Here is a 144,179-nt window from a genome sequence, read left to right as displayed (position 1 = left end):
TCAAATCCACCTAAACTCATCTGGATAAGAAAACAATCACAATCACGCCAATAGAACAGACATTTTAACCATATTAATATACTATTTGCATTTTTTAATAGAATGTAGAATTAACATTTACGTTCTTCACTCCTAGTTTCTGTATGCTCCACAGTATGAAAGTAGATTTTCTCATTTGAAGTATGAAAGAGGCTGAGAGCTATTTCACTTTTATAATTACTGAAATATAAAAACTACTATTTAGATTACATATTGTCTCACGAAATATACATGCATTTTGCTTTACTTGCATAGCCTCTAAATACTTGGTGTTCACTCACAGAGGGAAGGACTGACGGTTTCAGGACCACCAGTGGCACTTTGGTGGATTTTCCATCATAAGTGAGGCCTTCGACTTCCACCATGTGGAACTTATCCTCAGCGTCGGATCCCAGACACACCTGGAAAAGCAGCACAGCCGTCTATACAACACCACCTCCATTGATGAGCATCACCGCTATTGACACTGTGTTTGTCATTTTCTTACATTTCTCATTTGGCGCACGGCTGTTAAAATTAGCACCCAGATTATATCAGTCAGGTTCTAATAAAGGGTAAAGTGTCTTTCTTTTCTCTGTTTCCCATTAAAAAATAACTTTTTTGACAAATGCAAACAAATACATATTAAGACATCCATTAGTCTATGATATTTATAAATTAGAATTAGATATTTGACAGACTCAACAATTGTTGAAAAAGTCTGATGTAATGAACAAGAATTGCGCATGTTTTGACTGGGTTTTTTGTTGACGTTTTTAACAGGGGTAGGGTGGGACAATGACAGGAAGTGATTGCTATGTGAAACCATGGAAACCACAATCACATATCTATCACTACTGTCACCTGGACTTCAAAACAAGGACACATCATCCATGTACATGTCCCAAATGTTACACTATTCTAGTAGAGTTTTAAAGAGAGAGCACATGAACAAAGGACTACATGGATACATTATGAATCGATTTAATGTTAACACTTAATAGTTATTTGATATATTACATTTATTTTGTATTATAATAAACATTGTTTCCTTTTCTCTGCCCACCATTTTCCTATTACATGCTTTGGCTGCACTATTGTCTTTTCATTTCATTCCATGGAAGCAAATTGGAACTGACGAAGGCCGACAGATGTTCAACGAGAGCAGACAGAGCTAAAATAGGTAAGAAGTACTCACATATTCTACTTAATTAAAAACATTAATACTACTCGGCAAATAAACGGCCCGTGTCAGAACAACATAAATATATATTAGTGGAGGACTTTAACGTTGCAGCTGGTAAAGATGGAGCTAATTTACTATTGATACATGTATAAACTGAATTTTCCCCAAAGTCTTATCTTAGATTCTAACAATATATGATGATTTGTTGATTACATGTCATATAATTAATCTGAATCTGTCAAGTAAGTAACTAAACTAGTTATTTAGTATAAAGTGTAACTGTAGAGTGGACTGTAGTGGAGAACAAGTAGTAGAACATTTAAAAGCTCAAGTAAAGTACGTCTAAAGTGTACTACAGTACAGTACTTGAGTACACCACTGGGTTTGACCCCATTGTGACCTCCTCTCTGTGCACGTTTACTGGTAATGACTTCGTTACAACCGCTTTATTCCCCTTGGACAGTCATTATTCTACGTGCAATAAAAAGCGTGGTCTTACTGCTTTGAGTGACAGCTGCTGCTCCGTATCATCGTCATCTACGTCAACTTTGAACTCCCGTTTGTCCGATTTGAGGGTACAACCTGGAAAAAACGATACGCGCAAAGTGTGACGACCATCGTGTTTGCACTCATCTCACACAAAACACACACACATGCACACAGGAGTTTGACATGCAGGGGATTAGCCTACTCTTTACAGGAGCTCGGCTAGCTAACAAAAGAGCTGAATTGGCGCGAGTAAGGGGGAGGCAGGTTAGCCAGCTATTTAGCTTAACTTCCTCCAGCTATAAATGTTAAATTACTACTTGTGCATGAAAAAATGGCAGTAAAACTGATTGTGCGACCGAAATTGGTTTTATGTTTGCCAGAATAAGGGAGCTCACCAAACAAGTACATTTGTGGTCTGCTCAAATCTGAGATATCGTCCTCCATCTTTGTAGTGGGTGGTTACACTTCCGTAAACTGGTGTGACGGACACATCGATGAGCCAATGGGGACGCAGAACACGAACGACGTTTAAAAACACCGGAGCCAATAGAATTAAAGACTGGGCGGGACGAATTAAACTGTATGTACCGGTGTTGAACACTAGATGGAGGTCTCGTTGTAAAGATTGAGGTAATCCTACAAGTAAATAACTTTTTTTTTTTTTAAATATGAAAAAAAGAATAAAGATTAAATTAAAAAAAAGATGTGCGGTCATGCATAATCTTTCAAGCAATGCTATTGTATTATTATTATTATTATTATTATTATTATTATTATTATTATTATTATTATTATTATTGTTGTTGTTGTTGTTGTTGTTGTTGTTATTATTATTATTATTATTATCATCATTATTATTTAGATTTGTGGTATTAACCTAGGCCTGCAAACAATAGCCTACTCGCATAAAAAATATGCAGGGAAAGAAATAACAAGACTCATCAAGACAACAAGATGGCAGCAGAGAAGGCAAATAATTTTCAGTGTTTGGTTAGCAAGTAGGCTTCATGACTAGATAGTAATAATCTTGTACTTTGCACAACCACCAAATTTCTAAGTATCTGCAAGGTACGGTATTTTGTATCTTCCTAATCCAAAATGCTTTCCTTAAATAAACTTTACAGCTTTTATATTAAGATTGGGATATTCCCCCTCATGTCTATCACTTAATGTGCTGTTTGGACTAAATAAAAGAGGCCTTTGGTCAGTAATATTAAAAGTGCAGCCCAGGGGGCAGTTGCAGCCTTTGAAGAGTCTTATGTGGTTGTTAAAAATATTGATAATAAAACAGAGAGCAGTCTCAGATATTACAGAGAAGAGACATTAAGCTTGTATGAAACTCTCCAAACAGCACACAACAGATTATCTATGGTTTGTTTCAGGGAGAATAAGGCAAACACAACTATATAAACACATTCCTCTCTGGTCTCTTTTAATCCAGTATCATATAAATGAGATTATTTATTATATGTGTGGCTCAAAGACCAAGGATGTCAGTTTAACCATTACTTTATTGCTATATATTTATTTTCTACACTCTGGATTCCTTGATTTGCTTGTGATGATTCACTGTTTTGCTCAATGGCACTGCGGACAGGTTGTTATTCTTCCAAATCAGCACTGACATATTTTTTTGAGGGGCAGCCCTTCACCTTGACTCCCTGACGACTTGACTTGAATATCTGTTGCAGAAAAACAAACATCTAGAACACAAAATGTCCAAAATAGTGAAACAGCAGCTGAGTTGCTTAATTGTGAACCCTCTATCCAGCCTTAATGAGCGCCTCCGAGTGTGTCGGCATAGGCGGCCCCGTATTGAGCAGGTGTTGAGTCACTGAGCCGCGGTGCCAGTATACTCAGAAGGAATGAGTTGTCTTCATGCATGCCTGAAAGCTTGAGAAGGCATTAATGTGTCACACGCTGCCAGGACACGTCTGCAGATCCGTTCTCATGGCAGATATGATGCTGTTGCCCATATTCCTAACACATTTAATTTAGCACAGATTCCTGAAGGTGTAGGGCAGAATGTGTTTTCTGATATATATGACTGATATTAGTCACATTCTGTCAAATCAATATCAAATTGTTTTCATTATTTGTTCCTTAAGTTACTGTCAACATCAGAGCAAAGCAACTTACTTACAGTACTTTATACTTAGTCCTAATGTAAATATAAGATGCTCATATCTCTGGATGCCTTTTGTCCCTGCATAGTCTTGCATGTGTGTAACTGTTTGCACATGTCCATCTGAGCCAGCATGCACATTTTGCAAGTGCGTGTGTGAGATAGTGTGAGAGAGACTCATGAAAGCGTGTCAGGTCGGCTCTGAAGTCTCTGTCATGCTGTCAGACTGCAGAGAGAGTTCCTCATTCTTCGGTCGCCTCGGATGGAAATGACTCGATGCTCCAGGATTTTCTTACGGCAGCAGCCAACAGTTGTTTAATAATCCTCATATACAACGGCACATCCACAATATGATGACTTACGGTACAGAGCCATGTGGATGTTTCCTTAAACGTTTCCCAGATTTGTTCCTTGGTGCCCTCTTGATTCAGAGAATAAAGTGAATCTGTTTAGAGGCAGAACAGTTACCATCATTTGGACCGACAGTCTCCACTCAGGAGCTTTACCTCATTTGTATGAAAGGAAGTCACATGAAATTAGAAAGTATGATATTTGTCTCCTGAGCAATAATATGTTTGAAGACAAAACAAGAAAACTCAATAAAATGGGACTATTACATGTATCACCAGAGCACTGAGGCACTGAGTCACTACTAATGGTTAGTGATCAATGAACAAATGGCTCTGGGAGAACCGGCTTTGACAAACATACGTGATGTAAACTGTTTTCATTTTTCCGAGCAGACGTGAGTCTCATTCATCGGCGTCGAACCGCGTCGACCTGAAATGCGTTCCATTTTTCACATCTACTGGAACACAACCAGGTGATTTTCAATCGCTACCCTGGTTTCACCCACATGTGAAAACCTCCTTGTATCTCATACTTCACCGATCAGTAGAAAGTTACTGTGCGGTTGGTTGCACATCACAGCGGAGACCAATTATTGCAGGATATGGAGCCAACAACAAAACAACGATCGTCCCTTGAGAGGAATTTCGTTGGAATATGTAATCGTTATTTTCCAAGTAACTCAAACTAACGGCTGCGGAAGCATTTTAAAGTCAACAAGCTTTTGTCAGGAAGGCCTCACTTGTCAGCACATTAGCAGCCATCTCACAGACTCTGGCAGTCTGTTGCTTACCTCCAAAATCTAGTGGCTAAGGCAGCTGTGGGGACTGATATCATTACATCTGGTATTAAGTTGGGAAAAAAGTATTATTAATATTAGTCTTATGGCTTGTAGTAAGTGTAAGAAGTATTCAGATGCTTTACTTTAGTAAAAGTACACAGTGAAAATACTCCACTACAAGAAAACGTATTGCAATCAAAACCTGACTTAAGTCAGTGTGTGAGTATTTTCAGTAAATGTACTTAAAACACTTAAAGTAAAAGTACTCAACAGTAAAAGGTTCCCTGTCGGTCTCGATTCTGGATTATTATAACTGATGCATTAATGTGCATGTTTCATTTTACTGCTGCAGATGTTTAATATTGTGTTATTTTAACTCCTTTAAACACTGTTGGCTAATTTAATCTAAAGAGATGCATCAAATGCTATAAGATCATCATATATGTTTGTCTGTCCTGTGAGAACCACGAATCTCTCTACAAGTCCACTTTTCATGAGCTCAGCCCTGAATCAGCTTTGTGATGGTTCATTGTCCCGCTGATCCAGAAGATGGTTTTCTCATCACGAAAAAGGACATGGAGACATGCTCTGAACGGGACAGGAAGTAACTAAAGCCATCAGACAAACGTAGTGGAGTAAAAACATGATGACAATATTCCCCCCTGAGGTGTAGTCGAGTAGAAGGATGAAGCAGCAAATACTCACAGAGAGTACAAGTACCATGAATCTGTAGGTAAGTGCAGTAAACGTACATGTTCTTATTTACATTCCATCACTGGTGTTGGTCATGTTGTACAATAGTGGAGGTGCTGGAACTGTTAAATAACCAGACTAATGCTTATCTTAACAGTCTTGTGCTCCTTGCTTTATATGAAGTAACAAACTCAAAATACTCAACATATGGATTATGTTATGGGACTGAAATCATCACGCTCTTTTAGAGTGAACACAAAGGTTTTCTTCTGGTTAATAACTGCTTATAAAGACAATCAACAATGTCTCCTACAAAAGTCTGACTTCCTGTTTAAATTTGATGTAATATTTGTGTTTGGTGATCCGTCAAAATTGTCAACAAATTGTTCAAACATCTTTGTCGTTACCTGATAGCTGAGGAGAATTGTCGGGCTGTGTTAATAAAGTGCAGGCCGATAATGTTACCAAGTGACCGTTTCATGTCAAATGTGACATTCGCTGGAGTTGTGCCAGAATGAACGGGACCTGGCTGACCATTGAAGCCCCAGCAGCTGCCTGAGAGACGTCCAAACGTCGACTGCTCCCCTCGAGAATGGAAACAAGTGACGGGAGCAGACGGAGCGTGACGCGGCGCATGTTGGTGAATAGCTGTTGTTGGTGGCCCTGTTCAAAACAGAGTGCTTGATAGGAAGTCTGATATCGCCGGAGCCTCTCTTGTTCATCTTGTGTGGTGACATTTTATTGGATAAGGACGAGGAGAGACAGAGAGAAAAGCTTTGACAAAAAAAAATCTTTAAGCACCTGCAGAGAAACACAATGTGCGGTTTGGAAAACAGCAAAGGCAGGAATTTTTGTAAAATGGGCCAAGTCACGTCTTCAAGGCATCCGAGACAGCGAGATGAAAGCAGCGGGGCGCGGAGGAAGTGGGGGTTGAGGGGGCGTCACCTGGAGGACTGCCTGCCATTGACAGGATCCCAACCAGGCAAGACGCCCTCAATCCTGACTAAACATGGGCGCAGTGTTTCACTGAGAGACGGGGGTTGTCGGGGGTGGCTGCAGTTGCAGACAGCCGCTTCGAACCAGATCATCAACCTGCTGGGATCAGCCAGATGCTGCTGCCGACGGTGTCCCGACAGAAAGGTACAAGATGTTCGCCCTCCATGGAGGCGACGCCCGTTTCCTGTGACGTTCATGGCGGCGAGGGCTCATTTACGAGCAGGGAACCTGAATGATGCGTTTACTGCGCGTCGAGATAGGGCGTTTTTGTTATGACTTGGCCGATAAGCATTTTCACGATAGGGTGGATGTGGTGATAACAAATGTTTACGTGTCTGCCGTGCATGTGGCCATGATTCACGAGACAACAATGGAAGTCAATAACAAAAATGCAATGGGAGCTCCCATTCAAAAAAAGGTGTATTTTTTTTAAAGATAAAGCTGGTGTCCTTGAGAATTATATTCTGTTTATGTAGTTTACATTTTCCTTAGCATTTAAAAAAACGTTACCCACCTCCAAAACACCCTCCTGTCCCAACTAAAACAACAACCTGAATGAATGAGAGACGTAGATGTGATGATAAAGGTGACAGGCATTCAAGGTGTTTCCAATCTATTATTGCAGCACAGATAGAAAACGCCTCTCATGAATCATCTGACTCTTGCAAAAGTCATTTTTCACACGTACCATTAACAGGGGCTTCTCAAGGAACAAATCCAGCCCTTTGCTCAAACTCCCTACAGGAAGAGCAGGAGGGACAGCCGTGTCAACACAAACTTAAAGCCCGTCGTCCTTTACTTAAATCACTGGAACCAAACAAAAGACATAAATAAAAACTCGGACCGCTGCATTTTCAAACGTTCCCCTGACAGCTGCACAACTTGCACTTTCTCCTGTGCTCTCCTTCTAATTTGAGCTGGCATCAGTTTTCAAACCTTTATTTATCCAGGGAGGCTTTTGCTGAGCGCGCTTTGCTGTTTCTTTTTTTTCTTTCTTTTTTTTCTTTCTCGGCAACGCCCTCCTTCACATCCACACCTGGGAGCTGTAGTCATCAGTTTTTATGGCTAAAAGAAAAGGTATTGCGCTGTCCTTCTGATACAGTTCGATGGTATCTTACCTTTGGGTGGTTTGAAACTTTAATGTGTAATCATAGCTAAATCTCACGAGGCTAACTAGCTCGCTAAAATCATAAAGTATTATTGCGCGGTTTTCATAATGGTGACAAACAACAAACGGGGGTGAGTGTGAGTGAAAGAACCCAACGAGACACAGAGAGAGGGGAGAAAAACAGAGAGTTTGTCATCTCTTCAAAAAGTCACAATATCATTTAATATAAAACACCTTTAAATTGAACATAATGAGGAATTCGTCATCAGGAGTTCCACCAATCCACTACTTGAACACTGCAGTCCACAGCTGACTTCCATGGTACTTCCGAGTGTACACAGAAAAGGTTTTGAAACATGCATTTACTACATTGTACAAAGTCAAAAGCGTAAAACAGGAGGTCTCTTTTTTTGCCATTATTGGCAGAGAGTGTCTGCCGCCTCGTGAGGGATCCAGAGGCAAAAGGGAGGGGAGGGGGGGGGCAGTCTTGATAGTTGGGCATGTACAGAGGTGTCCATTTGTTTCCTGGCACTTACGGATAAAGTGCCCTCCTCTCTTTTAGACCGTCAGCTGAAGGGAAAGCGAAAACTTGGTGTAAGGCAGGATAGTGACTCAACATTCTTTAGATATTAAGATAGCAGATGCTTAATTTGGACAAACAGCAATGTCAGCGCGGCTCCTGTGCTGTACAACACACGCTCCCCCACCAACGATCGATGAGTGAGGAAGCACAATGTCCATTACATTTTCTTTCCTCCAAAGCAAGCATCATTCTCCCGTATCTATGACAATCCCTCAACGGGGCTGCATTTTTGAACGTCAGACATGTCTGAAATAGTCTGAAGCGACTCTTCCCTTCTGTCCATTCACCCTTTGATAAACACTTTTCATTCTCAGCTGCGTCCCTCCCTCCCTCTGTGTCTCCCTCCCTCACCTAACACACCCACTCACACACACACACACACACACTCACACTACAGAAGCCACGGAGGTGACGGAGGTCACCTTATTGTCGTCTGCCCAGGGCTGCAGGTTCTGCAGGGCGTAGAGGGAGGAGTTGTGCAGGCAGAGCGGGTCCGGCTGCAGAGGCTGGCTCAACGTCTTCTGGAAGGCTTCCTGCTGAAGCTGCAGCATCAGCCGGTTGGCCTGCTGCCTCTCGGCCTCTCTCTCCTCTGCAGTCTGTCTCCTGGGTGAATGGGCGAGACAAAAGGGGAACAGAGGAAGACATAAGACCTATATAGTGTTCATTTTTATGGGGCACGCACACAAGATGTATTAATGCTGCTTACCGCAGCATTGTCTGCAATGTGTGTCTCATATCATCATAAAGAAGCAACAGAAGTCAAATAGACAGGATGGAGTTATTATAAGCAGGGGATCCCAACCTGGTGGGTTTGCAAGTTAATGGGGACACGTCGGGCTCATTTTCACATTCATACTTCAAATGTGGGTTTCTACTAGAACATGTTTACAAGCCTTATTATTGAAAAAAAAAATATTTTTCTCATGCTGTCTGTCTGAATATACCTGTATTCCCCATCTGAAACCTGCGTTTAGCGCCTGTCGCTTTAAGACTTCCTCCTGGAAAAGCTCTGATCATCAGAAAACATGGACCGCCTTTGTAAAGGTAGTTCTCGAACCATGGAGATATTCAGATGGGGGCGGTATATTCAATATGAGCCTGCATGTGGAAGGGGATCTGATTGGCTTGTTGAATCACATGCTTCCTGATATGACTGTTTTGTCTTATTATACTGTTGGTGGGTTGGTCGGCGCGATTGCTTCCTTTTTGTCTGGAGTCAGAAACCACTGCATCAAAGGATGTCAGACAGATGCTGCCACTTGTCTTATGAACTGCCTAAACAAAGTTGCAACTTGTTGAAAAATAAGAGCATTAAGAAAAAGAAAGAATATATGCCTTTCTTTATGGATTTTCAGTAATATTTATGATATTTTGGAGTGTACTTTATGTTATTTGGCAGTTGGTCGTGGCTATGTAACATTTTAAAAAGGCAGAGAAATCAAAGCAGTAAATAAATCAAGATAAAAGCAAAGCACAGTTATATGTGTCTCAAACAGTCATTTAAATCATATTTAAATGTGTGCCGGTTTCTTCAGCTTGAGGCTAAATGACAGCTGATCAGGATGAGTGGCAGATGTGTGTGTGTGTGTGTGTGGGGGGGGGGGGGGGGGGGGGGGGCACCACACGTCCTGCCTCAAGATGGAACGTCACATCTGTTTATATGTTTGTTTGTTTGTTTCTCTTTTCAGAAGTGAGCTCCCGATGCAGCAGAAGATTCTTTCATTTTCAATTTAGGACATTTTTACCTGTGTGTGTGTGTGTGTGTGTGTGTGTGTGTGTGTGTGTGTGTGTGTGTGTGTGTGTGTGTGTGTGTGTGCGTGTGTGTGTGCATGCGCGCGCGCCAGGAAGATGCAAATCAAAGAACAATGAAGCATTTCCTCGTCTCATTTAAAATTAGGCTGACGCTACTATTGATACAAATCATAATAAACAAATGATTGCCGTCAAAATAAACGAGGAAATATAAATGGCAGGTTAGAAATCACAGGCGGAAACACTCCTCTAAAACACTCTTTCATGCACACGACCTCCACCCATTAGCCACACATTATTGTTAACAGCATTATCATAATCTCATTCCCTGGCTGTTGATTTGATCATCCTCTTGTTACTAGCGTAGTCGTCACGCCAAGACATCCCTCACGCTCATCCTATCAGGTGCACACTACGGGGAAATGCATAAATCTCCGCAAAACCAGGAAATCCGAAAAAAAAACACACAAGCCAATGCCCTTGTTACGTACGTATGACATGCTATTAAGTCTTTATTTTAGTTTGGTGATGTATTATGTCAAGCAAATTCCTTTTTATCACATCTTTTAGAGGAACGCTACCGGAAATCACTTTTTAAAAGGGGATCATCAAACTAAATTTGTTTAAGACAAAGAACAAAGACGCCAAAGAAATAAGTTGTAAATGTTAACCAGACACAAAAAACAAAAAAACAGTAAGTGTCTTCTGCGTGTATTCAATTCAAACTCGTTCTAAAAAGCTTTAGGATCATTTAAACATTAAAAACCCCTAAAAGGTAATTTACCTGTCCATAATATGCTTATGAAATATGCGTCCTGTCCCTTTAACTAAGGGCAGGGCTTCCTAATTTGATTCCCTGCTCATTTACTTCCAAATGGCTATAAACAACAGTTAGAATGAAGTGAAAGAGTGTGCATGCGTGTGTTTTTTTCTTCTTCTTGGCAGTCCATTCCTCCTGTGAGTGTTTCAGTATTGCTTCGGGCAGCAGGTTTCTAAAAGGCCTTTCAGGAGGCTCAGGAGTAATTGTGCTTGGTCAAGTGAACTGGCCTCGACTGGCAGCTAAGCTAAGCAAAATAAGGTGTTGTGTCGTACGACGCCTCCGATGCTTGGGCCGCGGGCCATTTTGCCTCAAGTAAAACATCGGGCGGCATTTTGGAGCCGAGAGCACAAACATGGACACATTCGGTGTCGATTTCTGATAAAGGGGGAAATATTTGGAAGGAATGATTTCAATCAACATCCTGCCCTCATAAAGACAAACGACTTCTGGAAATCCACCTCTTTGTTTTGCTTAAGTAGATGATGAGGGAGAAGATATGAGCAAATATTTGACACGTGGAAGAGAGGATTACGACACTTTGGCTTCACTATTCTCTGCTTTCACACCAGCGGAGGAGATGGAGCTACACTACGGCGCTTTCAAGAGAGAGAACGTCTGGAATCTTACCGCCATTTTGTCCGCCTGTTCTGAAACCAGGTCTTGACTTGTGCGTCCGTCATCTTCAGGGCCTTGGCCAACGTGGCGCGCTCGGCCGACGCCAGGTATTTCTGACGGTGAAAACGCTTCTCCAGCTCGCAGATCTGCACCCGGCTGAAGGAGGTGCGAGGCTTTTTCCTCTTGGGTGGCGTCCGGTTCTGGTAAGGGTGGCCGATGCGACGGGTCACGGAGAAGGGTGACAGTGCTGCTGAAAAAAAGACAAAAGAAATGAGGATATCGTTCATTGAAAATCATGCAAGACTTTAAAAATCCATGTTAGCATTAGCGGTGAGGTTGTTGTAAGTAATCGAAGCGTTTGGACTTTGAGGCTCAAGATTAATATCCGCCTGTGTAAAGAGTTATTTGCTTCTGGAATATAAACTTATTTCCCTTGAGGTTTTGTTTGTCTACGCTCATGTTATAAACACAATTTTGTTTTCCAGTCCTTGAGTTAGATAAAATCATCGTCCATTTTGTCTTAACTCTGAAAAAGCCTGTGTGTTCGGGGAGTCTCAGAGAAGGCCCAGAAGCTGCCAATTGAAGAAGATAAATGTAATTACAGCTAATATTCCCCTGCCAGATTTGGAAAAACCAAACCTCACTGCTGTTTGTACAGAAAGGAGGGTCCAAGGAAAAGTCATAGAGGGACATTTACAACGATACGCAGCTGCACTTCCAAAAACAATTCAAGAAAACTGCACAGGCAATAAATCGGCCTCCTGCAGTTCAATTATGGCAAATAAATCCTGATTTAAACTTCCGCTGGAGCGATATGTTTTACATTTTCACAAAGACAAAACTACTATTCAATATCTACTCAATGTGCACTTAAATTCAGCTGTCATACAGTTGGGTGAGGTGGGGGGAGGGGGGGGGGATGACTCACCTGGGCAAGCGCCCTTTGGAAAAGGATAGTCTGCTAGAAGGCCACTGCTGTCTCGCAGGTGAGCGAGCTCGGGGTAATAGCATTTAGCTAATGTCTCCACAGTGCTCCAGACAGGGACCCTGCCGATGTCTCCCTTGGGGAGAGGACAGAGGGACCCGGCGGGCCCCGGCCCCCCTGTGGCCTCTCCGACTCGGCTCTCCTCTGCCTGCTCCGCTAAAGGAAAGGGAGACACAGTAAGGTCCCACATCTGGAGCACAGCAGCAGCAGGGCACCAATTGCACAGCAGCTAATCACATGAAGGAAGCCTGAATGATGGACAGAGTCTACTTTAATGCTATTTGCTGCTCGTCTCTTAAGTTAGCGTTTGGAAAAGGTTTGGCTCCTAAATTACATAGCTGCCGTTTAGACGAATAAGTGATGACGAGCAGGGTTACAAAGATACATGAAGCACATGCTGGTCAGCCAATCAGAATCAGGTAATCAAGGTCATCCACTGATAATGTGATGAAGGTCAAAATATGATTTAATAAGCCCAATAATAATAACATCAGCCCACTTAAAACAATGCCACTAATAATATTCAGTCTGGCAGAACAATTATGGAGAGTAACATTTTTGTAATTCTATAAGAATTTGGACCATCAGACCAATCAGATTCAAAGATTGATGTATTTTTGCACAAAACATGAAGCATTTGTCATTAAAACGTCCAACAATATAGTGTTACAGCACTGAACAGGGAAAATGATAACAATTCATACATATAGTAATTTCAGGATGGAATTTAAGGATATTGATGTTGAAGAGGGTAATAATGTATTCTTTTAAATACAGTGTGAGGCTATATTGTGTTCTTCCATATATGCCTGGGCTCACTTTCCTATATCACCATATCTGGGTATTAATAACAACTTATCTCCTGCATCATAAAATATCTATGAATCCTGTCTATTTTGTCAGCCATGGGTAAACAGAAGATCAATAAGTGTAATGAGATCGTTTTTGGCCATAGATCCACTCCCCAGCCACATTCTCATTTTGAGTCAGAATGGAAATCAACGACAGAAGAAGAAGAAAAAAAAGAAAAGAAAAGAATGGATTCAAAAAACAACAACAGTGTGCGTCTCTGTGTCATTCCTCCCCAGCAGTCTGGTTCGCCTCCTGTCTTACAGGGTGTTTATTTGTTTTTGTTTTGTCGGAAAAGCTCACCACAAGCCAAAATGAATATGAAAACATCTGCATAGGTGTCCTCCCCGAGGGGCCCACGTGCCGCCGCGCGCACAGATCCAGCGAAACGGAAAAATTCATTTGCAACACAGACGATGACTGAATGGCAAATGGAACATGAAGCCATTTACGAGCTCGGCGCTCGTTTCCAGGACGCCGCCGTCCCCCGACGCTGCTGAGCGCGAGCGGCAAGTAGAGGCGTGCGCGCGCGAATGATTTGTAAAAAAAAAATTAAAAACACAATAATAAAGATGAATAGCTGCAACGCGCCGTTTACGGTAGATCACACTAACGTGAGTGTAAATTAGCAATGCAAATGTAGTTCCCGACGCGATGAAAACACTACCTTTTATTGCGTTTTGCTCTGGATTTAGTGTCCGCGTCTCCTCTTCTTTTTTTCCTTTCTTCCCTTCATTATTATTTTTAATCTCCTCTGGTAATATTCCTATAATATCATTATCAGGTTTCACATTATGCCTTACTCTGGTGCTCAATAATAGTAAAACCGGTAATGCTATCCCTCTAATATTCCTTTCGGGACTTCGACAGGCATCTGTGGTATTTAATCATGAGTTTATAGTGACAAAATCCCCATGATGTATCTGATATGTAGGTGCTCACGGCGGACTGCAGCAGCGAGGTGTCCCTTAATGGTGACTTTCCTGTGACTTTATTGCACGTCGTGGTATGTTTTGGAAATCCCATGATTCCCAGTCGTATGGTGACGTTATATTTTATTTTATAAATACATATATACATTTCAACGCAGCTCGTCTTTGGTTGGCGCCTCGTTGGCCCTGCAGCTTCACGGGTCACATGCTGAGAGCGAACAGGCCTGTTGTTGCTCCCAGCGGCGGGTCTGGCTAAACGATACTGCATTAGATGGCTATTTCAGGCCATCTGTGGGCTAACTAATGGACCAGGCGCATACAAGCACGTTCAGAGGCAACCCAAGTGGAAGTTTACATGCAGCAGGAGCCTCTGGAGCGGCCACAACTGCAGGAAAAGCTGCGCCTCGCAGCCCGCATGCTGGGAAATATACGATACAGTGATGCTATGGATACTGCATTAGTCGTGTCTGATGTTTTGACTGAGGTTAAGACCGTTGAGGGATCAGATATATGCCTTCCGATTTACTGTAAGATGTTTATTTAGGACAAGACATACAGTAATGTGTGAAGTCGCGTTGTTGAAACATCAAATTAAAAGACTCAACAGTCGTTATTAAATTATATAAATCAAAATGATCCTAACATTCCTGAATTCGTCTACTCAATTGTGTTTATTGTACCTTTATATTAAGCCCATTTAGTGTCAAATAGTGAGTTTAAATGGCCTTTCACTACATTATCCTACAAGATAAAGGTATCTATACAAAATTATTTATAATTAAATTATCCTGAGATTAATGTCAGAATCACACACACACACACACACACACACACACACACACACACACACACACACACACACACACACACACACACACACACACACACAGTCTTCATATGAATATTAAATATAGCTAATGAGCTCATGGAGCCGGTCTGTAATTTCCTATTATATACGAGTGCTGTAAATATTCTAAATCCCACGAGATAAAACGTGATCATGGTGAAAAATGTTAATTGTAAATTCACGTGTTTTTTTTTTAAATATTATTATAAACCCAAAGTGAGGAGTTACATTTTTTCCACCACAGAAGAATAATTAGCCAGCAACATAATCCAGAAGAGTTTGATCCAGATAAGTATGTAACCTACATTACAACCGAGCCCACAAGCATGTATTATTATTACTAAAAACAAGAAAAAAGAAAAGAAAGAAAAAGAAAAATCTATCTGACTTGTTCCTCCTGGCTGATAATACTAAATCTGTTTCCTGGGTAATGCAATTTAGCATAAGCAAATCAAAAAAATAAATAAAATGCTACCGCGGAGGATATGTTTCCCATAATAAAGCCACCTATACTTAATAACACTTCTCGGTGACAGCGGCTGCCTTCCCCACTGCGGATATTACCTTTGTAGCAATCTAATAAATATATCCGTGAAGCATTCTAAAGGGGATATTGAAATATAACATGAACATATATTGCTATTTATTACACTTTACGGGACAAAAGGCAGGGACATTGTCTTCTGTCAAACCGCGAATCAGGGCAGCGCGCAAATAAAATCAGATGTTTTCTGCTCGGCTGATATTAACACACAGAACGAGATTTATTGGAGGGAAAAGGGGGTAATTATGTTTTTATCGCTGCTACGTGGCCTACTAGGGCTCTGTTTATTGTCAAGATGCCCACTTCTTTTTGTATTATTTCTATTATTATGATTATTGTTGTTGTTATTATTATTACTATTATGAGTATTGTTGCTATAACTATTACTACTATTGTTATTGCCGTGCTAGTTTATTTTTCTATTTATTGGATTCATATATTTCATCAATTTAAACTGTCCACAATATGATTGAACATACCGTATATTATGCTGCAAAACAGTTTGTTTTGAACATTTGTTTCAATATAATATTGATTAAATGATTATCATTATAGCCTTTTTCTACAACACCATGGCTACTATTTAGTTTTGATGTTTTGCTTGTTTTTATATCATCAAAATCGTTGTCGAGCATTGACCTGCTTTCAAATAAATACAAATAATTCCCTTTTTAAGAGGTGAAATAACGCTTCTGTCGCCAGAATACTACTGCTACCATGACTATAATACTGCTGCTATATTCGCCTCCTCATAATGATGATAATAACAAGACATTTGCGGTTACATGGGGGATAGAATAATAAAAGGAATAATGATAATGTAACATATTGGCCATAAACACGTGATAAAACCGAGAGGGGACTCTAAACCCGATGGTGGATAAACGGGTCTTATTTTTAGGGATGGGTTAAATGATTCATTTAAAACCTAATCCCTCATCAAGTCAGCCTTCCCGTGATTTATAACGTGAATTTAGGCCAGGAGGGCGAAAAGTCTATTGCAATAGAACAGGTTTCGTTTACATCGCTGCAAAAAAAAAAAAAAAAAAAAAACTGCCATGGCTGCCAGAGCTGGAAGCCTTTGGCGAGATGTTTCGCTGTTTAAAGCTGCACGAGGACGTTTTTCTCCTCCGGTTTCAACTCGAGAAGCGAAGGAAAAAAACCCAGAGAGACATTTCAAATGGTGCTTTGCCCATCAGGATAGATGATAGTCCATTTGATTTACGGCCTTTTATAGGAAACAGAGCAGGCTAAATCTGGAGTGTGTGTGTGTGTGTGTGTGTGTGTGTGTGTGTGTGTGTGTGTGTGTGTGTGTGTGTGTGTGTGTGTGTGTGTGTGTGTGTGTGTGTGCTGCTACTGTAGCTGCTGCTGATCCTTGGCTGATCAATACAGTGGAAAGATATAAGCTGCGAAATAATTACAGCGACACAAAGCTGAGAGAAATTAAACGAGGGGCCCTCGGTGACTATGAGTAGAATTGATAAGCCTATTTACACTGTATCTTTTTGCAGCTGACATATCGTCCCCTAGTATTTAATAATTAATCAGGTAGAAAGAACGGAATGGTGAATATTTAATGTGTGGAGAGGTGGGGGAGGAGGGGGGGTGGATCCATGATGCTCTTCATTTTCATCTTCATAAGGATGAGGTCATGAGAAACAGACCAGTGGCACCACCACCCTCCCCTCCAGAACGAAATTAATAAAGAGGATAAAGACATGGTCCTTCACTCAAGAAGTGCATCATATTTAATGTTGTTATGCCATCTCTATTTATTATAATTTACGTAGACAAAGACATAGGCTGGCTAATTTAACATCTAGCATGGGGAAACAGAACAAAATAGCATTTTGGCTAACACATTATTGGTTCTGTTGATCAATGGGTCCCTGGCAATAAATAAATATACACACACACACACACACACACACACACACACACACACACACACACACACACACACACACACACACACACACATTTTCGTTTTTTTCAAGTACAAAAGCAGGAAAAATAATAAAAAATAGTCAAAGAAAAATGCTGTCTGTGTAGGTCTGTAAAACAAAACGTCTCTATGTGAGCAAATAACTAAATGCAATGCAGATTATTTGCATTGCAGACCGATATCTGAAAAACAACAACATAATAATGCATAATCTCTTAATTGATGTTTATTTTTAAGAAGTAGTTCGTTATTGGTCATGTTTTCTAAATGTGGTCTACACAATGGTTGTTTTATTGCTGCACCATAGTATCAATCAATTGCAGCAGAAAGGCAATAATCAGAACCAAATGGGGGTTTATTGAAATGTGAATCATTAAGAATAATTTTTGGGAACTACATATAATTGAGGCATTCAGGTAAAATGTGTCTCTGAATTAGGAGATTTAGAAGAAGAATTAATAGTGGTGTCAGCATTGTTAATGTATAATAGCTAATCATATTATGAATACTATTAAATGTAACAGCAATAACAACAATAATAATACTAATAATAAAATGCATATTATTATTAATAATAATAATGATAACAACAACAATAATAATAATAATAATAACAATAATAATGTGCCTAACCTGTTATTATCCACTGTGACGTAGACTTTAAGCTGCCATGTGTTATTACTATTATGACTCATCTTCCTGCTTTCTCAATTGGCTCGCAGACGAAAAAAAAAAAATCATTCATCCTCATGAAAAGACGGGGAACGTCGTTATCCGTCATCCGCTGTAAATGGAGAGTGATGGTCCAATACTGATTCATCAGCATGTCCGTGTCAATTTCTCCCCTCGTTTATCAGACTGCCCTTCCAGCGTAATACAAGTGACTGTGTGTGCATATACAATTCGTTATAGATTACAACCTAAAGATGAGATCAGCTGCTATTAGGCCCGGTTGGTCCCGCTTCATCGGCCTGTTGTAACCTTTAAACATCCTAACTAATAGGAAGATTATGGGGGGAATGCAGGTCTGTGAATTCTATGTTTTAATGGGAAACACAAACAGGTGTTGCGGCAACACGAGGACGAAACTCTTGTTACCTGTTAGTCTGTCCTTGGCAAACCTCCTACTGCTCTCCATCCACGGGAAGGTGAAGTTAGCCGCGTTCCCCATCCCCATGCCGGGCACCGAGGCGATGCCGGGTCCGAGGCACGGCGGATGTGCCGAAGGGGGCGGATGCGGCGCGGCAGCGGCGGGCGGCGGCGGAGGCGGCATGGGTCTGTGCGCCGGCACCCGGATCACCCCTCCGGCGCCGCCCGAGTTCACGTTAACGTTCATGTTCATGTTCATGCTGACGTTCATGTTCATGTTGACGTTGTAGGAGCCGGCCAGACCCGCCGCCATGGAGCAGGCCGGGTTGTAGACGCTGTTGTACCCGTTGCTGTAGACGTTGGGGGCCAGCGCGTAATCCGGGTCGCCGGTCCGGTTGGGCAGCATGCAGCCGCTGGACTGGTCCGAGCTGTTGAGGATCTGGTCGATCCCGAAGCTGATGGGCTCATGTTGCTGCTGGTGCGTCTGGTTCACCTCCTCGATGCCGGTGTGCTCCATAGTTTTGTATTTGTCGGTGATGTGCTTGTCAGATTTGATCGGGGCTCGGATGTATTTTTGTCATATGGTAATTCAATGAAATGTTTGTACGTGATTCAAGCATCGACGCGGGCCTCTTCTACTCCCGGGAAACCGATAACGTGTCCAGCGCGATCCAAAACCTTGCCATTATTTTTGTCCAGCATGGGGATCGGGTGTTCCCTAAATTAAATGCCTATCCATCGGGCTAAAAAGCGTATCCATCTTTAACCGCGTGCTCCCGGTGAACTAGACACGCGTGAGGCAGCCTAACAACAAGAAAAAACAAGCCGAAGGTGCCAAATGGTTATCCTGAGTACTTACAGACAGAAAATCCGCGATTTCTTTTTTTCTTTCGGGAGGAGGCAGTTCTCTGGAGAGGCTTGATGCGCTTTGTTCGCCTACTCTGGCAGAGGCGATCCACACGCAGGGGGCATGGTCGGATACCCAGGCGCGTCGCATCAAAATAGAGCCACGGACAAAAACAAAACAAACCCGGAGACGGGAAGGCGAAGCGCTGACCTCGCAGGCGCGGATATTAATTGGAGGTGAGGGCGAAAGATGGCTCTGTTGTGCTGAATGGTGGAGTGCGTTTCAGCAGGTGAGACAACCCTCTGCGTAAAAGCTGCCATTCGGTCATCCAGCCAAACCTCGCCTCCCTCACTTTCTCCCTCCCTCCTCCTCCTCCTCCCTCCTCCCTCCTCCTCCCTCCTCCCTCCTCGGTATGGCAGTTGTTTTCCTCACTTGTCTTAAAGAAGCCGCATCTTTTTTCTTTTTTTAAATGTTCTTTTTGCATCTTTTCTGGGATTATGACGAGAGATTGTGTATTTAGTGGTGCTGAAGATACACACAATCATCGCGTCTCTGTGTTAAAATATTTTAAAAGGTACATCCTAAGGAGTTTGCCCTAATGTTCAATATTTCATTCATAATATTTTTGTCAGTTTACAATTTCACAAGGAATATTTCTTCATCTCTACAAAGATTTTTTTTAACAGATTTTTTTTAATTATTTATTACGATGTGCATCCATGTGTCTGTAAACGCAGTTCATTTTGATATTATTTTGATATTTCCTCTTCCAGCTTCTCTCTGAGACTCTTCATGTGAGGTTTTTTCCTTTTTTTCGGATGTGTATCACTAAAATAATCTCAAACAGTCTCAACGTGATGCAATGGGCCTTTCCATTTGGGCCCCTGGAGAATCTTCCACCATAACATTTGATTGTAGCACTCTGCCACTTAAGGCTCACGCTGTCGAACACGATTGGGTACAGAACTCAACAGCAGGTGAGCACTTCTGTTTTCCAAAGGCAGCGATGAAACATGGGTGTATTTTGTGTGCGAGTCCAAGGGTCCAGAGGAACCACCGACATTCGGATCAATGAACGCTCAGCGAATATCAAACGAGATGTTGAGGTGGTGCTGGGGAGCGGGCCTGAGTGGGGCCCCATTCAGTGTTAATGGCAGGTTACATCAGTGTCCTACAAGGTGCAACAACTGTAGTGGACCAGATTTATGTGTGTGTGTGTGTGTGTGTGTGTGTGTGTGTGTGTGTGTGTGTGTGTGTGTGTGTGTGTGTGTGTCTGTGTGTGTGTGAGAGAGAGAGAGAGAGAGAGAGAGAGAGAGAGAGAGAGAGAGAGAGAGAGAGAGAGAGAGAGAGAGAGAGCTGCTGAAGCAATAATCTGTTGCGCGAATGAAGTCATAAATCCACTGCTATTGACGGGCAGTGTGCAGACTACAGGCCTGATTTAAAGGCACTGATAGGCCCATTCCAACAAAGTAATGAAATGTAAACCTACCGTAAACGATATTTAGCCTGGATTAGGAAGGTACGTATAGATCCGGGACTAAAGTCAAGGTTTTACATCCCCAAAATGTATAGAAAACATAGATAGATAGATAGATAGATAGATAGATAGATAGATAGATAGATAGATAGATAGATAGATAGATAGATAGATAGATAGATAGATAGATAGATAGATAGATAGATAGATAGATAGATAGATAGATAGATAGATAGATAGATGGATGGATGGATGGATGGATGGCTAATTAAACAAATAAATAGCAGCTGGAGTCACGTCACGGAGCCAAATGTGCCGCTGATTTGCACAAATTATTTCACCTTTCTGCGCCCGGAGCGACGGCGCGGATCGCCGCGGTCTCAATTCAATAAAGATGAAAAATGGCTCACAATAAAAGCGCGACACGGGGAAAAACGAATTTAATATATCACCGTTTTATTACGCACTTATTTCACTTTCCGTGCGAATAAAGATATCTCTCAACCGCACAAGGTGGCTAGGGGGAAGCATAAAAATCAATTGTGTGAATTCGAGGCCATATCAATAACGCGCGAGGACGAGAGCAGCGCGAGCGTAGCTGCTATTAGGCCTGTTTATATTTGCGCGTTACAGTAAAATGAATAGGGGCGAGGGGATGCGCCGAGCCGCAGATCAGTTTACCGACAAGGTAATTGGCCGATTATGCAAAAAGAAAAAGCACACGCCAAACCAAACAGGGAGATGTATATGAAGGAGCACGTCTCTCCTTGTGGTTGGTGATGTCAGCAGCGGGGACGTGACGTCTCAGTGTGCCAAGAAGCGAGATGTTTACCCAACCCAAACTTCTCCATGACTCTCCTCTTCTGAATCCATACATTGTCTTTGTCAGCGGGTTAGTTCGTGACGACAGTTGGGTGCTCTACTGTTCTCTTATCAATGTGAAGTTTTCCTCATTATTCTAAGTCTTTTAAACACTAGCCTGCATGTTGCCTGAATTTGACACTTTTATTGTTTCACTGTGCAGCTCATGTGCATTAGTGGTGGGAATTCACCTCATGATTCGATACATTCAGAGGTTCACCATTTGATAATTAAACGATTTTCAATGCATCACGGTGCATCTCTATATTCGATTTAAATATAATAATAATTTTTCCTTCAAATCTTTGAAACCAATTCCTATTTGTATGATACAGTTGATGCTACATTACTTATATACAATTTTAAAAGATTGCACAAAATGTGTTTTCTATTTTTTTTTAAAAAACATTAAATATTAACTTTTCTATTTACATCTTCAAAGACCCACAAGTGTCCACATGCTAGGCCGTTTCAGATCCAGATCCTCTTTGTAAATCCGTGTGCTTTCAGACATGACGACAACATTCAAGGCCCACAGTAAAAACATATGCATACCTTACATACTAACACCAACATACTCCTCATACAAGTCTGATCACATTGAGCCAGACACAGAACAAACAACACAGTCATAATAAATAAAACCTGGCAACCCATTTTAAAAATGTGGGTCAAATATGAAATACATGAGCAGCAATGGCTGTCTTTATGAATGAAAGTCGTTGTGAGCTTCAGTTTTAGCCAGACAGCACATTGGTGGCTCTTCCCTACATGCTTTAGCCGTGCCAACATTCAGTCAGCAAGAACAGAGTCATTAACTTCACATTCCATAGGTGCCCTGTTTCCTGACAGCACTGCAACAAGACCTGGCTGCTTTATGATACTAATTTGTAACTGTGGCAGCAGGAACAGTAATATATCTTCCCTGTGCCAACTCCATTTTAATAGGAGGGACCTCACATTCATCAAGCCAAAGACAAGCTAGTTATTAGGATTATATCAGTATTATTCATTTGCCTTTTTTATTAATTTGTTGCTGTGATTTTGATTATTTCTTCAATTTTATTAAACTAAGACATGTTTTGATGATCAAGAGAAAACAAGATAAAAACAAAATATAAGATTATTGTATATAATGTGTTGTGTCACAGATTTATAGTCCACAAGAAAAAGACACTAATCCTCATAGCATTTCGCCAAGCAGGAAATCTCACTGCAATTCTAACAGCTCAAACCTTTCCATAATGTGCCCACATTCATCCCGTTCATATGAGGCAGCATGAATGAGGCTCTTTGCCAACGTGTTGAACACAACAAGAAAAATGTAAACGTCTAATCATCAGGAGCAATATCAGAGTTGTCTTTATTGAGGCTGACAAGCAGACCTCATACTCATCCAGACACCAAGTGTCTTGTTTCATTATTCTCTGCTATTTAGGCCGTTCACTGTGATTAGTTCCAACGAGCTGCTGTTATAATGAAGCACAAGGGAATTTAAACGATTAAAAAAAAAGTTATCTGATTTCAGATGTGCATTTTGGGACTCTTCACCTTTAGCTTTGTAAAAAGATGATCTGTTTTCACTTTATAGTAGTGCTTCAGAACAAAATAAAGACTAAATGGTTCTTTTTTTATTAAAACTACAAAGGAACCAATTTTTCCTTTGTTTTTTTTTAAATGAAAGTCTTTTTTATTTTTTTTTTATTTTTACATTTTTGGTAAATGTCTTGTTTTGGTCACAACACAGAGCTCAAAAAGAGCCTTTGGTGACATAATATTCAGCCTTGCATGTTTAAAGAGTTCACATCTTTCTCCATTTTTTAAACACTCATGTGAATCTGACATCATTCTGCAAAGGGAAACACTATTAACACCATACACCATACTTTAAGAGGCTCCCTCTTTACTCTAAACGCTTGCAGTATCTTCATTTTGCTCTGTACATATCTCTATCTGCTGCTGCAGTGAACCCCATTCATCTGAATAGCTATAGCTGCAAATCATAGTCGGATTTAAATGATACTTAAAAATAAATAAATAAATAAGGATCCCTGAGTTGTTATGGCTGTAGCTTTAAAATAGGTCAATAGGAGGTCTACCTATAGCTTTTTAAAATGCAAATGTGACATGATGCTGTGCAGGATTGTAATCAGCAATTTTACTAATGCAATAAAACCCCATTGCCAATTAAGGTATACCCCCCTCACACACACACACACACACACACACACACACACACACACACACACACACACACACACACACACTAACCCACACATTCACACACGTACAGACCCCGACACGCACACCCTCTCCCTCTCTCAATATGAAAGCCCCTGGCTGACTTTCCCCGAAGGCGTTGTCTATGGTTGCCGGCTGTGCGTGATGAATCGTTATCTCCAGGCCACGCTGCTCGTCTGGGTAATAAAGTACCAGCAAAGCGGAGACAAAAGGAATTTGTCACAGTTGCCTCCCCGATATATTAGCGACCCACCGGTCGGTTTGCCTTTCGTTTGGGGGGACCAGGGGCCTACACACCAAATTAAAACGAACAGGGGAAAAAAGGGAAAGCGTGTCTAGAAATGTTGCTGAGCAGCAGCAGCAGCATCAGATGGAAGGAAGAACCTCAACACGGTACTTAAGTACAGGGCTTGAGTAAAAGCACCGTGCAAGTGCCTTACAGTATTATAATTATGAAGATGATTAGGCCTGTTACTGCTGTTGCTGATGGTGTTAATTTTGTTAGACGTTGCTTCGTGTCATTACTTTGTGTAAAGCCGGTTCGTTATTGGCCATTGGGGTTTTTCCACAGTTCATCATGAAGAACGTTTCCTTGGACTTGGTGTTCACTAATTGTTTCTGTGAAGAGAAATGATGAAGGGTATACCACACTTATTAGTGTGCTTCATTCATGTGACGAAGCAACGACGCCTTGATGCAAAAACCAGCCTTCAGTTTAATGAATGTTATTAATACTATTTTTTGGCCTGAGTTTGCTCACTGAGAGGAACTGACAAACACCAGGAGAACCCATTGACATTCAATCCCCCAAAAATATGAATAAGTGTATCAACAAAAAAGGACTTGCATGGTTAAACTCCTTCACATGCTGTCAGCTGGTTATTCGTGGAGTCTTGCCCAATTCATGTGTCCAAACAAAACAAAACAGACAAAAAGGGCCACTTCGTCCGATAATGGATGTCTAGCAGCTAAATTGTCCGATAACGGACGCATTTAAATTGACAGCTGAAATGATCCCAGACCTGGGGTAGAGGGTGGGGAAAACACTGCCTCCACAATCAAGGATGTCGGAGATTAGTGTGACGAGGCCTGTCATCCTCCTCCCTCCCAGGCCCTGTTTGGCTCTCTGCTGCTACTTGAATTTCAGTGGATACACCCAGAAAATAACAGGGTTCAGTGGTTATGGAAGAGGCCCGTCAACTCCAGAAATGTGGTCCCCAAATACTTCTTTATCTCTATAATTCAGTTATACATCCAAACCAATACGAAGGTCAAAATGCTCTTCTGTACATAGGAAAAAGATAATTGTCAACGTAAAAATAATGGACTCAGTCTATAAGATCCCATGTGTTGATTTTATCTTGCATTATGATGCTTAAAAGAATTTCCTAATTAAAAAGTTCAAATAATTTAAATAATTTAACCTGCTGTTAAATAATTTAACAGCAATCACCAGAAAGAAAATCACCACCAAGGTCATACAGACTTAAATAACAAGTTCTGGTCTTACACTGTATATCTGAAGTGGCATTGTCACCGTGACGTCATCCATGGCCTCAAGTTCGGAATTCTGGCCGTCGCCATCTTGGCTTTTTGCAACCAGAAGTGACACTAGAGGGTGGAGCTTCGTGCAACCGAAGAAAGACATTTTGAGGCGAACAAAATGTTACAATTAACCTTCATGGGACACGGACAACTCCGTGGTAGTAACCTGTAAATCTCAAGGTAGCCCCACCCCAAAGCATACCCTGGTTTATGGACTATTTGTCTCTATGGCAACCATAATTAATGAAATGAACTTCATGCTGTGTTGAAGAAGACTTGAAACTCATGTTTGCAATGTTGTAAAGATAATGCGTCAGAAGTAGGGTCATTTTCACACACTTCTATACAATCAGACTTGTTTTTTCAGCCAGAGGAGTCGCCCCCTGGTGGCCATTCAATCAATCAATCAATCAATCAATCATTTATTTGTCATTGCCATAAATAACAATGAAATTCCGTTGGAGCATACAACCTTACATAGGGTTGTGATAGCTCCTAGCCGCTGCGTCTGTGCGCGCCGCCATTTTCTCAGTGTAATTCTCATTAAAGAGAATGCAAGTGTATGGCTCTTCACATTGGCTTTCGAGGTTTGAGGTTGCAGCCGGGGTCAGGATGACCAATGTGTTGTGCTACAGTAGCAGCCTGAAGAGTCACTTTGGGACTTTTTTGCTTTGACAAATGTTTTAATGAAAGGTATAATCACGGTTCTCCAAGGTACCAGAACTGTAGGTTCTACACAATGCAAACACTCTCTACCATGTTCTCTATGATGGAAGTTCTCCAAACCTTTTTAATGAGTGTGAACTTCACAGTTTCCTAAAAAAACACTGCAAACAGACATAAGTAAATCTCTTGTTGCACAACAATAAGCCTGTGTATTTATTCCACAACACTTTAGCAACCCTGATGAATTCTGTGTATTTCATAAGAACCATTTGGGGGTTTTAGAACCTTGAGAGGAACATTTGGCAGGATAGAAATCTCACATTGGAATTTGTGCAAATTATTTGTTCAAAAACGGGGTCATATGTCAGTAGAAATATATAAAAAGCATTGTGGACTCTGGAGTCGGGGCTTTCAGGAGTTAACCAATAATAGTCACCAAAACCTCAATCAGAGTAAATCAACATGATGTGAATGCCCCCAAAAGTGAAGACAATCAACCACACTAATTATTGTTATAATTATTATTGAGTAAAAATAATGAATCTTGCTGTGAAATCCACTAATTAAATGAAATTAAAAATATGGTTCATTCCCTTCATTGTACACATCCAGTACATATTGTGAAGCTTTAACAACATGACTAATTAATTGTAGTTTTGCAATGCCGTTTTTAAAGGAGCATTTATTTTTATTTTCAACTCCAGAGAACAGTTTATAACATTTCTGATCATCAGCGCATTTTTTAAAATAAGAGATGATAGAAATATGTTCTGTTCCACATAATCACCAATGAGGTTCTGCAAGCTGCCAAGAACCTATTATTTATGCAGCGTTCTTCAGAGTGTACCAGGGTTCTGACGCCTCTCTGTGGGATCTTCTTTACTCACAGTGTAAGTACACTAGGAACCCACAAAGCACCATTCTGCATCGTGGAACCCGTTTTAATGAGAGTGTAGAATTACATTATTTTGCATTTGGAGGGTTCAGTCCTTGACTCTTCGCCTCCCTCAGGGGAAAACCTGGCGCCTCCTGCCCGGATCAGACGACTCGAAACTGGACGGAGTGGAAAGGAGGAGAGGGGAGGAGGAGGAGGAGGGAGTGAAAACAGGAAAGAGAGAGAGAGAGAGAGAGAGAGAGAGAGAGAGAGAGAGAGAGAGAGAGAGAATTGTTGAAATGCATGCTTAAGGCTGGGAGGATGAAGGGATGTCATGTTCCTGCACAGCGTTATAGGCTTTAAAAACAGGTATTTTTACACTATTATTATTATTATTATTATTATCGTTATTATTATTATTATTATTATTATTATTATTATTATTATTATTATTATTATTATTATTATTATTAATATTATTATTAATATAGCTGTTGTTAATGTTGGTATTCAGACTACATTTATATTGTTGCATCCCTAACTTATTCCCGTGAGTGTGGAGGGGAAAAAAAAAAGATCGACACAAAAAGGTAAAATAAAATCATTTCATTTCATTTTCCGACGTCAGATTTCCCGACTATATCTTTTTCACTTCTCCTTTTAAATGCAAACCGATTCATGTTGCTCTTCCCAGCTGTTTGCCTCAGATAAACCTATCGATTAGACATCAGTTAGATTCCTAGCCGGGTCTTTATTGAGTAAGTTGGTGAACCTTAAAGTGAATTACAGGAACTGCTCTGCCCCTCCGGTGAACTATTTAGTTGAATCTAATTTACTTTGATAAAGACCATCTATTTTATTTACTCTGATCGCCATTTTCATCGGGGGTTGATCGTTTCTGGGGGATTGTTGGGAAGGAGAGGAGAGTTACGGATTTCACTTCTTTTACACGATGAAACTGTTTATAATCTGTTTTTGTAAAAATAAAATCCACTTTATTATTATTATATAATTATCAAGTAGCCTACATTTTGTCTGCATAAAGCCATTCATATTTTGGCAATCAATACGTAATCAATACATTCTACAAACTAGCCGTCAGATTTTAATATGCATTCGTCTTTTGTCTGCAGGAGTCACGACAACAAGTTCGTCCAGAGCTGAACCACCGCTGCAGACCGGCATGCTGCTTCCTGCTTTACTGCTACACGAAAAGGACCCGATGATGGTGTTTTCTGGAGACCATCAATTCAAATGTTCTTTCTCCCATTTATAATTTAAAATTCATATTTCATGGGGAAACGCTTATTCTGGCATGCATGGTTTTGACCTTTGCCTGATGCAACCACTGAATCCAAAACATTTGGTAGGCTATAATTCTTTTTTATATCATTTTCGGATTAGAAACATCTTAAATACAGCAGTAATTTAGTGCAAATTGCTATGATACATTTGATAAATAAATAGTTTTGTCATTAATTAAATGAAAATAAATAAAAATGTCTACAAGACGAATAAAAACAAACTGGTGTCCTTCCAGTCTGCCGCGGCTCGTCTCCAACACTGATCTGCTCCGAGAGCCTGTTGTACACATGCGTCGCATTTAAGCGTAATTGGCCGTATCATTGGCTTTTGTCTTGTTTACAAAGCGGGCAACAGGAGCGGTAATTTAATTTCCTCTGCCGCATTGAAGAGCCACCAGCCGCCTGTCAGGGCCGAGCTCAGCCTCCCCAACCCCGGGCAGCGGGCAGGAGACTGGCCCGGGGCGATTGTGGAGAGGGAGGAGGGGGGAGGCGGGGGGAGGAGGGTGACATCTGCCTGCGAACAAAAGTGCATGATACCCTGGGATGTAATGGAGGGTAAACCCACTCAATCTTCGGTTTAGCTGACATAAATCTATAACTTAATATTAATGAGGAGAACACATTGAAGAGAGATGGCTTCTTTTAGTGTATTTTATTCTTAAATGATGTCATATTGTGTTATTCCTCATCAGCATCATAATCTGTTCATTGTTTCATATCGGAAATATTTTTGAGTCTAATTATGTATTTATGACCAACAAAACTGACACTTTTATATATTTTTTTAATATTTTTTACTCATTTTTGCACCGCATTACATTTTTGTTCCCTCTTTTATTTACTTTCCCAGACTGATATTTATTTATTTTTCATCATTTTAATTATCATACTAAATTGTTTTGTATTATGTTTCATTATGTTTCATTTTGTGACAACAGTCTCTATTCTCATGGGGATCGAAAGGGGGGGGGACACAAATAAATATTTTTATGAAAATGGCTTGTCTGTTTTTTGTATTGGCTGTTATTTAGGTGATAACATTCACGTAGACACATTATATGAAGGGTGATCAAATCACATCACAGGGATATGGAAAAGGTGGTGATTTTCTAAAATGCAGGAAATTCAGAATGTATTATTTGTTTTTAATGATGATCACCAACTGGAGTGTATCTTCCTTCACATTAACTCCATGGATGGTAATGGCATCGCATTATTCCTAGAATAAAGAGAGACTGTAAAAGAGTTTCCCAATCTGAGGATGTGACACAGAGAGCAACAAAGACAAAATGACAGCATCCTTTTTAAACTGGAGCCCCATTAAAATGAAAGTAAAGCTGGCAGTGTGTTAACAGTGGGTCATTTATTCTTTAGGAATTGCTAGCTTCAGTCACCAGGCTTTACAGCTCACCACTCCACCAAGCTGAAAATACGATCATTATAGGACAAATTATTGATATTTCAGAAAATTATACATGTTGTTATTCCCTCCACGCCGCCACTATAGCTACAACTATCCAGCTTAAGTCCAAAAATAGATTTAATTATTTCATAGAGAAAAAAACCCTTTATAGACTGGATCCTTGTTTTATGTTCCAGAAATTAAATAATACGGTTAATTTTATTTGCAGGGTTTTATAAATAAACTCTTTGTTGGCATCGTGCACATCTGAGGAAGAATGAAGCATTTACTGTGCTGTGTGTTTACCAGAGCATGGAGAGAGAGAGAGGGAGAGAGAGAGAGATGGCACATTAGGCCTGAGGGTGCATCATTATTAGAGAGCCTGGCTTCCCTCCCTCCCTCTCTCTCTCTCTACCAGGCTCTCTCCATCCAATCACAGGGGCGGTCGAAGGACAAACACAGTCGACTGCTGTACGGCGGCTTCCATACGGGCCAGTGCAGTACGCGCTCTCTAATTACGCCATGATACAATGCAATATTCCTCTGCAAATATTCCCACATAAATTCATTTCGCAGCCCATTAAAGATACAGCGGGTGAGATCATTTACATCACGGCGTCCCAGTACAATACGCCGCGATGCTGGCTTTTACAACGCCGCCAAATGTGCCAAGTCCCCCCGGTTGAACGGCAACCTGGTAGGCATTAACTCAACATAATGTCTCACAAATTAAAGTATTGCTGGGGCTACCACCGCGGCGTCAGATAAATGTGCTCTATTAGGAGGCCTCAAGCTGTGCGCAAAACAATTGATTGCTTGTTTGTGTTTTCATATGGCGTCCGCGAACATGCAGAGTGATGGATGAGGGCCCGCCATCTCAAGTTGCTGTTGGTCGATTGCTGTTGGTGTGTTTTTCTATCCTACCTCTAATAGGAGAGTTGGTCAGTCCACACACACACACACACACACACACACACACACACACACACACACACACACACTTTATGCTTTCTTTATTGAGGCTGTAGGAAGGCTGAGACGGTGCAGAGGGGGCTGATGGGAGTTGAACCAGGGCCAATAAGGGCAGATGTGATTGCAGAGCCAGCAAGGTGTTAACTGCCTTAATGCTCACACCGCAGGCCTTCATGTTCACTTTCTAATTGCTGCTTGTGTCAGATTTTATTTTTATTTTCGCCATTTGTTCTTTTTTTTTTTTAGACAGGAGCTTTTTCTTATTTCTGGTGGTGTTAAAAAAAAAGACGTACAGCACCGTAACAAAAAACACAGCAGCGTATGGCTGTATGAGCCAGTGTGACCAAACTATTGACTGCAAATAAAGCTAACAGGTTTTCTTTGTCCAACATGCTAACACTGGCTCAGCTGCTGGGAGTGCAAATGATGATAAATGCAGCTGGTGAAGAACTTAATGAATTCAAAGCGTTGCATTAACTTATTCTTCACGCTTCAGCACATATTTAACACAGGAATGGTTCTATGAAGAGAGAGGACGACAACATGTCCCACATGTCTTTGTTTTGTATAAATGTTTGTGTTTCTGTGTTGCTATGGTTATCTGACTGAATTTACAGTCAGATGTACGGGAACGTAATTATTAGGGCGACCAGGCTGGGCAGGAAAGACCCGATTGCAGATGCAGAAATGGGCTTATACAAAGAAAATACAAAAATAGCAAAAGTTCAAAGCAAGCAAAAAAGGTTTGTAGGCTGAGAGTCCAAATAAAGCAGCAAGCAGATAACAGGTAAAGAAGAAAGATGATATGGAGAGAATGAATGATTGAGGAAGTGAAAACAGGTGAGCAGGTCATGTGACGAGGGACAGGTGACATAATCAGGGCGGGGCAGGCGATCAAAACTGGTGGAAAGACACACAAAGTCAGGAAGTGAAGTGATCTTAAAGAGGAGCAATGAGTAAGAAAATGAGACAGGAAACACTAAACATGAATGATGTTATTAAAACAAAGGAAACACATGGAGAAGGGCAGATTATGGCAACGCCTCTATTTGTGACTTTGTTTTCTTGGGGATAACTAGACTGTCAGAAAGATTGTTGTCAAGCAAACTCCATGCACCGCTACTGTGTGGGGTCTGTTTCCTGGCAACAGTATTATAAATAAATAGTCATGAGAGGTTTTTGTTTTTTAATCAACCAAACTAAGAAATTACCTGAAAGTACAATTACACTCCAGCATCTCTAACCTTAACCGAATGTTTAAGTTGCCTATCGCTTACCAAATCTTAATTGGCAGGTCCGTTATTATTGCATTAAACTTGCAGCAGCATTATTTCATGTCTATTTAATTAGTTTTAGTTTTAGTAGTGTTCCTTATGTATTCAAATCTGTATGTTCTAGCATCAAAATTATATTTTCCCAAGCCCTTCTAAAAATGTTTTCAAACTATGGAAATGGGGAAAATATTCTAAATGTCGTGTACATGTTTTTTAGGCGGGCCTTTTTTAAGATATGCCAAAAAGTGTATTTCTTCTGCTGCTGTTGCCATCAGACAGAACTGACAGAAGCCATTGTATCACTCTCTTTAAGGCCACAAGAATCCATTGACAAAAACTGTAATTTCACCTTGTAGAACACAGTAGTATACCTGCAACCCCACTGCCAAAAATACCAAATCAAACCTTTCAGTTACAGTATTTCCAAACTGAAAATTGCACAGCTACACTGACTCGACTAAAGCTGATTTAGTAGCTTAGTTTGGTACTGCGTCACAAGCTCTGACCATTGAACACATGGATGCGTTTATTTGGTGTGTCCCCATGAAAAATTATCCCAATTGACTTTCCATTGCAATTGTTTATATCCGTGTCCCTGTACATGCAACCAATAGTTTTCATTTTGTTACTCGTCCACCACCTGCCATTAGACTGGGTTGAATTATCATATCTTTTCTCTAGATGAAGAGAAAACAATGAATGCTCTGAGAACAAAAGCACAGCACTAACACACCGCCTTCCATCAGTCCAACACAGTCATGACTGGAATCAGAAGGCTGCTGCTGTGAGTCCAGCTGAGAGCCAGCCGGGTCTCCACCATATTATGACATTAATTGATGTTTATCTCGATCAGTCTCATAGGTGCTGATTGCAGGTGCAGAAATGATGAGAATGCTCTCCCATTGCTCTTCATCATTACTCCACTTCCACCCCCATGATCACCCCCGCTCCAGCACTTACACACCTCTGCCCAGTGATGAAAACAAATACAGGCAAACTGTGACCTCCATAATGTGGTCGTCATTATGCACGCAACAAATATGAAGAACATCTTGTTTTATTTGAAAGAAAAGTGAGATTTGTGTTTATTTTATTCCACTTCTCTCAAATAAATCAGCCTGATTAAAGAGGAATAAAGAGTTTACATTAAAGGTTTGCGTTAGCTTAAAATCTGATTTTGCAGCATGAACAACATCAGAGAAAAGCATGTTGGCAAAAGTGAAAGAAAGGGTGTTTTCTTGTCTGTGTGTTTTCATGCACTACGATGCTGTAAACTGGGTGTTTTATCTTGGGGATGTGAGCAGCTAAGAGGAGGCCTGGCTTGCAACGCCAGCCAGTGCAGCTAATTACATTTTCCATCTCGACAAGAATGGAGGATTCCTTCCTATGTTATTCATCATAATGAGGGGAATATAATAAGCTACCATACATCATGCTGTTGACAGTCGTAGTTTGCCATTTGCAAGCCCAAGCATTCTTCTTCTTTTAATGGCTGTAAACTGAATTAATGCACACTGTATTGGATGCTCTTAATCAAATGCAGATGGAATTTTAGCCCTTTTTTAAAAAGTTATCAAGTCTTTCTGTCCACAAAATACCTATGTGGTGATGTTGTGCATACATTAGTGTGTGTCGCCTGTGTGACAAAATGCATGTTTGGCTTACATTGAACATGTAAAACACAAATGCTGCCAGATATCCCTTTAATCCACAATAAACATGTTTAACATATTTTCAAAATGAACTATTTCTATACTGTGATGGAAAACTGAAACCAGCAGAGAAACTCACACAACTCTTCAGCACCACTGAGCTTTTTGGCCTCTTTCAGCTCATATTTTGATTTTACAGCACAGTGCATGATTCAGTCTCACGGCTCTCATCGGCCCTGTTTAAAGCAGAGTGACTGTTGAAGAAAGTTGAACATGTATGTTGTTCATGCTATATGTTGTGGCTTTATTTGCTTTAAAACGATCAAACCACACCCACACACGTTGAGCACACCAACGGTACTTTTTGTAGGAAATAGGCTCATTCACTTTCTTGCTAGCTAGCTTGTCAGTCCTATGTTGGGTCCTCCTTTGTTCCACTACTTCTGCTGGATGGAGGGGATCCCAGGACAGAGCTGGACATTCTTAACCAGCCTCTTCCTGTCAGCAGTGGAGATGCTGCTGCCCCAGCAGACCACCACTTAGAAGATGGCTGATGTCACCACAGAGTCAGAAAGGTCCTCGTGAGTCGTCCCTGCACTCCAAAACACCGGAGTCTCCTCAGCAGATGGATTCTGCTCTGTCCCATTTGGTAAAGTGCGTTTGTGTTGTCTGCTCCGTCAATGTGACATTCAATTCATATGAACTCAATTTGTAGATTTCTGTGTGCATAAATGTGCAGCTGTTTTTTCTGCAGTATTTTTGTCCACGATATGATGTTGAAGGTGACAGTGAACTGCAAACAGAAAGCCATATTTCTTCTTCTGTTGTCAGCCCTGACATTTCTGAATCAACTAGGGGGAAGCCGATTCTATCACTGTGTTTAATAACAGTAGGAAAAATGAAAAGATCCTGAAGGTAGCTATACCTCCTGAACGGCTATCTGGAGAGGGAAACAGCACTGCAATGTAATTTATCGTGACTGAACTCACGGCCCCCGGGCTTCTCCTTTTGAAAGGAAAGGAAAAAAAGTCTCAGAATCTAACAAATAGGAAATAAAGGCATTTCTCCTCTTAATCCCCCTCACCTCAAGGGTGAAAGACACAGGTTAAAGACTTCACAGCCGTACACAAGCGAGATAAGGTCCGAGTCAGTTTGGTCAGTAGTTCGATAACTTCATCAATCGTGGAAAATGCAATCAGATACAGTCCAACTCTAAGCTGCTGTTGCCCTCTGGGAGGCTGAGAGAGACATTCATTTTGGCGAGGAGGGCTCACAATCTCCCTTTTGTAATTAAGAGTACCCAAATAAACTGTGTGTTACCCCTGAAGTGGAACAGTTAGAAACAAATAAAAGGCTAATGAAGAAATGATTGCTCTTTTACCGGAAGAGAGAAGGACTCTTAAGGCAGAGAGCTGCTTGTATGCAGCACTCTCGGCTAGCTACAAATGCTTGTGGTTGAAAACAAATGAGGACGTGATCGTGATTGTGTGTTATTGAAGAGCCAAGTTAACTGAAATCAGATGATGAGCACGCAGCTATTTGTCTGTGGAAATGGAAAGATGGGTCGATGAGTACAGGTGGTCTGTCGGTGGTGCATTTATTGACTGTTTCTAAAATGACTAATGATTGTGAACATGGATGTAACGAACGGCAAATATGTGGGCTGACATTAATAACATTTAGGACATGAATATTATTTATTTGACTGTTTACATGGTAGGGATGTGTACTAGATAACAATGTTGACTATGTTGCTATGAGTTAAATAGCTAAAAGAAATATCAAACTATCAAACTCAGAGGAGCAGCACTTAGCAGCTGGTCCACCTTAAAGGTCAGCCCACCTTAAGTGAGCCTATGTAATTTTTTTTCCTAACTGCCTTCACTTTAGTCAGCAGGTAGCAAGCAAGGAGAAGAAGCATTTATTCACCGACAAATAAACTGTCACATTATCATTTACATTTAGGGCATTTAGCAGACGCTTTTGTCCAAAGCGACTTACAATAAGTACATTTGTCAAAAGAAAGAACATATCATTGCCGATAAAGTAAGAGCTAAAAAATAGAAACAAGTGTTACGTCCTCGTCTGACACCCTCATCACACACGCTGCACTGCTACATTCACAGCTACACCGCTACGGCTAACTTATCGTCTCACACACTTCCTAATGTTACACCAGAGTTGCAACACACGGTGTTGTCGGACCCATTTACCTGCTCACATGCAATATGCAATACTACATCACTAGCCCTGGGCTTTAGTCACGTGGAGAGTTTTCATTTTCGTGAAAAAGGATCCCAATTCACTTTTTCTTTGACACGTTTTTCATAATGAGCAAAACATGAAAAAAAAAGGACAAGATGTATCCCCTTTCAAGAAACTAATGCATTGTGCACTATTTCATGAACTGCCTTGACACCGGGTTGGCCAGACAGACACACAGCTGACAACTAAGCCGCCAAACTAATTGATGCGGTGGGGACTTACTGCAAAAGTGGTTGCATGTGTCCACGACAATGCTCACAACATTTGCGGTCGCCGCCAACTCTCTGGACGGGTGAGCTGAGGACAGTCACCTGCTGTGTGCACACACTGCAGCTGGCAGCAAATGATGGATTTAACCTGTTTAGTGTGTCGGTTATTGCTGCGGCTAGGCGGCTTGTTAGCACTTCAACCGCAGCACCCCTGCTCGCGAGGCACGGATCCCGTCGGTTAACGGTTAATGATCGTTTAACGAGGGTCGGCTATCGCTCAGGACATTTTTTTTTTCTAAATTAGCATCCCTGATACATAGTTAGAATGAGTGCTAACAGTAAAGACACCAAACACAGGGGCCATGCATACGTATATTTCACTGAATACCTTCACATAAGTCATTAGAATCAGTTTATTGTCACTTCTATAAAATACATTCAGCATATAGAAGTGTTCTCCACGATGACGGTGAGATGGTGAATCTATATTCTAGTTTTTCCTTCTTCCAACAATGTCTGTGTCTACCGGAGCTGCGGATCACTTGAGCATGCTAAGCATCCATGAGCTTCCCATAATTAAAATGTTTCTCAGTGTCTCCGTTACCCTATATTTCTCTAAGTGTGAGCAGTGTTTACTCTCCGTTGGCAGATAACTGACGGCAGATCAAGACGCTGAGCCATTTGCGACGAAAGGTTTTGACTGCGGAGATGAAAGTTTGCGAATTCCAAAGTACAACTACGTCTCGGGTTACAAAGCGAGGTCAATCCACTTGCGGTGACTAGATTTTAGTGGCGAGGGCGCCAAAGGTGCATGAAAACACACACACACACGGCAGACATGTCAGCTATTTCAAGATTTCAGCTGTCTCGTCATGTCCTCGCGTTCAAAGATCCATTTATTTTTTTCGGGCGAGCACCGAGAAGGGGATGAAATTTGTTAATGTTTCGTCAAAAAGTCGATGGCCCATGGAAAGTGTGGCGCATACCTCCACACTGAGCAGCAGTGTTGCAGAGGCTTGTCGGCCATCGGCGTATCAGAGCTCATCTGAAATGTGATCCTCCACATCTGCGTCGTTCCACCGCGGCCAGATTCCTGGCTACTGTAGCTGAGGGGATTGTTTTGTTCCACGGCAGTGCAACTTCTACTCTCCTTTGACTGTCCACTCATAAAAGTGTCAAGATTGAAATATCTGGATTAGGAACGAGGGAAGCGGCTGCCATTTTCAACAGCTTGCGTGAAACGTCCCTGTCGTCCGGCAGGAGGAAAAGGCATTAGTCCCGACGGATCGTAGTCCTCCGGAAACCAGATACGGTGCTTTTATTAAGAAGGACACAAGTTAATTTATGTCAGAGCTTAAAATGGACCTGTTGCTTGCTTCTTATGTTAATGACGAAGCAGGTGTTGTGGGGTTTAACTTCACAACAACAACTGGCTCCGTCTCAAGGTTGTGCCCGGATCCAAATCTTTTTCATTTCCAAAGATTATCAGCGGTTTGTAAAGTTAACACCGGCCATGTTTTATTGGAACAAACCCCGAGGATCTTTAGGAAAACAAATACAAGAACATGCAGGCACAAGTCTCCACCGTTTAGAGAAGGAAATCACACAGAAACGTTACACAGCGGCGGAGTCAGCGAAGGAGCGTGACACTGTTGAACTTTGCATGGCGTGTCCATGCATGCAGAGGGCCTCTCCTTATATCGACACATTCCCATCTGCCATTGTCTTGGCAAAGAAGAAGCCTGAAGATCCCAACATCTCCTCCCCTCCCCCCCTCCCTCACAGCCAGTGATCGACGCCCTGACTCAAGGAATGAACACTTCAACTCGGGCTGAAAAGCGGCATCTGGACAGCATCTCTTGCCTGGATCCTCTGAACTCCCGAGCCTCTTGAAACGTTTTGTCGCCATGCTGTCCAGGCCGTGCCATTTTCATTCCAGTGCAGCCGCTCTGCTCTTCCACCTGTCATCTGCACTCTGAGCTCCCTGCGGCCGACCTGCTGACAGCTTCTGAACGTGAGGGGAGTCACAACAGCAGCGCTGGGGGGGGGGGGGGGGGCAGCGTATAGCCTGCATACTGTGTTTAGCTGTCATTATGCTCCTCTGCTGATGGAGGACTCAATATATTCTCACACAATTAAAACTAACCTTTGTGGGGGACTAATCGTTCTGCAAGTTACAGAAGGGAACCGGATTTTATTAAGTACAATATCAATAATAGTTAAAGCTCAGGTCCCAGATGTCAGCGAGATGTAGCAGCTTGGAGAATTTAGAGGCTTAATCACCAGAAATAATACAGTCTGGAGCACTGCAGCAAATCTTTTGCTGTTTATTGTGGTCCCATTTTGTTGTGCAGCATATAGAAAGTGTAAACAAATTGCAAGTCCCTACATTAAATCAAACTAAAAGTCATTACATTTGAGTTATTTGACAGCTCTAGTGTAATGTGTTACATCTGACTCATGACTTTAACCCAGGAGGCCAGTGTTCACGTGTAAAAACAACCAAACACCACGTCCTAGTTAATGAACCCAAACCCTGTTCTTTTCATAAACCGAATCAAGTTGTTTCCTGTGAAGCAGAAGTTTATTTTCAAAGTTTTGTATTTTTTTAAGTAAGATTGTGACTGTAGGAGTTTTGAATTATGTTTATATTCGGAACATTTTCTGTCTAAAACTGAAGTTTTCTTTCCATGTCTGACCGATAAAGACATTATGAGTCGAGTATTGTTTACTGTGTAAAATTATAACACTTATTTTTCAAATAAGCAACCTATTTAGCAACAGCAGCTGTGAGTTTAGCACCAACTCAACCACCTTTACTATCAATACATTGTAGGTTTGGAGGTTTGATCCCCTTATCCATGTGAATCATTCCTCCCAGTGTGTGGATATGTAAGGAAATACATGTTAGCTGCCTTGGAAAGAGGTGTCCAAAATTAGTATATAATAATAATATGTAGTATAAAAATACTTTTTAATTCCTAGTTTATAAACTTCAAACATCCCAGTATGTTTTTGTTGTTGTTGTGGTTTTTTCCTGCACACCAGATTTCCCGGGCTCAGTCTTGTGGGCACTATGAGCACTCATGCACTGCTGGAGACAGTTTGTATTTCACTCTTAAATTTCAATTTGTATCTTGCTGTTTCCTCTAGTGCCCATATTTGATGCTATAATTACATTTGGGCAACGGGGTCCACGGTATTTCAATTAGTAAGAATGGGGCACGTTTCACTGTAGCAGCCCCACTTTGTGGTTCAGGCTGACATGAATGCAGCAGTGTCATGTGATCACAGGATAAGGCCAACCAAGCAGGACACCCACCTGGGTGTAATTTTACCGAAAAATATTGCCTAGTTAAAGTACTACAGCAGCGAAATCTACCTTGGTGCAAAACTTTAGTAATGAAGAAACTGCATTACATGGCAGTCTTATTCCAAATGTTCCTTGTAGGAATAATTACAAATAGAATAAGCAAAAATTTAATGTCTGTCTCTCTGCAGGTGACAGTAAATTATCCTTGCCATGGTTCCTCGGTGAAAACACAACATATAAAAGAAGCACAATTAGACACAAAACAACTAACATAAAACATTTGCTTAAGCTCTTTCGGAATCACCTCACACAGCATGTAAACCTGCAGGGGTCAAACATAAATTTGAGAATCTCATAAGTGTATATATTTGACACATCATGAACAGGACAAGATTTGCACTCATTAGCATTCGGCTCGATCAATGGGGAAATAAAGCTTGACCGGTTGCAGTTATGCTAGTTGTTATAGAGCCTCGATACAGATCTGCTTTTCACAGGATGTCTCCTTCACAGCGTGTGAGAACGCCCTCAGCCACCATCGCCATCAAGACTTGATATGTGGGGTTCAAGCCCTTGATGTCAGCCCATAATAATCCCCGGGACAAAGCTGAGAGTGTTTTGGAGAAACACAAATACTACCACCATGGTTTTGCTTTCAATAAAGCTGGCCCAGATTCATTCATCAGCCTATCTCTGATCTCCTGCTTGAGTTGCATTACCCTCACCTTGACGGATGCCGAGGGGAGATCAGGTTAATGGCCATTAACGGTGAAGATGGTAATACTGATGAAACCTCTGATCTGCCGTGATAAGGCTGAGGACTGTTGCTCCAGCTTATCTCGTCGATGACAGAGTAACGGCTGGGTTTTATTTGACGGAAATCAGAATTTTTTTTTTTCACTGATGAAACAACAGCACAAACGACAACATGTTTACAGGGGGGAAGGATCAGCTCATGGTAAAGTATGATCAGACCTTAAATCCAACTGACTCACATTCTTCGCTCATATTCAGTTTCATTGCTCTGGTTTGCAGCTTGACACGTCTGCCAAAGAAAGCCAGTGAAGTCGGTTCAAACCAGAGCTGTTGAATTATGTGCTTCATCAAGTAAGAATGTATGAAGGACGTGAGCCGGACTTTTCCATTGATCTGGCTAAATGCAGAACAGTTTTTTTTCTGATAAAAAAAGCACAGTTTCACTGTAAGCTTGGTTGGGATTAATTAAGAAGCAAATAAACCTCTACAGACTCCATAGCCACAGCTGTTCTTGCTTCAGGTTTATGGAATGGACAGAATAATAAGTGTCTTGAATTTAATTTAATAGCTTTATTCATCCCCGGTGGGGAAATTAGACAGAACACGTAAAATAAAAAATAAATATGATATAATTTAAAACAACACCTGTCAAATAATACAGTAAGAACACAAATGTAAAGTATAAAGCATTAATCTACTATCAACTATACTTGATCAGGCTGTATGTTTATATCCCAACATCTGCATGGGGAGGAGGTCAAACAAGTCAGGACTTTCACACAGGAGTCCACAATGTGTGTCCTGTTTGTGTACATTTAGTCAACGTTGACTTATTTCCCCTTGTTACTTACGTACTTAACTGCAAGTACGTAGGTTACTTGTCAAACCTTTTTACATAAAAACAGGGCTTGCACTGATCAATGCACGAAAAACAAAATATAACGTTTCCTGAAGATACGATACAGCTGCTGAGGAGACGTTACCTTGATCGCATGTCATGTGTAGTTATTTCGTCTATCCACTGTATTCAATGATTATCTGCACAAAGCTAATTCTCCTTATGAACTCCACATGGAACAGTAGTAGTAGAAGTACATTTTCACTTCTAAATATATATAATATGTGGAAAAATGAACATTGATCATTTATACACAAAAATATAGTGTTTTTCATAATAAGGATAATGTATGTTTATCTAAATATTTTAAGACTATATTAAGTTTATATGAGTCAATGTGTAATATTTGACATGTGTACCAAACAGTATTGACCTATGACCTAACTGGCTGTTAAAGTAAATTGACAGAAATCAGTTTAGTCTGTTGTGATTGTTTTTCCTGACACTCTCCCCTCTTAACACATGTTTACGGTCCAGATTGGCTAATCTGAAGAATCTAGATAAGAGCAAAAAGCAATACTTAGGGAGGAAGTACCCTTATGAGACCAGCGAGCCAGGCAGCCAGCATCCTCCCCTCTCACATCTCCAACCGCTGCAGATCTAAAAACTGAGAGGCGATAGGGGCCAGAGGAAGGCATGTTGGGTTGCACATTTGACTTATGACTTGCTCTAATCGTGCAATCTACTTTGTGAAGGATGGTGGTTAATGGGGTGTGGACGGTAGTTTCTCACTAAGTGCCATCATTCATACATTTCAAGCCTCAATAACCCTCGCTTCAACTGTCAGAAATGAAATGCTTAATTGAAAAAAGCTCCAGAGTCCGGAGCAACACAAGGATGTTCAAGTATTTTCACCCTTTGCAAAGGGAAACACAGTTTTACTCTACCATAACACCAATTTGGCACAAAATATTCATATTCCTTTTTCCCAGCACACAGTAACCTAAAACGTGGTAACTTTTTTATTTGAGATTCCAACATTTCCAGTCATTTAAATGAAGAGTTTAGCTGAGAGCCAAAACTGTAAAATGTGAATCAATGTTTCCATTTGGTGTCTAAGTGGTCGACAGTCAAAGGTCATTTCCCTGTTGCTAAAAGTACGAATGCATAGTCAGCAAATAAAGGCTGGATATAATAAAAAAAATTCATCCATATTCCTCATATTGCATTTTCACTATTGCGGTAAAAGAAAGAAGTAGCCTCACATAGAAAGTGACTTGTTTGTCTTTGTCTTGTCTTATTGAATGATGAATCATTTTGACTCTTCTCAGCATGAAGACCAGACCGACATGCACAATAACGCAGCATTTCAAATGTCTAAATGCTGACACAACTATTATTCATTTGACATGCTTTCCCAGCAGTAACAGTGAAACCTGTACCACACAACATTGTCTTGATTACAACCAACTGTTTGAGAACATATAAGTAAAAGCAGTCGTCTCCTCCCTCGGTTACCTCCCATCCGCTCGGCGCACCTCCTCCACTAATTGAAACAACAACCGACTTACTTTTTTGTCAATGTCAGCAACATGAGTGCCAAACCAATTGCATCCAATCAGTTTAATTCACATTGTGCTGTGGTGGCGGACTCATGCTGATAGCGGCCTATTGTTTAAAACTCTGCCCGTCCTCCGTTTCTTCTCCTCCTCCTGAAGCTGAAGAGCTAATGAAGAGATGAACTGCAAGAAATGTATGTTTCAATATTATTGTTTAAATATGTGTAATCAGACATGTGTTGAACAACTTTGAGCTAATGACAAACACATTTGTCTTCTAAATTTAAACAATATGGTGATTAAAATAAAGCACAAATAGATCACCTCACCTTTATTGCAGATTATTTACCCGCCAGAAAAAAATGCTGATTCAATTATTTTAAATTCCTATAAAAACAAATAAAACGTAAAAAAAATGTTTCAAAGACCATCCACAAATACAAAGAGTTAATCATCCGGTATTTTTTTCATAAAGGAAAGGTTACATTTTTGAAACAAGCTCTTAATTCTTTGCAGCGTATTCAATGCCGCTCAGTTGCTGCCTAAGCAGGCGGATCCTCTAATGACCCAGCGGGTATCAGCAGATGTGGGTCTATAACTTAATTTCCCCCCTCAGCTATAGAGCAGATCCTATGGCGTGTAAGTGGTCTTGATGGATGAGCACTACAGCTCATCATACCCCCACCATCAGCACCACCAGCCAGCATCCAGCACCCTCCAGCCCTGTCTTTACTGTCCCACAATACCCACGTAACAGCACATTGTAGGCTACATGTTCTCCTACTCAATTCTTAAAGTGGCTTTGATTCAAGATCATCTGCATTAAAACAATTGCATACAACTGTATTAACCACAATATCACAAGCCTGCATTTCAAAATGGAGGAGCCAACCCACCTCGTCATGAAACCATCATGAACCATCAGAGCATCATCACTGTCAGCAGATCTATGAGAGGTAACGCCATCTGTTGATAAACACAGTTGAAAGCTCTGGAAAGTAAGAGAACCTTGAGTAGGGACTGTTCCGTCAAGCTACCCTTTCAAAGGCCAAGAATGCATTTCCATGCCAACATCTATTCACAGGGGACTAGTATTACCAGGGGAGCTCATGTGATTTACAAATGACCCCCCTGCTTTGTGTTTCATGCTTCAGACGGGATTAGTGAAGTCTGTATTTTAATCCAATTTACTGACATCTTCCTCCAGGTATGATGATGAACTTATATTCAAATATGACGTGATAAATTATTATTATTATTCTATAATAAAGATAATTCCTCCTCAATTTGAACCTAAAATTCTGTCAGAACTTTAATTCATAATTGTCAACACAGCCTCCATAACTGTTCACAGCCGAGGTGCTGATTCACACAGGACTAATATTATCACATGACCTCTGCGTTTGGCTCTGAAGTTACAGATGTGTCAGGTTAACAGAATCACAGAAGACCTCTGCAATTATTCCAGATTATTAATTTGTTAACGAGAGATCCCCAGAAGGGAACGTGGAAGTCATGATCAGACCCAGCAGTTAGCGCCACACATGTGTGGCTGCTTCCATTCTGAACTCTATTCCACGTTTGTAATAAACTAAAGAAATATCTCGTCCACCCAACCCATCAACAAGAGACAAATGGAGAGAGGTCTTCAGGAATTTCGGCCATGTTTCATGCGCTCCAATCTAAAAGAAACATTCAATCAGACAAGAACAGGACTCCAAATAAATTCCACTGTTGCTCTTGTGTCTGCTGGATGTGTGAATATGGTTCGCTAACACATCATCAAAGCAACATATGAATGAATATCTTATTCCTGAAAAATAAATGCTGGGTTGGGGCATAAGTAGATGGATTTGTAAATATTTGTGATGACGTAAGCGGTTCAAGGATGAGGTCACCATTAAATCCACTGTTTTATAGGAACTTGAAATGCCTTTGAACCAGGTCCACGGCTGGATGTATTCACATGGATGCATCATCATACTGAGATTTGAATTCCTTACACACGTCAAGTCATTCAGGTGTGTAATTTAGCATGGCCTGCGGTGTGAACGTAGCCTGAACTAAACACACAAATCCAAACCAACGTACACACACACACGTCTTCTCAACATATCCTCTGTCCCTCTCAAGGGCAGGGAGCTGTGGTTGCTGCTGGAGGGCCGAGGGGACCATGTGGCGAGGCGTCCATATGGGGTAACCTGAGTAAACGCAGGGTAAGCCCACCGTGCGTCGGTGCACTCTGTTGACTGTTTCAACAGACATGTTTTCCCAAAGCAAGAAAAAAGTACACTAAGAGGGGTGCCTTAAGTCACGGCTCAGTTCACCGAGCTATCTCGCCTCAGGAATCTGATCTCACTCACTTAAAGACCGCGGCTTCCCTCAGCTGCACCGCTTGATCCGGCTCCCTTCATATAGAACCTCCAGTTTAAATGTTCATTAAGAGAGATGTTTTCCTCAAAGAGGGGAGGAAATGTAGGCTACTATTTTGCACAAATGTCTGTCTTTATAAAAAGCTATCCAAGCTGCCGCTGCACTCTTCTATAATGTCTAAATGTAGTTTGGGCTGTTCTTTTATTTCTCCCTCCCTTCAATTCACCTGCGGATGCAGTCGCAATCAAAAATGCTAATTACCCAAGTGGCTTAATCAACATTAGAATAATTACGCCATTAGAATACAAGCAAGCTGTGATGAATATGGGTTGGTAAACTCGTGTAAAACATGTGCTGTTTATTTGATTAACATCAGGATACAAAGATGGCTCCCCATCCAACAAAACAGGTGATTGATTGAGACTGGAAAACAAATACTGAAGGAGCAAAGCAACGGCTGGATTCCTCCAAGAACGAACCTCATTCATTCCCTTTATCTGCTGTTGTTCTCTCTGCTGCCAAATTAACATTCATTATTTTACTGGTATTGGGATGAGATTGTGTTGGTTTTGTGCTACGTTTTGCCATTCAAACTGATTCAACAATTGGTTCTCTCAGTATTCTCCTTCGCTCTGGCGTTCTTCTTCTTCTCCTTAACCGGAGTCGAGTTGGCATCTTTTGAGTTGGACTTTTAGCAAAGAACCAGATATTTTCTAATGCAATTGGTAATAATTTGGACAAATGAAACCGGGAGAGTTTCTTGCTGTGGAAGTCCTCCAACTGGCTCGGTCATGTTACATTGCAGATGAGAAGAAAGAAAAACCTTGATATTTTTCAAATCCTCTGGCCATTAATGCATAAAAACAAACACAACATTTTAATACCTTGTCAGCATAACATGTTGCTTTTTAAGTTGTTTTTTACCCAAACTGAATTCTGACTGTCTAAAAGACAGACAATGCTTCTCAGTTCTTTAAAAAAAAAAAGAACAGAGAATTACCTCCAATTTACAAGATGAAAGAGTAGCCTACTTCAGTTGTTTGCTCAAAGAATTGATTTGGGAATTGGTCTGAGCCACTCAGATTATCATGAATATTTAAGTGAGCGGTGAATAAGTGGTATTTAAGGACTGTTTTGCTGACGTTTTGACCTTAAGTGTCTCATTTTGGAGACAAGGAGGGGAGTGTTTTTTTTTGGAGGGGGGGGGGGGGGGGAGCCGAGTCAATATTGAGACACACACAAGTCAATTAATGCTGTAAAGTGTCTTTTCTCCTCTTACTCGGTTCTGCCAGAGTGACAGACTGAACGCTAAACACCATCTGCTAAGAAATCTCCCTAAACTTGACCCCGCCGCCCGAGGGGTTAGCTGACCTCTGCTGCCAGACCCTGCTCACCGGACCGTCCAGAAAACAGAAATCTGGACGTGCGTCAACTTGACGTGGCGCAAGGATTCCATGATTTATCGCGTCTAAGCCGGGAGATTCATAACCTGCATTCAGCGCCATCAAAACACGAGCAGCAGGACTTCAGCGGGTGAAGGGGGAAGACATTAACAGCCCATAAATCTGCCAGAGAGGTTCACAAGTGTTCTGTCTTTGCTGCTATTTAAGATGACGGACACAAGGTCTAGACACCACGTTACCCAGAATGCATTCCACACAGGCGTCTGAGTAAGGTGCACTTGCACTGACTCGCAGTTGATTATGCAGGATCTGTTTTTCATCTTTTCTCACAGTTTGAGACAATGTCTGAGAGGCCTGAGGCTGCAGACCAGCTTTTAATTATACAGGGAAATGTTTTATTTTATTTATTTAAAACAGGAAAACAATTCATTGTGCCTTCCGTATTGTTTTAGAAAAGGCGGGGATGACACAATGCTCATTAAATGTAGGGATATTTGCATTTCTCTGTCCTCTGGGGGCGGCGTTTTATTTAATATAAACATTAATATACAATCTTTTTATTACTTCTGTTGATGAAAAATGAGGGTTAAGATGCATTTCACACGCAAACTTTGTTTATGAGATTGCCCTCATGAAGTTTGGATACAGTTTGAATCTCTTTAAAAGTTTTGAGAGCAATGACGAGGAAAGTTGTTGTTTTACAAAGACCCTGTTATGTCTTCTCAAAAATAATATGTAGTGTTTGACATTTGTGAGCCATTTTCTATTTTTATTAGTTGGAAAAGCATCGTTGCAACTTAGACTAACTTTGACTTGAGTTTAATAATGTTTCTCCTGGAAATATGGTGAAACAAACAAGAGGGTCCAAATCCATTTATTTTTCTTGGCCAAAATAATTATCTGCCTTTAGGGAAATTTTTTGCTTTTCAATTTTAATTGATTGACGCTGTGTAAACATGTAGACTTTGATAAAAGTGTGATTTTTTGTCAATTGAACCTATAAGTAATTCAGAATGTTAAGAACAAAAATGTCTCCATTGAAACCCATCAATACCACCCCATTTGATCTCACAGCCATTACATATAAAATTATATCTATTATATTAGGCTTTCATTCTGGAGCCTGGCTTTAAAATTAAACTTCTTTTGCATTTTGTTAAAAAAAAAAAAAGTTCAATAAATACAACAGAGCCATTATGTAGACATTGAAAAATGAAATGGGTGAAAAATCTGAAATGAATGAATATTTGGTCGTTATTATTGGGACTGAAGTTGGCCAAAGGATTTAAGATTTAAATGGGAAAGTGTAAAATAATATTTATATTTAATTGGCAGGTTTTTTTTACACAAGCATTTTGTCATTGTAGGACATCAGAGCAACTTTTGAAAGCGAGCCACCATGGTTAGGGGCTGACATGGTTCGTCCTGAAAAGGTGTGGGAAACACCGGCTGCACTTTTTATCCAAGATATAGGGAGGTTGTGCTCCTGTTGCATCTACTATTATTAAGCAACTAAAACCTACGGGCTGAGATTACAATGAAGAAGTTGTAGTAATTTACATTTTTTTTACAGGATGTAAGTCAACATGCTCAACTTGTCTGTTCCAGTTTGCCTACGTAAAGTGTGACTGATATTTCCGGAAAAAATAAATAATGTGATTGGTTGTTCCTTGTCACATGACATGCGATGTGCGCTGCAGCATTCCAAAAGTTTAATTATTTTTATTTCAGGGCGCAGCTGTGGCACCTTGAGAAATAGCCACTTGGGAACGTTGCATGCCCTCTGTGCTACAGTGACAACAATGGATTTGAGGGCACAAGAACGCAGCATGCGAACGGCCCCTTAAGTACTCAGTAACCACTGAGTTGGTCATTTTCAGGTCAAAAGACGTCTAGACAGTTAGGTTAATGAGCTTTGGTCAAATATATATTTGTTGTTTTACCAGCTATGCTGGTTTACCTCAACATCTAAAACACGTTCTATTCATATTCAACCTCGAGCCCTTGCACGCGTTTACCCATAATCCTACTTTCTTGTGGGTAGGCCTACATTTGACTGCAGTTAGAGCTCTACTAGGCTACATATCTGTCACAGATGATCTGGGTATCTATCTAGACTCTGTGCTGGACAATAGATAACATGCTGCAGCTATTGATCTCTGCTGGTATTTTAAGTTTTTTGGGTGAGGGGCGCTCTATCAGGTTTCCAGGGACAACTGCTCAGTCCGCCTGCTAGCCGCTCCATCTTTAGAGCCCCTTATGTTCCCAGAGCTGGTCAACGGAAGAGGCTCCTGGGGTAGCAGGTTAACGCTGAAGAGGGTAAAGATAGATGCACAAATCCCAACGTTGAATCAGAAATAGCCATGCCCTTAACGGCCTCGAGGCATCAGGCTGGATTCCAATCCAATCACAATCTAAAACCTGCCCAAGTCAATGAGGCAAATCCTGACTTTGCCAGAAACCTTTACATGCAGAATAGGAAACACGCCATGAGCATACAAAGTTTCATCACTGCATCAAATAACAAGATGAAAATATTTACAAATTGAATGAGTCGATAATAATACAGGTCAAAACAAAGTTTACAGAATTTAGTTTTTGACCCTAAAATGACAGCTTGTTTGCTAATCTTGTTTTCAAAACCATCGTCAACCATGTTGACAAAAGCAGGCCACATTTCATCTACCTGCCTCAAAAGTAGCCAAATTAGGCAGAAACCAGCCCAATCTGGTAAATATGTGGTCAAAGATCTGAGATCACCCATTATTTCTACCCCTATACTTTCTCTCCTCTGTGAAAAACAGATATTTTCTTTAAAATAACTATAGAGATTACCCATTTTATAGAAATGTCAATGTTTGTCAGGTTTGCTGTAAAGCAGAGTTAAACTGAATGTGTTCAACCGAAATCCAGTTTCAGACACAATTACATCGAAGACAATGGGAAGAATATGTGCAATGGCTAATTTGAAGCCACCACATCAGCCACCATTATCACAGTGAGAGACGGAGACCCTGGCAGCGGAGCTGATTGCAGATACACTGGCGTTATTTAAGAAATTGCTCATTTTGCAAATGATCATGTCATCTGAAACCAAAATGGCAATATTCATCGATGTGTTTCATGGGATTTGTTTTTTAATTTAAACAGACAAAAGGAAAACCAAAACAGGGACATATAGTGGGACACATAATCATTGACACATAACCGTTGAACAGTACAGTTGAGCCTCACATCCAACCTTGATAGACACATCCCTCAAAACAAAAACACACGGCTCACAGGGGAAATAAGCAACAGTGAGCCTAATGATAGGAAACAACTTAATGTGGCGGCAAGATCGCCCCGACTCCTCCCCGACAGCGCAGTTTGGCATCGTGTGCATGCGTAATGTCCATTTGGGATGGGGGAGCTAATTTAGCGGGAACAACACCGCGCAGCCCTAATGATCACCGAGCCGCCGATGTCGGCCCCTATCACAATCATACTGTGGTCCAGTCATGGTGCAGGCGTGGGGTTGGAACTGGAGTCGAGGTTTGGAACAATGACCTTTCCCCCCTTTGATGACAGGAAATATGTGGACGGTAAAGAGACACAAACTCTCTTGTCTTGCTTTATTGTGCTGATATCCCGTTTCTTTCCCTCTCAATCTCTCAGTCTCACTTTCTCCCTTTCAGTCATACACATGTACAGAAACACAACCTGCTGACCAAACTCACACTCCAACTTCTTAAAAACCTAAATCTGGCCCAGAAAAAACACAAAGCTGTCGGTGTGTACGTCAATTAAACCACACGAGAGGATTATTGATAGACAAACTGTGACTCCCCCAAAACAAGCACTTTGCTAAGGTGCTGTAACTGATCGTGTGAACGATGAACCCCCGGACTGGAGTTTGGGCTGGCGACGGTGGTGTGTCTCCAAAAGTCTTCCCCGGGGAAACATCTTCCCCACCTCGTGCCACCGGCCTTCTCGGTAACGCTATATCCACATCAGAGAGGCCGGCCCCATTGATTTAGCACTTAGCTCCATCGTCCCATATGAACAGTTATCATTTTGGTCTGGGGGCCAGGGGCCAGGCGTCAAAGTTACCAATCAATGATCTGAACTTTGGAAATGGGGGTGGCAGAGTTTAGGGTGAGGGCTAGATTACAGGAAATATGGTATCATACTGACCTGGCTATATTATGGGGACATATATGGAGGTGATACGGATGACTGGCATATTAGACACTCAACATTAGTTCTTGGTGGAGATGGAAATAGTAGAGACAAGTCATGGAATTAAATTGGTTCACCTAAACCTGTGCATAGCACAGGAAAAGAAAAAAGGCCATTTAATGAGTTGAAATAAATAATTGCATCTGAGTCATGAGCATACAGCCCATTCTTTCTACTTCTTTTTGTTAAAGGAAGGGAAAGATCATGCTTAGGGCTAAGGTTGAAAATGTTGGTTAAGTTAGGGAAAGATCACAGTCATGGTTTATAAAAAGTGAATGTTCATTGATTAGAATACAAACTCTGGTCCCCTGAATGAAAGTCTGACATGCCCATCCACCACCCTTCCACACACAACAATGGGGACGAGATGAATAAACTGTGAATAATATGAAAATAATGCACCAGTGTGTAAAGGCCTTTACTCTCCACCTTAAAGGATACATACTTCCTGCTGTTTTCCTGTGAACTGTAAAGTGACAAAAATCATATGTAGACTTGTATCATATTCTACCGTTTGCTGTCCTACATAGTAGAAAATACCTTGGCTACACTAACTCACTGTAGAGCACCTAATTCAACAAATTTGGTCTTCAAGGTATATTTCAATGAAACCATTTACACAATCATGCAGGAAGCCTGTTGTTCCTCAGTTGAGAAACTGATGGACAACTTTCTCCTTTCAACTGAGAGAGTTTTGGCTGCACTCCTAATTTCTGGACAGTCTGTTTAAGCACTCTCTTGGGAGCGCAGGGCAGCATGGCAGAGCAGATGGGAAGTTCTACCTCTCAATCATCTGCATGAGATTTGAGATCCGAGCCCTTTCACAGGGGCCACGGTTTGTCTGCGTGTGTTAATGTCTGACTTACATTCTCTGAAAAAGGAGACAGTGAGAGGGGCACCAGAAGAAGACGTTTCCAGTCATGTGATTGACGTGACAAAATGTCAGTATTTACTTTAAGCTTCAGAAGGGACACAAACCGCGGACTCCTGGGTGAAAGTCCCGTGTTTGTTTGAACCATCCACCAACACGTGTACCATCTTTCTCTTAATGCTACGTGGTCTTATCGTCCACTAATGCTGCAGGAGGGTTTACATTGGAGTTAGTTAAAAGGACGATACGTCACTTACAGGCACTCCAATGCCAACTTCCGACATGTTGGAAGTACAACAGGTTGCAGTATCTTATCTAGGATTTAACCATACAGTGGTTTCCATGTGAAGGTATTGTAGAAATAAATCATTCTTATAACCTGCTGGTTGTTGGCAGCCCTAAGTGGAATCAAGACCTAATTTTAAATTGGTTGCATTAATTCAATCAATATTTTCTCTACTACTTGTCCAATTTCAGGCATTGCTGGATTATCCAGCTTTCTTTTCAAGGAGCACTCCATTTCTGAGCAGAAAGTTGTGTCATTTTTAAAATGTTCAAGTCGCATTCAGTCATAGATTGTCAAGTTAACTTAAAGGTTGATTAGGAGATTCTATTCATAAACAATTTATGTTATATTACTTGAAATCCTCATAACATACCGATAGCAATGAATACATTTCATGCACTGACATTTAAAAAAATATCATCTGTGCTTGTGGCAGGACTGTAAAAACCCCGTCCAATGAAAAAAGTTGGGCCGGAGAACATAATTGGACGGCCAGCCTGTCTGTCAATACTTACTTCCTGATTGCGTGCACTCTGCTGATCTCGAACATTCGTTTGGCGTTTGGGGAGCGGCTTTGAACAGAGGTCTGAACAAAGGGGACGGGACTTTTTCAGTTCAACGATGCTTTCAAAGTCAAAGTTTCTGTGGTTTTTACAAATAACCTACTCAACCTTTAAGTTAATTAAGTCTCATTGGATAAATACATTTCTGCATTAAAACGTCAATGCTGCTGTCAAAAATGCAATTCTAGTCCAACCAGTTCAAAAGTTTCATTTGGGAAAGCAGAGAGAAGTGTATAAAGTATAGGTATTACCACCAGGCCCTGAAGAAAACAGTTGAATGTTCCACAACATGTGAAACAAAGTAGATAAATTACATTTGGTCTCTGATTTATGTCACATTTATGCTTCAAATGGTTTTCATGCAGAGAGAAAATAGACTTTCCATCTTGAATAAATAACCCCTGTTATTTAGTTTAAAAATAAACACCTCCACCTAATATTTTCCTCCCCAAAGGAAGCACGTCTCGGTTAATCAAACGTTATTACCCTTTATTGGAAATGCTATTAACGCCGGTGCAGTAATTTAGCATCTTCTTCCCACGTTGTCTAAAATTGGGACAATTGGGTAAACAATGTTATCATCGCCGTGTTAATTCACCTAATAACTTTCTTATTTATTTAGATGATGAGATCTAAAATTCAGCACGCCCAACTGATAGTCTACCTGTGGGTTAAACAAAGATCTCTTTCTTTTGCAATATTTTAAGACTTCTCAGTAGCTCAGACATGATAAATGACATTTTATATAAAGATGTACATATTAATTATGAGTTTCTTCCTTGTAGCTGTTTCTCAGTCTTATTTAATTGAAATAAATGGTAATAATTATGAAGTGGTTTCTATATTGCTTTTCAAACTCAAAATGACTTTAGAGTAATAAAATATACTAACAATTGTGTAATAATAGGCTCTGATAGCAGCAGACTTATTACACATGACATCTATTAAAATGAATCTGGCAGCTAAATCATCTGTACAAGTCAAATGTGAATTAATCTGTTCATATGAGTGATGCACAATGACCAGCGTTAATGTTACGATTCTGAATCAACAACTATTTATATGTTACGATGGTTTCATGTAAAAAAATAAAATATCTAGGAGACATATTTAAACTACCATCCTCATGTGAACTTGAAATAAATTAGTAAGGAGCCTCTGTATTTAGAGGATGGGACGGCATGAAAAGTTTGCTCACAAGCTCTCAGGCTCACTTTCAGTGAACAAACAGACATGAATGAGAACTGGCAACATAAACAGCAGAGTACACATACCGTCTGTCTTCTACTTCAAGCATGATGAGAGAACTTTAGTTTGAAGAGTCACCTCGGTGAATGTGACTAATAGAGCTCTTTACGTTGGGTTTGACATTCTTCAAATAGATGAATAGCCTGCAGGCTAATCAAATCATTTGCTGCTACTACTGCTAGTTTCCAGTCAGCTAATCATCGAGACAAAATGATTAAATATCAGTAAATAATCAAAATCAATCAAGTCTAATTTAATTAAATGTTTTTGCATCCATGAGCTTTTCAACGAAGAGATTGTTAGTGTTCTATGTTTTTCAGTATGTCATAAGGATATATAAATATATGAATGTCATTGGCTGCAGAAAACCGATGCTCATTTTTAGCACAGATTACGTTGAATGTTGGCGTTTTTGCATTCAGTTAGAGGAGTGACGTGGATGGGTCCAACAAACACAGGACTTTCACCCAGGAGAGGCGTTTGTGTCCTGAGTGAAGTCAAATATAAATGTTGACTTTACACTTGTCACTTAATGTATGTTACTCATTAGATAAGACCAGGAGATAAGGGAAGCTATATATTTCCCCTAATGTTGTTACTTTTACACAAACCATGATTATTTTCTTTTCACGTAAACCAAATGGTATTGTGCGTTTATGCACGTGTGATAGGAGGCTGACATGTTGGTATACGTGGGACGCCAAACCCAGACTCAGGCACTGAGGTCAGATCCCTTCTCTCCTTACATCTTCCTATTTCTGGTATAAAGTGTGTTAGGATTGAAAGCAAACATTTGCCCCATCAAATTTGCATTTTGCAATTTGAGTGTTTTTGCAGTCCGTGTTTGTTCACCGCATCAAACAGCTCATGGGGGCAACTGACTGTGCAGATAAGCTGTTTGAATTGGCACAGTGTGTGGGTTCGTTAGACTCTGTCTGATCTCAGAACTTAACAGGTTTTTTCCCTGGTAAGTTCCTCTTGTCTCAGTGTATTTATGAAGGGCAGTGGAGCTTTGGCATCTGTGTGAAACTTTCACTCAAGCGTAACATTTTCATTTACATGGACACATTTTCACCGTGGCTCACACCAGCTTGATCCAATTCAAAACCGTTAGCCTCCACATCTTTTCATTGACTTTGGATGCAATCGCATCTCCTCTAAAAGGTTTTCGTCAGACATAAATATCATATTTACAATGCAAAGACCTTCGAATATCTCACTACTTCCTGCTTTGCTCCCACATAAACATAAGCAACCGATCAAATGACCAATATAATCTTTTTTTAATGTGCGTTCAATCAGATGCTGCCTCAAATCTACCTCTTAAAGCATGCATTATGGTAAGCTACAATTTCATATTTGCACATATCCTACTCCATCATGCAGTTACAAAATAAAATACCGATGCCATTTAATATGAAACAAGTAATATTATCAGTAAGAGGGGGCCAGGAGGGAAAGAGCATCATACAGCACTCCTTAACTCGGGCTGTTCGTCTCCTTTTAAGAGGCCTCGTAAAGATTTGCCCAGTTTTGTGCTATAAGGCAGGAGAAAATTGGGTGCCATTGGTACAAATGAATAACATCGTGTCTTGGAGGGAAATGAAAACCCTTCACTCTGAGTGGATTTGAGCAGCCAGGAGTCATCGTCGGCTCTCCCTGGTGTCACCTCTAGCCTATTAGTCTCTATAAAGGATGATGAATTAGAGACAGAGGGGGAGGAAAGCCTCTGTACTGATGCCGAAGATGGGGGTCATAAGAATGATAAAGTGAACAGCATGAGCGCTTTAATGGGCGACGCCAGCAGAGAGGGTGGAAAGAATGAGGAACACGAAATCTCAAAGAGGGGATTTCCGTGCTGTTCTCTCTGTTCTGGAGGCCAATACGAATACGTGAGCATTTCATGTTGGCCCATGTTGACATTGTTGTTGAGGGACGGCTGACAGGCTGAATATAAACACAAGTTATTACAAGGACAGAGAATGACAGGAGCCATCTATCTTAGACCAGATCAAATAAACAGATCTGTTCAATCGAACATACCTTTCTGCCATTTCACTATAAAGAGGCATTTAGATGAAGAGGTGACAAAATGTTTCAAAGGTTTCTTCTTTTTTTAGCATGATGTCAATTACACACTGTTGCAGATGACAGTATGTTATTCATTTGAAAGTCTGTCATTTGATCTCACTGATATTTGCCCATTTGCAATGTATTTGTCACCAAGGTTTGCATTCACTGCGATTCATTCTTTAACAACCTCTTCAAAAATGTTTTAATTGTTTGCAGCATTGAAAATTGCGTTGCATCATCTTTTATTAAAATAATGTGAAGAAATACACCGTTGCTGTAGTGTTAGTAATTGTTTTTCCACCTGTAACCATAGAGGGCGCCAAATTCAACCAGGATAGGAAATTTAAGGTGGCAAGAAACATTAAATATGATGTGATTCATCATTGCTGTTCAGTAATCACAATCCACATACACACTGTGACATTAGAAGGAAGGATTTCTGAAACAAAATAATTATAATATCAACTGAGGGTGTGACAAAGCACTTAGTTACAAAAAGATTTCCCTATAATCTTATTTATATGATGGTATTTCAAATAAAAGCAGTGTTTATTAATAGATCAATAGTCAATATATTACTACTTTATTGCCTGATTTGCAATGATCAAAAAAGGTTTTGTGGGCAAATATCTTACCATAATCATACTGATAACTTTGGAAACTTTTAAGAAGTGCACTTTTGCACATGAATGTCCATTTAATAATACTAATATATTGCATGTTTAGGGTTTGGAGGTGTTGGCATGCCTTCTTGGGTCATTACATTGACAACTGAAGCTGGCATGTCAGCCCAACCTCGGAAATAAACCTTTTGCCTCCCGAGATGAGACTCGATCATATCTTTACTACGTGAGACAGTGAAAACAAATGCCCATCATATAATATTCCGAAAGAAGAAACACTTAGTCTGAGCTCTTAATGGGTCTTTGTCTTGCAAAACCTCTCATCTGACATTGACAAACGAGGCACAGTCCTACCTGGAATAACAGCTTATGCATTACTTCACTCATAATGGCTGGACTGAATGAGGTCATGTGGTGTGTGTTTTCTCCTTATTCACATTGCAGCACTTACATGCAAAACAATTAAGAGAAAACAGCATGTTTTGTGTGTGCTTATAACTGTACCTATAAAGTCAATACATCGTGCGGCATAAATCTGCAACTGTGGTCAATATGGTTAAATATTCCAAACAAAGAGAAACGACTGTCAGTCGTTTTGATAAATGCTCTGCGAGGATTTGTCATTTTTCATCTGACAGCTGATATTTGTTTTGCTTTTCAACAGAAATCCCATCAATAACAATCATGTTCTGCTGTTATTATAGGTTGTTTATCATTGCCAGAAATCTGCAGTGCTGTGAGTGTGCGTTTCAGTGTTTTTAGGCAGTAACATCGGCTGTTAATGACACACTGTCAAAGCTGCGAGGGAAAGTAAGTCAAAGGGACAGTCTGTCATAAAAGCAGATGTGTTGAAAGTGACACGTCCTCTCTGCGAGTGTATTAACCTCTGCTGCTGCTCCTCTGCCACGTGAACCTGCGGTGTCCTCTTCCCTGCATGGATCGCTGACAGCTGAGAGGCTAAGTATTGTGTAATTGCAGGAGCCGCGGCAGCATGCTGTGCAATAATACGCTAAGTGACTATTAATCATTTTGGTGACAAATAACAAAATAAAGACGAGACGTGGGAAGAGGCTTGGATTTGATTGATGCTCTGCAGGAAAAAGTTCACTGCTGCCTAATTGCTGATGAGGCATTCTTCTTCTTTGAAGTGTGCTTGTGTGTGTGTGTGTGTGTGTGTGTGTGTGTGTGTGTGTGTGTGTGTGTGTGTGTGTGTGTGTGTGTGTGTGTGTGTGTGTGTGTGTGTGTGTGTGTGTGCTTGTGTGTGTGTTTTTATCGTCATTGCAAATCCAGTTTGAAAAGCGTCTTCGACACAACGATTGCTTTTATGAAATGAAAACCCATAAATGAAATTTAAAGAAGCAATTAAAGCCCCACTCTTTTCATATGGAACATGTGGTTTGATATTTTCTTTTTGCAAACTGTCTTCCCGGACATCTTAAACGCTTACTTTGACAGCGATAAACAGCTGAGTGGTTGACAAAAGCTTTGGGAGTGAGTCATGCTGAGATCTTTCCAAGGAATCGCTAAATCATTTCTCTTTGAAGAACTATCAAATTGAGAGTATCGGAGCTGTGTGTTCTTACATCAGAATTACTCATACAGGGAAGATAATGTTGGTCTGCTTGACACACTTGATGTGATGTTAAGTGGGGAGAACAATATGCTTCATCTACTGCTTCTGAAGTGCCCTTGAGCAATACAAACAAGAGAAGAACCCCCAGAATGCAAAGAGACAGAGAGTAGTTTGAGGTGTAAATTGGACTAAAAAGCTTGCTTACACCTACTTTGCACGGCAGCTGGATTCCAGAATCACAGGATCACATATAAAGTAAAGTGTACTGGACTCCCGACTGACCTCGGTAAGAGTTTGATTGACAGATGGTTCATCCAATCACCGTCCGAGCATTTTTTTGAGGACTTCTCAGATGGTTCAGTATAAACAAACTGTCTGGGAGGTCAGGTTAACTTCACATTGTACAGATGAATATTATCAGGGCATTTCTTGTATCTAATGAGTTTATCAGTAATAGATGATAAACAATAAATTAACCATGATAAGCTTTTTGTTTGATTTAAGTTTTTGGCAAATTAAGGTTGATTGACAATCTGCTGGAGTACTTAAAATGTTTTTCATGCAATTTTATACACTTTTTTGTAAGATTTTTCCTTTGAAGTATTTTTAATGCGAACTAAATTAACTTTCATGACCTGAAAACACACTGTGACAGGATTAGAGTTCAATCACAAGGTAGCCACGCCCTAAAGCATACCCTGCTTTATGGTCTATTTGACTCTAAATGGGAGATCATTTACTAAATGAACATCCTGCTGTATTGAAGAAGACTTGAAACGAGCGAGTGACACTATAAAATCATGTTTACTGAAATAATAAATCAAGTGACAATAAGGCACTTCAGCATTGACTTCACTTTTCAGAAACAGAGGTTGCCGCATGGCTTTGATTGACAAATACAAGGACGTGTCTTGCTTTGGTTACTTTTTACATTCACACTATTGGCTGAAGAAGTCAACATGATCAGTTGTGTTTTTAAATGTTTTATCACCGTACCAGATTCATACTGCATCTTGCACCGTTTCCAGTTTGTGATTGCTCCGCTCAGATTTCATGACCCACTTTGGAACCAACATTCTTGTTCTGGGGCTGATTGTGCAGCAAAGACATTGACCAGAAGGCTAATGTGAGGGTACCTGATGACTTCACATGTTCAGATGGTATGAGTCCTGTGAGATGAGGGCTTAACCGTATGATCAGTGATGCAGAGACAGATCATCTCTGCTTCACAAACCTCCCCTGGATAAATAAGGCTCGAGAAGAAAGTGGTTCATGGCAGACAACAGGATTGCTTCTGTTGTGCAACAGACACACGTCTGTCGTCCAGAACTCTCTCCATCCTGTACAGCCTCCATCACTGGGTGATTAGAGCTCCGGGATGATGGATGGGGCAGGGAGAAGCTCTTCCTCTATGTTTCTTCTCAGGCCTGCATGTCACAGGCACGCTCCCCAGCGGCCATCAATCCGGTACCACAACCTCTCAAACCTGCGTCCAATAATGCGACGGCACTTCAGACTGTAGGAGAAATGAGAAGGACGAGGGGGGAGGGAGCAAAAAGGGGGGGAATCAGAGGGAGGAAAGGAAAACAAGCTGTTCACGTTGACATCAAATGTACCTCAGAGGGTCGTCAAGAGGAAGCACTGAGCGAGCGGCGTCCCGGCATGAGCGCCTACAGACGGGAAGTGAGCGCCAGGCGGGGAGAGTCTGCGAGAGGGAGGATGAGCTAATGCAGGAGCCGGGGGGAGGAGGAGGAGGAAGGAGAGAATGGCCTCTTCCTCCTTTTTGAATCGACTTGATTTATGTGACAACGTTGAAAACATTAGGCACAAATAAAATGGCCGAGGATCATTTTGGTAGTAAATCAAAGACTTGTTACGGTGATGCGCATGATGGCGAGGAAGCATTCGGTGAAATGTGTAGTAATGATGAGAAGCTACATGGAGATGAAGATCGAGTGGATTCATTATCAGAACACATAAGTGCATCAGTATTTACAACCTGACACCGGTGACAACGTTCAATGAAGAGAAATTCCGGTCACTTAGAGAGAATGTATAGACCTCATGTAAAGCTTTCCTTTTTAAATTCTTGCTCACTTTCATGATTTAATGTGTCAATGTGTTCTTATAGGACCTCAGATTTCTTCATTGAAGAGATTAGTATTGTTTATTTGAGCAGCCGTTGCCTTCCATTCATTCCTCGTACCGTTTATCAAAAATATTATCAGTTGAGCTTTCAAATGTGCCTGAGCTGTATGATCAATCAAAGTGAACATGAGGTTTGCATTCGCTGTGCCGATTATTATGGTGTGGTAATGCAGTTTAAGAGCAGAATTATTCAATTTGAAACATCTGCACTGCATTAGCTCGTACTGATAATGCAACTTTGACAAAAATGAAGGCCGACTTGATGCTAACTGTGACGGATGACCCGACTCAAACAAGATTTAATAGTTTCATACCGAATAGAAATGAATGTAAACCAGTTGGTGCTTGGAATTGTAGCAAATGCTGCACATTTCTGAAACTTGCCAGCATGGATTCCTACAAAGTGACTTGTGGTCATATATATGATTCATTTGGAATGGGCTCAAACATGTAAATGCATTGGTATAATCCTTATAAATAATAATAAGTCTGTCATTAAATTCTCATTTGCAGGCCACCGTTTCTCTCGCTTCCCCAAATCAGAATTGGGGCTTTAGATATATTGATTTATTGACTCTCCTTCAAAGCTTTTTCTTAATTCCAAACGGCAACAGAGGAGCGACTAGTGACAGTTTGACTGGCAGCGATGTCATTAATGCCCTCATGGCAACTGTCCTGGACGTGACTGTCACATCCTCTCAGCCTGAAGACACTGTATTTAATTGAACTGTCATCTTTAGGTCAAAGTAATGCTCCTCCAAATGGCAGGACGCTGACTAAGATCACCTCCGACAGCAATTACAAACGAATCCAGCTCCACATCAGTTACATCGCTGATGTCTCCCATATTTCAGATTGATTGTCCCGTATCAATCAAACTGTCATTCGTAAGAGGACTTTAACATGATGAATGGTGGGATGGTGACGTTATAATTCACACTTTCAAATGGATAAATTATGGGTTTCATCTTGGCTCTTGACCAACATTAAGCAACGGTGAGTCAGACTTTTCTTGCATGTTTGTTTATGTTTTTACAAAAAGAAAAAATCTTAGCATTTTACATTTCCAGTGGCAGAAACATCAGTTCATTTGGAATGGGAAGGAAAAAGCTTTCGCAAAAATACCTTCCATAGTTCAACGGGCACTAAAAAGACCCCAACGAGAGTATTTATGAAAACAAAAATAAAACATGCAAATGAAATTTTGGGAAGCACCAAAGTCTTGGGAGCACCAAAATATAAATCAAAACTCTCAAACCATTTAGGAGCGGTGCTTTTCATACCAAAGCCACATCATTGACTAATAGATGATTAACTCAGTAGATTGATTTTACACCTCTCCAGTGATGCCAGATCATTGAGCCAGACGGCAATGACAATAGCTAACACCCAAAGTGTTACTGGAGTCGGATGGGCTTCAGTAATTGACGGTTGGATGTGTTTTCCCACCGATAATGTGTCTTTGCTGTCATGGGGTTGCTGCTTTCCTTCCTCTCGCTCCGTCAGAGCCCTCACTGTCAAAACAGCACATGCGTCTCCCCAATGAAGATGGATGACTCTCTCTCGGGTGAGGGATGCAGAGGAGGAGAGGGGTGGGGGGCAAGATGGGGGGGGATAAAGTGAATGAGAGGGAGAGAAAGGAAAGACTAATGGGAGAGGGAAGAGGAGGATGAGAGAGCAAGGTAGGGAGACCCATAAAGAGATGGAGGAGGTTGGGCACATATTGAGGCGTTTCCTATGTGGACTGAGCATTCATTATAATGTGTTTCCTGTGTGGGCACGTTGGCCTTGGACCAAAACCAAAGAATGGGACCTTTTATTTTGATAGTCTCTCTATACACAGGACGCAAGGCACACCGGCTGTCAGCGTTTTAAACAGATCTAAAGATAACGATAAAATCTGTTCTCTGTCACGTTTTTATTTTATTTTTATTTCAAGACACATGGTGATTTATTATGTGAGGCAAACTTACAGTGTGATGATTTCATATTTCACATGTGGAAACAAATTCAAGTAAAAATGTATTGTGTGTGTTGTTTTTGCATAGGTTTGATGCTTTAATTCACTTTACTAAAAGCACCTAATGACTACCTGATTTGAGTTAAAATCACATTTTAATGTTATAACGGTGAATATTCAGCATTATAAAAAGATTATAATCTATAGTAATAATGGGAATCATAATGCACTATGATCCTTGTAAAACCCTTATATGTCATTATAAAACGCTTTATAAGGTGTTATGATTATTGTTATTATGCATTATGAAAATCCATGATTGCTTAAACCTGTAATTTAAAGTATGTTCATAATGCATTTCATGCTTTTTCTTGGTAGTTGCTTGAAAAGATGTCACCAAAATAAAAGTCAGAAAACATAAGTATTCAATAGTTATGAATAACAACACAAAATCTGCTTTTCATATTCATCTTCCCTATTTGTTTTTAATATATATATAAAAAACAGATCCAAACACTGAAACGTGTCTTTTTTTTACTACAGATATAAGTCGATTATCATACCTGAGCTCGAATCCTAAAAAAGGCACTTTTAAAAAGGCACCACATTTCCGATATGATGCTGTTTATCAAAATAACTGCACCATAACAGGAAACGGTCCTTATGAGAGTATGGCCTTAAAACTGCAGCACAAACACACACACGTCGACACAAACACTTACACCCTGACATAAAGCTGCTTCCCTTGCTGCACCATCCATTAGCGTTGACCTTTGACCCGACCAGTTGTGATCATGTGATTGTGCAACACACAGGTCACGCTGGCTTGTCAAAACACCGGTGCTGATGCGTGACAATGTGATAACCTACGTGCCAATCTGTTTGAGGTGATGTTTTTGACTCCCTCACTCCATCCACGGCCCTGAGTGGGTTTCTGGCAGAGCCAGAAACATGCAGGGAGGGAGATTTGGTGCTATTACATCAAAGAGTCTGTAATAATAAAAAACATGCTAGATCATAATGCAATTATTGTTTGAATGGTTCTGTATTTATAATGCATAATCTTCTCACATGATTTACGAGACTGCCAGCTGGAATTTTTCTTTTGTATTATTTTCTGCAGTTCATCTTCATGCCGCGCTGGACAAGATATGATTTATAACTACATTTTCCTTGTGAATTATTATTCACAAGCAGCGTCTGTGTCAGATGCTGTGTATTTAGGCAATAGTTTCTCAAACATATAACTTCAACATAATTTTTAAAATGGAGGATTTGCACAGGAGTAGTTTATTTAGCCACTTTTTGTGTTAAACATGAGCGTTTAAGGCATTGAGTGTATGGTTGAAGGATGAAGGGGTGAATGATGCCACAATTTAAGAATTTTGCAAGGATGTTTTGATATTTTTCCACGATAAATAAAAAAAGCTGTTGGAGTACACTGAAACTGACAAGAATGCCAACTGCAATTTCGTTTTTATGGTCAAACGGGAATGAGTATAAAACCTTATACTCCAGGTTTTGGGTTTACGGTTGAGGTTTTTCACATTAGAATTTAAGTGATCTTCAGTACGATCTTTGTTGACTCCTATTGTAGACCAGTTGGAGTGTTTCCCTCCTATATAAACTCTGCCACATCCCGCCTCTTCCCTCATGAAGAAGCTACATTTAACATTCTGAACATAGCAGCAGATTAAGGCCTACCTTAGCAGTAAATGAAGTAACACTCCCTCTGTGTGTGTTGTTATCTGAGCTTCTCTGTGCTTTGCTTACATAGCCAGGAACGTGATTGTGTGGTTTTGGTGGTTAGCTCACTGGCTAGCTCCCGCTCGCTGCTCTCCCCTGTTACCATGTGGTACCATGTACAGCTGATAACGCCTTCCCGACCAACAGCGTGGCCATGGAAGTGTAGCGCCTTCTGGCTCCTCCTCAGGTACACACTGTTAGCTTGGTTAGCACTTTCACCGTTGCGTGCACTGCTAGCACTGCTAGCACTGTTTGCACCGTTAGCTGTGAGCCACTCGCTTGCCACCGCAGTGTGAGCAAGCAGGCGTATAAAAGCCAAGTCCACCAGAAATATTAAGCAAGGAAGTGCTTGATCACTTTGATCATAACATCAAATGTAACTCTGTGTGTTTGGGCTGGAGAACAATGCTTTTAAAGCATTTGCAGATGAAATGCAGCACCATCCTCCAGCACTGATCAACTGACAGGAAGAAAGAATGGGTTGATGGTGTCATGAAGACTGTGCAAGTGGGATGAAATGGACAGGAAATTGAGAAATCTACGCACAAGCTTGCACAAAGCCTTATTTACTCTGATCATTTTTGTTGTTGCAAATCAATAAAGTCCTCCTCTCTGTCAGAGAGTGACGGCAGCGTGTGTTGTTTACCTTGTCAGCCATGGAGGACAACAGGATTTGTTTGTGCACCAGCCGCGGTGATTCAGCTAGCGTATTAGTTGGAGGAGATTGGAAGCAGGGAATATTCCCTGACACTAATGAATATCAGTTTTATTAGGATATGATTGCGGCCATCAAAAAGGTTATTGCTTTCATAACATTGTATATTAAAAACAATTTAATCTCATCCTTGTAAACAGTAATTCAATCTCTTTCAAGCTGCATCTCACGTGATGGATAGCAAAAGCACAAGTATATCATCCATACGATGTCAGCGGGAGACGACTGCTGTATTGACAAGAGATACACTTTTGGAAAGGAGAGCCTCCCTTCTGCATTGCTGTTCTTGCATTGTAAGAAGAAAGGCGGAAATAACGTTAAGGTGATGATGAGGTAAAACTGGTCCTAAGACATATTAGGATTCATATTTCCTAAGAGATGCCAGCTTAAGGCAACAAGTAGAAGGCATGTGAGGTCACACACACCCTCAACACAGGGTTTGATGGAGTTGAATGATTCCCGGGATCAGGAAAATGGATGTTGACCACAGTCGTCCTCGTTTCGGCCACCACCATTCATCACCTCCTTCCACTGGTGGCATTAAAATATGTCACGGGAAGAGTTTTATTGTTGCAACTGTGTCCCAATTTGACCAGAAAGTCAGAAGAAAGAGGCAGAGAGAGAGAGAGAGAGAGAGAGAGAGAGAGAGAGAGAGAGAGAGAGAGAGAGAGAGAGAGAGATTAAGAGGAAAAGCGTAAGAGTGAGAGACAGACAGAGAGAGAGAGAAGCTTTTAAAAGGATTTTGTCGGTTATTGACTGGTTGCACTCTTCAGCTAATAGCCATTTAAAGATTATGGGCCTGCTGGTGGAAATCAAGGCCTCCATTGTTTGCCTTATTGCATTCTGGCAGATGGGGGCTGACACAACAACACGCAGCATCCCTCCGGGCACGCTCGCCGAGCACCGACCCTCCATCAGCAGATCTCCTATTGAACTGGCCCTAATAACTGGCCATGAATTATTAATCCACGTACCATATTGAAGACAGAGAGGGAAGAGGAAAAAACAAAGGAGGACTGTGGGCCGGTTGCAGTGAGTGTGATTGGCGTAGGTGCCAGTCGAAGGAAAAAAGGTCCGTTCAAAAGAGTCCCAGGGCGACCATTTCTCGGAACGGGGAGGACATTCCGATAACTGGCACGGGAAGATAAAATATATATTCATTAAATGTCAGATTGCTGATGAAATGGGTCCGATCCATTAGTGGGTAGCGGAGCGGCCGGTTAATGTTTCCCGGTTGCTCTTGGGTTGGGTGGCTTTTAGTGTTGCTCTGGGTTGCTGCTGGAAACAGGATCACTTGAACTGAAAAAAAAACAAAAAGTTTGCAAGAGTAAGAGCAGGTGTTGTTCAAAATAAAAAGGGAACGCTTTGGAAATCTGAGTCAAATGCACCTGTTGATGAAACCCAGTAAGTTTGCTGCGTTTCAAGTGGAGTGAACCTGATCGCTGATTCGCAGTTTATCTGTCTTCTCTCCTCCGGTCAGGTGATTTATTTGCAGGGATTGATTGCCAACTTTGGCCAGAGTCACTTCTCATTTCTTAAGCCGCCACATAAAGTGCTGGCAGGCACATTCTTTTTTATTTTAGCTTGTTTTGATTCTGAAGACAGTTCAGATGGGGCACTGATGGAGACATTTTGTACTGCTATTTATGGAAAGAAAATCTGCCATCTGGTACTTCATGTATTCTTCTATAAATCTCTATTCCTCGTGTGGTTGATGCTAAAAGCTGTATTTCATCAATTCAATGTCACTGGAAAGCAACTGCCTTACGGACACGATTATTTGCTTCAAAAGGATTATTTTGACGACTGAAAATGTTGGAAACAAGACCTTCTCTTTTCGTACTCATTATTATTATTGCATACATAATAATTTCAAGATAAAAAACGGATGAACAATTTCTTAGTTCAATCCAAAATTGTAGACTGTATAAGAAGTGGATGTAGTCGCCGTGACGTCACCCATTGGTTGGTGGACTTCCATTTTTAAGCTTTGAGTTTCGCATTCCATCTTTGTTTTGGCTGTCGACATCATTTTTTTTTTTGCAAAGAGAGACGTAACATGAGGAAGGAGGTAAGTACAACCTAACACTGAATAAGACATCTTTAGGTGACCAAAATATTATTATTACAATCAACTTTCATGATCTGTAAACAAAGTGTAAAAGATGTTTTAAGACAAAAATAAGGACAATCCCAGATCGGACAACGCCATGATAGCGACCTGTTAATCACAAGTAGCCACACCCTAAATCATACCCCTCTTTACTTTACTCTAATGGGACCGCAATTCACTAAATGAACATCATGCTGTATAGAAGAAGACTTGGAACTAGAGACCGTGGACTTATGTTCATAAGCCAAGTGAGAAGTTGTGTCATATTCTCATAGACTTTCATGCAATGAGACTTCCTTTTCAAGGGAGTGGCCTAAACCTAACCAATTTATTCTGACAGTTTGACTACGTAACCGAGATGAACCTGGTGATTATGCTGTACTTTCACAGTCATAATCACCATTTACAAGTTTAAAGCATTTCCACATTGGCTTCATTTTTTGGAACCAGCTGTTGCCAGGTTGGAGGCAACAAATACACGTCAGATCACATGCCTTCAACGTGAAGTTTGATGGAGAGTTGCGGTTTCTATTAGAAAATGTCAGGATTAGAAACTGTTTCTACAAGTTTTATTGTGGGAACTGTGTCCCATTTTTACCATTTGTTTTACATTTCAATGGCTATTTAAGACAAACATCACCCATCTGATAGGCTACTAATTACATAATTACATTTTTTTTTTTTTTATGTTTTAAAGAAGTACATTTTGCATAATGTTTGGTCTGGGGTCTGTTGGGACTATTTACCCCAGAAGAGGTGCCAAGAAGAGCCATGTCAAAACACGTCAGATCAACTGTGTTATACAATTTATCTGGATTGTAATACAAACCACACCAGCACAGACTTCTCTACAGTCCTATTTGATCTTTACTCCGACTTCCAAAAGTCTTTAGAGTAGGAATCACATCAAACGGTGTCAAGACTTTCTCTGGAGCTCCGTTGTGGTTTCCAATGAGATATCAAAGAGCATTAGCAGCAATCCCATTTTTTATCATATGTATGTACAAGCAGATGTACAATTGGTTAACATTTGGAGCTTTTCCATCTTTTTTTCCGTGTGTGTGTGTGTGTGTGTGTGTGTGTGTGTGTGTGTGTGTGTGTCAGCTGCAAGCTCCCAGTGAATTAAAAAGCCTTTGGCAGGGCTGTTCTCACTTCCCCTTGATTCAAAATGAAGTCTACCCAGCGCCTGATGAATTGAATTTCCTGTGTCAAAAGCCTGCGATCTGAAAGAAAAATAATGAACAACGCCCGAAGAATCCCCTTTCAGATTTCATTATGAGGGAGAGGTTCTAATTGCAAGGAAATTCAATTTCCATTGCTTTCTCTGTCTCCGAGTTACTCCACTGCCGCTGACGATGTGGTGAGGTTTCTCTCGGCTCGAAGCTTTGCATCCTTTTAACAGCCGATCATCTCATGCTAACCGCAGCAGGAATAACACAAACAGAAGGCGAACGTGTCATTCTTGAGCTGCTGACCGGTCAGTCGGTGGGCGATGAAAGCCGCTGCAGGTCTGCAAACATCAAAGACACACTGAGACCAGTCCTCCCTCATCCTTCTGCCTGATGGCTGCGACTTGGATGAGTGCCCCCATTTCATCATCCGCACAGACATCAAGAGCATGAAGGAAAACGGCAATAAGCACCTGAAATCGAGCCAAGAGTGAAGACAAATAGACTTGGATCTTTTCCAGTGCGACCGCCTCGTTGCTCGCAGTGATACTCGCTCACATCCAGCTGAGCCACTTTCAACTGCATGCGTTTTCTGCAAATGTTGCTGAAGTAGGATGTGACTTGTCTGTTAATTGCACGTTGTGAGTGTAAGCTCTTTCGGTTTAGACCATAAGACAATACAGCAGCAGAGGTTGCCCTGCAAACTTGAAGGTGTCATTTCCTGATTGGGTTTCCCCCAGGAAAGAAAGTACAAGTTTGTCTGGAGGTTCATTGATTTGTGTTATTAGTCAGCAATAGGGATGAGCGAGCTCCACATTTATATATACAAAACTTTGCAAAGTACTTTGTTGGACGACACCATACGTGGAGTACAATAAACAATTTGTAGCATCTGTGTTACAGTGATTTCTAGGGGAGACTTCACATGAATAGAATATTCATAGAAATGTTATGTTGAAAGATGTAAATTAGGCACTGTCTTATTAAATATGTGCTATTTTTAACAAATTCCCAGAACAGAAATCTGAACATTGGATAAAGGCAGGTTTTAAATCATTGTTTCATTTTGTTGACGTATTACAGGAGGAATTTTGGTAGCTTATCACTTTAAGAACTCCAACTGCTGTTTGAAAAAAATCTACTTTCTTCCCATGTTTTAAGAATAAAATGTTCTATAAATCAAGCTATGAATGATGTATGACTAAGCCCACTGCAAAATACCTTCAGAATACACTGTAGATATGAATAAAACTGGAACGTTTCGTGAATAAGAGCTACTGAAGTGAAGATTTCTGGCTCAGAGTAGAACAAAAATCATTTTGAGGAAATGGTCTTTAAAGATATGGATAGTAAAATGACCCGAGTTGGTTACTTACATTAAGGTCATTATCTTTAGTAGTTTTCTGAAATGTTAAATATGCAAATTAGGCTTTATGTGATGGTAATTGATGTTTTGTTTCTTCTATTCTGAAAGAAAACATAGTTTGGAAGCCAAATACCCCTAAATCTCAAAATTGGCCAATGCATGTGTTCCCAGTGTCTCATCTTAAATAGACATTGCTTGGCCTATGAGGGCAATTGAGATTGCGTCTTATAGGCCAAGAGAGATAAGATGGAAAGAGTGTTTAAAAAGAATCAGACAAAACCTTGATTGTTATGCATCACTTTTCTTCCTCTGTGTCATGATTTACTTCCATGCTGCTTCATATATTTTCATAGGTTTTTATGGGTTTAGGCTTTTTATGCCAAGCTTTAAAGAATGTAAGAATTTAAAAAGAGCCTATGAATAAATATCATCCAAATTGTGGTAAAACTTAAACAAAAGGCAGTCATCACTTTATTCAAGTAGGTACCACATGGCATGATTGTTTTTTATGAATTATAATATGCATAATTGTATGTCAGTATCAGTCATTGCACACCTCTGCACCAGCTTGGTCGAATAAAGCCTGAATAAGACTCAACAAAATGAAAGGTTGGCTTCGCGTGTAGGCGGCCTGAGCAACTGTTGAATCCGTCATTGGATATTCACAAGAACATACAGTGTACCTTTGACATTCAGGACTGGATTATAATAGCAGCGCAAATAAATCATCCGCAGACAAAAGTGAAAGACCTGAAATGAGCTTTAATCGTGCGCCAGGACACAATTATATGGGTGAAACCCAGTGTGTGAGGGTGAAGAGAAAGACAGAAGGAAAACGCCTGCAGGCAGAGAATGAATGGGACGTGGAAATGGTGGGGGTGGGGGTGGCGGTGAGGGTGGGGTGGGGGGGAGCAAACACAGAGCAGGTCAAAATGAACACCATCTGGGTACATGAAAGGGAGGCAGGGAGGGGGGGGTGAAACAAAACAAAAGCACCAGTGCTGCCAGCATGTAGCCAGCGACGCCACAACACCGCCACCTTCAACGACATAACCCCCCACCTCCCTCCAATCAGGTGGAAGAGGAGTAGTGGGGCTCGCCATCACTCATGCAGACCCGCCACCTCCCCCCCCCCTCCTCTTCTCTTATTCCCCTGTGGGTTCAGATCATTGCCAAAGGAGCCACAGGCCACTTGCAGGCTGACAGTCAGCTCCTCTAATGGGCCTGGCTGTTTATTTTGTACCGCTTGGAAGTGGATTAGCTGGAGGTAATTATGGTTAATGATCTGCCCGCCTCACCCCGTTGATCTGTAGTCACCCCGTTCACTTGGCTAGCAGCGGCGCATAGCCACCGGCACCATTAATATGGGATAATGTTACCTATTAGAGCTACAAAAGGGAAAGGGGAGATGGAGATTTGTCCGATGGATCAGAATGTGAAGGGCTTCAGAGCGAAATGACACGGATCCATTCTGGAGAGAAAGTGATGTTCGCTGTGGTTCAAGGAGCTTTTTCAAATTACAATTTGATTACGTCCTCTGACATGTTGTTGTTTTGTAAGGAAAGGCCTCAGAGCAAACACCATCAAAGTGATTAACTTTGGATATTCAGCGCTGGCTTTGAAAGCAGCGTTCATTTGGTAAGCTCTGTTTGGAGCGATTTTAAGCGTCAGATGTCTCACTTCAGATTGGGATTGAAGATTTGATGAGATTAATTTGTTTTTGACTTTTGACGGCAATTACTTGAGGCTCAATTTGTTTCAGTTGGATCCATCATGTGACTGCCAGTGGGATGTCAAACTGAGTCACGCCTCTCTTTCTGTGTTCATACTCGTGTATTGTTGTCAGAGATCAGTCTTCAGGCCGTCTCCTCTGTTCTACTCAGCCAGCAACATCCAGGTCTGAGAAGTGAAGCCAACGCTGAAGTGCCTTAAACTTTCATTCTCTCTGGTTGAGTGTCTGGTCTCAATCACTAAATTCAAGTCTTGTTCAACACAGCATGATGTTCATTTCGTAAATCATGGTCCATTTAAGTAAGTAGGTAAAATAGAGGATAAAGCAGGGGATGGTTTATGGCGTGGCTACATTGTGAATGACAGGTCGCTACAATGGAGTTGTCTGTGTTTTCATCATACAATGTTAGTTAATATTGTAATATTCTGGGTGCCTAAAAATGTCTTATTCAGCTTTTAGTCGAACTTAGTTCCACCCTCTCTTGTCACTATAGATGTTTCATGGCTTCGAAACCCTTAATTTGATTAGTAATTTTAAACTATCAAACAAATATGAAACCTCCGATAAAGCATGCTTTTTAAAGGAATTTCCAGGATATCAAGCAAAATTTTATTATTAAATATAGAAAACAGAGCTTATTAAATAAAATGATTACACAAAGTTTTTTTATTATGATTTAGGTTTCCAAAGTAATCTTTTTATTCATTTCAATAAATCAAGTCCTAACATATCAATACAGGTTTGAGTTAACAATGGCGTATGGTCACATAAAAAGTTTTTTTTTTTTTCTTTTTCAACCTAACTGTAAAATGGATGTAGTTAACTGTTACATGTAAGAGTTAAATGAAATCAGGAAATGTTCCTCACTTATGGTCAATGTAATTCATGGTCATCCTAAACACTTTTATCTCATATTTCAGCATTATTTTTAATGGGAATGTGAGACTCTCTCCTTTTAAAACGAGATGCACACACACACACACACACACACACACACACACACACACACACACACACACACACACACACACATAGACCGTCAGTCAAGTAAACCAGCTGAGAGTGACATAAAAAATTACGTCTTGTACAGCCTGCTTTTTTTTTCTCACATTCATCCATCTTGAAAATGCACCAGTAATAGCAACAAAGTGGTTTTTCCCCTCAAAATGAAGTTTTACTTAATCAAATCAAGGGTCAGAGAAACATATCTTCGCGTGAAAAGGACAGGACACATCAGGGTTAAACCGATTACGTCCTGTTAAACAGGCATTTCAGAGTCTCCATCTCAGACACATTTTCCTGCCTTTTCCAGTAATTTTTGAAAGCCTTCAAGCTGTAATAAAATATCACTTTTTTGTGCATTTGTGCATTAAACACTCTTGGTCTCATTGCATTTTTCTGATGATAATCACATTTACCCCGAAACCCTTCGCCTGGTCTATTCCCATCTCCCCTTTTAAAGCACTTTGCTCCCGTCTCAGTGAAGATGACACTGACTCGGGGAGGGGATGGGTGCAGGAGGCGTCGGCTAACGGTTCCAAATGGAGCGCTTTAGCCGGGGCCGTGCTCTGTAGGTTACGTGGCGTCACGTCTCATTTTGACTGAGCCGGAGAACGCCCCCCCCCCAACCACCGCTACCCTCTCAGGGACCCTCGTAAAGTGCTCTGATGCTTCATAATGCAGATCATTACCCAGAATGCTGTGGAAGACCCCAAGTCCCCACTTAGATGCGGAGCCTCCCAGAGCCTCCCGCTGTGTTATGTATCCCCACAGATCCCCTGCAGACGCTCTGATTGTCCATTCCTGCCCGCCGTCGCCTTGCCAGCAGCAGGGTTTATTGACACTAAGTTGCCCCCACAAGGCGGTGTTAATACCAACGACAAAGACGTTTCTTTCCCTCTGTGTCAACCTGAAGGTGCTTACAAGCCGGAGGTTATTGAAACATGGAGCCATAAAGCTAAGAGAGATATGACTTAAGATGTGATGGCGCCAGGTGACCAATGTGTGAGTGCAATCAAGTCGTGGGCAATGATTTCAAAATGGGAACGAGGCGGGCGGAGAGGTAAAGGCCTTATGAGGCTGCCGACTGCTCGACAGTGGAGCGAGCTGATTGGACGGCAGACCAACGTAGTCTCAGGGTTGACCCTGGCCTTTAGAAACATTTTCCGATATGTTGGACTTTTCTCAGTATTGCACCATTTTAGTCTTAGACTTGTTAGCTAATAACTTTTTTTGTGTTTTTTTTCCTTTGGGGCTTCCCACTGCAGGCACACATGTGGAAGCGGTGAGTTTGTCCAAAGTTTTTTTGTCTTGTGATCGTGTTTTGAAATCACAATGTTTCCGCGTGGCTGTAATATGAGACACCAACATTTACATGTGATATTGAACTGGAAGGAGCCCACAAGTAACACTTGATGTGAAGCGTCAGAAGCCCGATTGTTTCTGGTATGGTATTAGATATCTGGAAGATATCAGATATTTTCTGGGGCTGCAATTATCTGGGTCTTTGTCACATGAGTATTCACCACGTCCTCCAGCAATCATTTATTCATCCACACAATTAGAAACAACACATCGCCTGTTTTATTAACACTTTCCCTACCTGGCCACTGTTGAGCGAGCACAAAGAGGGCTTCAGGTGTTAAATGAGAGAGAGAGAGAGAGAGAGAGAGAGAGAGAGAGAGAGAGAGAGAGAGAGGGGAGGAGCAGATTTAATGAAAGCTCTGGCATCTGTATCTGATTCATCTTGTCAATGTTGCACCACCATCTTTGCCCCAAACCAAACCCCCAGCATGCCTTGCCAGCCACTTTAATTACTTTTCCTTTTTGCATGGAATGGCGGACCCGCAGAATTGACAGACAGGTGCAGCGATCCTGATTAATTAAAATAATAAAGACCAGCAGAGGACGAGGAGGGGGAATATCAATGTGCGGACAACTTCTCTTGATGGGCAAGCAGTGAGGGGACGTCAGGCCGGGGCGGGAACATTGATTTACTTTGTGACAACAGGGCGGCCTTCGGGCTTGACAGGGCTGTATGGAAGAAAGAGTATGGGGGGGAGGGGGGGTGAGGTCCCATTCACATCCTCGGGGTCTCCCAGTGTGGGGACATGAAACCCCTCGGTGCCTCAGCAGCTGCAGTGTCCCACTTCTCAGAAAACAACACTGGTGCCATCACACCTATCAACATGAGATGGAGTTAATAAAAGCCACCTCCCGGGATTCATCAGCTCTAATAGCCATATATTATTTCAGCAGACAAAGGAAACATCTTTTTGAATGATAGGCCCTAAGAGAGTGTATACTTATTGTCCTATCACTTCCTCTTTACATATTGATATCACATAATGTTTGTGGATGGTATAGTGGACTCAAAGATGGAAAGACTAAAAAAAGATAAAAGCATGATTGTTAATGCATGACTATGGCAACAAGATTTTATGTGCAAATTACCTTGAAGTCATTCATGTCGGTTCGGAGTTTTCATCAACACATCTGGAAAATGATGAGGAATCACTCAAATATTTAAAAAAAATATTGGAGTACAGACTGTATTATTAACTATGAAGTAATTTAGCAGATTAAAAAAAATCACAATCACAGAAAGAAAATAAATCCATTTACAAACATATCACATGCTGTGATCGCATTCTTTTACCCCGACAGCATCACTTTTCTAAGGGAACCAAATTCAACTTCTACAGTACGTCAGCGTTTTAATCCAGGGCCGGCAAGGGGACACTCTCAGTAACATCCACCCATATTGTGGGCTGAAACGTGAGAAGTGTAAGTTTGTGTGTGTGAAAGCTGACCTGCAGTGCCCACATCCTCAAGCTGACACTTTAGAGCTGCTCTGTCTCAGCTGAGCGTGTCAGAACAACAGAGATGTGGAAAAGACCGGCATGTTTACCACCTCTCTGTGAAATCAAATACAAGCAGCTCGCAGCGCCGCGGCCTTGTGTGAAAGCAACACATCGAGTCACCCACAGCTTCAAAGTTGCTCCCATACACTGCGGAAATGTGCAGCCTCCTTAAATGCATCTTTGATTTGCTTTCGCAGGTTATTGCAGATATGTGGTGTATAGCACTGATGTGTTAAAACAAACATGTTCACCACCATTAAACCTCCCGGTTGGGCTGTGGGGTGAGCTGGTACAGCGTGGTACCGACGTGTTCTCAGGGGTTCCTCTCCCACGCCGACACACCAAAAATGTATGGAATTCAAATACTGTATAGCTTGTTTTACAAAGTAACAAACTACACTGTTGCCCACAAAGTTGCACTATTTTGTTTTCAAACACATTCCTCTGTTTATTCCTATTTAAATGCATCAGTAATCACTTTTCACACGGTAATGATTACATTATGTGTCACAATTATCTAGGTGAAATTAATTCATGTATAACATTTGTTTGCCGCTATAAAAGACAAGACATTTGCAAATGATTCCAACTTCATGGATGACCCTGTCTGGATGACTCGAGCCATTATACAAATAGGTGTTGTACTTTATTTACTTTTTAGTGCTTTCAGTCCTAAAAGTTCCTCTAAGTTTAAGAGAGAAAAGTGGCACTTTAACAGGTCGAATGTGACTAAGCACATTTACTCAAATACTGTACTTCTGGTTGAGTATTAACATTTCATACACATTTTTTTATATATATATATTCTCCACAAATTATAATAATAATTATTATAATTATAATATTAATTATTATTATGTTTTCTTTACAGATTAAGATTTGATAAAAAAAAAAAATTAACTGACGAGTTTATAAATGATGCACTGTTGTAGATGAAGTTGTTCAAAACAGCTTCACTTCAACTAAAATGTTGTTAGACATTAATACATCAGTAGTTATTATCCAATAATATACATAGTACATCCAGTAATAATATAACACTCATGGGGCCCATCATTTGCATTATGAGTGCTTTTACTTGTATGTACATTTTACTAATAATCAATATACCTTTACTTAAGTGACACTTTCAATGCAGGACATTTAGTTGTAATGGAGAGTTGTTACATTGCAGTGTTGCTATTTTTACTTGCACATATCAATACGCTGCCACTGCTTTTTGCACTTTTCTGATGGTTATTGTTCCACTTTTAGATTTTGGATACAAAATATGTGATCAGCCTCTTAATTGATAGTAAGATGTATTGCTACTGATGAACTATTCAAATACATTTACGCTCGTTTGCATTTTTATGATGCTATTTCTCATGAAAGCATTTGTAACTTTGACCATCGCTAACATTACTATTACTATTCTACTTACATGTTATGGAGCACTGTTACCTTTGAGTGTATTCTCCTGATAATCCCCCTGTACTTATGCTACTTATACATCTGAGGAAGGTTACATTGTGATCGTGCTACCACTTTAAAACAGGGTCTAAATACTTCACCGACCGCTGGCTCTTTGGGAAACTGTGTGTCAACCAAATGGTATTTTTGCATGACAGGTTTGTCATTCATGCTGACTGGAGTCCTCACAGCAGAAATCTTTGCTAGTCAGATCATCAGTGTGCCTTCTTGGCAACTGAGAGTGTTATACGCCACCTTATGGACAACTTGTGTTTAGCATGTTCAGCGATGCCACTCGTGTTCACTGAGCTGAGAGCAGCTGTACAGCATCATGATGACTGATGGCAGCCAGTGACTACTTTGGAAAAATTCTTTTTTTTTTCTTTCTTTTTTTCTCCTTTACTCGCTATTTCTTCTTCTCTCATTCCAGTATGTTTCTTCTTCAGTGGCTACTTTAACAGGGTTTGTTTCACAAGATACTATACAATGATAAATGTCAAAAATCTTTTGAGGGTATGGCATACCCATACCATGAGAAGTATGTATTATGATTATGTGTGCTCTTATTCTGCAGCTGATGAGAGTCATAGTGAAACACAACCAGAGAAGTATCACTAAATTAGGTTTTTAATAATCCAATTCCACATTTTTCATTCTTTAACAAAGAGATAATACTACACTATGGAAGAGAAGAAATTGATTTTCACTGTGCTTATTAATGCAACAAAGTCAAAAGCTCTCAAAGCAGCTGGCTATTTGATATATTCATAATCAACTGCGCTGATGTACTGTGTAACGGCCTTAAACGGCGATGGATCTGGCAGGAAATGAAACAAATTCGATTGGCTTTCCGCTTCGTGTCTGAAGATTGGCTGCTTTGTTTCCCTTTGATTGGTCAATTAAAAGTGCGCTTCCACTTTCGAAGCCCGGGCCCATTACAGAAAGTAATTTCAAGAGCCAAGCTGTTTGCCCTGTGCTGTCTGCTACGAGGAATTCCCTCTCCACTTTGCCGAAGTCAGGCTGAAGGAGAGAGAGTTGGTAATATTAGCTCCCGTTTTATTGAGAGATCCATTAATCTCAGCCTTCTCCCGCTGACCTTTTGACCCCTGCTGACCCCCGGACATCATGTTACCAGCCGGGCAAACTCAAGTTAATGCCAGCAGGGCAGACACAGCTCCCCTGAAAAAAATAAAAATTTTCAGCTCACTGGTTTGACCTTACTGGTCCAACTTCTAGGAGCAGGACTTGTTTTTACTCGTGAGACATGGCATGTGAAGGGGTGTTGTTATTCCAGGATTGACTATCCCCATGGTGTATAAAAGTTTGATATTTAAATTGTGATATTTAAAAAAATGTTTGAATAATGTATATTATTCGGAAGATTTTTTTTCTTCCTACAATACTTTATTTTGATGGTGTTTTTTCAATGAGTTTTAGGGGCCTGTGGATCAACAAACTTCAACTTCATGGAAATTCAATAAAAATAAGTAATTGAAAAAAGAAATATATGTCAATATTTTTCTTTCTTTTCAAACATATGGAAAATAATTTTCATCTAAAGAACCCACATACCATGACACTTTAACAAGAAAAGTTAAATCTCAAAACCTGTCTCTACTTTTTTTGCACCATTTTTGTGTCCGTGCATGTTATTATTTTGTAGATGACAAAACGTATCATAATGTAAGCATTAGAGGAATTAATAATGTATTGTCTTTTTAATCTTCTTGCTGCTCGTGGACTTTTGAAATTACTCACAGTTGCAGTTTTGATTTAAAATGTCAAGAAAATGTCAACTCGCCACTCTGTGTCGTGTCCATTTCTGTTTTAATTAACATACAGAGGGTGTCAGCAGTCTGAAAGATGACAAATCTGTTTCCAGAGGGCTACTTGAGAGCAGAAAACATTAAGGCAGCAAGAGAGCACATGCATTAGGCGATGGAACAACATCCAGCCAGGTGGGGTGGGGCTGAAGTAACATACCCCCATTAAGTATCCTACTCATCTAATGCTACCATTAAGTATGCCACGTCTCGAGCAGGAGCGTAGAATTTCATTGAAATAATCCTGACATGACTGTGTGCAAATCGTGCTAATAATGCGTGTTGACAATGTGAACCTTTTATAGAAGAATATGCGTGCCATTTCATTTCCAGCTCCTTGACAAGCTATTTTCCAAGATGATCGCTGGATACATTTATTGCCGCTTTATGATGGGTCATTTAGGAAGTATCATTCCTCCACTACTTTACAGAATCTCTTTATCAGCTGTCGAGCGCCCCACAATAGAAGACCTGTAACTTTATATATGCCTTTGTCTGATGGCTACGTAAACTGCACTCTACCTGTTTTTCGACAGCCGGGGCCTGGGCCCAGGACGGGTGTTGAAAGCAAATACCTGATTGTATTAGTGTCTCCCCTTTAAGCTGTTGTCACCTAGCTGACCGATTATGGGCAATTACCTGCTCTGTCGGAATCCTAGCCGAATAGATTGAATTCAGATTGATTTTTGCCCAGGAAAGAGGAGGGAATTTAAAGCCTTTTTTAATTGGGTATTTGGTGTGTGCTGATCTGAACACCGTGGCCTTCCCGAGGGATCCTTTATGGGCCAATAATGGCATTGGAGTGGGGGGGTGCTGCAGTCTCGTCTGCCGACTCCCTCCCAAGGCCATAACCCTGCATTTGCTCTGAGTGCTTTTCTATTATGCATTGATAGTTGAGCATCAATCAATAAGAGGGGAAACAGAAAACCCAGCGAAACCAACTTCTTAAGTGTAAAATGCCTCTTAATACCCGGGGCCTTTCAAACAACTTAACCTGGACGCTTCTTACCCTCGCCCTTCCTCCCTCTGCTCTTTGAGGGACACTTACCGGCGCCTGGCGACAAAATGTTTTATTTAGGAGGGCTGGAAATGTGCAGCTCTCAGGTGAAAATGTACCGCAACCCTCTGCTTATACTTCAGCAATAGATCACTGTGTGTGTGTGCAGGCACTGAAACAGACGTACACAAGCAAAAAATAGATCATGGCATTTCCAGTATAACGACACATGTCTTTTATTCTCCTGTGCTGAAAAACCGTTCTGCCGAAAACATATAAACAATGTAGAATAAGCCTTTCATTGACTGAGCTTGTTTTGATTTTTGCAACAACATAAAAAAATAACCGTCCTCAAGGTCGATAAGGTCGGCAGAAATCCAGTTGATCGGATGAACGCAGCATGTCTTGAAATCAAATCCCACAAATGGTTTAAAAACGATACTAAAAAGATGGCTTCTTTACATGAACTTTGCAGCTGGTTGAAATGAGAGAGAAAAAAAAACAGGCAACAGAGTCACCTTTCACATGACCAATGCCACAGTTCACTAAAAACGAGGGACGATTCCGGGAAGGAAAACGTAGAGGATCTAAGTCGAACCTGCGAGATAAGAGGAGCGGTGGGGATCGGACCCCCTCAGTGGAAGAGATAAGAGGGAGACAGTCACAGCAACGGCTAGCCACATAATACACAGGCCCACCTCCAGCCGTCTAAATCTCCCATCAGCACCAGTCCCCACCGGCCCTGCTGTCACCACTAATGCACCTTTTCCTATAGGACGAAGCCCCAGATGCAGTAAGGTTATCTGGGGCTTTGCAGGATTTCTCGGAATTGGCAAGTTCACCTTTCCTTTAGTCCAGATGACAGGAGATGATACAGTTGGAGGGGTGGGGGGGGGGGGATCGATTGTTGGTCGCACTGCGTATCTTCGTTCGACATCTACGATCTTCATCAACCGCTGATTACTGATTTAACACAACATTTGTTTGTTCCAATGATCATTAGCAACAACGTGCTAAAAAACATTGGTGTGAAGGAGACTCATTTCCCAGGAAGCATTAGTCCTAACCCTCTCCAGTCCGTGGTGACATCACAGTACACCACTAAAACATTCCTGTGTGATTAATTATCTCAATAGAAAATACCACATTCTAATGGCCAAATCATTTTGTGATCAGCATATTAAGAGCCGTCGCTGTCTCCCTTTGAAAATGCCCCAATCTGAAAGCCACATATTAAACTGCTTGGGGGAAGGTGTGGGGGCAAAGAGAGGATGCCCCCAAACTACTTTGGTTACACAAACTTTGTTTTCGGCCTCAATGCATCAGGGCCCTCTGCCTCCGTCTGCCATCTGCTGCTGAAGAATCTGTTTCACTCGATGAGCCAAGCCCAGCCTTTATTGGTCCTAATGGCACTATCAGCTGAGCCGCCAAACCCAATTACCTTTTAAAAAGGGAGGCCACCCCAGCTAATCATAGCTGCCTAACCTGATTTGCCTGTGATGAAGAGACGGGATAAAGAGCAGTTAATGGAGGGAGAATGATCTCACAAATACAAAAAACTCAATTCATTTCTCCGGGAGAGCAATCTGTCCGATTCAGCTGTAATGGAGTGGAGATTCATTAGTCCTCAGGCCTTAGTAGTAGCTCTGTTCCCTTATCAACTGCATGACAAAAGAACATTCGGGTGCTCCTCCTTATACACTTCATGTTGTCGAGAGGACACATAGAAAGGTACTAAGCTGGTAACTGAGAAAGTGTTTCTGTATCTTTTTCATTCCAACATCACATCAAACTGCCGAGCACCGATAACAGAGAAAACAACGACATCTTGAATTCATTGAAATTCCTTTCAAATGCAAGTAGTGCTGCATTTTATATTTTAGGCAATAACGCTGCAAAAGTTTTGGATCATACATATTCAAGAGACCAAATATTTGGTAACATTATATTATTGGTAATGTTAAGCCAGCTTTTTATTGTGTCGGACCAGCCAAAGTAGATAACATGAGGGATTTCAACTGTGTGTCCAGCCACAGGAGACGACTGCCTCCCGAACATAACATGGACTTAGTGTCTGCTCGCCAAGTTTGATTGATGTCCACACTGTCTCCTGAAAAAAACACAAGCTCTCAAAGGTCTCATCGTTCAGTATCCAGACCTAAACTGGAGCTTCATGTCAACCGAAAGACATCCAACATCCGCTCTTTGCTCCAGCAGTCTCATTCACACGGATGTTCCCTTGATGATGTAAGTGACACACATGAATGACCAATTGATGCTAGGAATGTCGTGCAAGGCATGAGTCACCCGAGAGCGTATAGGACAGAGATGACCCGACCCCCAACCCCGCTCCATACACCACCGCGGCTTGGGCTTGGCCCAGATATGATCCAGAGGACGTCAGCTAGATGGGGCATAGGGCCACAGCCAGGGTTTGCAGACGGACATTAGGCCAAAGCCAGAGTTAAAATCCTATTAGTTTGAGTTGGGAATCGGATTATCGTCGTCGAGAATCACTCGTCTGGCAACTAGTGTCTAATTTACGCCAATCAACGGCAATTATTGAGGGGAAGGGAGCCCCTATTAGAGAGCCTCATCCACTTAGTCTAATGAATGGGGAAGATTCAATCTTGGCTGTGGAGACGCATTGGAGAGCTGCAGCTGAACGCAACTGCACCAGCAGGCTAAAGAAGAGCTGCTGTTATTTATCAATGGTGGGGCGCTGTCAGAGCAAACATGCGTTAGCCACGGGGCGCTAGGCTCTGGTTTCTGATGGTCTAGGGGCACTCTGTCCAGTAAAGCGGTTAGTGTAGCTTTCTACAGCCCATTATGTGTAGCCTACATCGTACATGGACAGTGGGTAGCTGTGACGGGCCCCAGTGCAGTTTATTATGAAGGGCCCTTGTTACGTACTGCCTGTTTTATGTTTGAAAAGCATCACTGCACACTCGGCTTGCTCAGCTTGTCAGTCTTCGTCACATGATCAAGTAGAGATTTGACATCAGACAACATCAACATATGACAAAAAATACCAAAGAAAAAAACTATTAGAAAATTTTTTTTTTAATAGTTTATACGTTTTTTATAGGTTATGTAGAATAAGCACATCATTTTGCTGCTGCTAACTATGTTACTTAAAATAAATGAAAACCGTGATGAAGAGGAGTTTGTCTTTTTAAATAGCACGACGCTGGATTTATTGTGAGTCCTTTTAACAGCCTGTTTCTCTGAGATTGATCTAAAGACGATATAAATAATTACCAGTAAGGGACAATTCTTTACGCCCCCGAATGTTCCTATGTGAACATCGTGTGTTAAAACTTGTAGCGGGATATTTTTATTTCCCATCATAAATCAGAAACTTGGATGTCTGTTGTTCATCTCACAGCAAATTTGCTGTCAAGGCTGGACTCTGGGTCTTTAAAAAATACTTGGAATGGAATTAATTTCCCCAATTTCCCCCAAAAAACATCTTTAAATATTTTTTCTTTGCAATCATATCATGTTATTTCATTTAAAAATTGTCACTATTTTCAGATTTTAGTGACCGAATGTGAGCGGAACGCAGAGGTCGCTTAAAACTTTTTCGTGTGTGCAGTGCACTCTTTGATGAGGTGTAAATAACTGCTCTAGCTCATATTTTTAAACTCACCCACCCGACCCTGGTGACTCATGATCTTATCACCGAGGCCCGTCACTCCTCACCATGAGTATGTCACAAGGAAAATGTCCTCATATTTTACATGAGTCACATGAGGTGTGTAACCTTGAGTTTGTGGCATATACTTGAGTCATATCTCCATTCTTACACTGCCCTCTACTGGTTCAAAAGCAAAATAACACAATGTTAAATGTCAGTGGCAGTTGAATTATTGAGAATCCCAGCACATGGATCAATACATGATATGATGCATTTTAATAACATCCACATATAAAGGGTATTTGGAAAAACAGGGATTCAGTGAAGAAAGCCTGCTAGTGTTGTATCGATCATAGTTGGTGTCGTGGGCAGAAGCTTAAATAAGAATGCAACCATGTAAGATTGATATCGAGGTATGTACATGCATGTGTCATTGTTTGTGGGTATCTCCACATTACATCATATCTGGTGTGTCATGACCCCTTGCATGTGTCTTGATCTATAGTCAGGTGCCTCTCTGTATCCTTTTTTTGCAAAAGACAAAGTTTGAAAGAGTTTGATCGTGATAGCGAAGTCCTGACAATCTCACCCATCGGGGGGAATTCCGCTGCTTGTAATGGCTTTCTATTGGGGTTAAGCTTTTCGAAATTGGTGAGAGGCTGCTGCTATTAAAAACAGCAAATATTTCCAGAGTTGCGGGTTTCATTTCCGATCGAGGCTGATGTTATTGTTCCATGTTCAACAAACAACCCCGCAATGGACTGATTTTCAATCTCTTCTATTGAGCAATTACGCCTTCATCATTTATGTGTATATACATAACAAGGATTGTGCTGTGGAAACATGAATTCAGTTCTTTTAATATATTATACAAGTCCAGTAGCATACTCGCTCAATGCCCAAAATGAATGAATGGATGGATAAAAATTAATGTTGAAAATAGTTTCTCCAAATATGTAAAGTAACTGCAGAATTCTCCGCCCACAAAGACAAAGGAACCTCCATTAATGGGAACAATGGGCTGTGGTTTAAGCCACATTCAACCACAATGTTTAGTGACTCATATTTTTTTCCTTTATCTTAGCAGCTTATGGGAAGATTAACAGGAGGATGGAGCATGCAAACTCATTTCAGACCGTGTCCTTTCCCTTTTCAAGGGTGACTGATCAGAAAAGTTAGTCCCTACAATCTGTGGGGGTGTAAAACCATATTTGTTCCTGTGGTGACCTTCACTGCTCATTGACTGTGGGCTGCTTGTTCCATTTCACTTGGCCTTGTAATTGCTAATCGTTGTCCCCGGTGAAGGGTGGGGTGGGGGTGAAAACACTGAGAGCAGTTGCCTTTCATAAGGACCCTTTCAAGTTTCGTTTCTGACAGTTGGCTGTCCACAAGGACTGTCAAGCCCCTAACCACAGCCAGCCCACTGAGCCTATTGCTACTGTAGTTTAGAAAGCAATTAGCCTGGAATATACATACAGTGAAATCTCAAGCACAGCTAATACCAGCTAAAGCTATTCTACACACTGAACGTACCTTGACCACAACAGTCCGGTACAACGCCTGCATCACTGCTGTCGCCTGACCATCTCACGATCCATGTTTCCCTCACTAGTGAACCCAAGACACTTGAACTTCCCAAAGCAGTGACTCACTCCCAACCTGGAGGATGCAGCCCACTGGTTTCATGGCCTTGAACCTGGAGGTACTGACTCAAAATAAAAAAAAATCGACTCCACTGAAGGCCTTTAAGATTTGATATTTTTTTCTTAGTGAGTGCTGCCCCTGTGTAGAGCTATACCACAACTGTCACATCATGCCAGCGGGGGAGGTGGGAGGTGAGAGGTGAGAGAGGAAGCCCCTATTCGATTACCTCCTTCTTCACTGTTTCATAACTTACACTGAGTTTCATTGGAACAAATGTAAACATATCTTGGGTAGGCTATAATGACCTCACATAAGGTGCAAACACATCATAAATAAATATTAACATCAATGATAAGCAAGATTTATTTCCCCTTCATGCAGAGAAAGGTAAACAGCTACCCAGAAAAGAAGAAAACACAATCTGCGATACTAATTAAATTCCAATAGTCATTCTTCTGCCCTGTCTGATCACTCATTTTGCTTATATTAGGAGATATCATGCAAACCAATTATCATGTCCCTTCTCTATTGTCAATGCATTAAAAAACAGTAACACACACATAAATACATAAATTAAATTTGACCTCTGCCCTTAACCCATCCAAAAAGTTCTCCCTTGAATCTGCTGCAGCCTGCTAAATGTAATAAGTGAGTTTGTGAGTTATGGTTATGATACAGTGCTGAGAGTCGATTACAGCCATACTAGTGACTCCAGAGGTTGTATTGAGGCATGTCAGCACTTTGAGTTAAATGCCAACATCTCACGCTACATGCATGCAGTGATGCTCCCAAAGTTAACATACTGATGTTTCGCAGGTCAAATATTTACTTCCCATCTTAGTTTAGTGTGCTGGCATGCTATTTGCTAATTAAACACATACAACTGAGGCTAACGGGATATCAGTTTTGCAAATATTTCATAGTGCAGATTTATTGGACACACATGCCTAACACAATGTATAACACAACCATTCAATTCATCCAGAGGATGTCATTGAGACCTTTGTTTATACCAAATTTAATGTCCATTTGACAGAAGTACATTTATTTCACTTGTAAGCACAGGCACAACAACGCACTAACTTCATCCTCTGAGAAACAGGAATGCCTGTACAAAATGTCAGGGCAGTCCATCCAATAGATGCAAAGTGGTTGACTGACAGACCAACTGACCAATGGATTTACAGCTTCTTTAGCAACGTACTTCTGGACGCCAGGTCGACTGACGTGCAACCCGAACTGTAGTTTCGACCTGGCGCCGAGACAGTACCGCCACACGAAAGAGCGATCTCAATTTCCCGAACAGTGTTATTCGTCCTCTTTGCAAACGATCTCTGCACGGCTCGCGGTCAATCAAACGACAACCGCGCAAACGCACCTGAGTCAGACACGCACGCGGCCACGCCCTCGTTCCTCGAGCTCTGCTCCACGCGCCCGGTGAGACTCGACTTCAACGGAGGAAGCCGTTCAAAAAGTCAGTAGTTTTTAAAAATATCTATACGATATGTGTCTGTTTGTTGTTGAAATGTAACTATACGCTGATAATTTACGCAGCAATTGTGGTGAGTTTGGAGATTAAAATGCGATGTTTGCTTGGTTTAGCATGCGGCATGTCGCTAATAACGTCTATCCTTACAAACGCGACCAGACGTGTCAGAGATAAAACGTAGGTATTTTGTAATTTTAACAAAAGTTAAAGGAACTGCAGCATTGAGTATTGCTGTTTATAATTGTTTTGGAAGCCTATAAAAATGCGGTATGATAGCAAGTCCCCTGGCAACGCAAAGATAATGTTACGTTAAATGGGAGCTAATGTGTGGCTACCATGAAGCTAGCCAATATTATTGAACTGACTATGCTAGCCAGCTATTAAGTGATGACGAAGCAAAAACTCTCAAATTGTAGTTACTTCAGCTAAGGATATTTTTCTCGTTTCCATCTTGTTGAATAGTTTAAGTGGCCACTGCATAGAAGGCCTTGAACCTTAACATGCGTGTTTGGCATGTTTCCGGTGTGGTTTCTGGTCATTCAGTACATTTTAGTTTTCTCCCCTCTTCAGTAACTGTGAACGCTTTCAGGATGTTTCCAGCCCATGGATCACATCGAGGTTCCAGAGGAGTCTCTTTCGCACACATCCTCCCACACATCCAGAATGCTCCTCCCCCGTCAGGACTGGCTAAATCATATGAACCGCTGTCTACCTCCAATGGTCCGAGCAGAGATGCCTTTGGCCAACAAGGGAAAAGGACATATAAACCCGGTGAGATTCACAATGTGATTTGCTTGAATCCCACAGGATTCTTATCAGCAACATCTGTCGTCAGTGATAATTTATCATTTATTACAACCAAAATGGACAAATCAATATAGGTGTAACATTTTGAATGTGCTCTTTCCACACTTTTATTTCACCCACCAAGGTTATGCTAACAAGCCATCGGTTTCACCTAAAATGCTGATTGACAAATACATGCAAGGCGAGACAGATGCAGTGTCTGTGCTTCATCAGCTTGCCCAGGTTTTGCAGTTCCACCTGGAAATGAAGGAGACTGTGACTCCAGGTACAGTAAAGCTTCCCAGCATGTCATGTTCAGAGAGCCTCAAAAGGCCATTAGCATTGATTATACTTGATGAGAAATGTATTTAAATGTAACTTGCATCAAAATCTTGTCTCGTGAATCTTAACTTCCATAAAGTAACTCAAGTCGGCAATAAATAAGCCAGCCAGCCTGGAGCTGGTGTCATGACCTGTCCACTTCATTAGCTGTATGCATTAGTAGTAGCAAATGCAGAAGTGAGATTTTTGTGATATAGTGGTTGAGATAATAAGCAGCGCAGCTTTACTCGCTGTGTGTTTTGAATTCAATTAAATTTTATTTATATTGTCATATCACAACAGAAGTCATCTCAGGACACTTAACACATTGAGCAGGACTAGAACACGCTCAAGATTTCCAGAGTCAATACAATTTCAAAGTCCCAACATCACCCAGGGGCAAGCGTTACAGCGACAGTGGCGAGAAAAAAATGCCTTAATAGGCTTTTATGCAGAAATATTGTGCAAAATCTCGTTTTATTGATGGAGAGGTATTGAAGGTCAACTATTGCATGCAATGTTCCTGTAAGTTATTAAAAACAATAACGGTACCAATGAAGCTCCAAAGCTTTGAACTGTCCGATGCAGCACTACTTATTAGTTATAGGTTATTTACATCCAGTGCGTCGGTGTTTGTGCTGGTGTGTCAAGTGCAAGGTATATGCGGAGATGCTGCTGTGAAAGTGACGGGACAAATTCAGTTTCACCTATTCATGTCATAATAATAATTATTGTAGAGATTAAAGCCAAAAAGAGCCAAATATAGTAATCCCTATGACTACTGATTTCATTTCTTTCACAGTTTGAGGTTTCTCTGAGGTTTGGTAAGGATGAAACCTGCAGGCTCAGCTCCTCACATGAAGATGAAGCCAAAATATGACTGCTTACTAGTAGCTGATGGAAAAGCAAATCCACAGCCAGAGCTGAGCATTTTTCACCATTCATTTTCTTGTTTTCTCAGGCAACATATCAGGGCTTTATTTCGCATTTTGTGTGGTGATTGATGGGGTCGAGTACAAGACTGGCATGGGAATAACAAAGAAGGCTGCTCGCCTCAAAGCAGCGCAGCTCGCTCTGCCGGACCTGCTGCCCACCTTGGAAAGTCTGAAGTCTGTCCTTCCTGAAACATCAGGTTAGAATCTAATGCTAATCACAGTATGTCTTTCTGTATTACATTACAGCATAAAAAACATGTAAGGTTTATTTATACAGTGTAGGTTGACGGTTAGAATAAGAAACAAGACTATAGAGACACAAACTGAACAGACTAATGGCTAACATGATACAGACTCAACTTAAGCTCAAGCAGTTCTAGGCGGTAGAGGACAATGATTTAAAATGGTCAGCAGACGTATCTTATACGCTGGCTCTCCTCTTCAATCATTTCCATGCCTGTTTTTCCCTAGATGTCCCTCCACCACTGCCAGTAAAAGAGGAGCCCTCTGTCTCTGACATACATCCTTGCAGAGCCATTCATGGTAATTTCTTTACAGCTCTCACTCACTTTATTCTCTTGGCAGATATTAGGACAACAGCATTTTTCTTGTTCTGTTAGCTCAGTACTCTGTCCCTCAAAAATGGAATGATAAAGTTCAAGCGCTCACATTCAGGTTTATTTGAGGGGTTGACATCCATATTTGCTGAAATGTGTAGGCATTGTATCCTGTTTGGATTGATGTGATTGATTGGTGTCTTGTTTCTCCAATGAATACAGTTTGGCCTAAAACACTCATTAGTTAGCTGGTTAGTCTTGCTGTATGTCTTGAATTATTATGTTGATTAAAGTTGAAAATCAGCACTGTTATTTCATAATAATTGTTTCTTTTCAAATCCTACAATCCAAAATATTGCCAAAGAAACAAAAAATGAGTAATGTTGTAATATTTGAGGACCCTACTGTATGGAGTATATGGGGGAACTGCAGGAATACTGAACAAACACGTGCTACTATAGAATCTGCAAATCTTCATACATACCTTTCTCATTTGGAGTGTCTACAATAAGATCAGTTAAAGCCCAGTTGATTGTTTTTTCTTCATTATGTTTCTTGCTGTTCAGAAAGGACAAGTTCTGTCAACCTCCAGATTCCACACGCTGTCAGGGATCAGCTCACTAAACTGATGAACCGCCACCCAGAGTTCTCTCCCTGTGCAGGCACCACAGCAGCATTCATCATTCAGACTTGTAAGTGTGCTCTCACAAAAGCTGGAAGATATCATGGTCTAAAGGTTGACTTGTAAACAGTTTAGCTAGATTCTGGCTATCCAGTGACAAACGTCAAAATCTCCTTCCATCCTTTTCGGATAATGAGTATCCCTCTTACACAATGTTTAACCATGACTACCACCCTGAACATGAAGGAATTATCAAACGATTGCATTAGACTCTATGGGGCACAACCAGATAGTTGTTGGACCCTGCTCGGGGCAAGGCTTCGTGAAGGGTCTAATTCATCCAAAGATGCTTCCACAGTATTGATGAGAATGTTTTGGAGCCTGTGTCACAGTTTCAGTTTAAGTATTTTTTTTTTTTAGGTTAGAGGTCATATACCTTTTGTTCATACCCTGTATGTCATTTTAAAAATTAACAAAACAACATCAGACACTTCAAATATGAATGCAGTTACCTTATAAGCTTTACAATATAGTATTTATTGCGGTGTGTACAGCTGTTAATGGTACTTTGTTGCCCATGTTATGTATACTATATATATAAAAAACTGTAAGCTAGGTCTGCTCAGAAAATGAATCTCACACCTGTATGAATGCATTGACCTCTGTATAAACTCCTCTCCCTTTAGCCAGCGGATGTGAGGTGGTTGCTGTAGGCACAGGGAACTACAACACCAAACAGAGTGCCTCTTCCAGTGGACGGATTGTGCACGATTCACATGCAGTAGTCACTGCGAGGAGATCACTTATGAGGTTAGCAGCAAACAGAACTGTACATTAGATAGTTTGGGTCGTGTTATGCCTAGAAAAGAAAAAAATATCCTGTGCAGTTTCATGCACTGAAGAGCGAAAGTGTTAATAACAATATTGATAATTACAGATAATATATATACTTGAGAAAGTTGTTCACTTTGTGTAACCCGTCTTGCAAGTCAAGGAAAATACTGTATTTCTTGCACGGGTCCCTAAGATCCAGATAAAACACAAGTTTAAACACCTCTAATACTGAGAAGTTTGTAAAATGTAGCAGATGATGCACTAAATGAGCACATTTTGCCTGTTGAGTAAGTGTGCATTGACCCACTCTCAATGTGAGTGCATTTTGCATTTTTTTTTTAAATGTTTTGTTCAGTTGTCTCCAGGTGTTCTGAGATCTAATGAATGTTATGATTTGTATTGTCAAATTCCTTTAATTTCACACATGTCTGATAACCACTAATTGCAGATTCATGTCTCTTTTATTTCTTTGCATGGTTTAATGGTTTTAAATATTGACTTCCATGTGTTGATTTGGACTAGTACAGTAGGTTTAAGATTGAGATACAATAAGTTTTAGAAATATTTCACTTTTAGAATGAATTAATTTTCGTGCTGCAACAAATTGATCATTTGCCAACTATGTTGATAATCCATTAGTCATTCGAGTAATTAAATGAGTTAATTATTATAATTAATGATTCAATTGGTCATAAAAAATCTCTGATTCCAGCTTCTTAAATGTGACTATCTTTTGGTTTATTTACTCCTGACAGTAAAATGAATAGGCTTGAGTCGTGACAACATTTTCTTGATGTTATTTTGGGCTTTTTGAGAGGGAAAAAAAAAAAGAAAAATACATTTTGCTATTTGAAGATAGTTCACTCTCAAATGAAAGATTATAAGATATTTTACTAGTTATTCATGGGTTAAGATGTAATGTGTAGTTCTTCACGTCTAGAAACTGTTACTGCACATATTTACACATATATTCATCATCATGATCAATTCTCACGCTGTGCTGTCAGGTTTCTGTACCGCCACCTGCTGATGTTCTTCAGCAAAACGGCCAATCTGACGGAGAAGTCCATCTTCCAAGAGAACAGCAGCAGTGGCCTCCTCGGCCTGAAGAGTGGCATCACCCTCCACCTTTATGTTAACCAACTGCCAAAGGGTGCTGCTCAGATCCCGTCCAAGCTGTGAGTGTTTGATTGTCTATCTATTCTTTAGAGTTTATCATGAGGCACTGCCGATCAAGTGATGCTGTCCTTTAGAAGTAGCAAGTAAGGTAAAGGTTGTGAAAACCAAATATTGCCAGTTGTTTTGCATTCAACCTCATGTGGCAGTGTTTGTTAGCCGTTTAGTGTTTATGGGTACGTTTATACTGCCAGCAAAAGTGGCCAAATCAGATTTAGCCTTTCCTCAGCTGTGTGCTCTATTCTCAGGCGCCTGAACCCACTCTCCATTTCGGCATGGCAAGTCAACAACGAGATCAGTCTACACCTGTCAGTGGAGGGAAAGGTGTTAAACTGTTACTTTCTCTCATCTATGGGATCCGCACCATCGCTGCCTAAGTACAAATCAATTTGTTTCTTTTAAAGGTGTTCTCAGTTTTCTCGTCAGCCTTTGATCACTCCTCCCTCAAGGTGGTCAGCATGTCCACGACAGACAAGCTCACTCAGTGGCAGGTGTTGGGGTACCAGGGAGCCTTACTCAGCCACTTCATTGAACCCATCTATGTCCAAAGCATCCTCATAGGTATGTCAAGTCATGCTTCTTAGACTAGAAGGGTATTTCTTCAAAGAAAATGTAAAGGCAGCCACCCTAGTCCAGTTCAAATCATGGCTGACACCTCCGATATTGCTACATTGTTCGTGTTGTACAGTCGTTTTTGTTTGTTCAATGCATCTTGGACTTCCACAACACAAATTTGGGGGTCAGAGATGCATTGTACATGTTGTGGAAGTCCGAGATGCATTGGAAAACCAAACACTGTTGTGTGGATACTACAGTGGTATGAACCAAAAATAGACGTAACATAATTGATTGAATACATTTACAAAAAGGATGCGGAAGTCATGCTTTGTCCGGTCTGTCTGCAAGATGAAACAAAACATTGTTTAAAATACTTGGATTCTGAAGGGAGTTCATACATTATTGATGGGCTATATACTAACATTGTCGCTGCTCCATCAGCACTCAACATAACGTCACCTAGGCATTGTTTGTGCCGTAGACAGTCCATTATTTATACACACCAATTTCTGGTCTCTGTAGAAATGGGTTAGCGTAGCACTCTGGGTGGCCACTGAGGGTTACAATATTTTATTACATCCATTTCTGATTCAACAATGTCAGGACATCAGTGTTAGCATGAGGAAAATCGCTACACTTGTAGGTTTTTGTTAGTGTCACACGAATTTCTCTTCTTTCTCTTGTAAATATTTCAAATCACTCAAATTACACATTTTGTTGGTTAGTGATTTTGTGTAATTTGCATTGCATTATTCGTGTCACCTGACTCAAATTCTGAGGTCAGACAATCATAGCAGAATTATAGACTTCCTTGCAAACTGCATATTTTAAGATGCGTCTATAGTGGACAGGTGGTACAGGAACTTACAGCCAGAAAAATGTCTAATATCTATCCAAAGACTCCAAGTGTGTCAGACAAATACTCAAGTTTCCAAGTCAATTAAAAAAAAAAGTGTTGGGTATGATTTTCCATGTGACTCTTCTCCTCTTTTCATAATCATAATGGTTATATGACCCACATAATCTATAAGAAAGGGAAAGTACAAAATGTGTTGTATTGGATATGAAAATGTAGCACAGAACACCTACATGATTGATGAATTGAATTGTTACTGTGGTTAAGTGCATTGCTAGGTGACACTATTGGTTCAGTTGCAGACACGCACACAAAGCAGTCAAAGGTACAAAATTGCAAACGGCCTGCTGGAACATTCACTGTCACGTGTGACACCTTCTTTGAACAATTGAAACCTCACATCTCATTTCCTGCACTAACATCACTTCTGACCTACAGAGAACCCCCTTTATTTCCACAATCATGTTAGGTACAGATGCAAAACAGTACACCTTTATTCAACAGTTTGAGAGGATAAAGAATGACTGAGTTCTTAGATCTGGTCAAAGCTTCCACAAATATAAACGCGAGATGGATCGGATATAATGCCAGAGAACATGTTTACGCATGAAAAAATATTTTAAAAAGCATTTGAATTAAAAAAAAAAAAAAAGCATTTTGGGGCAATCCAATCATAAGTGGACATCACTTAATACTAGTCTAGTGGGGAGAGTGACTTCTCTTCACAGACAACACTTTGACATAACATTGCGCTTTCTTACTTGGGTGTTTCTCTGATTTTAGCAGCTTTTCCCTTTTGCAACACTCAAGCTGTCTCCTTTGTTGCAGTACCACTTCCGTGTACATGCTGTAGGTATTTGCTAAAAAATATAATTTAATTGATGTAATATAATATTTAATTAAAATCTTACAGGTGACATGGGGTGCAGTGATATCCGTGGCATGAAAATCTCTGTGAGCCAGCGTGTGGAGGGTATCACCTCCCAGCTGCCCATGTTCTACTGCATGATGACGCCCTACATCAGCTTGGTGCCTTCTGTGGCTACCAACAGCGCCGATGGAGGCCAATCAACCTACGGAATCAACTGGAGTGAAGGGGACAGCTCCCTGGAGGTTGTGGATGGCCTGGAGGGCAAGACCGTAGAGGAGTAAGGATGACTGTCTAGGAAGTAGGGAGTCATCTGTTGCCACCACATTTTTCATGGAGCTATTCTGTCATATTGGCTGGCAACTCGTTTTATGTTTGGTGGTGGTTTTCACATTGTTTTGGATTGGATTGCAATTATTTGAAATAAAAAAAAAAAAAATCAGAGCTTACTGTCAATCACAGCATAATTAATGACAAATGAGAAATGGATGAACTGATTACATTAATTTCTAGGTTGAAACAATGCAGCCTATAAATAGAAGTTTCCCTGTCAGTCAGTTGTGCTGGGATTTATTTTCATCAAAGTCTCTTCTTTGCACTGATTCCTGTTTTAGATCCCCCTTTAAGAGTGGCCCTGCCCTTGCAAGCCGCCTATGCAAAGCAGCTATGCTCCACCGCTTCAAATTGGTGGCCAAAGAGGCCCAGAGGCAGGACCTGCTGGGAACGAGCTCCTACAGAGAAGCCAAGGTAACCTCAGCAGCTCCTCCCCCACAATGTCATGTTTACCAAAGTAACTCTTGTATTACAACATAAACAGCGGTAGAACTGTTCTACTGAGCTTCTCTGTATTTGTAATCAAAAGCAGACCTATTTCAGAATGAATTGACACCCGTATATGTTCAGTTTGCAATCCTTTGAGATATCAGCTCCAGGCATAGAGATCACACACATCACTGCTTCAGTTCATGTTTAAAATACATTTTTTGATAATTTTATCTATTCTTTTCAAAAGTTCTCTTTAAGAATCATTGTGATTCGTTCTACTTCTTTGTTGTTTTGTCACTGAAGAGGATGGCGAAGCCATACCAGGAGGCCAAGAACGTGCTGAGGGCGTACCTGTTGCAGCAAGGCTTTGGTCCCTGGCTGGTCAAGCTTTCGGTTAGTGATCACTTCAACATGTGAATTAAACCACATTGAGCTGGGGGAAAAATCAACATGCTAGAACCAGTTGTGTTCAGTTTTTTAAAAAGCACTTGTTGCTGTGGAACATTACCATTCTGGTAATATGTTTCTGTTATTTCTAAAGGGATTACATTGAATCCCTGCTGTTGTTTAAGAGCTGGTTTGTGTTGAAAGCTGTCTATGGTTTTTGACCCTCAGGATTATGTCAGATTTTGAAGAGGAATACAAATACTATGCATTTGTTTAAAAAAAAAAAAAAAAGGGGGGGGGGGGGGGATGTTTAGAGGCAAACCCCTACCAGCCCACCACAGGCTTATCTGGTTGACGTTTCTTTCTCTCAGTTTATTGATGTATACACATTGTTAATTTTGATCAGAGCATGCACTGTTTACATTGTTTTACTGTTTAAATAATATTTACTTCCATAGTTTAATGGAAATGAGCATGTTACAATATATGATAACATTTGCATCCTGGTTTTGAACTTTTCCTTTGTGGTCCTGAGAGGTCTGAAGTTTGGGCTCAATAAAGTCACTGTTTTTCATCTCATTGGGGAAAAATCACATTTTTGCTTCATAGTCACCGTTTTGACTTAAAGGAATAGTGTTTAGGATTTAGTGGTACAGTGGCAAGCAAAAGTATGCTAACCCTTTGAAATGTCCTAGTTTTGTGTATGAATTGGTCATAAAATATGATCTGATCTATAGACGCACGCGATGTGCTTCACCTAATGCCACAAACAATTCCAATATTTCATGACTTTATTGAACACGGCCATTAAACATTTAGAGCTGCTGGGAAAAGTAAGTGAACGCTGAGGTAATCACTCCAAAAAGTACAATCAATGAAATGAGTTTGGAGCCAGGTGTAGAGCTACTTTGACATTCAAACATTTTGAGTTTGCTATTCAAAAAAAGCATCTGGTGTTGGGAATCATGCCTCACAAAATGATCTCTGAAGACCCTCAATCAAGAATTGTTGATTTGCATGAGACTGGAAGTGGTCACAAAGTAATCTCAAAGATTAACGGCAGGGATGCCAGGGTGAAATTGGACAGGGGGCCAGGTTTTTTTCAAGTGAGACCTCGGGGCCGGATTACACTTTCGGACTGAAAAGGCCAAACATTGACTCAACACATGGATAGGTAGGCTATTTGAAATTATTCATGAAGGCAAAATAGCCTCACAATGAGGCCTAAATTACATACATTACAAAGGAGGATGATTGACAGGCGCTCTCCTTCATACAATCACGTGCACACTTCATGGCTGCACCTGATTGGACGATCACTTTCACAGCTGTCCTGTCTGCTCCCTGATTTCAAACCGACCAACATGGCGGCTCGTTTGGAAACTTTCTCTTATTTTAGGACAAAAGTTCACCGAAACGTGTTTCTGAAAACATTTTATGCGAGAAATAAGCTATGCAGTGCTGAATCTGTCTTTATTTTAGATCGACAACATTCAGTTTAAAAGATTTTCGAGAGCGTGCGGGAGGCAGCGGCGCACCGTCTCCACACTCGCCGTGAGTCGAATGCATTGCAGGGCATACCGTAAATCCTTTAATATAGCCTCAGCCAAAATCTTTGCGACGCAAACCTGACTGAATGAATGGGAAGGGTGGAAATAACGCTGCCTGTCGACACTTGCCCCGGCCAATGTGACTGGCCGGTAATAGAATACAGGCCAGTATTAGAGGATTCACGGTATATATTTAAAAAAAAAAATAGATAAAATAATAATTAAAAACAATATTCTCCCCTTATCACCCGCGGGCCGGATGTAGGGTTGTCACAAGAACCGATACTTCGGTACCAATTCGATGCCGACACGAAAAAAATAATTCGATACTTGCTTTCTTCTGGTAACGTCAGAACCGAATATACAACTTTTCACTCGGCGAGCCGTGTCGATTCTTGGCGGAACTGACGGGGGCAGTATACGCGTGTGAGCAGCACAGAGCAGTAAGCGGCGCTGAAGAAGAAAACTTGCCGTCTTCGAAAAAGATGGCTTCAGCAGGTGGAAGCGAAAGCACAACACGTCGGCTCGTCGACAAGACAGGTGCGAAGAGTCGCGTGTGGAAATATTTTGCATTCGAGGCGGATGAATCCGGAGCAATTCTTGATTCAAACAAGCCGACATGCAAAAAGTGCCTTATAAGCACAGTATTGTTTGTTTTTATACTGGATGGCTATAGGTCTGTTGGCAGCTGGTACTGCAATTTAAATTCTGTGCAAAAAGATCTTAAAGCACAGTGGTGTTAAATACTTGACAGTTTGAAGCAGTTTTCAATAAATTAGTGAATTTAAAAGTACATGGGTCCTGTTTTTTTTAATTTTTTATTGTGGTATCGAATTAGTATCGAGAATCGTGGAAATTCACAGGTATTGGTATCGACTACTGAAATTCTGGTATCGTGACAACCCTAGCCGGATGTGACGTACAGTCGGGCCGGGTCCGGCCCGCGGGCCGTAACCCTGGCATCCCTGATTTACGGTATTCACCAGTCCAAGTTGTACAAATTGTCCACAAATGGACACTATTTAGGAGAAGTGGGTGCCTCGCCAAGTTGACTCCAAAAGCAAAGTGCAATAATGGTAAAGAGTAACGGCTAAAGGCTTGAAGGAATCATTGGAACAGGTTAACATCTCTGTACATGAGTCTACCCAAACAAATGAACAGACATGGTGTTTGCCTCCTTACAGTGGTAACTGAGCACCGCATGGCACCATGCTGCAGCCCAGTACTTATTTCAGAGTACTTTTTCCACTTGAATGTTCAGGAATAAAGTCAACATAAGGTCGAAGTGCAGCCACAACTTCTACACGTTTAACATACAAAGGCTGCATCTCCATCATTATTCTGCATGCTGGCAATCACTGCATTTTCTGTACAATATCACAAACCTGAAAACATAAAACATAACGGTCAGATCTGGTTGTAAAACGGAAAAACAAAGAGGCCAGTTTAATTGTTTTTCTGTTTTATCCCACTTTGTTTTTTTTTTTAAAACAAAGTAAAAGGTCTTTAGTTATTCTTGCCTGAATAAACGATGAACAGATTTTGTCAGTATGTTTATATTTGCAGAAATGCCAATATTACAAAAAACAAAACAAAAAACACTTAATGTCAGAACAGAACACTTGTTATTGTATCCACAGATCCACCAAAAACTACAGAAAATTACATTTTAGAAAAGCTCATGGAAGCTGTCAAACCAGACGACAGACAGGCTCACAATGAAAAAAGAGACAGTACTTCAAATCTTAAAGCTGATGCGTTGTTCTGTTTATACATCTTCATCACTTTTTAGTATATCACACTGATTTTGGTGATATAGGCATGCAACACATGTCTGGCACTAGAAACCTTCTAGAAAAAACATCTTTCAACAATAATGTATAGTACTTTGCACCCAAAATTTTACCCAAATCTCTAAGTTGTTTGATAAAAAGACATGTATGTTTGACCTCGAAGATGAACTATAGATTTACACAGTTTAAGAGGGATATTCTGTTGGCAGTGATAACCATGAGCTAGGACAGGAAATGTTTGTCCCATGTGCTAGTGCAATGTGCTCTTACCACTATTGCCATTGTTTGTGGCTTTCAGTTTTGTTTTTAAAGGGATAGATTTTCGAATGTACTTCGACTTCAAACATTATATAAAAAGAAAATACAGTACGGTAAAAACAAAAGTCCATGAATCAATGGAAGAGGTTAAATAGATACATGGTATAATCCATGCAGATAAAAGCCATGACAAAATGGTTATGTATTGTTGCAGGAAGAGTTTCAGTGGTTAAGACTTTTTATCTTTGTTTGAAACTGACTAGCGAGATGAGGAACTCTCGATTGCGTCTCGACTCCAGATCGTTCCAACACCAAGTGGCATAAGTGTGATTTTGCCATCATCTTTGCAACATTTGTGTATGTTGTTACGGTTACCTTCCAGACACTACCACCTTTTATAGAAAGCTATTCCATGAGCACCTTTCTATTGTAAAGGAAATAATCCATTTCAAATCAAATTCTACTCAACATTTCATCAGCGCTGTCTCACGATCACATTCCCCTAGGGCTGGGCGATATGGCCTTTTATTAATACCGCAATATTTTTAGGCCATGTCAGGATATACGATATATATCTCTATATTTTGCCTTAGCCTTGAATTAACACTTTGATGCATACAATCACAGCAGTATGATTCTATATGTCAACATTAAAACATTCTTGTTCATACTGCATTAATATCTGCCAATTTTAAACTTTCATGCAAAAAAGGGGAAATCACAACTAAGTCAAAGTTAACAAAACTATTTATTAAACAGTGAGTGGCACAAACATAAAATTGTCATTTCAAAACAGAAAGTGCACGTTTTGTGCAAAAATGTCAGACATTTCGAAACAAGAAATTAATGCACTTTTGTGCATGCTGTAACTCACATGGCGTTCCAAAACAACACTAAATTGTGTAAAAGTGAGTAGTAGCAGCAGTGAGCAAGCAGCCGCTGCCCCCCTGCGCAGACCAGACGCGTATTTCTCCGCAACGGTCGATGAGCGCTTCTGCTCAGCTGTTGTTGATTCTGAGCTATTTTTTTCATTTTGTTTTTGTTTGTTTTCATCTCTCTAGTCTGTTTAGATACACAAATATGATCACATTTGTCAATCAATGTGAGAAGCCTGGAGTTAAATGTCCGCAGCTAAAAGCATATGCGTGACGACGTATACTCGAGTTTCACGATCTAGTCATTTTCTACATCACACAGACTACAAGCCGTGATATATCGAGTATATTTGATATATCCCCAGCCCTACATTCCCCACCCTGGGAGCAGAGCTCCTGCAGGAGAGGGCCGGACTCCTGGTCAGCTATGGCATGCACCGCAGCTGACCACCATAATTGGTTGTAGAACTTACAGAGACATCCTTTTGCAGCCATGTCTGAATGTTAGTTACGTAACCATGACAACATGTTCTAAATAGCGGCCCAATTCTTTTTTGGTTGTTTTTTACAGCTGACGAAAACGACATCATAGTACATATGATCCGTCCTAGAGACCATCTTTTCACGTGGACTCGGGCACGGATTGACGAGTCATTGCCGAGTGTGGTACAGAGTGTTCACACTTATAAAAAAAAATAAAATAAAAAAAAAATGGATTTTGGGGTCAAGTGCACTTGGTGTGGGCCCGGGGCCTTTTTTTTTTTTTTTTTTTTTTTGGGGGGGGTGTTAGTGGGTCATGCTAGTCGAGGTGAAGTCTGAACAGGTCAGTCTTGAGCCTTTTTCGGAAAATGGCAAAATGACTCAGCTGTCCTGACATTAGTCGGGAGTTCGTTCCACCACTGAGGCGCAGAATAGAGAAGAGTCTGGACTTTGCATATTGTTATGCAAATAACTGGCTGCTTGTCACTGGATTCAAACTTGTTGACCCTTATATTGATGCAAATACTTGATTTGTCTCTCTGTTGTTTCATATAAGCAAGCAGGAAATGCTTTGGCTTCCTGGGGTATGCGATGCAGTGAGTGCATCAACTACTTAGTTTAGAGCAGTCTTTGGATGGAGTGGTGTGTTTACTTCCTACTAGTGTGGGCAACAGGAGGAATTACCAGTGCATCATGGAACCTGTGTCCAAGGATCAAGCCTTTCAGTTGTATGTACAGCTCCAGGTTTCATACTTATTTGTCTCTTTTTTTATATGTTCTTGTTTTTTCAGGCGGTGCAGAGTGACTTTTTAAAGTGCAATGCACCAAACTCTGATAGCACCTTTTTTAGACTGCTTGATTTTAAGGCAGGATGGCATTTTAATAAAATTGTCAAATGCTGATTAGTTATATTGGAATACATCTAACTTTTAACGGAGTAGGTTTCTGCTCCAGAAAACCCTTCATGGCAGTACATTGATAAAGTAATGTTGGCATGACACAGTAAATGTTATACTAAAAGGCCAGCTTGTTTAAAGACATTGCATGTGAATAACATCCCTCCTTTTGCAGCTGTTGTAATCATTTAATGTTGAAAATTCCTTTTGGTTGTTTTTCATTTAGCAGGGAAACATTTTGATCAACACTAGTAACTGGCTGCCCTCTAAACCAGAGGAGGGAAGTCTCACAAAAATCCTTCTAATCGTCCATTTTTTAGACTTCATTAATGCTCTGTTGTGCATATGTATCTGTCAGGCAGCTAACTCCTAGTTAACTTTTGACTTGATCTTGGCATCATCTGAATGTTGTGTATTTAAATTTTGCCAACTCTCGTATTCTTGTCGGATTGGAATCTGTTGTGGCTTTTAGGATATTTCATGTTTCCACTTGAAATGTAATGTTAAAGGTGTGCCTTATGGACATTCATGCTATTAATATTGGTCATTTGTATGTAGTAGGTTTTACATAGGTGAGTAAAGGCCTTAAGTTGTCTAATGCCATGAGGATTTAGAGAATATGAATGAAAATACTGATTCTGTTCTCGCCAAACAGGCAGATTCATGCAGTGTAAAATAGTCTATCAGTCACCGAGGTGATACTAGCAAGTTTAGAAATAAACAGGATGTGCAACCCTCTTGATGTGGTTACACAGTGAAAACATTTGAGACCCATCTATAAAGAGGTGCTGTGCAGGAGGATGTGTAATATCTACTTCATTCTTGTAAATCGTGGCTGGATTACAAATTCCATGAGCCACCTGGGCGGCTTTTTAGTTCTGACATCTTGTATGTGAAATCCAGTGTTCAATATTTCAATAAAACAAGTGACATCAGAATACCCATGACTCCCAAGAAAGTGACATAAAGGGCTCGAAATAGGATTTTCCGTGATGTGGTTGATGAGCAAAGAATTTGGAAAGATCCCATTTGACAGAAGAAGCAGGAACTTACCATGGTATTAATTAGTGCTCAGTGTTTTTGGGGAGGTAACTGTCTCCACTCCTGGTGCCACCTTTTACATATGTTTTCTATACTGATAGTTAGGGTTATCAAAAATACTCAGGAAATAATAGACACTAAAAATTAGTACTATATTTGATACTTACTTGCAAATGTATCAATACTTTTGCCGCTGACACAGAACTTCACCAGCAACGCTGCTGGTGAAGTTCTGTGTCAGCGGCAGCTCCACACCTCCGTTTCTAGCAGCTGAAAGCTAGTTTACGTTTTTAAGCCAGAGCTGACCTAATGGTGTTTTTCCATTACATAGTCACGGCACGGCACAGCCGATTTTGGGTGTTTTTCCATTACAACTAGTACCTCCATAGTATCTCCTCGACGTGGGTGGGGTCGTCATACCACGGCTGCGAAACTGCCGTGACGTCATTTACGTGCGACGCATGCACAAAACCGGGAAGAAAACAATAACACCATCACCCACAATGGAGGACACCGAGGCGATCGTGTATTTGCTGCTCGCTCTGTGGCTTGTTGTCACACACAGAGCTTAAGAAGAGAGCCAGAGAAGAATCCAGGCGGCGTATGACGGGTTACGTGTTGTCGCAGAGCAGCCAGTTTTAAAAATGCCGGGGTTGAGTTGTGTTTACAGTCTGGTCGGACGTCGCACTTATGACGCTTCCAGTGACGACACTCGTTGGCCAATCCGTGTAAGGCAGTCGGCTGACGTCACGTTTTAGTGGAGCTTCGGCCCCCTTGGAACCAGGGCCGAGGCGTTACAAAAAAAGTACCCTAAGCCCAACCCTAGTGGAAATGAAAAAAAAAACGCGCCGTGCCGTGCCGTGCCATGCCGTGCCGTGCCGTGACTATGGAAAAGCCCTATAACACAGGTAATCCTGCTGCTGGAGGGCCTTCAAGACCAGATTTAGTTGGAAAATTCACAATGCAAAAGTGCCGTTTGGAAGTATTTAGCTAACGAGCAGGGAAAAGGCTAACGATGTAAACGAGCTGATATGCTAACAATGCTAACGTGCTGGCGACTTGGAGTAGCACAACAAAGTGTCATGAAGTGTCATAAAGACAGACCCTCCTGTCTGTATGAGGACCTCAGTAAAGTCTTAGTAGAGCCAGTAAAGCTCCCTTTTTAACATTACATTTTTAACCCTTAGGTAATCTTAAAGGAAATTTGTGTAGTTGGGTGTGCATTTATTGCGATAACTTTGGGTGTGATTGTTCCCTAGTGATAAAAATCAGTTTTTGAATGAATTTTGCTATTTTTTAAAAATATTGATCCAGTGTTTGCGTGTGCGTGTGTGTGTGTGCGTGTGCATTTGTGTGTGTGTGTGTGTGTGACATGAGAATGACAGGGAGAGAGTGCTATGCGGCGATTAATGAACGGCATTGAATTTTGACCGTGTGAGATGTTTTTTGTTACACTGGTACTGTTGAGGCCAGAATTTGTAAAATAGACTACCATTAAAACCACGTTTTATGACGTTTTGTGACCCTACAAATCTTGTAGTTAACACTACCAAAGTAACGTTTTAGTTCAATCTGACATTACACAAAAAGTAATAATGCACCAAAGTCAATCTTCTCAACTATTATTCAGATGGGTCAGCCGGTAATATTATTAATAATCAAAGTCAAATTTGTTTTTAGAATAGGGCATTTTAGTGAAAAAAAAAAAAAACGGTAATGGTATATGATCCAAACTGTCATCTAAAGGGTTAATATTTAATTGTGATTAATTAAATCATGATATAAATTAAACAATAACCTTTTCATGAAAACAATGGGAAAAAATTGGAAAAAGATTGATCTTTCATAATGTTATTGCAGTTTAAAGTTAAAAATACAAATCTTGTAGTTAACAGTACCAACGTAATTTTTTTTTTTTTTACAGGGCATAAGGGTAAAACCGTTGTCATTAAGCTAGCGTCTAGCGGCTATTGCTAATAATATACAGTAACAGTCCTGCCCCATTATCGTTAAGAGACATTAATTTAACAGAATAACACAATAACGTGTCTGAAAAGTCTTTCTTAATACCCTACAGATATGTTACTGTTTTATTTTTGCACTACATCAGACAACTTTGTGTTTGTATTATTCTAATAATTAAAAATGTTTTGCCTCTTTTTGATGACTTGCCGTGACAAACCTGTAAAATAAACATACCTGCAAACTAGTCACCTTTCAGTAAAATTTGACGTTTTTAACCAAAACTAAGTAATTTATATGAATCTTGTGGATCCGAAGGGTTCTTTTTGGGGGGGGGGGGGGGGGCGTACCACTAGCCCCTTTTACACAGACCACAGTAATGCCGGAAAGGAGAGGCAGGGCGAACTGGAACGTTTAGATAAAACTTTGTTTGCATAACGCTGTCTGCGTTTAGATAGCACTCCGGCTTTGCGGAAGGAGTGAGACGTCCCACAGCATCGGCCGTGTGACGTTTTCTGTAAGTGTCGGACATCTGATTAGCTCGATGCATCAAAACAACTACGAAAGGTGAACTTTTGCTCATCTCGCATATTTACACAACTCTTCAACCGCAAGCGAAGTTGCTGTGCATCATAAACATGTCGATGCGTACAACGGCGGACTCGTATGAATAACTACCAGCGTGTTATCATCTTCGGGTCTGTGCTTTGAGCTCGTTAAATCCGTTTGTGGCGTGTCGCCCTGGTAACACATCTTCACTACGTGACCACCTCCGTTGCCGCCTCTGGCTTGTTGAGGCCAAATGGTTGAACAAATGAGTTGTTTTTGCTCAGCAGCCACAACTCCCCACTAGACCAGTTTGAAGTTAATTTTAAGTTTTATACACTCGAGGCGCTCTAAAACCATTTGAAAACTGGTGTTAATAAATGTGTCTTTTTTTACCTGAAGAAAATGTTGTCTTTTCCTTTTATTTTATTCTTTTAGTACACCAGAATGCTTAATTTACATGTTAATATAAATCACAAAATAGGGCTGAGGGAGGGATGCCCCCAGATCCCCCTACAATGGTTTAGTTTGTCACCTTTTTCAACCCTCATTAGTTTGCAGGTATGCATAAAACAATCTATAGATTGAACAAAATTGTGTCTTCTGAACAGTGTTTCTCACAGGATTTTTGGAGACTATGGTGGGGGGGTTGGTGATCCTCTAGGGGGGTCTGGGGGCATGCCCACCCCGGGAGAAGATTTTGAATACATTTCATTTTAATGCATCAATTTAGTGAATTTTGAGAAACCAAATGACGCATGAATTACTGACCAATTCCTTACAAACTGCTGGTACTGATACAAATGTTAAGCATTCAAGAAAAGATGAAAACAAAAATGACTAAAATACAGTGCTGAGCCTTTAAACTATTAGTTTATTACAGGGTTCCCTAATTAGTTTTCACTGAGGGCCAAATTATGTCCAGGTTGCCAAGTCGAGGGCTAAATTTTTTCATTGGACCACTAAACATTGTTTTACGTGCAAATGTAGGGGGGTTTAGCTCAGGAGGTAGAGCGGGTTGGCTGGCAACTGCAAGATGGCCGGTTTCGATCCCCGGCTCCTCCTAGCTGAGTGCCTGGTGTCCCTGAGCAAGACACCTCACCCCAATTGCTCCTGACGAGCTGGCTGTCGCCCTGCGTGGTTGACTCCGCCGTCGGTGTGTGAATGTGTGTATTAATGGGTGAATGTCAGTCATTCCTGTAAAGCACTTTGGATAAAAGCGCTATATAAATGAGGACCATTTACAAATGTTGTTATTGTTGCTGCTATTATTAGAAGTAATATTATTGTAATGATTAGTACTACCAGTGGTAGTTGGTTGTAGAGGCAGATATAGTAGAAAAGTAATGTAAAGTAGTAAAAAAATGCACACTTGAAAGAAAATGAGTCCAATATCAACGATTTCTTTGAATGCCCTTGGCGAATATTTTGATCAACAAAATATGACCATTTTGATCAACAACAAAAAATAACAGCACTACTAATACTACTAATGATTTTTGTTTGCAGCGTCTTGCTTTTGTCTTGCAATTTGCAGACGCTCCCTGCGCGCTCGCCCGGCTGCCGGCTTCACATAGAGATCAATGTTCTCCGTTCAGCTCAGAGGACGGCTTATTTTTGGTCCTTGTAGCTCGTAGTCTATGATATAACGGTGGGACAGAGGCATCATTTGTGTTTGAAAAACGTTTCACTTCAGAATTATTGATCCCGGAAGTTTGAATCTGTGAATATATTTCCAACTTTACCGAACTCTTTATTTCACCTTATGGCAGGTTATTGCAGTGTCACTGGGTCCGCACGGGCCGGACACGGTCTGATTTGGCCCGCGGGCCGCTTATTGGGGATGGCTGGTTTATTATGACTATTATTATTATTAATACTGTTAAATATAATATAATACATGCCGCTAGGATTTCCCTTTTATAATAAGCGCTGCTGCCCTCCTGTTTAGGCCGATCATTAGAGCCGCTAGTTAAGTCCATTTGCCTTGATAAAATAATTTTGGGCGAACATTGAGACATTGGCAGTGTGCCATAGTCTCGCCAATGTGTGGGAAACACTGCTTCTGAAGATGGGGCAACATTGGGAAAATTGGATTGCATCACTGCTCCATTGAGGCTGATCAGTGCATAAGATTTTCAGGGATGCAAACTTGTCACCTTTCGGCGAAATTCGCCGTTTTTGTTCCGAAAAAGGTCATTTGTGTGATTCATGGAGATCTGCAATAAAAATATTTCGGGGGGGGCGTCCAAGTAATCGGCGAACGCAAGCTGTCATAAATATTTATTCCAAGCTTGTTCGTTTGGCCAACCCGTGTAATCATGTCATCTTCGGGTCTGTAGCTGCCTTGATGCCGTACTAGACAGGAGTGACGTTGGTACGCTTCAAAAACGTCATGGTACAGACACACCAACTCCGGCAGCGACGCAACGGACCGTCGAACGCACCGGCGAGTGGGCAGTTCTGTGTTCAAGTTGGATCAATTGGATAGACGTCCTGCGAAGTGGGCGGGACTTGAGTTTTGCTCTGCCGTTTCCAACATGGCGGCCGGGCCACAAACGATCTCATTCTACAGTTAAACTACACGCTAAAGCATGTTTCTGAAAACATTTGAGGCGGGAAATGTGTAGTGCAGTAACAGAATCTGGATTCATATTTGATCAACACTGCCTAGTTTGATAGTTTGAACGAAGTTTCTGGAGCCGGCGGCATTGCGTTGGACGGACGGCATTTGCATAAAGTTCAATCCATCGAACTTTATGCAAATTCACGTACGGCGACAGGGCCGCCAATTCGACGTGCCGTATCCATCATGCGGAGCTCCTGCTCTACATAGACAATGAATGGGATCCGTTGACTTGACGTCTGCTGCCGGAGTTGGTGTGTCTGTACCATCAGGCTTTCTAACGTAGGCTAACGTGCTAATGTCAGACAGTTCGCTGACATACGCATCGCAAATCACAACCATTTTTGCTGGTTACAATAACGGTGTTATCGGATAGTACAGTGTCTATTTCTCAGGAACCTTTGAAAAATCTAAGCGAGAAAACAACGTTAAATGTACCTACCATACCTTCACATTAAAAAAAAAAACCTAAAATAAATAATGGAAAATCAACGGAGCAAAGGCTTACTCTGATATCGATGTAATGTTAGCGAATGAGGGGTGAGAAGCCCCCTACCTATATATATATATATATATATATATATATATATATATATATATATATATATATATATATATATATATATATATATATATATATATATATATGTGTATATAAACAAAAAGTAACCATTAAGGCGGCAGATCATAAAACGCTTGTGAATAGTTTCATATATCCTAAGGATCAAATGGTTTGTGTTGGAACCCCCTGTTAAGCACTGATATCCGGTGCAGTGAAATCCTGGTGTTTGCTAATGCAGCAATACTTTTCAACAACTAAAATGGAAATAAATGGCTACGTCTGCAACAAATTAAAGGTGATAATGATTATGGACACAGCATGGGTAATTCAGATTATATTTAAGAGTGGAGATTAGGGGCTTAAAGGGGGCAAATATTAAATCCAATTGATGTTTTTTTAATTAACATTTTCATTTTATGTCTTGGCTATTATGCTGTTGTACTATGACACCAAAAATGACTAACTTGCTAACATTGGCAAACATTAAAGGGGAACTACCTTTTGGCACAAATGGCTAAACTGTGACTACATAATCAATTTTGTTCCTAGAATAATTTTACAATGAATGAATCACTGACTTGATTTTCCATAAAACTTCTTATGGACAGCTTGACTAGTTTAGTTCCCCTTAACATTGAGGAAATTCAGCCTCCTACAGAGGCCATACACCTATTCCTCTCCCACATTACTTGCATCACTGCAAGAGAGAAAATGTCATCTTGGGGGCAAGATGAATAAATGACAAGAAAATGTGACATTCATGACGATTCATAACGGCAGCGGTGTAAATTAGCGACAGTCGCTGCACTTTTTCAATAAAAATTGAGTAGATTTGCGCAGGCAGTGGACCAACGACAGGGATCCTATTGACTCGGATCGTCTGGCTTGTCCATCTGAGCCAAATCGTTTCATAGCCTAAGCTACTGTAAGCTGTTTTATTGAGTTTCCTTTCATGCTCTCAGTGAATTTGAGTTCCCTTTAGTAAACAGTTATGCAGTGCAAATGTCTAAGGCTTTTATTGTGAAAGGTGCTGCCTTTGTAAAAATTGAGCGTTATCAAAGTTTGTCGTTTTGGTTCAGAGAGCCTCTGTCATAGAATATATTGTACCTACAATGTGATTGGTTGATGCTTTTATTTGTGGTTTGAAAGGCCAGAAAAATCCACCTCTTTCTGAATACAACAGCAGATTTTTTTTTGGTGTGTGAAAGTACTAATCACAAATCGTTAGAGTAGCTTAACATTTTATTAAATTATACCTCAGATCGAAAGAACAAACATATAAAATATTATAAATATATAAATAGACATTCAGAGCTAATAAGCTTACATCAAATGCATCATCGTTGGAAATTGAGAACTTTTAAATACATTTCACAGCAGATTCTCATAGAAATTATAAAGGAAAAAAATAGACATTTATATATAATAAATATGCATACATTCAAAAATAATACATACATTCAGTATGAGTAGTTGCCTCATCTCCACATTGCAATGACATGGTTATAAATGTAAATATTTTAGAGCAGTGTCCAGAATCACAGCATCATTAATATACCCGAGATCACTCTACTTCACATGTGCAGATGTTGCTAGTTTTACAAAAAAAATACCGAAAACGCGAGCATGTATTCTTGCAAAATCTGTCTGCTTTACAATCTATGGTTCTCAGACGATTCACTTTTTACAAGCTGAAGTAAAGATACCGCATTCTCCAGAAACTCTTTGAAGGGAGTTTGAAGCCATCTCTCACAGGCACATTCAGTGGAGTTTGTCAATGCCTGTCAAAGACAATAAGGGAGTTCAGCCCATTTGAGGCAAAAAATTGGCACTTGATTATGCAACACAGTGGTGAGAAATACTTACATAGCCCATATCCGTTCGGTTTTCGATCTGAAGGTCCAAGACTTCGAGAGCCAGGTTTATGTATCCAGCCGGGTCTTCACATTCCGTTTTGGCTGTTCCGATAAGTTCTCTTTTAACACAGTCCAGTGCCGTGGTAATGCATTGACTCTGTGTGTGAAAAACAGAGGTGGTCTAGCTTAATTTTCCTGCTCTGACTGAGGCATGCTTGTTGCTGCGCGCAGAGAAGTCACACAGAAGCTGTCACAGCTGTGTGAAGTAGCAGCACCTGCCAAGCTCATTTCCTGTACTAGAGGACCTTTACATGTGGTTTCGAAAAGCTCTTCTAAACCCTGACACTTGAGCAACTTGGATGATGGGGACTACCCAGAATTCATCACCATCATAATCACCGTATTTGGCACAGTACATACATATACTACATTTCATTATTAATTGTGAAGTCTCTTGGAATGCATCATTATATTTTGAAGACCTGTAAAACTAAAATTTTACAATATAAAATATACCCTTACCTCCACACTCGTCGGAGCAAAGAATGTTGACTCTGATTCCTGTATGGACAGAAGAAAACATTGGACTGTATTAGCAACTGGTAGAAACTAAGCAAACTGAGCAGCCGAAATAGATTTGGCTTAAAGTAACTCACACATGTAACATGTTTCAGAATAAAGTTCGCACTGAAGTCGTTCACAATGGGTTGTGATTCGGTTTGAAGATAACCAGAGAGAGTTATCCAAAAGGCAATCCTAATGAAGTTCTCCATGTTCAGCCTGAAGGCTTGTCAGTGTGAAAAGCAAATTGTCGAGTGGAGGTGTTGTGTTGCTCGACTTACCCCCTGTGTAATTTATATAGCTGTAGGGTGGAAAGGGTGGGCTGAATTATTTGTGTGTCGCCTAATGCATACAGCGTTGTTTTTTCCTTTAGATGACTCTTGGAACTTTTTTTTCTTACAATGCTACTACAACATGGTAAAATCCCTCAAGTCACCAATTGAAGCACACCATTTAAACTCTTATGAAAGTAGGTTGGCCTTCGCTGGTTTGTGGTACACAGGGTTTTTCATTCTTTCTCTGTGTGCTCTGTTCGGACTTGTTTGTCATTAACAAACACTTGCTATTTCTTTTATAACATTTCTGAACATCTTTACTATCCATCTTTAAGTGATTCACTATTAAATAAGGCACAGTTCACCGAAGGAAAAACATGTTAAATTATGTTAACGTCATAACATGCAGAGATAATGACTGAATGCTGAGTTTGTTCCAAAATTGTGTTTTTTTTTTTTTTGTGTGTGATCTTCAGTTTATCTGTTTTGCAAGCAAGCTAAGTCTAATTTAAACTGGCAATAAACATGTTTTTGCAATGACTTGTCATTATAAAATAACTGTTGATTGCACAATGTAATGGCTATAGAATAATGACACCATCAGTGTTTAGATTGCTTCCCTAAAACCCTTGCTTTCACTATGCAGTTCTATCTGCCATCAGGTACAATCTACAGGAAAAATGAATGTATTAATCAAACTTTATTTGTTTCATATAAGATCATCCAGTGTAGTTCAAAGTGCTAAAAAGTATGACGGAACAAGTTCGGCTATTGAGACGATAACACAAAGCAATTTAGCAAGTTAACAATTCAACAATGTGAGACCAATGCACACAAGACAATAAAAATGTTAAACATGTAATAAAATAGAATTAAAAGCTGTAATAACAGTAATGGTAGTAACAGTGTGAAATAAAAACAAGATTTATAAAATAAAAAAACACAAAATACATTAATAAAATGATATAAAAAATAAAAGCATATTAGCGAAAAGCTGATTCACCAAATGTTTTAGCCCACTACTCTGGTACCAGTGTCACCAATGTCCACCTTTGTCTCTCCATTTACAGCACGAAGCTGTGGAAGACAAACTGCAGTGTGTCCTGTGCAGTGTTGTCAACTCTCGCTAGCTCCAAAGGTAAAAAAAAATAGTCGCCAGAAAGCATAGTGGTTGTGTCGGTTGCAGCATCAGACAGTGAGTGCCTGCGTGCAACATTAAAGGAAAGGAAGAGAGGCCGTGCTGTCGTCAGAATAGGGAATTCATTACAATATCATATATTGAATACATTTTTGTTAGTAGAAGGCTCTGAGGAAAACTGAAAGCACTCCAGTTGTCTTTGTGAAAGTAATGCCAACATTAATACTGCTTGGAGGGGGTTTGAAAAGTGGTCTATTGCCATTCAAATGCATGTATCATTTTTCAGATTAAAAGTTAGGAGAGAGAGAGAGGAAATCAAGAAAAGACGATTTATTTATATATATATAAATATAAAGATATGAAGTCTAGAAAATTACCGTAACCAAATAATTCAAATACACATCTATTGAATTCTGGGCTTATGTGGGCTACACCTGCTTTGGCTTTGTTCAAACTGGCCCTAAAGGTGATTCATCATGATGTGATCAGTGGATAACATTCGCTGAACGCACCACAATCAGTGGATAATATTCACCACAGTTTCCTTTAACGTGGAGGTATGAAAACCTTTTAGTGCCCATAGGGGAATTTTCACAGTGAGACTCATAAAAACAGCATCAATTATTGAACATCTTTGTATAGCCGATATGTATTTGCAATAAAACATACAAATCTCAAGCTTAGGTTGACATTAAAAAGAAAAAATGTTATAATCTAGTACTATAAGCGTATTATTTATTATTTGTCAAAGTGCAATTCAAATGAGTGTGTGTAATGGATCGAGGCACGTAGAGGACGCGGGGTACACGGGAGACATGTCTCCCGCATTTTTTACAACCGCTCAATTCATTTGTTAAATGTCGTTTTTCTGAGCTGTCCTTAAATGCACCATGAAAACCATAGTACAGATCGCGTCACACAATTGAGACGTGCGCTGGCAGCACTGTTATTGAAATAATGTTCAGTAAACCAGCCAGTAAGCGGCAAAAAGACTTGCACTCTTTATTCAAAACCAACTGTGTTAGTTGCCTGTTAATGTTAGCTTAATCATATCAAATTAATTCGATGCCAATATAGCAGTTAACACTAGAATCGGCAACGGGCTCCCCCTTTTTAAAATACACGTAACTGTTGCTGTAATACAACCCCTACATTTCTAAGTTCCTGATTTTACCTTATTTTACTTAATGCTAGGAATAGACCCATTTGTTAATTTCTGCTCAGAATGTGTGCTCACTATTGCTTTGCACATTTTCCAAAATAATCTTTATTGCTACAATAGAAAGAACAGGGATGAGAAGGTGGAGAAGAAGGCACTGACAGTCATGCAGGGGAATTTGGGGATTCATAGGTGAGGAGAGATAATTATTCGCTGAGAAAATATATCTATAGTATAAGAGTGACTTAGAGATTAACTCCCACAGCTATTTCACAACTGCTATTTTCAATTCTATACAAAACATTTACTTTTTCTTTTGCAATATTTTTGTATCTGTATTATTGCAATAGACAGAGCAGGGAAAGAGCAGCTCCATGGGGTCAGGACAGGGAACAGGCAGCAGCGTTGACCATCAGCCCAAGACTTCACAGCTGAGGAGAGATTATAACTGGCTAAAGAAATGTCTATAGGATAAGAGTGACTTCTCTTCTTATTTCTAATCTAAAATTGTGTGGTTCTGATTGGTTGTTTCTGAGACAGCTACTTTAACTGTCCGCAGAGGTCATCCTTCGCCACAATATTGTAATGTAACATAGTTATATCAGAATATGATACTTGTGTTCAGTGTTATGTCACTTTTCTGTCCCCCTCACTTCCGAAATCATCGCTACGCCCCTGAACGAATCATCTCTTTTGTGACGCAACTATCAGTCATAGCTGCTTGTCAACTTTCCACTTTTCATTTCCACATGGTCCCTTTTAAAGGGAGCTGTCAAATGCTCGTGGAGCGTGTGAACTCTGATCACCGCTGATCAAATGCAAGTCAAGATGCTGTTACTGCATTGCCTATTTCTAGTGTCAGATGTTTTCAGAAAAGTGTTTTCGTGTACTGTTTAGCTGCAATGAGTTTGCTGCGCCTCAGCATAGCGGTCGGGTCACAAATTCTTATTTTACTGCTAGATAGTTGACGGAAAAAAGGAAGAACCAGATGTTTTCACATATCGCCTGCCCCATGTATGCTGTCCAGATATGACAGTTGATGCAAATAATAAGAAAGTATTTTTTTTTTTAAGTTAACAACTGAAACCTAAGTTCAGCAGTTATAATTGTGTCCTTGTTTATGATCTATAAATCATGATATAAATTGGAATGCGTTTGATTTTCTGATCAGTACGATTTCTCATTGTGAGTTAAAGGCCCACCAAAGCTGCATTTTATCAGCTGATATATTTACTGGGATGACTTGCACAGTTGTTGCTGTAAGTGATAAAGGATGCAGCCTTGTGGAGCCTTTTATGTTCACGATGACTGTTCCCTGCACAGTGTTGCAACCCGACTGGTTTTGGAGAGCATATAATTGGGATAGGAAATGAGGTGGAATGCGACAACTGGACAGGTTCTGGTCAGGTGTTTAATTAACCAAGGAGAGCGGGCTTGCACCAGGAGCTATAACAGAGGCTGTACAGGTGCTGACAAATAACCAATACACAAAATGAAGTGGAATAAATGACAGTTACTTAGCTCTTGGCTCAAAAATATGCTAAAGAACAAAAGGAGGATTGTTAGAGGTTATTTGAAATGCAGCTGGAGTTGATTGAAGACTTCCGATTGGTAGGTTCGATCAAATCACAGCCACACCAATCACGGACGCCAGCGAACAGCAACCAGGAAGTAGGCCGCCTCGGCTTCAGAAGGACCAATCCTCGACAGGGAATAATACAGCTGGATTTGCATAACCGGCAGAATCACTAATGGAAACAACACAATTAATACACGCTAAATGGCAGCCAGCGGCGGCCGTAACACATAGATAATACATTTGGAAAGATGTCATTGATGCAACTGAGAGCACCCAGAGGAATGTGTGTGGGTTTCTGATAACGCCACAATACAATAAATATAATTTGGGTGTAAAAATACGAAACCATTTTGAGGGTCTCCCGTTCATTCGCCATGGAGCAGATCCAGACTTTATACTTGATGACATCACAAGTTTGAGACTCATGCTGCATTCATGCTACGAGTGACACGGCAACAGCGTTGCATGCTACAAGTTAAAGTTGAGCCGGTCACGACATTTGCTGGCGCATCAACCAATCATATGTTTGTTTCAGTCGGTTCTGTTCTATAAAAACCCCCAACATAACTAGGTCAATGAGCGCTAGAGCAACACTTCAACAGCAACCCGCGGACAATGTAGCAGGCCACGCTTGGCTCTTATGTCGCTTTTGTAGTGTGAACACTGTTACTTCTCTGAGAGCAGCTCACGTTGACATATAGTGATTGAACTTTCCCAGGCCATGGAAATAACGTTGGAATTCCTTATTTAGGTGGTGTCCCACTTTTTAAGTGTTCAAAAAGACAACGGGGGATTTTTTTTTTCGGGGTAGTTTCCAAGGCATGAAATGGGATGAGGTAGTGTCATAATTGTAGAGTTTATTTGCTTTTAGAAGTAATTAACTGAAGTTAATTGTTTTTCAGGTTTTCGATTAGGTGATTCTTAAGACAATTTGCATGACCTCAGAATTATTTCTGTTGATGCTCAGCAGAGTTTGATGAATACGAGCTGTTCGGTGCTGTTGTCACTCGTCATCCCATAAGAACTAGCGGCTTTCACGGTAAGAGCAGGTTAACCTCATCTCGACAGTAGTGACACATTAGCACAACATCCTTATTCAAGCTGGGTCTAATCATAGAAGTGGATGAAGTCTGCTATTTTAATGGATTATCCACAAGACAAGGAAAGTTGTGTGTTTGTATTGACAGAGAAAGTGACGGTGACCAATTCCCTGGCTCCAATATTTGATGTTGGTCGTTTTTAGAGATAGATGAAGATAAACAAATCCAGACAAGGCAAATCAAACAAGCAAAATCATGAATTGCAGTTAAAATTGTTCACATTTTATTGGCATAAATTATTATTATTACATATCTTGTACATAGATGTGGTACATCAGTTGCATAATAAATAAATATATAAATTACTTGAGAACTTTTTGGAGTGTTTCTAAACCATTACTTCACGGTGAGTCAGATTATTAGTGCAGTGTTAAATATTAAATAATGATAAAGTAAAGGAAACATCTGTAGCATCACTTCCTAGGACGTGCGTTCAGAAGTTCCACGAAAGTTTTGGCGTCGTTGACGAAGTTCTCAAACTGGGTTCCCTTGGTTTCCAACTTGCACTCGGAAGAGTCTGCCTGTGTCTGAGGAGAGGCGACTGCTTTAGTATTGGATCATGCATCTTGAGCGAGGAAATCAAATCATTTGAAGGCAATACTTACAAGGTGCAATCCGTCCAAAGCCTCCAGAGTGTTGCCAATCCGTTGCTGGGCATCTTTGCAGTGCTGCCTGGCGTGATTGAAGCCTTCCTTGACGTGCTTCAGGATTGCGTTAAGGCAGGTTTCCTAACAAAGACACAGCAATCCTTTTGGTCACACTATGTCCAGTGATCAAAACCAACAAAATCATGAACGTAAAAAAAAAAAGGTTGAATCAGATTCTACAGACGTTCCCAATAATGTTAAAAGCTGATTGCAACTGTTGGTTTATTGTCCGATATATTAGAGTTCGCAACCATCTTCTGTCATCTACTGGTGCTAGTCTGAGTAAGTAGGAAGTCATTCTGTTTGACTTAATCAAATGCAAAAATATTTATTTTTAGTAATTTTAAGAAAATGATCTTTACCCCCCTAACATGAGGCAAGTCTCAAAAGAAAACAGTGTGTGGCTATGTAAACACAGTTGTGGTGCTCTCCACTCAGCAAAAGTAGCATTAAAGTCCTGAATGAGAAGTTAAACCTGATGTACAATGATTTCTTACCGTCACATTTGTTGACTTGAAAGTCACGTTTACCTACAAGAAAGATTTGGAGAAAAAGAAGAGCAGTTTTACTATTTACGTTTCAGTAGTAGCACTTGCTGATCCTTGTCAGTTTTCAATATTCCTAGAAAAAAGATATGATCATGAAATAACTTACACAGTTGACATCTTGGAGTAAATAACAGAAGCCCATGTCGCTCTGTCCAACGCAGACGGGCTTTGCTTGAAGAAAGCCAATGAGAAGAAGCATCCACAGGGCATGTCTGAAACACTGATCCATATTGAACTTTTGAAAAGCTTGATTGCAGTTGAAGTGAAGTTGTTCAGAAGCTCTGTTCACCAGTGGTTTGTGGTGTCGTTTTGAGCAGTTTGCTTATTTATAGCACGCAAAATGAGTAGGATGATGAGGTATGCTGTAGGCTGTCAAACTTTTCCTATTGATCATGTAGTATCTTTCCCTTGTCAACTGCATGGTGAAATCCCAACTCTAAAAGGGTGGGCACAGAGTGCCATCTTCTGATGGTGATTTCTGAAAACTGTTTTTTTTTTAATAGTTTAATAGTTAAAAGTAGTCCAATCGCACATAAGCATGGGTTTATTTTGTATTTGTTTCAGTGACCTACTTTATTGAATGGTGCTTTACACAGTCTATATCAGTGACAAAGTGAGCATAAGTGGAGATGGAATAGGTTTCCTTCCCTTTCTTCAGAGAAATGTGTCGATATTTTATTTATTTTTTTGTTCAAAGTGAAGTGCAGCTTGCAAGACCACACGCTTATCGTGCATGCATGTCTTTTTGACTTTGGGTTTAAACTTTAAACTCCGACACACATTTGAAAGGAACATTTAAGACTGATCTCATACTAAAATGCAATTCAATCTCAAAAAATATAATGCATATATGTTACCATACTTTCAAATGGTCTAGGCCAGTAATGCATGTTTGAGGAATTATTAGTGTTGATACATTTTTTCATCTCAGTAAGGATAGTAATGTTTCTAAGTACAGAAAGGGAGTAGTAAGTAAGTAAAGATGGACAGGAGCATGAGTGACTGCCAGCAGAGATGAGAGCGTGATTACACGTCACTCACTCTCACTCTTGAGGGTTTCTCTGACACCTACGACCGTGCGGGGATTCCCCACAACTATCCCAGGTGACAGAGCGATGAACCTCAGCTTACTTGGTTTCAGTTTTTAAGGTTTCTCCAGGAGTCACCAAAAACAATTAATGTGACAGGATTTTGACGTGAGTGAAGAGGGTGGGGAAATTTCTATCCATGAAATGTGTCTCTATGTAGGGGCATCCCAGCTGTTTCCATGTCTAACTGAAGCTCTTGCCCACTCCTTGATATTAAGATGCAAGTGTCTACTTTGGTGACGGGTCAAAGGTAAACTTAAATGTACAACACCCTCGACATTCTTATCATGTCCAACGTGAGATTATTTCTAATCTTTTTAGTTAAACTGAGATTATCACAAGCCAAACCAGAATCCACTCATTATACTTATTCAAATCAAAATTGACCCAGTGCAGATTTCCTGTTTGTCTGTACCTTCATGTGCAGTGAGATTCTGTGTTGCGGTTTTGCTTGAACCACAACCTTCAGAATGTTGAAGCTGCAGCTTGTTTGCTCTCGCACTATAAAATATCTTCAGTACGGTATCTTTATTCAGTAGAAACATTTTATTACTATCGTTGATGTTACTTTGTTCCTGTTCCTCCTACATTCTGTTTTCTAATTGTTGCAGTAGGCCAAGAACCAGCTGATCTTATCAACAGATGTCCCACAGCATCTTAATGTTTCAGTGACGCAGATCGTCTGGTATAGAGGCAGAGATAGGGCTGAAGTCACCACCTTTGTGTCTGGCTCCTGTTCCTTGGTTAAAGCTCATGGGCTTTATTATTTGTTTCATAAATGTTATAATCAATTAATGAATTAACTTTATTGAACACCTTTCATGCACAGCATTCAGCACAAAGCATTACAAGCCATACACATACTCAAGGAAGAAGGGACGTGATTGTTGCTGTTATTTGAAATTCCAGGGATATCGTAAAAGATTACGAAGAGACAGCTACTAATTATTGGCATGTTAAAAAGATATGTTTAGAGTTGTCGTTAAAAACTGTCAAGTCTAAGATTTAAAGGCAGTGTTCCATATTTTACTGCTGCTGTGGAGGATCTTACGGTTTGTAGAGGATCATAAACCGATAAGTATAAAAAGGCCAATTAGAGCCTTTAAAAACAAAGTGAAAGACTTTTAAAGCCATCCTAAAAGATACTGGGGGGAAAACAGGAGTTTTTGTATCATTTAATTCTTCGTTAAAAGCCTGGCAGCAGCATTCTGAATGCTCTGTGGTCCTTTTCACACCTGCCATTAACATGCGTCTTGGTTGATCCGATCCCAAGCATACAGCTCTTAGTAGATCAGCTCGACTGACTCACTTGTGATCGGATCTTATGTCCTGCTCCATATACAAATAAACACGTAGCCCACGTCATTCCCATTTGCAAAGGCCCAATGCGCTGTTAATTTTAACCATTTTGTTTTGAAAGATTTAATTTATAGTTAGGTATATACTGAGGTATTTGCCACTGAAAGGCTAACGACAACCTTTTTTACCGTGTTAACTACTCAATGCAGGAGTTAAGGTTATGGAGCAAACACCTTGAAATATTTATAGAAAATGCGCTGCAGCTCCAGAATAAATGTCCTATAAAGTCGAGCAGAAACAGCATTTCATCTATCTTCTGTACTGTGACGTGTTTCCAAGTGAAACGAGATCGGCAGGCAGGAAATATGGATTTGATCATTCAAAAGAATAGCACACCACCTTCGCCAGCTCTGTGCAGAACTGAAGTTGCAGATTGATTGATTGATAGATGAATTTCATGATGTTATTGGTTTGAAATTGGTTGGAGCTTCCATCATATATTTTTATTTCAGGAAGAATATATAAATACAGTTTTTTCTACATATACTGGAATATACTGTTAAATATGCTTGAACAGTTTGTTTTTCTCAAAATTGGTGGGAAAAAAGTTGTGATATTTTAGTCAAAATCACTTTTTTTATGGGTTCAATGTATGTTGAATTGTGGTTAATTTTCTCGTCAGATAATAACCCAACCTCTATGCAATATCTTCAAAGGAGAAACAGACATTACGCAGTCAGTTCCAGCTTTGCACCTCTTGGTGACAAGTCATTGAGGAACTATTTCTGCATTTAAATAGTTCATAGTAGCCATTCATGAATCATAAAAGATTTAGTTGTTTTATTTCCTATGATGCTTTGTGTGGGGGTGGTGTCATTTACCTACTAACCAGAAACTGCAGACCACTTAGGTGGTGGCTTTCCTGGGTGTGTTGAATTTGAGTCATATCTAACTTACTATCAAAAGTCTATTTTGTCCCTTTTTTTTTTCAAGTTTACTGCATGGTACCCATGAGCTTGCGTCGTTAATGGAGAGGGGGCATTGTTCTTTGTTTTAGTCAAAGGGAACTTTTTGGATAAAGTCAACATTGTAGATTTTCCACTTTTTTTACATGTTTCCATCTCATTTAGCAGCAGGTCGGTTAGAACAGGAGACTGGGCACTCAGTAGCACGTGGTTTGAGAGTAGTGGATTAGAGCTTCAGTCATCTTTGTACCCCTAAATGTACTCTAATTTGTTATTTAATGTTCAATGTGAGCGAATGACATGTTGAGCTCACTGGCAGGTTTTCTTCAACAAACCCTGAGTTTCTCCCTATCTATCTCCTCCCTTGCTGATCCTGAACCAGCTGTGTAAAACTGAAATGTCCTTTCCTTGTCAAGCCATCCATATGGAAGCCAAAGTGATTTGAGTTCCCTCACGTAGTAGTGCTTTCATTCCCTAATGGTTACTTAGTACAACTGTACTTTATTCCTCACAATCTGTCACTTAACAACATTTCATATCGCGGATATAATCTCCGACCAGACCAGAGCAGATTCTGTTGGGGGTTAAAGCTACTTCAAGTTGACATAGCCACTGATATTTACTTTGTTTAATATGTGAAATAGGATTTAAACCATCTGCCTTAGACTACCTGTTTGCACAATAGTCTTGTGCTTGATTTTCAGCTGCAGCCACGTTCTTTTGGTGGCCGTGGGATTAAACCTATATGAAAAAGAATTTCATCAGATCCCATTACTTTTAAAAGTGAGATGTGAACCCTGGTCACTTCAGCATTGCTAACCATTACACCATAGTGACTCGCTAAAAATATGACGAGCAAAATGTTATCAACCATTAAACCAATTGATTATTTCAGTCGGTCTTGTGCATTGACTCTTACATTAATTTCTTCCCACGCCAAATGTCTCTCCGTTGCTGCACCTACGTTGCTCCGCTTTCGGAGGATGTGCTTTCTGAGGGCGTGAAAGTAGGCCCTTGTTTCTCCCCGGGTGACATGGTGATTCGTAGTACCGGAGCTCCATTGATGGCTTTTTATAGCCAGGCCCACGTGTAACTCATAGTTAACTTATTAGGAGTTGATTGAACTAATTCAGAACAGCTTTTGTGGAACCGAAAACCTTTTTTTCTTGAGGATGAGAAAGTTAACAGATTGTTTTTGTACAGATTCATAATCAAAGATTTAGATAATTTGAGTACATACTATGTATGTTTTGTAAAAATGGTTGTCCTGTCATGATCAGATGACAAAAGTCCCATAAAAGACACTGACGCAGACGTAGACGCCTCATATTCACCTCAGCTGAACTGAAACTGGAAATATATTTAAACAAACTGTGGACGCTGTCCCCCATCACTTGTGTTGAAATCACTTTAGGAAGGGAACTCCTTAGGGCCAGTATGGACTCGCCACTCAGTGTGTTTAAACAATCTTTTTATGAGTGTTAGTTACTGTAGATGGAGGCTAGATTGTCCAAACCTGTAAAGATATGTAAGATATGGTGTCTGTGGTGACTGACAGACATTTCTTCAATCTTGTTATTTGAGGGTTTCAGCTTACAATCATTTCACATTTTGTAGTGGCCACTGTGGAAAACCCCTCAGCCCGACTACAACCAACCACACACACCAAGAGGCTTTTGCAAAGAAGAGACTTTCACGGTATCTTCATGAAGGTGTTCTCCAGGTACACAGCTGTTTGGCTGTGCACTCGTACTCATCCGTACTGCAGCTGCTTGCTTTCATAACAGTGTGGTTTCAGCTGGAAAGAAGGCAATTCCACACTGCATTGTAGAAGTTTGCTAGTAAACAAACTCAAAGCAAAACAAGTTTTGGAGTACATCAGTATTATTTTTAGAGCGACAGTACAGTCAGAGTTTAAACAAAACACACTAACAGTCCACTAAAGATATTAGTAGATAGTTGTAACATAACTGTGTTGTGTGGAGTTTAATCCCAGCAAATGTTGTGACACTCGTGTGATCATGCATTCCAGTAAACCTTTGTTTGCCATGTTGGTATGCAGGCAGTTATACTAATCGTGGCATCTTTAACACAGAGGCCCCTTGCAGAGTCTGTGATATTGGAAGTTATCACATAAGGCTAAGTAATAAATAATCTGGAAACTATAATAATCGTTATAGTTGCCATTCATTTCTATGCAGTTTTAGGGGAGAAACAGGTGCACTTGCATTTCATCTCTCGATGTGCCTCCAAAAGATCATGTCAATAGATATGGAAAAGGTAAAAACAGCTAGTCTGGTTTTCACCATACTAAGGTCAATCTTTTAAGATTGAACATTAGTCTGGGGAAGCTGCGCTTTGTTTCTACTGCTCAAGAGGCGGGATCAATGGGCATCGTTCAAATGACTCCGTACGCAATTGGATAGTCCTACAACCAATCAGAGCAACTTTCCGGACAACAACTGCTGCTTCGCGTCGCTTATGTTTCGTCATCGTCACGTCACCGGCCAATAGCGTGCCAGGAGAGAATGGCCGTTTCTGATTGGAGCCAAAGATTCTGGCAATGTAACAGCGAAAGTAAGCCTGAGGGTGTCCAGCCTAAACTGCCGAGCGAAATCCAAATTTCCCGGAAGTTTCAGGCAGGGTTCACCCAGCCTAAAAAACAGCCCCATTAGTGACACCTTTTAATGACAGCAGATGTAACATCAGCAAGATGTATGTGGGTAAAGGGAGTCGTCTTCCAATCAGAAGCTTCCCGACTCCTCCGGTCCACATGGCTGAGTGTCCCTGAGTAAGATCCCCAACTTGGCCCTGAAGGCTGTTTCATGGGTGTGTGTGATGCGGACGGGCAGGTGGAAACCTGCCTCTGTCATCAGTGTGTGAATGGGTGAATGTCAACATGTAAACTATCTGCAAACTATCTGTAATCTAAACAAGTACTATATGAATGCAGTTCTATTTACTATCAAAAAATCAACCAGTTTTTCTACTCGCATCACAGGAGGAAAAAATATATTAATTTACACTCAAGCATTTCGTCATGAGATCAATAAAGAAATTAAGCCTTTGTGATGGTTAGATTGAGCCAAATAAGAAAGCGTCAACATTGTTCTTGATGTTCTTTACACCTTTCTGCCACTGCTGCTTCGAATTTGGCACAAAGGTTTTCATGGTTCCATCGATAATCACAAGTCATCCAGAAGCAGCAAAGCAGCCCTAGACTAGACTGTCTGTATGATTCTCTTATTGTGGAATGCTCCAGATATAACGGGACTCATGTCTTCCAAGAAGTCCCACCTTTGACTCATCATTCCCTAGAATGTTATCCCAAAGTTCTTGGGCGTCATCGAGATGTTTTTTGACAATGCATTCACCGATGTCTTCTTACTCCCATGTGAGTGCTGACGCGTGTGTGCAAAATAATTGGTTCTTGTGTTTTTTTCGATTCTACAGTTGTACAATACTGTATATTATTTATTTATTTATATTATGTTGTGGTGACCCACAATGGGGAAAGTAGAGCGATTGGGATCGGTGCCTTTTAAGAGCGAGGATTGATGTGTGATGGTTTCCGTTTTTTTTCTGCCAGATGTTTGCATGTGGCTGGAAAGTTGTACATTTGTTTATGGAGAAGTAAACTGACTCGACTCACCTTTGTCTCGTATTTGCAACACCTCCAATATATTTGTATAATGTATCATCTTGTTCCATTTTTATTTTCATGATTTTACAGAGCATATGGCCTTTAAAAAAAACAGTAAGTAATTTAGTCATTTTTGTTTTAGTGTTATTTTATATCCACCACTGACACTACAGAATAAGCCCGTTTACTATTCACCTTTTGCAGCAGTCAGCTTCCTCAACTTCAGAGCGACTGACGTTTCTCTTACTATTAGAGTCCGGTTGTCCACCGTATTAGATTTTCATTTCTGAATTCTTTACTTCTCAACTTTTCCTGCAGTTTCATGCCTCTTTCATGGGTTTACATATGCTCATTAAGAAGAACTGGCTTTCAATTTATGAAGACGTGGGAATCATCAAGACACAAACATTTCTGAACATGAATCCAACTTAGTTTTTTCTTCAGAACACATTTAAGAAAAAACTTAGTGAATGATGGTCTATAAAAAGACTAGCACAGCAGATATTTAATGACCTTTGATGTAAATGACGAGTTGTGACCCATCAAAACCAAACTGTCAGCTGCATTTCCTCTTTGTTAAAGGATACTTCACGCACAAAATAAACCATTTGGATATCAATTTCTCATCCCATGTTACTTTGGACTCTTACAGAAAAATGAGGCCGTCTTTAACAAGGGTTACAATACTTCCACATAAACAGTCTCATGCTTGCACAGCAGCGCTACTCGTCCGTGTGAGACCGAAACGATTTCAATAATAGGGAGCACTTGATTGGATAAATGAGACTTGGATTGCACGAGTTGTGTGAGAGTTTCTAAACAGACGTCTTTATATAATTTTGCTGTGAAACTTCATTTATTAAATTTCATCAAGACTTTTCTCCGTTTCATTGGAGGCCATCAAGAACATTTGCTTCAAGAATTCATGGTAATGCATCAGCTTTATCAAGTGGGTTAAGTCAACACAGGTTCCCGTCTTGCAAAAATCTTTGTTCACAGGTGTGAATAACATCTCGGTAAAGGTTGAGTTTGTTTGTGTTGCTGAAATCCCCCTCGTCATCTGGGAAATCTGCAGCAGTGGCGTTGGTCGCGAGGTCACCTGCTTGTATGTTTGCACCTGTCATTGTGAGAGTTGTCAGAGGTATTTGGACTGCTCTGTTGCTGCATACTGCTGCTTGTTGAAGTGGGTTTTTTTTTGTGGTAGTTAGCCTGCCACAGAATTGAACCATGTCTGCACACATTGTAAATCCATCTGGTTTTAATGTTCAAAGATGGTGGAGCTCAATATGCATGGACAAATTTCATATTGATATGCCCAAATACAATTTCATCCCCTCAAGTGACACAAGCTTGATTTCATGTTTTATTTATTACATAAACAATAATACCTAATGGGAATACAGTACAGCACAAAAACAACAACCCAGAACACATGTTTAACAGTATGAACTATTCACCTCTTCATCACATAGCACTACTTGCTTGGCTTCAACATGGTTCCCTCTGGTGGTGGCAGAGGGTAATTGTCAGTATTGTTAATCAATGTTTGTAGGGAATTTCTTTACTACTGTCAATTTATTTTTTACATTAAAAATTAATCTAAAAATCTGGTACATCTTCCTTGTTATCCTGGCATCCTGTTGTATTAAGCTGCGATCACTTCATTTGTACCACACTGTAAGATTTCACATCTCTTTGAAGAAGCACTGCAGCACCAATTTTAAAATATCCAATTAAAAAAAATGTCAACCATGCTTTCCACGATTTCTACAGTCTTGTTTTTGTTTTATTCCATCAGGATAATTAATACATCAATAAACTATATCTATGATACTTTCATTACGCCACAATTTGGAATAAAACAATTAAAAACATGTAAAATAGTGTGACCACATACACCAAGTCGGGCTGCACGGTGGTGTAGTGGGTAGCACTCTCGCCTCACAGTGAGAGGGTCCTGGGTTCGATTCCCGGATCGGTCCGGGTTCCTTCTGTGTGGAGTTTGCATGTTCTCCCCGTGTAAGCGTGGGTTCTCTCCGGGTTCTCCGGCTTCCTCCCACAGTCCAAAGACATGCAGGATGGGGATAGGCTGATTGATGACTCTAAATTGCCCGTAGGTGTGAATGTGAGTGTGAATGGTTGTCTGTCTCTACATGTCGGCGGCCCTGTGATAGACTGGTTACCTGTCTGTCTCTACATGTTGGCCCTGTGATAGACTGGTTACCTGTCTGTCTCTACATGTTGGCCCTGTGATAGACTGGTTACCTGTCTGTCTCTACATGTTGGCCCTGTGATAGACTGGTTACCTGTCTGTCTCTACATGTTGGCCCTGTGATAGACTGGTTACCTGTCTGTCTCTACATGTTGGCCCTGTGATAGACTGGTTACCTGTCTGTCTCTACATGTCAGCCCTGTGATGGACTGGCTTCCTGTCCAGGGTGTACTTCGGCCAATGACAGCTGGGATCCCGCGTCCCTGAATACACGATAAGCGGTAGACAATGGATGGATGGACAAACACCAAGTCTGACTATTTGCTGAAGTCCAACACATCTTTTAGTCCGTAAAATACAACAATGTAAAAACAGATAAATGTTGTAAACTTCAGCGTAAAGGTAAATTAGCTGTCATGAGTGCCCACATCAGATGAAAGGATCCGTGTTGCCACCTACTGCTGAAAATAGAGAAGAGTGTATCTTCTAATATACTTTAATACCAGAACTTGTATCCTTACAATGACATTTCCCAGTTCAGAATTTAACAAACCTGTGCAGTTGATAATACATTAGTGGTGATGTCAAATAAACCAAGCAAACCAAACAATTCTGTGTTGTAATGTATTTATTTCTTTTCAAATGGTACAATTATTTTAATAAAAAGAAAAATCCTGTACTAAGGCAAGTCATACATAGTAGAATTGTCATATATACTTTATATTCTTTGAGAACTACAACATATAAATTAACTTTCACTTTCAGTGAAAAAGAGGGGGGAATAATATCTGCTAAATCCACTAGGGGGCGGCAAAGCAGCTTTCCTGAGAATACAATCTTCATAGTTTAAGTGGGATTCCCCCCCACTGTCTAAATAAATATTAAATAAGTTAAATATTTAGAAGCTATCTTTTCAGCGTAGTGTCTTCTGTACATTCAATCGTTGGTCACATGAAGATCATCACCTCTTCTCAGGCCTGCATGTTCAGTCTGGTTATGCCCTAAAGACAGAAACAAGTACATTCACATCAGTCATTGTTTCATATATTCACATCTTTACAGCGTTGATGAAATGTAGTGCTACAAATTTCCGGACACATTTTCCGTAAAAACAAACGCTCTAGTATTTCACATATATTTTTGTGAAACATGGCTAACATTTTTCTTTAAAAAGCCATTACCTTTTGAATAAGGGAATTCAGTCTGTTGAAAAATGCTATGGCATTTGTCTTCGGATGTGAGGCGCATTCTTGGCAGGTGGACTAAAGAGAAACACAAGAGAAATTAATTTATTAATGATTGAATAATATATAACAAAGATCAGTAACCAGTTAAAGGGTAAATAAAAGAAAATATTGACAAAATGTCATACCTGGACATTTTCTGAATTAGAAGAACTGCAAAGAGCTCTCTCCTGAAATGGACAAAAGAAATGTTTGATTTAAAAAAAAAACAACTTAATATTGATGCTTTGAGATACACCGTTTATTAAACGTGTCCCACTCCCACCCATTTACTCACAGTGATGTTGCTCGTGAGGCTCATGTAAAGTTTGCGCTGTCTTGCATTCATAACGTTGAATTGCACATTCATGTTAGCCCGGAAACACTGCAAGTATGAGAGACAGCAGCTGTCCTGTTTAAACAATGGAGAAAAAGAAAACCGTGTTTGTTAATAAAACGTCTGTACAGTTGTCTCATTAAGAAGTGATTTGATCTTGGGGGTTATCCACACTAAAAATGACAGTTTGTTCAATATGGAACATAACATTCTCGAGTGTTACTTTGATATAAATCAATAACAATAAAAAAAGGCATAGACGTGACAGATTAACCATAAAGAAATGGAGTATTTTGTTAAGCATAGCTCAAGTTCACCAACATTTAAATACAATTGTACAGGTGTTGATTTGAGGGAAAAATGTCATCAAAAGATTTCCAAGAAAGCTGTTGTCTCTGGTTTCATGTCATGACTTCATCATTCAGTTGACTTTCCAATCAGCTTTCACACATAGCACTTTTACTTCAACTGAAACTTAACTCTTCTTCACTAAAAGTTTCCACGATTTTAAAGATTAGTTTCTGTTCCTGAAGGATGCTTTTTGTTTTTGTCTGAATTTCCCTCATGAGATTTTATTGAAAGTGTACAATATGACACATTTCTTCCCAAGCCCTTCTGCTTTGATCCTCTGCTGCTACATGTGACACTCATGAACCCAGCTAGCTTGGGTCAAATCAGCGTTTTAGATTATTAGTGCATTTCTTCTGGACGTTAACTGAATGAGTGAAAGGATAAGAGCGGCTGACTAATACTTTTCTTTTTACAAACCCTCTGTGCATTTCATAGTCACAAATCTGGACGCCATCTTTGCTCTGTTGAGAGTTTTATTCTGAGTAGTTAGTCTTGTTGTGCTCTAAGGGATCCTTATCATTTTAGTTTAAGATGAGCCATCATTATCAGCTCTTATTTATACAATGGATTGAGTCAGGTGTTTTCTAGCACGCCCGAGAACGCTTTGAGTCGGTGAGGAAGTGTCTGCTTGATTACTCATCACATTTCACTTGCGAGTGCAACGGAAGCTGTGAGAAAATCCACTGAGCCACGTCTCGATTTGACTCACTCAAGAGCCTGACAAGAAAGAGGACTGATCTGAATTTACAAGTAATGCTGTCGATCTTAATGCTCATTTATTTGAAGTCAAGTACACCAAATCAGATTATGTGGGATTGTTTCGGAAAGTTGCAAGTTGTGGGGTTTGCTTTCTATAAATTGCTACAAATATGTATTAAAAATGCATGTCCTGTAAGGCACTTGTGTCATTGTTGTAATAATTTTTTTTTATTATTCTTTAATTAATAATTAATTAATTAATAATAATTCTTAAATTTAAGTGAATCTGATGGAATGTCTTTTTTTCTCCCCTAGTACCACTAAGTCATTCACAAAAAGAAGTTAGTTTGTGCAAAGTTTTGAGGATTGTTTTCTATAACACTGTTAAAACTAAATATTTTAACCATGAAACTTATTGTTAATAATTCCCCATGATGATGGCAGTTATTTTTAGGTTTTGAACTTTCTTATGTCTTCATTTTCTGAAACTATATAACCTTAGAATAGTCTGGAATTTATTTAATTGTAAATAAAAAAAATAGAGATTAACTATCAGAAGATGTGAAATAATAAACAGAAAACAAATCTAAATAGATTTTGTTTCACAGCTACATATGCTCATCACTTGATGTACTCCTACAGTAGCCGGCACATGACAATTAGCAACTACAGTAAGAGGGAGAACAACAACAATGAGTAAGCGACCACAAATATTAAGTGTGGTTATTATTTTCAACACAAGTTATTTTGCCTTACCTCATTATCCACTGGTGGAGTATTCAGCATCGTGTCACTCTGCTGTGAAACACAAACCAAGAAGATTGCACTTAGTAAAGAGAACTGCGACCACAGACGGGCAAAGTTGTCAAAAAGTGAGTTGGATGAACTTACCTGCAGGGTTGAGTTCACCCTCTTCAACTCTTTCTGGACTTCTAGTAGTTTTCTCTTTTGCATATTGTTTTTCTGATTCGGCGATGCGCTGGCCAAATAAATGCACCAGGCTGCAAAAAGGCAAAAAACAACCAACTTCATATTCTCAGTGCGTGTGAGGCAGCAGATCACCAAAAGAGGCTTTTCAAAAGATTTACTGGAAATGCAGACAGTTGTGTCGCTTACCTTTTTATACGTATCCCTGAGGACACAGGAAAACCACTTGGTGAGAGTTGGAAAGCTGCAGAAACTGGCGTGTGTGAGTAATGAAATTTTCTTTTCCACTGGCAGTCACCACTACGTGATTCGAGAGTGGCGTCAGGACGCGCGCCTGCGTGGGGCCTACAGATACGAGTGTGTGAACGATACGTTGTTTGAGTGCAACCGAACAGGAAACTACAGGAAGACGGCACTTCCCATTTTCATTTTGAATCAGTGGAGCCGCAGCCGCACCGTGTCATAGGTAGCTTTCGTAGGTGTGGTATTGACAACCTGAGCATATTCACTGCATCATGGCCACCTACACAAACGCACAGAGCATGTTACAACAACAGGAAATCCTTTGTAGGTATTAACGTTTGAACCAAAAGGAGAAGCGAGGGGGATCATGTGGTTTCTCAGCGGAGGAGGAAGTCCACTGCTCCACGACCGCGGAGAGAAACTTCACAAATATTTAGGAATATGACCTAATTCTCACTGTTGCTCAAGAAGACGTCTTTCTTTGTGTCGACATGTCCCGTGTGTGTCTGTTTGGGAGACACTCTGGACGGTATGGACAGTGCTGTCCTCACTTTGTAAACACATTTCACAATAAAAGTTGAATTGTTTGTGAAGGATTATTTAAGAATGTATCGGTAATAGTGTGGAGGGTGATTCATTCTTCAAGTTAGTAAACAGGTGTTTGATAAATATGTTAATCTCAGAGATTTACTTTAATATTCTGCGTTCATGTAAAAGAACATGCAGCATCTATGAATGAGATTCCAGCATACAAAATAAATGCATCTTTTAGAGTCGCAGTAAATTGCAAATTAAGAGTCTTTACAGTGAGGGATTGACTCTAAATAAATCCACTATAATCAAGAAATGATACAGGCATTGTATAGATGTTAGGTTATGAATGCCATGTTTAAAAATTATTTGCACAAAGGCTAAATTCACACTACCGGAGCAGTCATGGTCAGTGAAATAATTTATCTCCAGAGTTTTGGTGCTCTCGTTGCTGCAAATCATAATGTCACTGTGCTTCATTACATGGCGATTTGCGATATGATGCTGGCAACCCACAGATACCACTGTTTTTGTATGTAATCTCACTCTGGCGGGCGTCCGGCGTGAAATGTCACGACGTGACCGGTCCACCACAGTGAGGGAAAAACGGTCAAAAGTTGAATTCATATCTTCTAACCCATGTATGATTTGATCTGAGTTTGTTTGTAGGCTTTTCTTATCCCCAACTTAATTGCAAATGTGCCAACAATCATTCTCTCCCATTTAGAAGAAATGATGCACACAGCTTTGCCTCTAAAGCCCTGCAAGCATTTGTTTTTAAATACAGTAATAGTTGAACAGCTGGCAGTGCATTCCAGCTGCAGATGTGCACATACTGTACCGCAATGTGAACAGCTACTCCAAACCTGGTAGAAAAATAAATAAAATCAGCATGTGGTTACATACATAAGTAGAGTATAAAGTCTATGTTCATAGACTATTTTCATGCACACACACACTTTTCATGCATGTGCCCCATGGTTTTCAGTCCTTCCTGTGTTTTCAGGTCACAGAAATGATATGGAAATGTCACAGAATATTTCTTCAGCGACTTCAGTCATCTCGACCGATGGGCATTACTATTACACATCTGGGAAACTCGTAGAGGCATCACATGTTAGTGTGTTACAGAAGTAGCTCACACAGTCAGTGTTCGTGCACACACAATCTTTACATCGGCCTTGAGGAAGGGGAGGAGTTGAGAGTGAGACTGAAAGAGAAAACCCCTCTAGTCTGTTCTCTCTCTTTGTCAGCGTAAGGGAAAAAGTGGGTGGGGGCTTCGACTGGTCTGAGAGGTGCATCACCCTCAGAATCCCGTCTCATCAGGAGTCCCTTCTGTGATGCACATACAGGAGGAAAAATGTCTCCTCGCGTAGACACTTCAAAATTCAGAAGAATTTTCCTCCTGGCTTCCATCAAGGAACCCTGGTGTGTGTGTGTGTGTGTGTGTGTGTGTGTGTGTGTGTGTGTGTGTGTGTGTGTGTGTGTGTGTGTGTGTGTGTGTGTGTGTGTGTGTGTGTGTGTGTGTGTGTGTGTGTGTGTGTGTGTGTGTGTGTGTGTGTGTGGCCTTTAGAAGAGTGAATTTAAATACATATCTTTATTAATGGTTAAATTATTATTTCTGAGTCTGGACCAAAAACAACTTAATAACATTTATAACTTGGAGGATCTCTCTGATGAGAGAAAAAAGAAGCGAAATAGGTTTTTCACATACCAAACCAATAGAGCTACTAGTTTTTCTTTTTCTTCTTTTCTCGGTGGATAAATCATCTCATGACGTATCATCTGCATTCGAGAGCTCAAACTTTTTCCAAGTCATGTGGTGAAACGTTGCTTTTCTGAGGCATGTTTTTGGTGCCGACTAAAGCTCTCGGTCAGGCGTGAAGACGTGTCACACAGTGAGAGTTGCTCTTTGTGGTCAGCCAGAGTGTTAAACGCAGTGCAAAAAGTGTGAATTGATGTGAAGCTGCAGATGGGAGATTGCTGACAGATGGAGGTCAGCCGTGGAGGAGTAAAAAAAACGTTTTTTTCCTTCGGAAGTTGCAACACAGTGAACGGGCTTACTTAAGAAATCTCACACTAATCTTTAAAAAATCTATTTTATCAGTTTTTTTTAATTAGACTTTCCACCTAAAGAACTTAGCATATGATATTATTTTTTAATCTGCACAAATAAACTACTTAAAGATGGGTTTGTAGAGTCTGTATTTTGAATATAGCCTAAATCATCATCACGTTTTCCTGTGTGTGTGTGTTTGTTTGTTTGTTTTCCCCTTCACATGCCTATGGGCTGCACATCTCCTTTGTTAAATAATAAAGGAAAACATAGTTGTATTTGTCATATTTGTATTTATATAAAATGGTGTTTGGACTGTGGCTGAAATAATTAAGTTTTGTGTTTGACTAAGAGAGATAAAAGCTTGATTTGACTAAAAATAGCATTTAATTAAATGAAATACAGACATCTTGTGCGGTGGAGGGAAGTGGGGTAACGTTTCCATAAAGAATAAAGGAAACATGTAGTAATGATTCGGAACAGATCTCCATCATACCAATGATAAAATTACTTGCTATTATAATATTATAATATTGTTGTGAGTTATGTATTATTTTCTGTAATGTTTATCATTTATACACCTGGACGGGGCCAGACTGATTAATTTTATGTAATTCTCTACTGTATTTCACTGTATTTCCGCTGCCATCAGCACAGATTGTTTGTTTTGTTCTGACTCAAGTTGTCGCTTGGTCATATTGTGATGTGTACTGTGATGATGTGTTTTGTTCTGTTATTTCATGGTGTGTTTACCGTGCCGTTGCAGCATCTCGAGGTATAATATGTAGTCACTTTGTTGTTGTTGCTGTTTGTAAACACAACGGGGGAGTATAAATGATTCATGGCGGTTAAGTTCTAAAGCACAAATAAAAACATCCCCACCTCCTACAAAGCTGGGGGAAGGTGTCAGACTTGGAATGGTCCCATCCTTGTGTGGCCTGTCTGCTCTCTGTCTGTGTGTGTTAGGCCTGTGAGGTCTAAGAGCGCCGGTACGCCGAGCGACAAAGCGCTGGTGTTTGACCTGGTAATGAGAACGGACTGAAGACCCTGCTTCCTGGCCAGGGTTCACACCCCTCGTGGGTCCAAATGGTCTTCGCTGACCCCAAAGAAAAGTAACAAGAAAAGAGAAAATACAGGCAGACGCCAGGGTCTTTGTAGATACGGGCACCACCACATACGTGATGATTTAGAGGGACTATTTTTGTCACACAGTGTTTCAGTCTATACTTTTGTTTTTAGGAAATTACTGTATATTATACCTTTCAGCCAAATAACGTGAAATTAAAAAAATATGCAATGTTACGTAATTTGCCCAACTGTGTGTGTGTGTGTGAGAGAGACGGAGAGAGAGAGAGAGAGAGAGTGTGTGTGTGTGCGTGTGTGTGTGTGTGAGAGACGGAGACAGAGAGAGTGTGTGTGCGTGTGTGTGTGAGAGACGGAGAGAGAGAGAGAGTGTGTGTGTGTGTGTGAGAGACGGAGAGAGTGTGTGTGTGAGAGAGAGTGTGTGTGTGGGGACGGGTGACTTAAAAGAAATATTAGTCACCTTCCTTGTCTTTTTGTTACAGTTGAGATGCCAGTGAAGTAGTTTGGCTTTTGTATCTCAAAGTCTTAAACTAGTGTATCAGTGTTTTCTTTAACCCCTGTCTTAATTACGTCGTTCACATCCTATTCCGACCCAGTAGTATGATTTCCTACCCTGCGGTCTCCCCTTCGTGAACGGTTTGCATTTCCAGGGCGAGTGGGTGCGAGGTTACAATGCAACTTGCACACACATTGGCTTATTTCAGAATATTGTTGATTTGTTTGGAAAACTCATCTCGGTTGACTTAAATGTATACTTTATTGAACGAGCATTTACAGAGCTGGAACAAGGAACAAGTGAAGGTGATTTAGACGAGCGAGTCGGCTTGATATTACCGTAAGTGTACAGGAAGAGCACAGAGAGGGCGTGGGTGGGGGATCGCCTCTTTGGTCCTCTCCACCGGCACCGCAGCAGGGATGATGCAGCTTCTTCATAATGATCGTTTAATATTTCACAGTCATCATGACTGAATTCAAAGATCGTACTAGTTAACAGACAAATGATATCATCTGCTTGGCATTGTAATTATGTGAATTAGTTGAATTAGACAATCCAGTGCATATTCATTACATAGAATAACAATGGGGACAGCTGGAAGACACCTTGCAGGAAGGATATTTGCTTTGTCACTAGGAGCAAGTCACGACAAAGTTCAATGTACTGTGATATCGGCCGACTGTTGCTTTGAGTTTATTTGGTAACGAGCTCTACCAACTGTTAATAGGCACCTTCCCCCCTGCCGTATCTATGACCACATTATAGGTTGACCTAATGAATTGTCACCTGAACACACACACACACCTGCTGAATTTGTGGTTGTTATTTTTCAGCGACTTATCAAAGTTATGTGGTGAACGCACTCAGAAAAAACAATGCCAATGATTAATTTCTCATCTGAAAGTGCGATCACTCCCACGGTTTCTTTATCCAAACGAGATTGTACAGATTAATTTCGCTGCGCCGGGCCATTCGGTCTGATTACATGGTTAAAGAAAGTCCCTTGAACTCACGTTCAGCTGTTGTTGTTTTGTCAACCTGACCTAACCTTGTTTCTCCATTTGTAAAGAGAAATCACCTGAAATGTGATTCCAGTCCCTTTGGATTTCATCTCTTAATCTTCCACTGCGACCAGTGAAGCACACACAGGATCAGATATAACAACAGCCACGAGCGTTTGATTTATATTTATATAATATCACATTAACGAGGTTGTTAATCAGACGGTAAGAAATCTTACAATAAATCTTGTTGATTGTCATAAACATCTGTCATTTTATTGATCAAATGATTTAATCCAAAAATATCCAATAAAATGGAATCATGTACAGTGAAAAGAGCTGCAGCCGTGGTGACAAACTGTTGTAACATATAAACGACTAGGAAGAAGACAGCCATTTATTGTCTCGTGTGTGCAATTGAAGTGACTTAAGTGCAAAAAGATGGCTAATCATGATCGATCTCATTACAGTGGAACTAGAAAACTGAGACAGAAAACACAGAGCTGCTCGACTTCAAATGCAGATTATTGGAGACTTTAAAAAAAACAGCTATCATATCCCGTCTTTAACCTACAACATTAGAAATAACTGGACAGTAGTCCTGCTGAGCTCTGAGTGGCGCATTCCTCCTTTAGACACTACGCAATGTAAGACTATAAAATGATTAAAAAAATCATTTTATAGTCATTTTTCTCATATCGGGTGCCGTTTTTCTGCTTTCCTTAGATGGTAACATCTAATTTGGCTTGTAGTACCAAAACCTGACAAGTGCTCTTTAAAATTCTCAACCGCTTTGTAGCTTTTTTTTTTTTTTTTCCAGTGATGCACACCTGATCTACTCAGATATGTGAGGGAGATTGGTTAAGAGGGTGGAAACAGAGCTCCCCAACAGGTAGAGCATTAAAATGTGAGAAACACAAATGAGTCAGCTGTGCAACAAAGCCTCATGAAGAGGAGGACAAGGATGAGAAAAGCAGCTTTGCATTTTTAAAGTCATTGTGACTTTTAGCTCTTAACAATGTTCCCTCAACATCGCCGTCAGACAGAGCAATAAAAATGAGATGCAGACAAACACAGACTTCCTCAGCATACTGTAAAAGATTAAAAGACGTTGACATTCAAACATCTGCTGATGTGTGATAATCCAGAATGTATAACAGGAATGCACAAATAGGAGGTAAAAAGCAAACGTACCACTGATGCAGTCGCCCTTTGCTTCTTCTTGGCACAATGACGGTTATTAGTTTGTCTTCAGCTTGCCTTAGTCAAAAGGGTTTGTGAAAATAGGGTGACTACATAATGGTGACACACTATTGACCTTTAAGAATTAATAATAAAATCATTGTTTTACCAGCAGCGACCAGACGTGTGGCGCTTTGTTGTTTTGGAAATTGATCATTTTATGGGAAAAGAAAAGCACAGCGGCGGAGCAGTGGGAGTATTGAACAGACGGTGTGATGAGAATGCTGTTTAACCACAACAGTAGGGGAATAACACTCCGCTGAGGGGCCGTGAACATAATAAAGGCCACGGAACTGCCAATGTACAAAAACATCAAGCTCTAATAGGAAAGTTTAGTTCTAAAATCAAACATTGCCCGTTAGAATAACACCCACTCTTGCATAATGACAGCTCAAGCACCCTCTCTTTTTTTAACGTTGGAGGGACGAGACTTTTGAACTATTAGCAGCGTCTCGTCCAACCTAGAATTAGTCATTATTTTTTAATGAAGGCTCTCAGCTATGTTGTTTTTTGTGCTGCACGGCCGTTGAAATCCATGACAACGATTTGAAAACTGGATGGAAGGCAGTTACCTGACACTTATTCACAGTGTCTTTCTGCGATGAGCTTTAAAAGGATCGTCTTCCATAATATGAGTTAGTTAATTCGAAGCGTTGTTTTGTGGAAAATAGTTTTTGGTTTCACCCCAATCAACGTGAATTAAAAATAAAACAGGAGTAAGAAACGGTAAAGACATAAGAAAGCTTGGAGTTCAATCAAATTCAGTTCAATAGACCTATTACAAAAAATAGGCATTTTCCACAAAACACAAGACAAATGTACAAATGAATTGAGAGGATGGTCCTGTTTGATTGACTGTGGAACTTATCAATTTACTGCACTTGAAATGTTTTGAAATGATGACCCTCTTGGTGGCTCGTGGCAGCCTAAAGGACGGGTGACTTCTTATTTCAAGAGCGTCCTGTTTGCTCTCCATCACATGCCTTGAGTCCCTGCACTCTGGACAGTTTCCCTTATTATTAAACATGCAAGTGACCTTGTTTAAAGACAAAATGCTTCCACCAGATTCTTGTTCCCCCTTTCAAGAATATTCTGGCTCACCCTAACCTCATTTAAGGGGCTACATGTGAAAAAGAGAGCATTGTTATAGCAGCAAACCACAATTTGCTATGTAAAGCTATGAAGTGTGTAGAGCTTGCCGTGCATTTTAGTGCATGTGAGTCTATGTGACTAGCTAATGGCTGCCGCACTGCACTCATGCAGGCATCGTCATGGAAACATAGCCGCCATCCTCCCTGGTTGACTGACACTAGTCCTGGATGGATATTACATGATTTAAATAAATAATAATAATAAAGTTTCACCTGCAATGTCCCCTTCACATAGCAGTCTGACAGGAATCATATCATCAGTGTATTTAAATAAGCTAAATCTTGGATGCCGACTTCGGTGTCAGTCGGTGAACGGTCAGACAGAACATCTCCACTCAGATGGAGTTTCGGCGGTGCTTTTCAGCTCACCTCTGGTGTGTCGTGTACTTTGATCTCGGAGATGGATTTGAGTCACAAGGGCTAACATAAAATGAACCTTTAAAATACTGGCCTTTTGATTTGGCTCATCTATATCAATTCCAAGTTTCAGCTCGCCAGATGAGCAAAGTCAAAGGAATCCATCATGAATTCTATATTCTGGGACTTTTAATTTGGTAAAAAAAAAAAAGTGAACATACTTGTCTGAAATTCAACAGAATTGTCTTAGGTTTAAGAAAATTACTCGTACATGTTCAAAAGAAAAGAAAAAAAGTACCATTAGTACTCAGAGGATCTGTCTGCGACAGTTGGCATTTGGGAAATTTCTCATATAAAAATTGATGTCTCAGGGACAAAACTTTTCATATTTTCCGCTCGATGTTCCTCCGCCGTCTAGAACAGGTTATCAGAACTTTCACAATCAGTGGCAAGCATCCTCAAAATAATAAACAGCCGTCTGACGGCCTCGGAAAAACACGTCACTACAATATCCTGTTTATTTTGACAAGGTATGCTGCTTTGGCCAAAACCAGTCTTCCGCTGTAAAGTACAATTAATCAGTGGGAGCAACTTTCTTATAACGATATCAGAACATGTAGGTACGAGACATTTGTACTGTATCTTCTACAGACGATGAACCATGAAGTGAGAGTGGCTTCGACTGAGTTACTCATCTCCTGTTCACGCTTTTCATTTCTTTCTACAGTAACATAATTCTGGTTAGTCAACATCGACTTAGTCATATGACTTTCAGTGTCTGCTCCGCGACATCTGACCATTATTGGCATGCATTGCTGTGCAGAACGTTCTGCAGCGTACACAGTGAAAGAGACATGGCAACATATTGTGAATCAAAGGCGAGCGTTTCTCAAATGCACAAGGAAACTACGGTACTGTGAAAAAGTAACAGACAGATGTGAGGAAATATATTTATTTGTCTTGCATTGTAGAAAAATCTGTGCAAAAATATGGCGTTAAAACATTTATTCACAAACTAATACAAATCGGTCCTCAAAGGGGCCCAACATAAGCCACTAAATTAACTGTTGTGATAAAAGCAAAGATGAATCTTAAAAAAGATCGCAGATGAAGACTGCGATGCACAAAAAAGTTCAGTAAAGATTGGTCTTCTTCATTATCCTTAAGAACTCCTTCTCGTCGATCTCACCATCTCCATCTTGGTCTGCCTCGTCGATCATTTCCTAAAAGGATCAGAAACAAAGATTGAAACAATGATTTGATTTAAAGCTATAACTGTACTGAAAGCTATCTATATCACACGTGATAAACAGACGACATGTCACACAGGGCTGCTCAGTGCCCAAAATCCCCCAAAATAACCAACCTAATGTAACAATTGCTATTTTAATAGCACATGTAGGAGGAACAGAACAAAGGGAACTAGGAGATGACAATAACCTATTATAACCTATTCATCTTCATCTCTCAATATTGTTAGTCAAATTATTTATGACCAAGACATCTTACGAATTAATTATTTTAAGGCATCCTGCTACAGGTCAAACGGTTTCTAAATGTGTAGTTTCAGGGTGGCACTCTGTCACAAGTCACATTAAGGTAGCATTTAAGTGGCTTGTTAATGTGTCTGCAGTAACTACTTCTCTTTCTTCTCTCTGACCTAAACAATCCAAATGTGAGCCCCTAAACATATTGCACCATATTTATGGTTCAGTTTTTAAGTTTTTTTTTTTTTCACTTGCCCAGTCAGGGAAGCTGGTCAGTAATCTATTTGACCGATGTCAATTTTTGCAAATTGTATAATTGGGAGATGGGAAAGCGAGATGGCTCACTCCTCACCTACTTCCATCATCACGTCTGGGGAAAAAAAACAGTCTGGCAATAGAGATGCTAGATTTACTAGCCAGTCTTGGTGTTGTACTTGCCTCGGGCAGTTATGGTTGAGCCCTGCTATTCCACAAAAATAGTACTTTTAATATATGCAGTACCCAATACCTGAAAGTTGTTTTCCAGTGTGTTTTTCAAAACAAAACAGGTAAGAATGTATTTGTGGTATTCAACCTTAAGTTATTTGATAATACAATACCTGTAATTCATCATCTGTGAGGTTTTCACCCAGCTCCTTGGCAACTCTCTTGAGATTTTTGAATGAGATTTTTCCAGTGCCGTCATCGTCAAACAGCCGAAAAGCCTTCATTATTTCTTCTTTGTAGTCTTTTTCACTCTATTAACAGCAAAGATGTGAGAAATATAATGACGATATATACATTAGAGCCTCAATTTACACATTTTCAATGTCCATTTTGCAACAAATCCAATGCATTTCTGTGACTTCAAAAATAAAAGTGTGCTTTGCATGAGTGGTGTTTCGGTCAGACACATTGGATTTCACTTAAAATTAATTAGATGGCTTTTGTTTGTGGAATACTGTTGTGGCTAAAAGTGCTGAGATGAAGACATGTGACTTAATGAATTGTGACAAAGGTCTTTCCAAGACTAGCAATAACACATTTAAATTTCTAAGAAGTTTCCAGGTTTTGTCTCACAGGTTTATTACACTCACCATTTTCAGTGTCAGCATACTGAGAAAGTCTTTGAAGTCAATTGTTCCAGAGCCTTCTCTATCAATGTCTGCAATCATCTTCTTGATCTCTTCTTTCTTTGGTTCAAACCCAAGCGCCCTCATGGCAACCTGTGGCACAGATGCACGAGAAACCCGAGGCTGCTGTAGTACTGTTATCAGGGGATTTTTTCATCACAGCACACATATCCAAGGAATACTGAACCAGGAACTAACCTTTAGCTCCTTCACATCTATTGTTCCTGTGCCATCTGTGTCAAAGAGATCAAAAGCCTCCTTAATTTCTTGCTTTTGCTCCTCAGTCAGATCGATTTTGGGACCTGGCTTTTTTCTTTGGCTAGCCGAAGAAGCTGGTTTACGGTAACCCGAAGCCTGAATATGCAATATACAAAAGGAAAAAAACATTAACCTGTGTTTGCTACTTCACAGAAGGTAGCTTACTCGGTTAGGAAGTGCAGTCAAAGACCCGGGTGGTGTTTGTGCGTTTTAGTAAACTGTTACTATCATGCTAGCAAACTTTAGCTTCCATGCTGCTCCACGAGACCAAACATAGCCCGTTTTAAGCAGCTTTATCTCACTGGGTCAGCTTTTCACGACACATACAGAAACGTTCTCAAAACTAAATACAGCGTAAGTTTCATACTACACGTTTATATCGAAGCATACCATTTTAACGAATGATTCAGTCGGGAAAGCTTCAATTGTGCGTTTGATAGTCGGATGTCAACAAAACAGAGCAACGGCTGTATTTCGTCTGTTGAGGAACATGGGGGCTAGCCTATAGAAACCATAAACACCTTGTGACGTTGACATGTTAGCCAATTGCAAAAGAAGTGATGGGCGGGTTGTAACAGTAACCGCCAATGGTTGGGATCTTCTTGTCGCTCAGCAACCACGAAACAAAGCGCATGCGCAGTGGTTAGTTGTGCGATCCGGAGCAGCTGGGCATTAGGGACAGAAACAACTATTATACATTATTAATGTAAGGTAACATTATACACTTTGTGGATAAATAAAGGTTTTATTGTTTTTACAGACGTATATTTGTAGGCTCCTTGTTTTAAGTTAACGTTTGTCCCGGTTGGGACAGGCTGAATTCAGAAGTAAAGTATTTTTCTCCTTAAGACATTAGCTTGTTAGCTTAGCTTCCACGCTGCTGCTTGTCTGGTAGCTATTTATCTGCTAATTGCTTTATATCTATGGTTGCAGGTCTGTCCGTCAATCAGCTGTCTCTCGTCACTTGCTCCTTTAACGTTAGGTTTTATATGTTGTATTGTAAATGCTCATTTAATTACTGTTGTAGCTGCAGTTGCATCTTGGTTGCTGACTAAACGTGTTAACTTACCAGTGGTGGAGTAAGTAGTCACATTGAAGCAGGCTTCCACATGTACGTAAATGAGTGATTTAGTCCTGCATTCAGATTTTTACGATTTTAAAGTAAAGTACATCAAGTGTTACTAGCTAAGTGTACGTACCAAAAGTAATTCAGAATATATTGTTTTATACATGTATGTACTATGCATGCCTTAATGTGTGAGCAGCCTTAACATGTTGCATCCGGTTGGGTGGGCTGCCTAACTTGAATTACTGCTGTATTATTTAATACATAAATATGCACCATCTTTTTTTCAACTGATCACATCTTGTATTTATCAATAAAGTTAACTTCTTACTATAGAATAGATGCCACATGTAGTTAGGGAAAGCCTTTCCCTCTGAAATGTAATGATGTAAAAATATAAAGTAATTGAATGAAATGTACTTAGTTACTGTGGAATCATTACTGATGTGACGATTTAACATAAACCATGTTAATTTAGCAGTTTTACTACCTAACACAGTTTTGGCAACAGGTTAACACATATTTCTTGTCTTTTACTATCCAGGCACCTCAAGTAATGCTGGGCAGTACGATTATCAACCATCAACACCATGTTGGACTGCAGAAGCTCTCAGCGCTGGCAGGAATCACACATTCCTGTTTGGGCCCCAACAAAAATTACAAGTTTATCCAAGATGACACGACTGGGGAGTCAGCTCTTGTGTGCTCGTGTTTTCGCATCCTTGAGAACCTGGAGCTGACCTGCGGGGTGGGTCAGCTGGTTTACGAGACTATCCAAGCCCACCAGAAGGTCTATCATACGGGGTCGGGATGCCTGCTTTTTCTCGCAGGAGCATGGAGCCGTGCTGCGTTGGAATGCCTTCAGAGAGGAATTTCAGTAGCACACATCATCACGGCTATGTCTGAAGGAATGGATGCATGCTTGGATGTTTGCAGGAAATACAACTTCTCAACTGAGGGTCTTGGTGTGGAGCGGTCAGAGAGCTGCACTGTGGAGGCTTCACAAACAAAGTGCCACCTACAAGGCACAACAGCTGGTCAACATGGCAGTGGACAAAGGAAATTAAAGCTCAGCAGACATTTCTATGAAGCCAAATCTGAAAATGTCTACACAGTACCACAACCTCATCAGCCTAAGCTTCCTGACATTGCACACATCGCTGAGGGATTGAGTCACGGTTGTGTCGATGCAATGAATTTAGTGGTTGAAGCCAGACGAATACAGTCAAAAAATAATCAGCAATATATCACGTTTGATGTAACTAAAGTGGTGACTTGTGTGCTACCTGGTTTACCAGAGGAGCATGCGTGCGTCTTACCAGGCTGCATTGTTCTTGTATCTGATGAACAGGCTTCAGTTGCACATCATTTAAAAGAACGGCACTTGAAGGTTGCTCTGATTAATGGAGATTTGTCAGATACCTATCGCCATCTTGGCTTTAAAAGGCCAACAGGTGTGCAGTGTGTGTGTGACCAATCAGATCTTTTAAGTTCAAGCAAAGAAGAAGAGTGGACTGAAACGACTGTGACAATTCTTTTGAACCTGGAAGTGAACGTGATACTAGTCACCGGGCTCGTCAGTGAGAAAGTGATTCAGCGCTGTTGTAGACATCATATACTCGTGGTGGAAAAAGTGACGGCTTCTATTTTGAAGTCATTCGCTAACGCAACGGGAGCTGTTCCAGTGACGTACGCCACACAGTTGAGCAAGCGCTGTGTTGGCACCGGGGTGAAGGTTGAGATATGGAGGGACCTCAGCAGCCGTGAGATGAAGCCATCGATAACCGTCAATATTTCCACTAGTGAGAACAGCGAATTGGTCACAGCGGTCATCACAAGCTGTGTGCATGGCAAGCTGCAGGCCCTGGAGGACCAGTTTTGGGCATGTGCTTATCGTTTACACCACATGCTAAAAGACCAAGTCCTCCTGCCAGGGGCTGGAGTGACAGAAATGCTTTGTATTCATCACCTTGAAAAGCAAGCAGAGCACCAAGGCAAATACCACAGAGAGAGGAATGTGGACACTGTGCAACAGACCAAAGCAGGAACAGCAGCGAACCCTTACAGGGGCGAAGTGTTGCACCTCATGGCAGATGGTTTCATAGATTACATATCCACTTTAATGGTTAACACTGGAAGGTTTTCAAAAGTAAGAGCCAGGACTGCAGTGAGCCAGCAATTGCAGGACTATAACAGAAGTCAAAATGTTACTGTGAAATTCTCACAGTTTTTCCTGGAAGGTGAACAAGTGGATAGTGGAGTTTCCTCAGCCATGACATCCAGCAAAGCACCAGCAGTACAGATCTATGATAATCTCAGTGTGAAGCAGGAAGCGTGGAGGAAAGCCTTAGACCTGGTTCTCCTGGTTTTACAGACTGATGCAGAGGTCATCACAGGTCTTGAACAAAAAAGTGATGCGACACAGGAAAATCTGATGCTGTTATGATCTTCAGGCATTATCGTGGGAGTTGAATTTACCGTTAACGACATTCGGATGTTTTTCTTCTGTTTAAAATGTGTTTTTGGTACAAAGTGGAAAATTAAGTTTTTGTATTCTTTCCTTTCTTGTCATCAATAAATTGTTAAAGGTCAACGTTTCATAAAAGATTCAGTAAAGCAATGCTACCTGCTACCACTTGGGGGAGACACATGATTATGACACTTGTGTATCTGGCTTTCTCGTCCTTGCCGATGCAGGTAAATCAGCAACTCCATGGGATGTTTACACTTGTTTAAAGAAACTGAGGTAATTGTGGACTATAGCAAAGTGAGTAATGGGACATTGTAGTTCTTTGTGTTAATGAAATGGTTTTCTTGTTCAATTTGAACCAACTAAAGTGTTTATGGGTCTGGTTTCAAGGTGGAAGCAATTGTGTGTGTGATTTCTTTTTTCCAGAAATTTAGTTTTAAAAGTATTTCAATAGATAATTATATTTGCTAAATACTATGATTAGAATGTAAAGATAAATCTAAGGGAAAAAATGGAAAAGAGAATAAGAAACCAATCATAGTATATTTGCTAAATACTATGATTGGTTTCTTATTCTCTTTTCCATTTTTTCCCTTAGATTTATCTTTACATTCTAAATTATGTTGTGTGTGATCTTTGTAACACACGCAACATAATTTAGAATGTAAATTATGTTGCGTGTGATCTTTGTAACACACGCAACATAATTTACATTCTAAATTATGTTGCGTGTGTTACAAATATCTCAAGGGTGTGATCTTTGTAACACACGCAACATAATTTACATTCTAAATTATGTTGCGTGTGTTACAAAGATCACACCCTTGAGATATTAATGACAGATTTTGTTGTTTGACTGAAGTGATTAGTGTCAACAATAGTAACCTTAAAACCAGGCCTTAAATCACACTATA

General features: G+C 40.4%; 6 protein-coding genes across 13 annotated transcripts in view; 2 read left to right on the top strand and 4 right to left on the bottom strand.

The window, feature by feature from the left end:
- Positions 1 to 2,185, bottom strand: part of npm1b (nucleophosmin 1b) — a 16,941-nt gene extending 14,756 nt beyond the window's left edge. Inside the window, exons 1-4 of the mRNA XM_084010404.1 lie at positions 2,089 to 2,185; positions 1,704 to 1,786; positions 321 to 440; positions 1 to 20 (exon numbers count right to left, since the gene is read on the bottom strand). The exon at positions 1 to 20 is cut by the window's left edge and continues 74 nt beyond it. Coding sequence (XP_083866530.1) covers positions 1 to 20; positions 321 to 440; positions 1,704 to 1,786; positions 2,089 to 2,137 — 272 coding nt within the window. The 5' untranslated portion in view covers positions 2,138 to 2,185. The remainder of the gene's footprint in view (positions 21 to 320; positions 441 to 1,703; positions 1,787 to 2,088) is intronic.
- Positions 2,186 to 7,932: 5,747 nt separating this feature from the next.
- On the bottom strand, positions 7,933 to 19,877 carry tlx2 (T cell leukemia homeobox 2; the record flags this gene model as incomplete). Of its 4 annotated transcripts, XM_084009004.1 has the most annotated exons (5): positions 18,715 to 19,877; positions 12,443 to 12,655; positions 11,527 to 11,764; positions 8,750 to 8,930; positions 7,933 to 8,314 (listed from the first exon to the last, which is right to left on the bottom strand). In XM_084009004.1, exons 1-5 carry the CDS (start codon positions 19,220 to 19,222, stop codon positions 8,303 to 8,305), a joined length of 1,152 nt encoding a protein of 383 aa, XP_083865130.1. In that variant the 5' UTR covers positions 19,223 to 19,877. The 4 variants fall into 4 exon arrangements, with proteins under 4 accessions (XP_083865130.1, XP_083865128.1, XP_083865129.1 ...); XM_084009002.1 differs by lacking the exon at positions 7,933 to 8,314 and having other exon boundaries at positions 8,714 to 8,930; XM_084009003.1 differs by lacking the exon at positions 7,933 to 8,314 and having other exon boundaries at positions 8,714 to 8,930; positions 11,527 to 11,761.
- A 65,873-nt stretch (positions 19,878 to 85,750) lies between these two features.
- adad1 (adenosine deaminase domain containing 1 (testis-specific)) lies at positions 85,751 to 94,762 on the top strand. Its single transcript, XM_084009588.1, has 13 exons — positions 85,751 to 85,836; positions 86,422 to 86,622; positions 86,783 to 86,923; positions 87,920 to 88,090; positions 88,365 to 88,436; positions 89,017 to 89,142; positions 89,759 to 89,882; positions 90,914 to 91,084; positions 91,331 to 91,406; positions 91,487 to 91,643; positions 93,410 to 93,644; positions 93,979 to 94,111; positions 94,433 to 94,762. Exons 2-13 carry the CDS (start codon positions 86,442 to 86,444, stop codon positions 94,544 to 94,546), a joined length of 1,701 nt encoding a protein of 566 aa, XP_083865714.1. The 5' UTR covers positions 85,751 to 85,836; positions 86,422 to 86,441; the 3' UTR covers positions 94,547 to 94,762.
- A 5,352-nt stretch (positions 94,763 to 100,114) lies between these two features.
- On the top strand, positions 100,115 to 143,690 carry bbs12 (Bardet-Biedl syndrome 12). Of its 4 annotated transcripts, none has more exons than XM_084009824.1 (2): positions 100,115 to 100,200; positions 141,340 to 143,690. In XM_084009824.1, exon 2 carries the CDS (start codon positions 141,352 to 141,354, stop codon positions 143,239 to 143,241), a length of 1,890 nt encoding a protein of 629 aa, XP_083865950.1. In that variant the 5' UTR covers positions 100,115 to 100,200; positions 141,340 to 141,351; the 3' UTR covers positions 143,242 to 143,690. The 4 variants fall into 4 exon arrangements, with proteins under 4 accessions (XP_083865950.1, XP_083865951.1, XP_083865952.1 ...); XM_084009825.1 differs by lacking the exon at positions 100,115 to 100,200 and adding an exon at positions 140,396 to 140,435; XM_084009826.1 differs by lacking the exon at positions 100,115 to 100,200 and adding an exon at positions 140,396 to 140,440.
- On the bottom strand, positions 125,439 to 129,051 carry LOC311013400 (uncharacterized protein). 2 transcript variants are annotated; one of them, XM_084009436.1, is made up of 7 exons: positions 128,902 to 129,051; positions 128,677 to 128,786; positions 128,542 to 128,583; positions 126,697 to 126,810; positions 126,548 to 126,589; positions 126,357 to 126,437; positions 125,439 to 126,176 (listed from the first exon to the last, which is right to left on the bottom strand). In XM_084009436.1, the coding sequence occupies exons 2-7, from the start codon at positions 128,737 to 128,739 to the stop codon at positions 126,147 to 126,149; spliced, it is 372 nt and encodes a 123-aa protein (XP_083865562.1). In that variant the 5' UTR covers positions 128,740 to 128,786; positions 128,902 to 129,051; the 3' UTR covers positions 125,439 to 126,146. The 2 variants fall into 2 exon arrangements, with proteins under 2 accessions (XP_083865562.1, XP_083865561.1); XM_084009435.1 differs by lacking the exon at positions 128,902 to 129,051 and having other exon boundaries at positions 128,677 to 128,861.
- cetn4 (centrin 4) lies at positions 137,809 to 140,224 on the bottom strand. Its single transcript, XM_084009117.1, has 5 exons — positions 140,120 to 140,224; positions 139,670 to 139,825; positions 139,436 to 139,564; positions 138,959 to 139,096; positions 137,809 to 138,095 (listed from the first exon to the last, which is right to left on the bottom strand). Exons 1-5 carry the CDS (start codon positions 140,120 to 140,122, stop codon positions 138,006 to 138,008), a joined length of 516 nt encoding a protein of 171 aa, XP_083865243.1. The 5' UTR covers positions 140,123 to 140,224; the 3' UTR covers positions 137,809 to 138,005.
- Positions 143,691 to 144,179: the final 489 nt, after the last annotated feature.

This window comes from Eutrigla gurnardus, assembly GCF_963514095.1.
Source record: "Eutrigla gurnardus genome assembly, chromosome: 5".
Taxonomy (NCBI): Eukaryota; Metazoa; Chordata; class Actinopteri; order Perciformes; family Triglidae; genus Eutrigla; species Eutrigla gurnardus.
This window is presented reverse-complemented; position numbering and strand designations above follow the sequence as displayed.

Bases quoted from the DNA above. Each gene is read 5' to 3' on its own strand.
- adad1 (XM_084009588.1), top strand. From the start codon at position 86,442: ATGTTTCCAGCCCATGGATCACATCGAGGTTCCAGAGGAGTCTCTTTC. The intron at 88,091-88,364 runs GTTAGAATCTAA...GTTTTTCCCTAG, and splicing joins TGTCCTTCCTGAAACATCAG to ATGTCCCTCCACCACTGCCA. The intron at 89,883-90,913 runs GTTAGCAGCAAA...CTGTGCTGTCAG, and splicing joins GCGAGGAGATCACTTATGAG to GTTTCTGTACCGCCACCTGC.
- LOC311013400 (XM_084009435.1), bottom strand. From the start codon at position 128,817: ATGAAGTTGGTTGTTTTTTGCCTTTTTGCAGCCTGGTGCATTTATTTG. The intron at 126,590-126,696 runs GTGAGTAAATGG...TGTCCATTTCAG, and splicing joins GCCTCACGAGCAACATCACT to GAGAGAGCTCTTTGCAGTTC. The intron at 126,177-126,356 runs GTAATGGCTTTT...TTCTGTCTTTAG, and splicing joins TGAATTCCCTTATTCAAAAG to GGCATAACCAGACTGAACAT.
- cetn4 (XM_084009117.1), bottom strand. The intron at 139,565-139,669 runs GTTAGTTCCTGG...TCTGTGCCACAG, and splicing joins TAGATGTGAAGGAGCTAAAG to GTTGCCATGAGGGCGCTTGG. The intron at 139,097-139,435 runs GTGAGTGTAATA...TGCTGTTAATAG, and splicing joins GTATGCTGACACTGAAAATG to AGTGAAAAAGACTACAAAGA.
- bbs12 (XM_084009824.1), top strand. From the start codon at position 141,352: ATGCTGGGCAGTACGATTATCAACCATCAACACCATGTTGGACTGCAG.